Source organism: Oryza glaberrima, chromosome 1 (assembly GCF_000147395.1).
Source record: "Oryza glaberrima chromosome 1, OglaRS2, whole genome shotgun sequence".
Classification (NCBI taxonomy): domain Eukaryota; kingdom Viridiplantae; phylum Streptophyta; class Magnoliopsida; order Poales; family Poaceae; genus Oryza; species Oryza glaberrima.
Window position 1 is genome coordinate 14,375,512 of NC_068326.1, and position 134,543 is coordinate 14,510,054.

Below are 134,543 nucleotides of genomic sequence, written 5' to 3' on the forward strand. Positions count from 1 at the left end.
TCCCGGTTCAAATACCCAGGACTAAAGATCGATCTTAGGGCAGCGGCAGTCCCGGTTAGTTTCCTTTTCTTTTTTTTTCATTGTTTCTGTTGCTACTTACTACTTAATCCCTAACTATTTTCTCCCAAATCAAGTGGATGCATATCCCCAAATCAAAGTAACATCACAAATACCACAAATCAAATATATCATAGATTATACATCTCATATGTATGCAATGACCACAAATCAAATACATCACAGATTATACATCTCAGATCTATGCAATGACCACAAATCAAATACATCACAGATTATACATCTCAGATCTATGCAATGAATCACAAATTCTCAAAAACAAAATTATACATCTCAATCCATACAATGAATCACAAATCCTTCATCTCAATCCATACAATGAATCACAAATTCTTCAAAAAAAAAAAGAAAGGACAAAAGTCCCTGCAGGAGAGGGCGCTGCCGGCCACCGGCCGCCGCCGCCCTCCCATCCGCCGGCTCGCCCTCCTCTCGTGCCCACGGCAGGCTCAGCCGCTGCCGCCTCCCCTCCTCCCCGGTCGCCGCCCGCCCGGCCCGCCCTCCTCCTACGCTCGCTCCTCCTGTGAAGTGAAGGGAGGAAAGAGATAAGCTAAGAGTAAGAGCATCTCCAACAGTCTCTCTAAATCTCACTCTCCCCATTCGCTCACCGCCGACGCTCGGGCTCCGTCCGCCGGTGCCCCTCTGGCCGAGCTCTCACCGGCCGCCTCGTCTCCCATCTCACCGGCCGCCTCGTCTCCCTCAACCTCGCCGTCGAGCAACGCCGCCACCGCATTCCCTCCCATCTCCAACCCACCTAGCGGATGAGGAGGCGGCGGCTTGAGGCGAGGGGGCGCGTGGATGGGGAGCCGGCGACGGCGACACCGTTTTCACGCGACGATGGCCAGCGCCAGGCCGCCAGACGACGACGACGACGGGTGCATGAGGCAACGACGGGATCCGCTCCTCGCCAGCCTTTCTCGTTCCTCCCTCGCCATCGAGCCGCCCCATCGCCCTTGTCATGCCGCTGATGGCCGACGCCGAAGAAGGACTCATGCGCCGTCAAGCCGCCCCGTCGACAACGGCAACGGCAACCTTGGGGACGACGACAGTGGATGGCGACGACTGGCGACGGTGCAGATGACGGCGACAGCGGCTGGCGACCTCGTCGACAATGGTGGCGCTCCAGCGTGGGTTCAAGACGCTCGCCGTGATGCGCACCGTCGTGCTCTCCGCCGCCGGCCCGCACTTCTGCGCCGCATCGAGCTTGGATCCCCAAGAACCCCACCACGGCCCCCTCCTCACTGGGCGGTAGCGGCCCAGCGCCCGTGGCCAAGGGGCTCCACCACACCATCGTGGAGATGCAGGCGGCGCATGGAAGCTGGTGCTCGCGGCGGTGCACGGCGCTTGCGTCGGCGGCGGCGTCAAGGTCGTGGCCGCCTGCGCCATCGTGGAGAAGAGCCGAAGGAGATGGGGGGAGGAATCTATGTGGGGCCCACGGTTGGCCAGTGATTTCTAGTTGGCCAAATTTGGCTAGTGGAGGGGGGTTTTGGCCAGCCGGATGCCGGATGGCTAGAGGCTGTTGGAGCTTTTTTTTTTTGGCTAAAATGGCTAAAATTTGGCTTGGAGAGTGGAATGGAGAGACTGTTGAAGATGATCTAAGGAAAGAGATAAGGATTAGAGAGGAAAAGAGAGAGGAGTTTGTGTGTGGACGAGAGAAGATGATAAGTCCTAGGGATTATATAGTGCGTTTCGATCTTTAGTCTCGGTTGATAATACAAACCGAGACCTGGGACTAAAGATCCCGGAGAGCCTTGACAGCATGTGAACCAGGACTAAATATCACATAGTCCTGTTCTGCTTATAAACCGGGACTAAAAACTATCTTTAGTCCCGGTTTTTATTGTAACCGAGACTATTGTGGTTTTTGGCCGACCGTGTAAAGATGGTTTCTCCAGTAGTGATATAAGATTTTTTTTAACCTAGTCACTACCTCTTGTACCGTAATTAACATAATTAACTCTTAGTACAAGAGGTAATGATTTGTCTGTGGCAAAGCCGCTAGAAATTTGCAGGCCTGCATGCGACTCAGTCGCTAAATTTTAGTGGGAGATAGCGGTCGCGGGGCGAGCACGCCGCGTTAGAGCATGGTTAATTAATAGTATAGTCAGCCAGCTATAACAAACTCTATTTTATTTTACAGCTAATACTAAAGCCAATTAGCATAATAGATAGGCTCCTGTGTTGATTGTATCTTATTAACCAAATAATCAATTCCTCCATACGCATATTAATCAAAAGTGTGTTCTATTCTTGTGGCTATTTTATGGTGTGATATGAATATGAGTAGTTTGTCCATATAGTACTACGTATAAAAAGTCTTTGTCCTCTCGTCGTCTGAATTTTTCACCAACGAGCACTGTCCGTAGATGTACATGCTGTCCGGATGCTCGAACATCACAAAAATCATAAAAGCTTCACTCTATCTTAGCCCTGATCATGCCCAAAATATCCACGCTATGCTTAATGATCTGACAATAAGAATCGACTTAAGAATCTTAACATAGTATTGCCAAAACAACAAATAACAATTAATCATAAACCAATTGGAAGAGGGACTCCGTCCAGAAAGCATATGCATCAGCAGAGAGGAATTGCTGGAATCAAACCCCAAACCCAACGAATCAAGCACCGGAGAAGACGAGCAAAAAAGGCAGAGAATGAGTCCAGATCGAAACAGATTCCTCCTTGACTACCGGCTTCACCTACCCTCGGTGAGAGTTGTCATATCGATCAGAAATAACGCCTCACCGGATGAATCTGGAGCGGGGGGCCAGTGATTTGGCACACAGCAGAGTTTTCACGATGCGGGAAAACGGAAGAGAAGAATAACGAGGCTAGAGGATAGGCGATTTGGTGGCGCGCGGAGCCATGGTGGAAATCTCGCTCCGCTTGTGACGGGGAGGAAGAGGAAAAGCAGGCCAAGATGAACGCACATGAGATCCGACGGGGTAGATGCCGGGCTCGCAAAATGAGTTTGCTATTGCTATGCGCGTCTGTATGCGTGCTATCACTCAGCGCCGCTAGAATTGTCGAGGTTTGACTTTTATCTTAGTCAAACTTTTTTTCTTTTAGAGATGTGTTTTTTTTTCCCCTGCCTCTACATCTAACTGGATATATACGGCTATTAAAATAGGGAATTTAGCCCCGCAAACAACCCAATCTAAAATTCACTGCTATAGAAGTTTAAACTCAAGATCTTAGTGTACTACTCACTGCAACCATTAGGTTACATGCCCTGCTTAAAGTTTGATCAAACTTATAGCAAAATATAGTAAACATTTTCAATACAAAATAAACATTGCATCAAAATATATTTAATATTAAATTTTATGAAACTAGTTTGATATCGTAAATGTTAGTAATTTTTTCTATAAAATTAGTCAAATGTAAAAAAATAACTAAAAAAAGTCAAAAGACTTATAATATTAAACGGGGGGAGTACTATAATTATATCATAACCATAGCGCAACTAAAATATATACTATATACAAGATGCATACCCCGCGCATTGCTGCGGGAGAATTGTGTGATAATATAATAGATATGAGTTCTAAAATTTTCTTTCCTACCTACTTTATAATTTTTTTTCATGTTTTTATATATTTTTGTACCTTTATCAATTATCCAAAAGTTATAAATGATTGGGTTGTATGGTGTGCCTTTTGGGGGAAAGAGATGCAATTTGCACCCTTGATGAATCATCCAAATACTAAAATAAATTGAGGTAATGTGAAAAGAAGGAATTTACACCCTTGATGAATCATCCAAAGGCTAAAAACAATTGAGATTATGTGGCTTCATGAGAGAAGAGAGAATTAGCATTAACTATATTTAGTGGGAATGAACTTTATAACTATATTTAGTGGGAATGAACTTTATAGATATATAGGATTAAAACATAATACAATTTTATACGTAAGTTATATAGTTTACTAATATTGTTACATCGTAATTATACTATCAGTGTCGTTAAAATGTAACTATGGCGTAATTACAATGTAATTACTAAGTTACACTATTACTTTGATATAGTTACATTTGAAAGTTTTTATAAAAAAAACTTTGTGATAGTTTTTTTATGCAATTTCCTTAGCTTTATATTTATTAATTTGCCACCAAAGATAAAAGGACTGTTAATTTTATCCCACTTTAGAAAAAGTAAAGTAGCACACTATGACGGCGTCTTGATTTTTCATAACCACCAACTGGTTGAATCGAATGACCGAGATCTTGTTAGGGCATTGCAAGCTACTTAGATGCGTGTATTTATGTGTCAAACATGCAAAGAGCAAATAATTATGGCTACACCTCCTACAGCGCATAGCGGCAAGCGAATGTCTATAGCTTCAGATGAGCATAGAGTTGAAAAGGCATATGACGAGATCACGCATCTAATACGGGCGTGGAGTCGTGTCGCATGGACATCTGATCTTGGACGCAGGCGAGGTGCAGGTCATCCCCGTGAAGGGCCGAACAACCAACTGGGAATTCGACTCGCATAGACGTATACGCGTTTTTCTTACGTGTTCGCTGCGAGGCCAAACACCATGTATCTGCATTGTTAGGGCCTTTACAATACAGGTCACGTATAGGATTGGCGTAAGAGGCCATCAAGATTTAAGACCTAGAAAAGCCACAAAGGTCCATGGTGCATGTAGAAAAAGTGGAACGAAGCCTCGCCCTCCTAGCGCGTTTGTAGCCTTATCTCCCCTCGCCAAGAACAGGTGATCAAAGAAGATCATGCGGGCTTTAATTTGGTATGCCTGCCCACAAACGTGGCAACGATTGACACCGAATCTCTGACGTGAAAAGACCGAACTGAATAACAGCTCACCGCATTGTAAAGGCCCTTACTAATCTTAGCAAGAGTTTGGTAGAAGTTTTCAAGTAACTCTTGCACTACTATGCTGAGAAAATAAATAGCGATGAGCTGAACTCAATAAAAAAATTGATGAACTGAATACCATCATATGTATTCTATATGCGTAACCGTAAAGAGAAGTCGCACATGAGACATATCAGTTCACATGTCCCATGTACGTAAAAGGGTTTAAGTATTAGGGCCTCATTGTAACTCAAATTTAATAATAAACACAATTATAAAAGTTTTAAATGTAATTATTATTTTATTGTCTTTGTTTATGTTTTGGGTAGGTCTGTTTGCAAGAGTTGTAACCAGGGTTTCCCTTACCGCCGGTAACCGCGCGGTTACCGCAGTTACCGAGCTTACCGCGAGGTACGGTAATATAAATACCACGATAACCTCCTTAAATTCAAATAAATTTTAAAAATAATTTGAATTTTTGATAAATTTTACATGGTTTTGTACGGTTTTTCACGGTTACCGCGCGGTAACCGTGCTTACCGCCGGGGCACGGTAACCCCGGCCCCGGCGGTTTGGAAACCCTACTTGTAACTCGTTCAACTATGACAAAAATAAAAGCCTGTTCAACTGTTTCAGCTACGAGAGAAAAAAAAAGAACAAAAAAAAACAAAAGGCGGAACGGGCTAAAGCAGCGTAGCAACGGGCGCCGAGGTCAGACTTCCACCCAAGACTTCCAGACTCCAGAGGCGAGGGCTTCCCAATGGGCAACATCGCGAGCAGCGGCGGCGCTAGCCCACGTCCGCCGCCGCCGCATCTCGAAGCCTATAGACACGGGGTGCCGCCCCCGTACTACCACAGCTACCCTCGTCCGCCCCCCGGCGCCGCCGCGCCGCCGCCGGTGCCGGTGCCTGCGCACGTGGAGCGGCACAGGGCCGTGGCGGTCAGCGTCGGCGTCAACGTCAAGGGGGACACCCTGCGGCTGGTGCCCGACGACGACGACGATGGCCGCAGCCTACTCCTCGCCTTCTCCTTCGACGCCGATGGCCCCGGAAGGTCCCGCTCCTTCTTCTTTTTCCCCTCTCACCTATTTATACCGGGCTAAGTGGGTTTCTTGATTAGACGCTGTGGTAATTTCGTTGCTATAGCTTTGATTTAGGATCTTTAGATCGTAGTAACATTGGTATACTACATTACTAAAATTTCTGCCAGAGAGCTCAGCACAAACAAATGTTGTTGCAATCGTGATGCTTTCGATTGTGTACTGCTTTCTTCTTCTCTTTTTTTTTTGGGGTACAAAATTGGCCCATCTTGTGTTTGGCATAATGTCGTGATTACCTGTCCAAATGTAAGAATGCTTCAATGTAGAATTCAATTAAACTTAGTACCAGATCAGATGCATACTGCTTGATTCTTCTTGCTGAAGCAAATGTTTCTTACTTGAATATATATATACTAGAAATGTAAAATAAAATCGTTCACATAACTTGGTATTGAGTGTGAAAAATGAAGTTGAAGAAAGTAGCAAGAATCAATCTATAATTCTTACTAAGAATTAGATTTGTTTAGGTAGTGACATGGGACTCACCGTACTCCAGACTTGTCAGAATCAGAGCTTGATTTATCTTAATGATTTTGGATGTCTACTTTCATTTTATTGTCACCATTGCCATGTTATAGTAATTGAGATTCTCCAAATTCCTGCTACTCTCATTTCTATTGTCACCATTGCCAAATCATATTAGTTGAGATTCTCCTAATTCCTGTGACTTCTGTTACTAATCCTACATGGTTCAGTCTCTTCTGATGTTTATGCTATTTTTACGCCCTCAAAATGTTCCATGCTTAATAGTATTTTATCCTTGGCACATCTTTCATCTTCCCAACAAAGATTAAGACATGGTAAGATAGCACTCGTGAAGTTGTGGCTGCAGAACTCATAAAGATCCATACCAATTGTGAAGGTCTATCATAAAATGACTTGTGTACTTGAAAAGAGTATCGAGTTATTCATTTCTACTTTCAACTGATGGAACAATGTGTGATCTAGAGCATTTAATATCCGCCAAAAAAAATCATGGCTTATTGGATTCATTCTGCATATATTGTCTGTCCTGATGTGCAAGATATCTAAACTTAAGGAGTATGTGGTTATTTGGGCACGTATTGGTATTCTCCACCTAACCCATGTATTCTGAAAGGTTTAAAAGAAATCTCCTGTTCACTCTTCTGGCAGATTGAATGGAACTAACAAACAGAAGATGAGACATTAGGAGTTGTAACCAATCCAGTTTGTGTTGCGCATATTGAGTGTAACTCTGTTTTCAAAAGTTATGCCTTATGCAGACCAGGTCATACTAGATTTACAATTTGAAACTGAACTGATCACAACTTCATATGTCTCTTGTTCCATGTTTTATGGAATTCCAATCCATGATAAACATTGAAAGGAAACCTTCTATACCTTGATTAGGATGATATCATCCTTAGGTGTATTTCCAATTGCAGACTTCTCCAATTTGGTAATATTTTATATATGTGCATCATTTTTTTCCGAATAGCCTTTCTTTTTTGCAGAAAGCTCAAACTTAGATGCTCTTTGATTTATTAATTTATTGTTTGAAAATAGAGTTGTACTGTTTCCAAATTTCCAATTTTCTGGGACCTTCACAATTAGTATGGCTATCTCCTTGAACCTTTTTAAAGAATTGAATGTTTACTGGCTTTCCTTGTTGTCATCACTTCTTTTTTTTTTGTAAGATTGTCATGTGTTATGTTTAACTAAAAGACCTATTCATCATGCAAACAGCATAACTGTCTGCTTCTTTGCACAAGAAGATAAGTGTGCCTTGAAGACCGCAAAGGAAAATTTGCTTCAACCTGTGACCGTGCCTTTTAAGGAAGGTCGAGGTCAGGAGTTCAAGCAACCAAGTGGGTCGGGAATCGATGTCTCTCGTTTTGAGGAATCTGAGCTAACTAATGTTGGGGAAGGTGGTGTATTCCCTGTAGCATTCAAAGTACAAATGGATGTGTCAGGCAACCAAGAATCAGAAGGGGCACATGAGACCGAACAATCGAAATATCTTGTTAAATATGCTATATTTGTGAAGAAAGACAATGCTGAATATGGAGTTCATGTTGTGCAGCAGATCCTTTGGGTAAATGGAATCAGATATGTCTTGCAGGAAATATATGGTATTGGGAACACAGCTGATAAGAATGCTCATGAGGATGATTCCGGGAAAGAATGTGTGGTTTGCCTTTCTGAACCAAGAGATACTGCTGTTCTTCCATGCAGGCATATGGTAAGTTACTTTCTTACTAAGTATTCTTGAAAGAATCACGATTTTGCCATAAGACTTATCTGTTTAAGCATACATATATTATTATGGAGATAGAGTTGGAAAAAAAATAGTTATGGATTTTCTCCTAGCATTCTTTCAACTTATCAGATAATTTTGAAGTTGCATTCTTCGGGCATTTTCCATCTTTGATTTGCTTTAAACTGGAAGAGAATATGAAAAGGTTTGGATTGTGTCTACTGCTATATGGTTTGGAGTGTGCCATTGGAGGCTGGAAGAGGGATAGTTGAACCGCTAAGATAAAGGAGTAGGATATTCGTCAAATCCCACTTTAATAATAAATAAAGGCAGTCACTGTCCAGCATATTAAGGAACCTGCTTAGCGGGCATAGATATTTAGATTAAAACCCATTTTTTCTTTCAGTGAGTATGCCAACTATCTTGCCATTTTCTCTTAACTTCTTTCCTAGTTTTCTATGCCAAAGTTCATGGCTTATATTAAACGTAAGAAAAAAAATTGCTAGTGCTTTACTCTCTTCCAGAAAGTGAAAGACAGACCTTTCTTAAAGCACATCAAAGGTCTGATATGCAGTAACATCCACTGCTCCACTATTAGGTATTAGCACTTGCAACCCCCCTGGCACTGTACTGATTATTGAAGCAATGACAATAAGTTTATGTACTTCTAAATGGCTGTAGCATTTTGTGCCCAAATATTTGCCCTTCTGTTCTTTTTCTCAGCAGCTATACATTTGTGCTATTTCATTTTTTATGCCATGGTAAGAACTTCGTGAATAGATTGCACCATGTTAAGTAGCTAGGGATGATGATAGAGAAATAACGATTATATCCTTTAATTTTGCTGATCAGTTCAGTTTTATGAAAATCAATTAAAGATAGCATGTGCCATTTTTGCAGTGCCTGTGCAGGGAGTGTGCTCAAGTTTTAAAATATCAGACCAACAAATGCCCAATATGCAGGCAACCTGTTGAGGGCCTTCGCGAGATAGAGGTTGATAACAAACCGATCCCCCAACAAGGATCTCAGCAGTTAACAGCACCTCAATAAAGTCTCATCTGATTGCAAGCAAACTACCTGTACATATGTCATGTGTATGTAAAAGGTCTGTGCTTTCGGGAAGGGGAAATCGGAAGTTACCTGGTAGCAACAAAGCTGTTTCTGATATTTTGTTAAAGGATGAACCTACTGGGATTTAATTGTCTACGTTTGGACCACCAAACTCGACTTATTACTTGGAAAGACACTATTTTAGATTGTATGGTTCAAGCCTTTTGCAGGGGACAATCGTTTTCTTGTTCTAATTTAGTTACTCATCCATCACTTTGATGTGTTTAAGAGCATACGATGTGTTCTTTCTAGTGGATGCACTTATTGTTCTATGATGTCACCAATTGGAAGTTTTTCCTCCAACTGGCGTGTCCCTGGGAAGACTAGCCAGGCAACATTTTGGTGCTACATTTACCATGCTTAAGATCTTACGATTACAAGGTTATGTAGATCGACAATCCTTTTTGGGTCCTTTTTGTGGTATTGCACGTTTGCACTGCTGATAACTTGCTAGTGAGAGAGGTCAGAAATGAGAACAGCTGGAAATTTCTAGTGAGAATTGAACTGTTTCTATTATAGTATTGCATATCTATATAATCCTTAACGAACACACCTGTAAAAAACAGTTTAGGCACAACTTAGCTTTGTTTTTTTTTTTTTTAGGATTTTGGATTTTGGATTTTCATTTGAACGTTTCCCAAGCTTCTAGACAGTGGATATCGAGCAAAATTTTCTATAAAACTTTCTGGACTACTCTTTGAAAGCAACTTTTTTCCAATTTTGTAGTAGTTAATTTATTTGTTTATACCCTCAAATTGCTACGAAGAAATCAGATAATCCATCCATCCATCAATTCAGCTGTCTCAAACAGGCCTATTAATGAGTGCATCCCGAAGAAACTGGTTCTCTAAACAGACCTTCACAACTATAACCTTCGTCCCAATTTAAGTGTAGTCGTGGGTTTTTGTCCAACGTTTGATCGTCCGTCTTATTTGAAAAATTTATAAAAAAATTAAAAAAATAGTCACACATAAAATATTGCTTATGTTTTATCATCTAATGACAATAAAAATACTAATCATAAAAAAATTCAAATAAGATGGAGGGTCAAACGTTGAGCATAAACAGTGTAAAACAGCAAGTCTGGAGTTAGTAGATAAAGAAGTGTAATCCTTTAATTGGATAATACTCTCCGTTGGTCGCCTGAGCCAGATGCGACCACCTACCGTGCCAATACTTGTCCTCCATTGTAACGCCCCGGTTTTCGTTCGGGATTAAAAACATTAAATAAAGCATTTCTAGAAATTAAATAAAATTGAAAGCAAATTAATCAAGTGAAATAATAGAGGAAATTAAAATTTCCTTTAAAAAATAATTGGCCGAGAATATTTTGTAATATTATCTGTGCCTTAATGAACTCTTTGGAATTTCCTGTGAATTTTCGGAGCTCAAGAAATAATTTTAACAATACAAAGTTCATTTTATCAATTAAAATAAAAAGGAAACAAATATAACTCCCCCTTCCTCCTTTTCGGGCTCGGCCCAAGTCCTCCCCTCCCTCGGCTCGCTCGGCTCTCTCTCTCCCTCAAGTCTGTTTTGCCTCCCCCTTCCAACTCTCTCTCCCTCTCTCCCCGACAGGTGGGACCCATGTACCTGTCATCTCCTACCTCCAGCCACCCCACAGCAATTGCCATGGCCGCCGAAACCATCCCACGCCCCGCCGCCTTTTCCGCGCCACCCCGCCCACCTCCTCCACCCCCCGCGCGCACGCTCGTCCGTGGGGCCTCGCCGCCCACGTCCCCGCTCTTCTCCCCCTCTCGCGCTCGCAAAAACCGGCCGCCAACTCCCCCACGATGCCACCCACGCCGCCGGTGGTTGCCGCCCCAAATCCACCTCGCCCCGGCCTCCCCGTCGCCCCCGAGCGCTATAAAACTCCTCCCCGCACTCCCCTCGCTCGTTTCCCCCATTTACCCGAGCCCGCCGTGCCCTCCATTGCTCTCCCCACGCTGCTCCTGTGCGCCGCTGCTCGCCGGCGATCTCCAGCCGCCCCTCACCGCCGCTCTAGCCACCTCCGCACTGCGTCGCCGCCACCGCTAGCTTCGCCACTCCGAGCTGCACGCCGTCCGCCGCTCCACTCCCCTAATCCGCCACCGAAACCCCACCGCCACCACACCACCCGAACCGCCACCATAGCAGCCGCCTCCAGTCACCTCTCGCCGCCGTCCCGGTCCACCCCGTGCTGCGTCTCGCCTTCCTCAGCACCGCAGCAATCGTGTGCAGCCCAGCCGCCCCTTTTCATTCGCCAAAGGTCGCTAGAACCCCGCTTCCTCAGCCCAAGGTGAGCTCCAACTCGTGTTGTCGCCGCCGGCCGTTGTTTCTAGCCGCTCCGGTCGCCCTTTCACCTCCCTAACCCCTCCTTTATCTTCCTTAGATCGAGGCCGAGCCCGTCCGCCCCTTCCCGAGTGCCGCCCGTCGTCGGAGCTCCGTCTTGCCGTCTTCCCGAGGAGCCCCGCCGCCGTTGTTCCTTGCCGCCGGCCGCCCCTTCCGCCGTCCGTCGCTCGGTGGGCATCTCCCCTCCAACCCCTCGCCTCCCCCTGCTACCTCCCGGCCGTGCCGCCGCGCCGGTGGTCGCCGCCCCCCGGCCGGCCGGCCGGTGAGCCGATTCCCGCTCGCCCGTGGCCGCCCGATTCACCTCGGGTGGATATGGGCCGTCCACGTGGCCCTCCCCGTGCCGCTCGGCGTCGCCGCCCCTGTGGCATCACGTCGGCGCCACCTCGTCCTCCCCGTCCCGCGTGGCCACCACGTGGTGCGCCCGCCGGCATCGCGCGCGTGGACCGAGTTCACCGTGCACCCATCCCTTTGAGCCACCGATAGGTGGGGCCCACTTGTCGGCGCCACCTATTTCCCTTGGTGACGTCATAATCCATTAATAATTGCGCAATAAATCATTAATAATTATAGAAATTTATTTAAATGGCTCAGAACTTCTAAAATTCATATCTAATTCATACGAACTCCAAATTGGGTCATTCAACTTGCAAAATTCATCTAAAATTGAGCTCTACCTATTTGTTTACTTTTTATGTACTGTTTTCTTGGTGTTTATTAGAGTTTTTTCCTCTTTTGCGTGCCAGCGTGTAGAATCCATTGTTTCGGAAGATCGCGGTCGCGAGGAAAAGAGTTCAGAAGATTGTTGTGAAGAAGCAAGGCAAGTCACACATTCCCCTTGAGCATGTTGATCCCAATTGATAAATGTTTTATCGTTTGCAAATAAATGTGCATGTTTTGCTAATTACATGGGATCAGGGTTTACCTATCTGCTTGCTTGTGCCATGTTTACTTGATATATGTCATTTGTCAACCTTAGGTAATAAATCGACTAGCTCATGTTACTTATGTGACCCAGCTAGAACTATATGCTTAGCCATGCTTAATTGCCACTAGCTCAGTTGATGGAATAATTGCAGTATTAGACCTTTTTAGTAGCAGAACAAGCTGTGTGCTCGAGACATCCGGCCATGTTTCATTGGCCGTAATTATTCAACTAAAATGTGTGGATGCATGGTTTTGCTAGTCGCACCCATGGCAATTAAGAATCGGTTCACGGGATACACTGGAAGACATACAACGCTTGCCACAGGCGGGAATGTGTAACTGCCTGACTTGAAGTATAGCTTTCCTCTGACTGACGTTCCCAGGCAAGGGTGGGCGTGATGGAGTTGGGTTGGCCGGGGTGTTCGGTTGATCGGCTTCCGAACTCACCGTGGCACGAGAGGGAACTGTCGGCTGCCTTGCGAGGAGTGGGGGTGAAACCTGAGGTGTGGTGGGATTGGTCAGAGGGAGTTATATGAAGGGTCTTGTCACAATCACTCGATATGGTGACGTGTTCATCATGGGTGCATGATGACACGGTGACATGCCGGTGGATTGTGTCTTCTGGGTATAGTCGTATACCTCTGGCCAGAGTAAAACTATTCGAATAGTCGTGCCCACGGTTATGGGCGATCGACCACATTGACCATGATTAGTCTCACCCCTAATAAATCGACCCAATGCACTGTAGTTCAGGTGGGTTGGTTGGGCATGTTCAACGTGGTGTAGCGTTGATCAGTAGAGATCTAATTTACTCTCGCTTTGAATCCTCACGTTGAGCGGCAAAATGGCATGTGGATTATATTGGCTTTGAGGTTCATGCATGTGGTTAGTTAAGTTTTTGGCGTTCACAGTAATGTCACGTCACGTAGGCTATGGCAATGGGTATAAGATCTAAGTTTTTCATAGTACAAGTGACTCTAGGAGTAGATTTAATTTTATATTTCAGCCCCTTGATACTTTTTATATTAGCTCTCTTTTTAAAAAATTTATGTGGAGGTCCTAAATTTACACCGAACACCCTAGAATCCAGAACAAAGCGAGGAAGGAGAGTATAGAGGGCTCAGATCTGATCACCATAATAGAGGAAAAGGCCGACCTAAACCTATTTTGTGAACTTTTGATAGTTCAACAAGTATAACTTGATGCTTTATGTTTAATACAAAATATCTCTAGTAGGATTTAAGGAAGTTTCATTTATTTATTAGGCTGCACGATTCATGGAATGATCTTAGGAGTGAAATTTAGTTCACTTAAGTAGAGAATCTATTTAAAAAACATAGGATAGGAGCGAGAAACCCATGAGTTGATCTTAAAAATGAAGTTTAGGTGAGTTTATTTACTTAATGTAGAAGAGGTAACTAGGATATGTCAAACATTACCTGTGAATTTTTCGCTAGCCCCAACAGAGGACAGTCGCGGAGATATCATGCGAGACTGATAGGCACGGCTCTCCACCAGCCCAAACAATAGAGTGATCGCTGGAAGATGGTTTGCAATTTTGCAACCATTGCATGCATATGGGCAAAAAATTCTGATTCCAGCTCAGTGGCTATGTGAATCAAGCAGCGTCCATTATCTTCTCTCATTCAACTAATAGGGTACAAAACTTGGGATGGCAGTCCACCATCATATTATAATTATATGATCTACTTCGTATTCTCAATCTGCCGAGTTCCATCAGTTCACGCATCATCGACACCAGTCATAGGGTCAGCTTCCTTGGGCTCCTCGTCTCCACCATCGTTGCCCTCTTCGGCCAGGGCATCCTTCATCTGATAATCCACCTTGAAATCGTAGTCTGCATCCATGTCGGTCAGCACGCTGAACTTGTTTGCCTTGCGCCTCTTCTTCTCGGCTTTCCTCTTGCGAGGATCAAGTATTCCCTCTGCTGTGTACAGCTTGTCATTCTGTGTGCTCGCGCTGGCCGTCTTGGCTCCTTCACGCTCATTTGCATCGGACATCGACTCATCATGGTTTTCCTGCGCAGGTTCATTCTGCTTCTTGCCATCCTATATCAAGCACAAGACAAGTACATTATCTAATTGCAGTGTCATGACTCATCGATGATGCCAACTATGGCAATCCTGTTCCTAGCACAAATGTCATGCAAATCACACCCATAAAGAATAGAGATTATTTTCAATGGGACGAAAACCATAGTAATACCTCTAGCATCTCTTCGTCAATCTGCGGTGGGGCATTAGATGGAATCTCAATGTGACGGAACTCCTCCAGTGATTTCAGACCACCAATATATGATGACTCAGCTTTGTAAATTTCATCAATGTTAAATTCTTTCCCAGTCTCTGAAATAATTACTGCATCGGAGTCGTCTACAGCATCCCTTTTAGGTGGTACCGTAAAATAGGGTATTTTACCTAAAAAATAACAGTGTCACATGACTCAGAAACGGAATAAGAGTAAAGAAAAATCAGTACAGGAGGAATCATCGACCATACCCTCATTCCAGTCATGAAGTACAATTCTTGCAGCAGCTTCAACATCCACTATACCACCTTTTTTCAATTTCCCCCGGAGTGTGGCAACTTTCTGAAGGAAATCGTCCACTGAAGTAAATGTTGGAACCCTGTAAAGGGATAGCAGCTTCTCGTGCGGGCATAGATCGAGAATTTCCTTTACTGAGAGGATGTAAAGTGAAGAAAAATGGAACAAGTTATAATACAGTGCACTTCCAGCAACATTTAATGCATATTGTTGAATGAGATAGTATTAGTATACACATAATAAAAACATATATAGCTAATTAAATGAAGATTTCAGCAAAACTATCTGAATAGCACCAAAATGATGCAAGCTATTTTTCAACACTTACCAGGACTGATTGGATCTTCCATCTTCTCAACTCGTTTGCAGTTGCGAAGGGCCACAGATACACCACTATTGGAAGATTTCAGCATCACAACACCAGGACAATCTAGCAGCTTCACCTTCTTGTCTAACTGAACTTCTTGCATTGATCTAGTAACTCCTGGAGTGGACCCAACATTAACCACACGGGACCTCTTCAAACTGTTAATCAGACTGCTCTTGCCAACATTAGGAAGACCAACAATACCCACAGTAATTGCCAGTTTGAGCTGTAACATATAAATAATAAAAATTATCTAAAAGGGCAACATAAAGCAGAAAAGAAAAAAAAAACTCATACGCATCGCTACAGGTCAGAGTGTGCAAAATGAGAATTAAAAGCTCATGAATTCCCTAGCGACAGTACCACTGTACAAACATGACAAAATGAAAGAGAACTACTTGGAACAACAAATTCAACTGTGCCCATATAACAAATTAAGGTAGGCCATTCTTGAGATTAGAAAATTATTACTACTTGATGTTATCATCAATGTTAATATGGTTTGCATAAAGCAGTACACAGAACAAACGGAATGGAAATTCAATATTTTCATGCCAGGTGAGGTATCAAAGGTACTGTTTGCTAAGATGGCAATTTTAACAATTACTACAGATTATTTCAACAAGCAGACTCTAACAACAATCCATTTACACTGCCCACTGAAGTTATGATACACATGTGAACGTTGATCAGTTACCTCATGACTCCTGGAATAATTCTTGAGTAATTTGATCAGGTTCTCAGCACCAAGACAATCACTGCTTTGTGGGATATTGCTTGATTTATCAATCTTTGATGATTTCCATCCCAGTTTTGTCCTCTGCTCTTGGGTATTGCACTTAAATGCGACAGTAGGCATTTCCTCTCTTAGGTACGTAAGCCATTTCTCTACTGACTCCTTGGGAACAAGATCTGGATGCCACGAATTGAAATTGAGATGTTACAAGAAAGTAGACATAACACGAGTGAAGTCCGAACTCAAAGAAAACTTGAATTGTACCTATCTTGTTCAGAAGTAGCACAATCCGTTTACTGGGATCAGCCTTCCTGACCATCTTTTCCATGTCAATGCAACGAGTGCCCAGTGGATCTCTGGCATCGAGAACCTCAAGAATGACATCAGACGCTTCAATAACTTTAACAAGCTCCTTGTAGAAGGCTCTCTCTGAATGATCTGGAGATACAATCAGCAGATTTAGGAATAACGTAACTGCAAACAGTAAGTCAGCAAAGCATGACAAGTAGGAACATTGAACCTCACCTTGGCTCTTAACCACGTCTAAAGAGGCATTCTCCTTTGCTGCATCCTTCTCTGCAAACTCGCTGCCCTGAGCAGAAGCTGCAGAGGCCAAATTAGCAATGTCCTCGTCCTCAAGCAATCCAAGCTTTCTCTTCCTAGCCTGAACAGAAGTGGTCACAATATTCTACCATTGGTCAAACAGTACAAGCAAGATGTAAAATACAAATGAAACTAAATAAGGTGCAGAAATATTTAATCCTCTCTTCCCAGTGCAGGTATGTGTTACTCACACAAGTCCATGTTAAGGCACTGAATGTGTAGTGTTTGCATACAACATTCTAATGAAATCTCATAAATTTCAGTGCCATTCATATGTGCATTCAACACACTTCTGAACAGATGTCCCAAAATTTCACAATCATCGTTTTTTTTTTACAGGAATAAAAATTAGCGCCCCAGACAATGACATATGGCATGAAATCTACCCCCAAAAACACCTTGCTTACAGTAACAGTTACCCGTTCAGTTAAAACATATAATCCAAGAATTTCATTCAACGACTAGAATCGCCAATCGAAAGGAAACCAGAGAAATCGACCCTGGCAAAACAACTTTAGCAGCAGCAAGGATAGAAAGAAAGACAAAGAGGGAGAAAGGCGGTGCCCGGCTCACCCTCTCCTTGCGCGCCTCCTTCTTGAGCTCGAGCTCCTGGAGCGCCTGCGCGCGGCGGGCCTCGAGGGCCTTGAGCTCCTGCTCCTTGAAGGGCCACTCGTTGGGGATCCCGGGGTCCTTCTCGACCTTCTTCCTGTGGCTCTTCCCTTCCTTCTTGGCCTCCTTGCGCTTCTTGCGGTGGTGCTCCTTCACCTTGCGGAGCACCTTGTGCTTCTGCCGCAGCGTCACGCGCTTGCTCTTGCTCTTCTTGCTCTTCTTCACCATCTTCTCCTCCTCGCGATTGCTAGCCGCCGCCGCCGCCGCCGAGGGAAGAAGGGAAGGAAGGGCCGAGGAGGGGAGGAAGAGGAAAGAGGAAGGAGGCGTTGGAGGGAGATGAGCTAGGGTTTTAGCTGGCGGCTGCGCGTGGTTCCGCTCAGTAATGGGCTGGGCCGACCGTAAAATCGGAGGGTCGTGGTGGCTATTGGGCTGCCACGTAAGTACCCTTCTGTTACAAGAGGAAGGAACTAGTCCACATTGCGTCCTCCTCTTTCCGTCGAGTTTAATCGGCAACTCTAAACTGAACTTATTAAAATCGTTAAAATCAGATCCTCCGGCAGTATAGATGGTTGTTTTTTTTATGACTAGACGTTTACGTGGGGAAAAAATGAGCCCCACGTGTCATCCTCACTCTATTCCTCCCCCTTTCTTCTCCATCTCTTATCCCCTTTTCTCTCCAACTCTCGAGAGGAGCAAGCAGTGCGCAGGTGCAGCTTGGAGAGCCGACGGATAGTGCAGTTGAGGAGCGACCTAACATGGGGGGTGGTGTGCCCGCCTGCGTGTGGACCGCGATGCCCAGTGAGGGGTGGGGATCGAAGGTGAGGGCGAAGGAGGGGCGGTGGGGAAGGCAGCCGGCGAGCTCGCCTAACCTTTGTTAGGGGCGAGTCCTTGGCGGGGAGGTGGGACACGATGTCATGCAAGTGCACATCGGGGAGGCTGCTGATGCGGTTGAAGCTGCCACGGCTCGCTTTCGATGCATAGGTGAGGAGGCTAGTGTCAACAAGCGGTAGCAGGACGAAGTAGTGCATGACCAGAGATCATGCCAATGTTGGAGTCCAGCATCCTAGCGTCCATCTGTCCCTCGGTCCGTCGCAGTATCTCGTGAACGGTGAAGCCCACGAGCACATCCTCCTCATTGCGTCGCGGTTGCACCATGGTCGCGGCGCCAACAAGGGTTTGGAGCATGGTGGATTGGGATCTAGGATTGGAGAGCGTGGAGTGGAGTCAAACATGTGAGAAAAAGTCAAACATGTGAGAAAAAGATGAATGGTCAAACATGTGAGAAAAAATCAACGGCGTCATCTATTAAAAAACGGAGGGAGTAAGGCCTTAATTTTGATTTTGTTTTCAAACACAGTAAGGCGTGCATATAACTACTGTTTTTGTAGCACCTGTTAACCAATATAAGCTTCAATGAAGTATTTTCTTCCGGTAGAAGGACCTCAGAGCCAATCCATCATATATTCTCTATCATTAGAAAAAGGGAATAACTATCAAGAAAAAGAACGAACAAAATTCAGCAATGCGCAATAAACCTAAGACCATGTGGGACAAAACTGAATATTACACAAATTTTCAATCCTGATTTATTAGCTTCTTAGCTTATTTGCCACTGCCAAATTTTGAATTTTGAAACTTAATTTTGGAGTTAATTTTGTAGTCTTGTCAACGTAGTATATTTTTCACTATTGGCTTTTAAATCATTAACAACACATATATGAAAAGGTTTTACCATAAATTGTTTATCTTGCTTCATTCATTTTTTTATGGATTGTCGGCTTAAACGATCAGAACCAAAGCATAATAGTTATATATGTTAATCTTGACAATCTTGACAAAGATGACCAATGAAAAGATAAAGGCGGCACACCCTCTACTGGATGTTTTAGTTTTTTGCTGTACTCTTGCCTGGGTACATTATTATGTATTTATGTGTAGAGGATGCAGCCTGCAGATGTATCGTTCATCTTCCATTGTCAATTCAGGCAAATGTCTCTGTTCACCGCATGTGTTCAGGCGCAAGTGATTTGTGTTTCTCTGTCAACACGTGTTCAGGAGTACTCCATTCTCCTTATTCTGCCACGCATAGACCAGCTTCTTTCTTGAAAGGAAATAACAGAAATTGTAAAACAGACAGAATAATACTACTTCCATCCCAAAATCTCGATTTTGCGTCAGTGAATAATTTGCAGGCTCCCTAAATGATACAGTATATATGCTTCAGTGTGGTCTCCCGTTGTTCTGTCCCAGGAGCATCACAAGTAAAATGAAATAAATTGAACAACAGAAACCAGGGTTTTGTTCCTATCAACTCAGAAAACCCTTCTTTCTAAAAAGTTAATGCCACTAAATACCTAAAACTCAACATTAAAGCATAGATTTCTAAAATCTACATACAAGCATGTCACATCAACCCAATGAACACATAAAGCTCAACATACAAATATATAGTAATTATATCTACAATTTATTCATGCTACACATGATCAATCATCATTCACAAATCATTTCATAATATTTCAATCCAAATAATTTCATCATTTCTCCAATATCTAATATATATCCCGCAGTAAAACGTGAGGCATCATCTAATTCCTTATTGATTTTGTAAGCTTGCAGACTATTGTTAATGGAACCAGTAGCCCGTCTACATAAACGTGAGCTATATAACAGGGCTATAAGAAAATCTACGTACTCCCTCCGTCCCATAATATAGCAACCTATGCATCTGTCTAGATTCGTTGTCCTATAAAATACCTAGTCTAGTCCTAGATTGCTATATTATGGGACGGATAGAGTATATGAATAGCTAATTGTTGGATGCACCTGAAAATTTTAAGTTTCCAGTCACCTAAAATGGCACATAGCTAATCCTAAATTGCAATGCTATACAAATACAATGTGCAATTTTATTTCATTTTAACTGCAACAAGGAAGGAAGCCCGCGGTGATGCGTGGGCATTTTATTTTTTAATAATAATGAGAACACTAAAAGAAGTATTATCTTACCATATTCATCTTATAAATTCACCATAAGAGATGGTAAATTTTCTTATAATGGTAACTAAAATGGAAGAAAAAATACTCATGCCGTGAAATAGATCATAGACTTTGATATACTAAATTATAATGTCTCTCAAATTTCAAACAAAAATCTCTTAGTCCATGCTTAGATATAAACTCACCTATCACCACTACAGATTATTATTGTCTTGAAAGTTGGGTCCCTTTTCATAAATGGAATTGTATTAGTACCATAAAAAGAGTCTAACACATAAGTAATACAATAAAATAATCACGAACACTTCACACATAATTCTTTATCTTATGTCCAAATCTATCTGTAGATATTCTTAAGCTATTCCTACCAATTAATAGGGTAGTACAATTAAAATTAAACATGAATGTCTCTTTAACATGTGAGACCGGCTAACACTTCTAAGAACCATGTGAAAAAAACATTTGCTCGAGTAGCAATCTCTCACTAACACAGGGGTTAGTGGGTTTCAATATTTCTTTCTTGTATTATATCTGAACTTTTTTAAATTTTTTCCCGTGCAATATTACATCCCTAGGTAGCATGTATGTTTTTTTCAGCGAATAGCTTGTACTACGTATGTAAGTTTAGGCGGACAGATCATAAGCATACGAACATAACAACATTTAATCTGAGTATCGAGAGGGGAGAATTGATTTTTTGCCCGATCTTGTATATGTAGGTATTATGTATGTTTTTTTGGGAGAATGGTGTGTCCTACGTATGTATGCATTTTTTCGGCTTTTATCCGGCGAACAGTTTGCACGTATTTTTCTTGTCGTCGTACATACACGTATGAACATATGGATGGATGCTTTTCAATTGGTGTACAAATTAATGTATGGATTGTGTGTCGTGCTAAATTGTTATATGGATCAGATATTCAGAAGGTAGCTAGGCTTGTCCATCTTGCTAAGACCAACTCCTACAAAACTTCTCGTGCATAAAAATTGTTCAAAAAGAGAAGTTCACACACTATTATGTGTCATACCTGCACGTGCAGTAGATTAGGAGGGAGGTTTTTTTTTTCGTCGTTGTATACAACCTAGTACATACACGGAAGAAGATTAGGAGTGGTGGATTTTTAAAAGATCTAATCTAATGGTCTAAAATAATGGGTTCACCGATTTAAATGAAAATAGAGAGTTTGAATGTTTCCTGTCACGTGGCGGACTAAGAGCGTTTATATAGTGCCATATGGCGGTTTAGAAGCGTTTATAGTATGTTTAATGGACTTTTAGTATATAATAGATAGATTGACAGTAAGAAAGCAGAGCAATGGATAACGTGAGGCGTCGCTGTGGTGTGGCTTCTTCTCGACCTCGTAGGAGTACCTTCTCGACCTCGTAGGAGTACGTTTGGTACATATGCCCAGTTTGAAAAATAACTTAGAGATCGAAGGAAAGAGAAAACTACCAGACGGCCGGGTCCTACGTAGTTGTATTGTAAAATACAGAATGTAGGGTTCCATTAAACGATTATGTTATATAGACAACTAATCAAAATTATACGGTAATTAAATATTTAGTATATATCTATCATTTATTCGAGATATTTAGATGTGTCAATATATATATCATTCTAATACTCTTCTCAACTATCCAACTGATCAAACGTACACTAATCGCGTGCTGGACTGCTGGTAGACAGTAGGCGATTCAATTAGCACGGGGTGCTAGACTTAATTTGTGTTTTGGTGGTTGTTTTTTGTTCACTACAGGAGATAATTCCGATCCGACTCGTTGGTTCGTGACAGTCTCGTCGCCTCCGTATATACCCATTAACATATGAATAATGGACCGTAGATTCGTACGGACGGATTTTTTTCTTTCCTTTTTTCACATCTGTTGCGCATAGGAAGGACATTAGCCGGTTTTTAGGAGAGAGAGATTTTAACAAATCTAATCTAATGGCTAAAAATAATGGCTCCATATGTTTGCGCATAAATCAATGGCTAGATATTTTTTTCCAGAATTTCTTATATTTTCTCTAATTTATTAGAGCGCCACATGGCATCATGAGAGCGTTTGTAGAATGTCACGTGGCGGCTTGAGAGCGTTTGTAAAAAGTCTAATGGATTTTTAGTATATAATAGAATATGTTATACGTGTATATGGTGTTGCTTCCTTTTTTTTTTATCTAAGTTTTAACACTTTTACATGTGAGTTTGTAAGATTTTATGTGTTATATTTATTTCCTGCTTAGTTAAAAAATTTTATTCAACCTTTATGTAAAAGAGGACTTTGATTTTAAATGTATATAATAATTGAAGTTTCTGGAACTTCGGTTGCATCAGGAAGGGCTAAAACTGCCACCCTGCAGTCCACCAACTACTTCACCACCTAGTTCTGGACCAATGATGATGAGTAGAGCAGTTGCAAGTCCTACTTTAGGACATGAACAAATTGGATCACCTGGTAATTCTGGACCAATGACAAGGAGTAGGAAAACTACAAGTCCAACTTTGAGACATGAACTTAGATATGAAATAGATCAATGCTTATGTTCAGTGATGCAACAAGATATAGCAATGCTCTGAATTTATGCGATGGTCTGATTTTTTTTTTTATATTATACACTTATTCTATGATGGTCTGAATTGATGTTGTCCTGCACGTGCATCAGTACTATCAGATTTTCCCTACAGATTGTGGCTAAAAAATACTCTGCTTGATTTCTTATAGTGCAATGCCATTCAACCCTGAAAAGTGAACAATGCCATTACGTTTCACTGAAATTGAACACTGGAAGTGAATTCAACCGAGTGAAATTTACAATCAGTACAAAACTTTCAGTACGGACCATTCCTTGCTAAAACCATCATCAACATAACCACAAAGGTTGCAGAACCAGTCATCCAAACAAGGGTTAATATATATTTCCTCCGTTTCACAATGTAAGTCATTAACATCAATATGAATGTTGGAAATGCTAGAATGACTTATATTGTGAAACGGATGAGTAATTAACAAAAACGGCTGGAGTACGCCTCCGCCTCCATCATCACCAATACTCGTATACAAACATTTTCCAACTCCAGAATCATTTAACCAAAAAAAAATTCAATCTTTGGACAGAAACATTTTTCTTTGGTCCCTGTAGTTGAAATGAAGAGCGTTCGAAACTATATACCATACAACAGATTGATACAATTTGACCATATCTTGTGCATGAAATTTCTCTCCTCATCCATGTCAGCAGAATATTGCATATCATGTAGACACGAGTCCTATCTTCCAAAAAACTGTGCCCAAAGAATTCCAGAACACCTCACTTCTCATCCTAGCAAAATGTGACGAAGAATCTACAGTAACAGCCATTTTGTAGCCACGGCCTTCTCTGTCCAAGAAATGACGTGTGCATAAAAACACAAAAAAGCTTATAAAAAGAATTTAATTTTACAGTTACTAATAAAGTAGAAGAAAGATGGCTAGAAACAGTAAAATTTATTTCAACACCATATATCACATCAGTAAACGGCACCTGCGAAAATTCAGGCTTGTATAATCACCAAATCTTTTAGCTAATTGCTTGGCATGTGTTGGTTCTAAACTCTTCTCTCCATCTCAGCATCTGTGTCAAAACTCCCTGGTCTTGGGAGACCTGCATTACAGAGGAGCAAACAGGATGAGTTGTTATTTGTAACACCAAAAAGGAACTGCTGAAAAAAAAGGGTGCCTCCACATGGACCTTAGCATCATCTGGCAGTCCCTGTGTTCATATGAATACCAAGGAAATGATTGAAGGATCGAAGCAAGCCAATTGGAAAAGACACATGCCATTCTCCTCTGCATCATCATGAACCAGCTGTTCCATTCTCAGTCATCCATGGTTCTCATCCTCTGTCAGGTTTATTTGCTGTTGGCGATCACATGGAAGCAGCTACTAGCCTACTATTAGTGCAAGGTTTGTTTATATACTACTCCCTCCGTTTCACAATGTAAGTCATTCTAGTATTTTCCACATTCATATTGATGTTAATGAATCTAGATATGAATGTGGAAAATGCTAGAATGACTTACATTGTGAAACGGAGGAAGTACATGATAATTATCAACAAGGAATATTAGCACATCATCAATAGTACTAATGAAATTAAGTTGGTTAATTAATGATAACTAAATCACTTTAGTACATACTTTTCCAATTTTTTTCTCTAGCCTAGTCAGTTAGAGCTAGTATTTTCTAGTTCATGTCCCATCTAATCCCCCCAAGCAAATACTACCATATTGGGCCTCCAGGATCCGGGTCATCCCATTCCTTTAACCAAACAGATAGACAAAACCATCTCATTCACGTCAGCCCTCAAAAAAAGGATTCCCCTATCTTTTTCTACCTAAGCCCTAAGGTTGCATTATTGTTTTCCAATCATATAACCGTTGACCATCACATTAGCAATATTGTATCTAGAAAGACATAGCATGAACACAACACAGAAGCATCCTACCAAATGAAAGGGCACAAATATAGTAAAGCACAGCAAGAAGCAACCTATATGTTACAGGTTGCAATACTTCTTTGAGCACAGGCCCATGACACCACTGGCCAGAAAAGAAGCTTGGCTCCAGAAAAATTGCAGTATGCATGACATTTCCCATTTGCTCTCAGGGCAACGCCTCAAGAGAAATTGACAACCAGATAATCACTGCATCACATGCCAAATGCCAATGCAACATGCAATTTTAACCTAATAACTAACTGAATGAGCACAGAGGCCTCAACATTAGAAAAGATAGCATGGTTTGGTTTGCACCACAGCTGCGTGGTGTATGAACACCCTACTAGAAGAGCATACAAGAGACCAGATCCTTACTATCTCCAGGACAGTCAGCATCAACATTTGCCAATCAGCAGCCGCTCCGGAACAGGAAAGTATCAGGAACAGAAGCTGGATCCAGCTCATAAAAGCCACAGAGTTTGCCACCGTTTTCTTTTGTCAGCCGGAAAGAAGGTATCAGGTGAGAAAACCTTATGTTTTCATTTGTAGGTATCTCCAGAGTGCCCCTTACACTGTCAGGCTTGAACACAGCTCTGTAGCCATCTACTCGGGTCAAAAGTAAGACTTTTGTGCTAGCTTCAGTGCGGTCAGTAATTTCACCAATTGTGTACTCGAAAGTATCCTTGCTGGAAGGAACCCAACCAGGTGCCCAATTATTGTAGATGGCCCAAATTTCCCCTACTTGTGGATGAATTTCAAAGTATCGTTTCCAACCAACTTGGCTAGTTTCTACTAAATGAGAGAAAGCATCATTCGTGTCTAACTTTATCCTCCAGTTGCGGATTTTAAAAGTCCCACAGCTCACAGGAATATTCTGCTCTAACCACATATTCTCCTGCTCCAGCTGAGGGCAGACTTCGAGCCAAGTCAAATGCACTCTGAACGGATCTGTATCAACTTTGGTCACCCAACCATAGTACTTTGGAAATTGATCAAGATCACTGTAAAGAGCCCATATCTGGCCACGTTCAAACTTACTATATGATCGATATTCTTCAAAGTTATGAAATTCAGAGTTTGGGTAATCAAAAGTACTGGGGGAGGAATAGGCAGCACTCTGTTGATGCACTGGGGTTCGTTCAAGGGAATGATCTTTACGTTTACCTTCGTTCATCAAATTTTCTTTCAGCGCACCTTGCTCATATCCAGTGAAATCATTAAATCCACTGTTCATTGTCTTGCAGACAGGCATGCAAGAATCAAGAGTAACCGATGGAAAGGCTACGTCCAAGTTACTAGGAAGTGATGCAGTATCTAGTTCAAGAAACCCACCAGCAACACCTACCTTCTCATCTCCCTTTGTTCTAAAAAATGGGATACTGTGAGAGAACCGTAGCATTTCGCTTGGTGGTATAACGAATGATGGTTTCTCCTTTACTTTTGCAAAGAGACTCACAAAACCTTTAATCTTTACCAAAGGGCCAACAGCAGCACCAGCTTCCACTGTGAAATTTGACAAGATCTCCACAGCTTCATACTCATAGGCTCTATGCTTATCTGCATCTGAGCTCCACTGCATACTCCAACCCTTATATAGAGCCCATACCTCACCCTTCCTAGGATATATTTCGTATGAGCTCCTTTTTCTACCTTTCACCCATGACACAATATGAGAAAACATGAGGGCATCTTGTGACACCACTGTTTTTCCTAAGAAAAAGTTCCCACAAGCCACAGGCAATTCTTCATCAGTCCATTTGTCCTCTTCCTCATTCTTTGCATCATGCTCCAGCCAAGTGAACTGAACTCTGAAGTTGGTTGTATCAATGCGTCTTATACGAGCATAATATCGTGGCATGCCATCACGGTCATCATAAAGTGCCCAGATCTGATCAACTGCAAACATACTAACATCCCTGCACCTATCGAAGTCAAAAAATTCTGGGTCAGGATAGGAAAAGTTCCCAGGAATGCCAGATTTCTTCTGAGCATTTGTATCATGTGCAACATCTTTCCTTTTTTCCTGGTTTCCTTCATTGCTAGTAGTTCCTTTCTGGTGGTTGTGTGCTTCGCTGGAGACATGAGGTTCACAAGCTTGTCCATCAGCACGGACAACATTATCATCAGCCACTTTCTTACGACTTGAGTCAGGATTTGAAAACCAATCTAATATGGTTCGCCTCTTTTTGCTAGGCGTATCCTGGATGATGCTGGCATCAGCATTTTCCTTCCTCCTAGCCGATCTCCGTGGATTAGGAATATTCATCACACCTGTCTCTGCTGATGTATTTACCCTATTACCAGGGTTTTGTCTACCAGCAACATCTGGAGTAGGGCACGATGTCATCTTTCCCCCTGCCTTACTACCAACATTTGCTGCAGAAGATACATGCAGTGTTGAAAATTCAAGTCCCCCTTTTCTGATTGACTCTGTATGGTTAACTGTCCCCTCACCACCTGCTCTGACACTGGCACTGTTTTTCATTTGTTCATCATGTTGTCCTCCATTCACCATGGGCTTTGCATCTCTATTCGCTGCAGAAGAGAACTTCGTAGAACAGTCCTCTTGTTTGGGAACGGCACAATGTTGTCCTGCACTTTTGGCTGCACTTGATGAGAATACAGAAGGCACATCCTGTTCATTTAGCATAACTGCTCGAAAATCTTTTTTGCAGTTCTGACAACGGAGTTTATGATTCAGAACATTGGAGTAGTACTGATATTTAGTTTTACAGTTAACACACATTGTCCAGAATGCTTCTCCAGCACTGGGTGGTCGAACTGATGATCCATATCCTTCCTTAGCATTACTAGCTCTATTTGCATCTGTTTTCTCCATTGGTTCAGTAGCATGCTTCGGTTGAGTAGCCTGCATCGGTTGTGTACTCTGCTTTGGCTGTGCACTCTGCTGTGTATTATGCGTTGGTTGTGCACTCTGATTTCGTTTTGTAGCCAGCGGTGGTTGTGTACACTGTTTTGGTTGGGCAGCCTGCGCTGGTTGGGCACCCTGCTTTGGTTGCGTAGCCTGCTTTGATGCAATTCTCCATTTGATGTCATATGCACGCCGTTTTGTTCTATCAGACAATGTTGACTGAGCTTCTGCAACTAATTTGAAAGCAGCTTCAGCGCCAGCGAAACCGTTTTTATCAGGGTGAAGCGAAAAAGCAAGCTTGCGGAATTGCTTTTTAATGGTTGCTTCATCCGCCATTACATCCACTTGGAGAACTCCATAGAAGTCCAATAGTCCATTCATCTTTGCTTCTGCCGCACAATGTACTTCACAGACAGTTAACATCTGGGATATGTTCTCAAGCTCTGGAAAAATCCTTTGAGCTTTAAGCGCGATCCTTTTGGCACCAACAAAGTCTTTGCTTTCCATCTTCTTTGCAGCAATATCCCTGGCCTTGAGGGCCTCTTCTTTGTTGCACTCCATCATTCGGCTCACCAAATTGATTCTAGAAAATCACAGGCCTTCTTGACATAACCCACTTATACTTTCTTTGATGCCATTTTCCAAACTATCTCAAAAGAGCATATGGATCTTCTCTCATATGGAACCAGAGCCTATGGCTTAACAAGTTCTGCAAATTTGTAAAAAAAAGAAAGTAATGTAAATAGAAAACCACAGGCTATAGGTACAAATGCAAAACAGTGAAAATATGCGGTCATGGTAATTTAGGGGCGGACCTTACGTTGGGCATGGGGGTTTACTTGAACCCCCAAAATCTTGATTTGGAAACGAACTTCTATTGGTTAGGGCAAAGAGAAAAAGGCTTCCAGATCTACAAGAGAAGCCAAGGTTAAGGGCAAAGAGAGAGCGTGTGGGTAGAGATAAATGAGGAAGAGGATTTCCGTACCGGGTGCCCTCACCGGCGATGATATTGGTGGAAGCAGCAGCACGTGCCCCGCGCCGGCGCTCCTGCTCGCGGTCACGGGATGGAGGCCGGCCCCGCCGCTCGCGGGATGGGGATCGGCGGCGTCTCGGCGCAGCGCAGGCGGCGGACGAAGTGGGCGAGGAGCCGAGGAGACGGGAGGCCGAGGCCGAGGGGAGATCGGACATCGGACTAGGGAGCATTGCGTAAGCCAGAGGTGGGACTTGGGCCGACCCAGGCTAGCACGTCACAGCCCATTGTAGGTAATTCGTGCCGAAGCGTCAGGGAGAATAAAGTCCACTTTAACTCTCTCAAATATATGTCCATCTAATTCATACTCCTATACTCCCTCCATCCAAAATGATCATCATATAAGTTTATACACCAAGACCAAAGATAATTTAAATCGCATCAATTAATACATCATGCACACATTCTCCCGCAATACATGTATCGATTAAAACACCATACTAATTACACCTTAGCATGCACACATTCTCCCATGATGCATTATTCCGATGAAATTCGTGTCCATGTGATTATATGATGATCAATTTGAGAAATTTTGGATTCCATTATATGATGATAAATTTGGGAAGGAGTGAGTATCCCTCAACCACAAAACCAGATATAATAACAACTCCAATTCTTGACACCGGTTAAAAAGACTCTCAGAGCAGTGTTGGCAATATTTGCTGACGTGGCGTCCACGTGGTAGCCCCATCACTAAATAAAATAAAAAAGAGACATATGTCCCACATACTAGCGTCTTCTCTTCTCCTCCTCCTCCCTTCATTTATCCCTTTTCCCCAACCACGACACCAACTCCGGTAGTGCAGCGCCCTACATGCTAAGCCATCGCTTTCTCCTTCTTCGGTGTTCACATGGGCGTTGGTGGCGTCAGCAATAGTAGAGGGAGAAATGATAAGCATAGATGTCGACCAATTGACAGTCTAAGAGTTGATAGACGCAAACAAACCAGATAGCTAGCCACCCTGGCTAACAGGTTTTACATTATTTGGTCCATAATTAACTAAGCAATGTGGTGGCTGGATGAATGGATGTAATCTTATATATGAATTACTCAATTGAATTGGTGTTATGTAATAAACTGCTTTTTATATTTTGTTATCCATACGGAGACATATAAACATAAACAAAGAATGTGTTGAAATACATTCAAAACTATATCGACCATCATTTTATACATATATTAGTACAAACAATTATAGAGGAGTGTTTGGGCATATCAAATTTATACACGCAATTAGATATATTAGTCTGAACGAGGGCGTCTGGGTCTGGGTGAGTACGAGCTGCCACTCTCAGTAGGAGCCGAGCTGTCAAGATGCTAATGCGAATCGTAACCTGTAGATTTTGATTCTTATTCTAATTGCCATGACATGATGCCACCAATGTCCACCTGAGCTAAAGTCAGTTCTCACATCTCCTGGTTGGCACCCCAATTTGTAAAATCCTGGCTTCGCCAATATGTTCATCATACCCTTACACTATTAGTTTCCGGTGGTAGAAAAGGGTCTACGTAGTGCTTAGAATCACGTTTTTTTTAATAAAACGAACGATATTTTTGCGATTGCATTGTGTACTTAAAAAAGCTTATTTCAACAAGGAACGGACAAGAGATTTTCGCTTGTTTCATCCAACCCCTGTACCGTGCGCACCGTCTTGTATGTAGCGCACGCGCACTGAACAATAAGAGACGTGAGACGGAGCGGAGAAAAGGATGACGATTCCACGACCCGCTGCGTCACCCCCTGAACGGCAAAGATTCATCAAACTTCTCCAGCGGCAATTCCAATTCGGCCATTCCCACACCAAACCAACCAAAAACCAAAAACCCACTCCCACCCACTTCACCAACCCACCCCCACCCACCCCTCCCCTCCACCTGCGCCCGCCCGCCACCAGGCTAGACCCAGCCTGACCAACCCACCCCCACTGCTTGCCGATCGCTCGCTCGCTCGCCGGCGAAGGACGAGGGGAGAGATGACGCTCCTGTGCGTGCCGCTGGTGTCGCGCACGGTGGAGGCGATGCAGGCCGACGCGGCGGCGGCCGCGGCCGCCGGCGCCGACCTCGTCGAGATCCGGCTCGACTTCATCGAGGGGTTCCGCCCGCGGGAGCACCTCCCGAGCCTGCTCCGTGGCTGCCCTCTCCCTGCCCTCGTCACCTACCGGTGAGATCCCCCTCTCCTCTCGCCCTCTACCCCTTCTCTCAGGAGGCGGGCTCCAGATTCTGCGTCCATTTCCCGGTATATCCGCAGCGCGTGCGCAGATGCTTTCACGTGTGTTCTCGTGCGCTTGCAATGTTCGATGCTTTTCAGCTGATTCCTGCTTTGTTTTGGGTGGCGTCGCCCCCGTTTTTGGGATGGATTTTGGGTCAACATCTAGTCATAGCCAACTGCATTTTGTGTTCTCCGTTAGAATCAGCTTGTTTTTGACGCCGCGCCGTTTAGGCCGCCCGATCATAACAAAAATTAACAACAATTGAGTATCCACAAATGGTGGAGGTGAACAATTACAGATAAGTCCGTGGAAGATGTGAAAAATTGCAGAAATGCCCCTCGGCAGGTGGATATTTGCAACTTTGTGCCGTTGATCCTTAATATTTGCAAGTATATTCTCGTGAATGTTTAATCTCAGTTGATTATCGTCGACCTTTAGTTCGTCGAGGTAGTAGGGGAGACATGGTGCATGGAGGAACAGGGGAGACTTAATTAATCCCTGGCACGGAAAACGGAGCAGCGATTACCGGGTGATTAATTAAGTATTTACTATTTTTTTTCAAAAATGGATTAATATGATTTTTTAAGCAACTTTCGTATAGAAATTTTTTGTAAAAAACGCACCGTTAAGCAGTTTGAAAAGCGTGCGCGCGGAAAACGAGAAAGGGAAGTTGGGAACTAGAGGCAACGAACGCAGCCTTAGAGGGATAGATTGATTATTCATTGCTTATTTAAATCTCACCTACAAACCTAACACCATCTCTAAGATACAAACCTCATCCTCATGTACTACCAACTATATTGATGATAGGTTGTGGTGCTGAGGATAGGGTAATGTCCTTGGAGACTGTTGGCTCACAGGCAATTGTTAGCAAACTTGCAGGCCGCTGCGCAAGCACCATGTCAGGCATGATTGCAGCCATGTCAGTCATGTCAATTTTTTCAACTTCAGTTAAAAATTTATTAGAATAAATAGAGATGCTATGTTCTCTGTGAATACGACTGCTGTGTCTGTCATGGCTTCAATCATGCCATTTGTCAGTTTTTCTTTTGGTCTTAACATATATTCCCTCTGTCCCATAATATAAGGGATTCTAGTGTTTTTTTGTGGAGAGATTAAGGATGAATGAAAAAGACTATAATGCCCATCATTAAATGAGGGGGTATCTGTTGGGGGGGGGGGGGAGCAGGAAGGTGATTGGGGGTTAGATTGGGTGGAAATTAAGTGAGAGGTGGTTGAGTGGAGGAAGCAGATATTTTGGGACAAAGTTTGAATTCTTGGATGCCTTATATTATGTGACGGAGGGGATAGTGAATTTGAAGTTGAAATCTGTACATTTCACGTTAATTTTAATACACACACTAATGACAGTTGCATATCCAAAAGAGTGACCACATAGCATATGTTGCCTAGAACATGGAATATTTGTTCTCCAAGTGGAGTCCATGTACGCATGCTATTCATAGCATAACCATGGTTTGAAACCTAAAGCCATGTCAAGACTAGATATAAACAAGTTATCTGGAGCGGAGGCATTTATTCTGTCCCAAAGAGAGCACTTGACACAATTAATCTTTGACTAACTATTAAATTCTCAGTACCACATAAAATAAACAGAAACAACATCAATATTCTAGAAAGCTATCCAATGTTTTGATTAAATGAGTACTTGCATCATATGCCTTCCACAGTTTTTTTTTATTCAACTCACGGAAGGACCTGTAGCCTAACGAATAGTGCTCAAGTAGCACGTCTAGGTCCTGGGTTTCACTCCCCATGAAGCGAATTTCAGGCCTAGTTAAAAAAAGTCACTCACTGGCCTCTCATAAAAACACGTGTTAAGAATTGACCTATGGCGGGCCCTCGTATAGGGAGCAGGGGCCTCAAAGCACAGGTTACGGACTGATCCATAGGGGGTGAGTCCGCGTGTGGGGGGCCAGGGTTCGTGGCTTTTCTCGACCGGTTTGGTTGAGGCTTCTTCTTAATGAAAAGCCATGGGGAAGTCATTCCCCCGCCAGTCGAGTTTTTTTTTTTTTAATTCAACTCACGAATTGATATGTTTTCTTTTGAAAAGGTATGTTGATAGATTTGGATGATTCATTGAGTGATTGTTCCCTAGGAGTATATTGCAAAACGAGTATGCTAACAGGATTAACTGGTCCATTTGTTCGGTAATTTATGTAGTTAGTGCGTTCCAGGTCAGTTAACAAGTTTGTGGCACAAAAAACTTGCAATCAACTTTTGTCAGGTTTTGATCTGTCTTGCTGATTTCTGATCACACATTCTGATTTAACATGTCGTTATGAACTGTTGATGCAAACTAGTCCTATTTCTACTCGCTGATTTAGAATTACATGATTGACTCCTATTATTCATGTCGTTATTGTCGTGATTCCCCCTTTTGATCATTCTACCTGGCAGCTTGCGTTTTTTTACTATGGATAGCTTTTGAAGCCTACATAAATAGAAAAGATGCAACATTTTTTTTTTGTTCTGATACCATATAAACATCATGTATAAATTCAAACTTTAAATTGAAAATTGAGTATAATGCCAAGTACAAGGCTGGTTCCTGTATATGCATTCCACAGTGAGGTGATTGAATGAATACTAGCTGCTGAGTTTTAGAACCTTGAAAATGACTGCCTATCGTGTTATCATAATCCAATTCTTTTTTTTCCATATTTTTCCTTTGTGTACTATCCTAGTTTCCATACATTGTAAAAGCAATACTATAATGATAAACTCGTGGAGAATTTAATACTGGTGCAATATAATGTGCACCAGCTGAGTTCATTAGTTGTCAACTTTAGATGTTTTTTTGCAGATATATTATTTTATTCATAGTAAGTGGGTTAATTTGACATTAGGACTTTAAATATTCCCTTCATATCTGTTGAGTTGTTATATAAAAATGTTCCTTTTAACGATGTTTATGACCTGCCAATTGAAGTGTTACACCAACTATCAAGAAGTATCATCCTCGTAGCAAGCTTGATGGTAACATTTGGTCAGACTAGGGGCACAAAGGGGGATGATCAGCCTGTTGAGGTTCCCCACAAAGTAAAGGGCCAAATACAAACTAACCAAGGCCATAACCTAGCTGAGCAATCCAAAAGCATTGCATGGGCTAACCACTGTATATCACAGACCAACCCACCTACAGGGGTTTTGCATAAACACAACACTATTGTTTGCTCTATAGACGACTATTTAGTCCTCCAACTACTGTATCAGAGACCTTGGCCATTTTGATGGATCAATGACTCCAATAGTTGTCAATGACATGGTTGCCATGCAATCATGGCACATGGGGGGCACCAGGACGCCACGATGTCTAGGCTGGTCCCTAGGTGTCCTCAAGGTGAGATATGTCGAGCTAAAGGGGTTGACTACGGCTCATTGAATACATGGACAGCAAACTGAACACATGATCATAGATGAGAAGATGTACATGCTAAAAGGACATCTCAAAAAAGAATGGAGGGAGTACATGTATAGAGCGTGTTAATTCGCTATACATGTAAATCTATATATTCTGGAATTCTCTTACAGGTGCTAATTCCACAAGTTTTTCCATATTGGCTTGCTACATGGCATTTTGATCTGCATTAAACCAGCAAATTGATGCATGATCCACTAGAGAGGAGATAAGGAAAAGAGACAAAAGAGAGGGCGAGAATCAGAGAAATGCCTTTTGATTTCAGTTAACTTGTTGATTCATGGCATGATTTGGCTTACTCATATGGCTCAATACTTTGATGACTCGGAAAGTTAAGTTAAGGGTTTAAATAACCGGTTTTAGAGCAGAGGGTCCAATCTGGATATTTATGAATGTAAACTGGGCAAACTGGACGTATCCCATAGCAAACATATAATAGTGAAGCACACATATCTCTTAATCTCATGCTGAGCTAGTCAATATCTCAAGGAATTGAATGGAATGCTGCCCACCTTTTCAGTTAGCATGTCATTGCTGGAATGCTGCTGGGTTCACACTGCATCGAAACCCTGGTGCCTCATGCAACAACCTGGTGAAAAGTTAACTCTACTAAATCTAGAAAACTATTTGGAGAAAGTTTAGATCCATGTGTTTCTTTTTTGGATTATGGAGCTATTATGAATTTGTGATAACACATCCTTAAATTTTGTGGAAGGTTAAAACTAGCAAAAGTATAAACCTAAATTCATTCCTGCATAATATTGTACCCAAAATTGAGACACATCTTTCGCCATATTGTCTGACTCAGTTTGTAGATTTGTAAATACTTTATTCAAGTATGACCATAACGTAAGAAAAGAGTCCATCCAAGGCTCAGTTCGAAACAGATTATTGAGCAGATTGTTGCTGCGGATAATCTACTTGATGATAGGGAGAAATAAAATATTTTGATAAATTTACTTAACAAATAACTTAAAACAAGTGGTCTAAGCAATACATCAGGAGTATATTTTTTTGGAGAAAATGTATTTTTTGAAGTGTTGAGCAAATAATCCATTTCAACAATCTGGTAAATAATCTGAAAAGAACTAAACCCAAGAACCTAAAAGGTTTTTTATCTGTTCGTTCACTTCTGATTGAGACGTGGCACAATCATTTCTTATTTTCGTAAAAGCCGGCGTTTGGTTAAACACTTAAACTGATTGAGCGTATCTGTGGCCATTAATTAGCTTTCTATACTTGTAGAAATGAATATTTATATTATAGGATCTGTAAAAAAAATATACATAAAAGGTATATGCTTCTCCCATCCTTATATTTATCTTTTCATTTTGTGAGCTTTAGTTGATTTATTTTGTAGCTTTTTCCAACGTGAGTACTTTTTTATATTCACAATGTTGCAACCCACTTTGTAGTAGTTGGTCATACTTGTCTAACTTATGTATACTAGTTTACAACACTATGCTTTGCATAAATGACGTATCTGATTGTTTTTTTTGCAGACCCAATTGGGAAGGAGGCCAGTACGATGGTGATGATGCTACAAGATTTGAAGCACTCCGTTTAGCAATGGAGTTAGGCGTAGACTATGTTGATATTGAATTGAAGGTTTGTTTCCATAAATGTGTTAAACTGTTACGCTGTTCCCAATTAGTATGCAGTAATAGTGTAAGCATCCTTAGCGTTTCAAATTGATTAGTGCCCACCATTTGTGAAAGTGCATGATACACTGTGTAAAAAACTTCTGAAAATACATGTAATGTAATACACACAAGAAATTTCATATTTAAACCTTGCTGCTCTACTTTATTTTTTTTTTGTTTGTGTTTTTGTAAATGCATGCACTGGACATTGTGCAATATACATAATCATTTCCCCCATTTTTCTGTTCTCCACAATACAAATGATTTGAGCATGAAAATGTGGTGTGTATGTACTGCACATAACTTTGAAAATGAGTTCTCGGTAAATTTGGAAAAGCACATTATAGCTTCACAGGTGGAGGTGCCTATATGGGCACTTGTTCATTCATTCTAAATGATACTATGTTAGTATCTCTATTGCTTTTAATATTCAATTTTATTGCTCACCAGTAGATTAATCATACCATTAACTTCAGATGGAATCCATTTGCCAATCATTCTTTTATATACTTCAGTGTTTAGCTGCCATTTGGCTATCACACTAAAAGATAACTCCAGATGAGGAAATTTAATTGAAAAATGTCCTATAATTGATAATGAATGCTCAATACATCCTTCTTATGCTCAATTTGTGGTTAGTGTCCTGTGATTTCCTCTAAGCTTCTCTGGAATGAAATTGTAATTTTTTTGGTATTTATTAAATAGAGTTAAAGTTGCACAGTTCATGTTTTCCAGTTGTTTTAGGTAAATCACGAAAGATTTGTGCATCTTTGTATTAACAAAGGAGCAAACTAACAAATAAAACGTCTCACAACAGAAAAAAGGAACGCCTAACTGTCTGAGACAGTAAGACTAGCCCAGAAAATGAAAATAATACAAGGTAGCTCTAACTAATAATCTTGCAGGCAGATTTTTTTTTCAGTTTTTATTCTATCACGTCTTATGTCATATGTTCTGGAACACAATACAAGGCCTGTTTATAACTGGATTAAGACAAACATTTAGCAAAACACTCTAAAATAATTTACTCTTCCTCAATTATCAAGCCATGTACACCCATATGCCTCATTTATTTGAGTTCACGATTTGGAATACATGCACACAATTGTAACCAACTTTCCTTTTTTTTGTAGGTTGCTGACAAATTTATCAGCTTTATTTCTGGCAGTAAGCCAGAGAAGTGTAAACTTATTGTCTCATCACACAATTATGAAAGTACTCCGTCCTGCGAGGAGCTTGCAGATCTTGTGGCTAGAATACAAGCAGTTGGATCTGACATAGTGAAAATCGCAACAACTGCTAGTGACATTGCTGATGTGTCACGAATGTTCCAAGTGATGGTGCACTGCCAAGTAAGTGTCATTGTATAAAATCCAAGATACATTTTCACTCTTCCATCTGGAAACTTGCGTCACCTATCCTGTATAATCATCCTGTACATCTTGATACCACTACTATTCCTTTTAGATTCATGCTGTTTTTAAATTACTTCACACGGAAATCGTTCTGTCTAATGATCCCTAGCTCAGGCCAGTAAACATTCCTCAAACTTTGTATGAAATGCTTCCTAGCTCCTATGGTTTGGAAGTCATTTTTTTTAATGAAAACATTAGGACTTGCAATTTAATTTTAGCATATTGGCTTTTAGGAAATTGCATTTCACATATTGTACTTCAGTTAAGCTGTATGAGAATTTCACCAATCTAACCTGTAGTATTAAACTTTTTTTTCAGTCCCTTCTGTTATACTGTACTTTGAATATTCAAATCTCCCTATTTACCTGTGAAAGCAAATAATATCATTAATTTTTAATAGAAAATCATTACTTACCATTGTGATAAAATTGGTTGCTTGCACAGAGGATGTGAATAGTGATAAAATTGGTTGCCTGCAGAGAGGATGCAAATTGAAATATCGGACCAATTAAGCATTTAAAACTTTATGTGTTTAGGAGAATTTTAAGAAGAAAACTAAGCTCATTGGCAAAGCTGTGCTTGTTTGTTAGCTTATTCTTATGTCATCATGTTTGGTGTTATTTATTACTCCCTCGGTCTCAAAATATGGCTACTTCTATCATTCAAATTTGTCTCATCTCAACCTACTTCCCCATCTCAACCAATCACAACCACTCCTCATTAAATTTCTTCAACTACTTTCTCATCTCAACCAACCACAACCATTTCCCACCTCAACCTTAATCCCTCCAAAAAAAGGCATAAGTAGCTATGTTTTGTGCCGGAGGGAGTAGGAGGTAGACAACAGTATGGATAATGTTGTAGTATGTCTAAATTGTACTTTTATGCTCTTCTTTTCCTAATTTGTACCATGTTGTATTAACTTCCATTTGACTGACCAGTAGAAATGACAGGTGCCTATGATTGGACTAGTGATGAGCGAAAAAGGTTTAATGTCAAGGGTGTTATCCCCCAAGTTTGGAGGATATCTAACCTTTGGGACTCTTGATGCTACAAAGATATCAGCACCTGGGCAGCCAACCGTCAAAGAACTGTTGGACATTTATAATATAAGGCGTATAGGACCTGATACAAAGGTTCTTGGTCTTATTGCCAACCCAGTAAAACAAAGCAAGAGCCCAATTTTGCACAATAAATGTCTTCAATCTATTGGATACAATGCTGTTTATCTTCCACTTTTGGCAGATGACCTTGCTCGATTTCTCAGCACATATTCATCTCCGGATTTTTCAGGATTCAGGTACTAATTTCAGAGGATAGAAAAAATTACATAGCTATTCTATTGGATTGCTTGGAATTTGAAACGTTTGGATGGACTAGATTTTTCTGAGTCATACACGAGGGATACTCCCAATCTGGATTCTTCTTTAGACACTTTACCTTATTCATACAAACGTCACCTAATGGTTGTTAGTTTTAATGGGAAAACCTAGCTATCTGTATTTTTCCTCTCAGTTCTTTGATCGCAAGGGAGGTGAATAGTTGCTTAGAACAGTCATCTATTGGCAGATAACCCACAGGTCACATGTTCAAATCCCAGAAATCAAAGTGAAAAATCCACACAAACAACCCACCCAATCCACAATTAGTAGGATCTGAGCTCTGGTCTTCAGCCAAAGAGACAAAGGTACAACACTGTTGGGATATGCAATATCTGACCCTCTGTATTGGTTTGTTACTGTGTTTTTTTTCTCACTTCTCTTTATATCCAAACTTTTACAGAGTACTTACTGTGCATAGCTCTGCACAATCTGGGAGAGAGCCCAAAATAGACATTTTAGTTTGGGGGTAAACAAGAGGCCAGTTGTCTGAAACTCTGAATGCAACAAATCATTTTCGTGGAAAGACTTTTGTTAGCATACTCCCCTCCTGGCATGAAAAATATCAATTTGGAATATACAGTGGTCTCTAAGATGCAACTCTGACGACTCGTTTCAATTTCAATATTTCTATTGTTTACAATAAAATTCTAATATAATGGAAGCACTTTTTTAGACAAATCTACAAATATGATTCCCATGTTCCAATATAATACATATTTAAATGTATATATGGATGTATTTATGTATATATAGAAATGCACAAAGCGTTACTCCCTCTATCCCAAAATATAAGGACTTTTATAGTTGGACACGGATATTAAGGAGAAAATTAAAGTAAAGTGAGGGATGATTGTGATTAGTTGAGATGAGAAAGTAGGTGAAGAAATTAAATGAGATGGTGGTCGTGACTGGTTGAGGTGAGGAAGTCGGTGGAGAAATAGCTATATTTTGGGATGACATTTGAATGCTAAAGGTAGCTATATTTGGGATGGAGGGAGTAGAGATTTGACTTGATGCATGTGCAAAATAACATGTTTTGTTTTCCCGACTGGAGGGGGTATTTCACAAGAACAAATCTGAGTTCATGCTATATGACTAAATGTAATGCAGTTGCTCTCTTCCTTTCAAAGTGGACGCTGTACAGTGTTGCCATGAACATGACCCAGTTGCTAAGGTACCTTGATGTGGTACACTTGATCTAATTGCTTCATTTAATTACCATTTTCAGATTTCTTTGACCTTTGATATTTTCTTCAATCTGCAGTCAATCGGTGCCATAAACACCATAATTAGGAGACCAGATGGCAAACTAGTGGGCTACAATACTGACTACATTGGAGCAATTTCTGCTATTGAGGATGGCATAGGAGGTTTTTATAATCGTAATTCTGGAGCAATTTTTTTACTCTTTTTTGGGAGTCATGGAAAAATATCTGATAAATTATGTTTCACAGGCCCAGGATCAAAGGATGCTGCCATCTCACCTTTGGCTGGCAGGCTTGTTGTTGTTGTAGGTGCTGGTGGAGCTGGTAAGGCAATTGCTTATGGGGCAAAGGAGAAGGGTGCAAGAGTTGTAGTAGCAAATCGTACCTACGGTAAGATTGTGTTTCTGAGCCAAATATTCTTTGTCTGTAATTATGCAATTTCTGTGCCTACCTAATTCTATCATCATGTGCAAATCATAAAGAATTCATTTTGTGATATAAAGTTCTGAACTATGCTCCTCACTCCCTCAGCCAATGATTAATGCATGCAATCTGGGAAGATATATTAACTCATTTTTATTATCCATGTTTTTATCAGTCATGTGGAGCCCACTAGGGCCAGATAGAAACACTGGTCAATGACTCTAGGCCAGCAGCATTGCACACGTGAACAGTAACCACGCGAAGGGTGAATGTCATGTGCAGCCCATTAAGGTCCAAAGCAGCAATAGGCCTGCCTAGGGTCTGCGGTACTGCAGGTCAACAGTAACTGCATCGTTGTTCACGATGGCTGTTTAGTCAGAGATTGGATTAGATTGACTAGTTAGCTATTTCCTATCTCTATCTAAAAAGGGTGGTTACTGCTCAGGATGCTTTGCATTTCTTTCATTTTAGAACTTGTGTCCTGGTAGTAGCCTATACAACTATTCTATTTTCCACATCAACTCCCTCCTTATTGATCCTTAAGTTGACATCCTGTATATAAGCCTCAGGATATTTTCTTGTCAACTGTTTTCACGTTAAGATCAAATTTGTAAATTCAATCCATAACAGAAAAAAACACAAGAAAAATTCGTCTGATCAGGCATTCTTGGCATAAGACTTAGGACATTAACTTTCTCTAAGGTAGGAGTAGAACTCACTGGAATTTGGTCATTTGTTTCTTATTGTACATCCAATTTTGAGTAAAGTTTGAGTGGAATGATTAATGTCACTGGTTGAATAAGCATATTTACTACTGGATTCCCAGAGGCTTGTAGCACGCTAGCACTATTGTCTCCGACATAGTGGGTCTTTCAGTTATGGCCATAAGCATTCATGTTTTGTTACTCTGGCAAGTGATCTCAACCAAATGTATGCACAATATATATATTTTGCGGGGATGCAGAATATTGTCTAACTTTTGTGATCTTGTATTACTAACGCATGCATTTTTTATTATCCAAGATGGGTAATTACTCCATTTTGAAAAGATGGTGCCTATATTTTTCACAAAATTTCTCTCGAAATATAAAGCCTGCATGTGATTTTACTATGATATATCTTCTGTGTCCCTATTTGGCACATTTCTCCCTAACATTATCATTCTACTGCTAAATGTCAACTATGTCGAATAGATTGAACAATGCTCTCGCTAAGTACTCTCTTATTTTGATTTTTTTTCTTCTTGAATATGAATTTCGAATCAATTTAAGTATGGGTAGTATGCTCATTTTATCTTCTTTCTCTTTATTTCATACATTTCTTAGTATTCTCGTCCTAAATAAGCCCTGTATTTTGAAAACGGTAGAGTACCTTGTTTACTGAATATACTACACTTGCATTATCATTCTAGTACTAAATGTCAACTATGCTCGAATAGACTGCTACTGTTCATGGAACAGTCATGTCAAAGTGCATTGCGTAAGCCACCCCAAAAATACTAGTATTTCTTTGTGTAGTTATTTGGACAACTCTTTCTGCACTTGCAATCAACAGTAGCAGTCTATGCTAATCACATCAACTATTCTTAAGTTAGCAAATAAAATATGTATATCTTTTTTGTAATTTTTGTTCCATCAATTCTTGTTTCAAACTGGATATGAGGCATCTGGTTATAAAGCTCAAAATTGATCGTATTTCAGTACATCATGTAATTGATAATTTTCTTGAGTTCTTCAGAAAAAGCAGTAAGTCTTGCTGCTGCAGTGGGTGGTCATGCCCTGAGATTAGCCGAGCTTGAAACTTTCAGGCCTGAAGAAGGGATGATCCTTGCTAATGCGACATCATTGGGAATGTACCCCAATGTGGACGGCACCCCTATCCCAAAGGTATCTTGCTCATGCATGCACCATGTTATATTCCAGAACAGCATACTTGGAAGCTCTATTACCGCCTTTAGAATTAACCTCAGCATACTCTCTTGTTACATTTGAGATTATCTTGATATAGCTGTCTGCTCAGTGCTGCCTCAATATTTGTTATAAATTCCATTGTTTTCGCAGAAAGCATTAAGCTTCTATGATGTTGTATTTGATGCGGTATATGCCCCGAAAGTTACCCGGCTTCTACGAGAAGCAGAAGAATGTGGGATTAAAGTTGTCAGCGGTGTAGAGATGTTTGTCAGACAAGCCATGGGTCAGTTTGAGCATTTCACAGGTGGTATTGAAGGTATCGTGCTCTTTTAACTTATATATCATATACCTTATTATGTCAAATGTTTTTTGCGGACCTACTTAGCTAATACACCTTCATCTTTCTGATAATCTGCTTTTGCAGCTCCTGAAAGCCTGATGCGTGAGATAGCTGCCAAATACACATAACAGGTTCATTCTTCATCTTTTGCCTTTTCATTTCTATGCTTCTAGTCAAGTAGTCATGATGGGTTAGCATATTAGATTCTGTTAGCATATTACACCATGCCAAATCCACAAGGGCAAGATGTATATGTAATCCAACCCATAGAACTAATATAGTTTAGGACCCAAACTACATATAATGCTAATAATGATAGGCTACTAGTTACTTCCTCTGTCCCAAAATATAAGGGATTTTGGAGGGATGTGACACATCCTAGTACTACGAATCGGGACAAACTCTGTCCAGATTCATAGTACTAGAAAATATCACATCCCTCCAAAATCCCTTATATTATGGGACGGAGGGAGTATAGAATTTGGTTCTTTGATACGGTTTTTGATTTGAGAACCACCTCCTTGTAGGATTGGTTAGTCTATCATGGGATGATCTCATGAACTTTGGTGGGATGGCCCCATCCTATAATTTGTATTGCCTATGCATACGTGCTTATGAGGGGTGGATGGATTTTAGGTGGTGATGGACCAACAAGATCCCATTTCACAAACCAAACAATCTTGTTTGGTTCCAACGTGCATTCATTTAGTGTGGTTTGATAGGCTTTCCCACCTTGTTGAGCTGTGGACACTATAAATCAGCGGTTTTGTTTATGTTAGCCACGTGGAAATGACTTGAGTTGTAATCAATGCCATGGAAACCATTCGTTTTCATTTACTAAGATATACTGATCATTGCCATCGCTTATTAATGCTCATTGGATGCAACTTTTTTTTTGATATAACCATGTTTCTGTAGGCGAATGGCGAAGCGACGGTTGTGAGTAATTAGCCCAAATATTCCTCTGGGTTAAGTTAATAAAAGTTTTGGATGCCAGCCCAATTTTGTGCTAGGTGGAGATTAGTTGTTGTAATGTTCGATTTCGCCGACTTAACCTGTCAGAGATGTAAACAGAAAGTGTTCAATCTCATCATACTTGCAATAAAGAATTTGCATGCATAACTGCGCAGTTGCTTGATGATCATGATGAGTTTTAAGGAAACAATACACATCAAGCTATGATCATGTGGTTTCATGTTCATCATTCGTAATGGAACCAATATCTGTGATTGGCAATGACACATCATTGCAATATTCAGTTGCTTATGCTCTACTCCTTTCCATTGTACTTCATGTCAGTCTGGAGAAGAAAGGTGTACGTGATTGCTGGACGTTTGACCTATGAATGTTCAAGTCCATTCAGAGAATTATTATATAAAGCTCTGGTTTATGCCTAAGTTTGCAGCTTAAAATGGAACTTTATCAGGCAAGGATGCTCTGTCTCAGGATCTGTACTCTATGAGTATGATCTTTTGATAACGTGGCAGTTTGAATCACTCGATGTTTTTCTCTTTTGGGTTGGGCAAGGATGTAACCTAAGATTTCTTAGTTGACTACGGTTGTTATCGGATCACTAAGCTTCTCTAATACTTCATTCCAAAATAAATTATTTTTTCACCTATCTCACACATCAACACAAAACTTAAAAGATAAGAATACTTTTACTTTATCAAATCTCAATATAGCTATTCTTCACTTTATTTATTTTTAATATAATTATTTCTTATTTTCACAAACTCTGATACATTTACTTAAAAAATGAGTTTATTTTAGGATAAATGAGGAGTCAAAAATAAATTTATTATAAGATGGGGGGAGTAGGTTCTAGCTGGTTGAAAACTGTATCGATCAGTTGATTCCAAAGGATTAGACTGCCTCTATTAACCCTCTGGACGGTCTATGAAAACTGTAATGACCAGTTGATGCAACAAATCATGTGGTATTTGAGCTTTATATGCTGGACTAGCAGCAGATACTGACAAAAGTAGTTAAATGCTAAAAGTAACCGGTGGTGTTCGAAACTGGTGAGATGAAGATTAAGTAGATGCAAATAAAATAAGAAAGTTATTAGTACATGATTAATTAAATTAAATTATCATAAATTTGATAAATGGATATATTTGATATTTTAAAGCAACTTCTGTATAAAAAATTTTCGCACGAAAAACACCATTTAGTAGTTTGAAAAACGTGCTAATTGAAATTGGGGTAAAATCCGAATCTTAATAAGAAAAGAATATTGTTTAAATATAGATAAAATAATTGAAACCATCAATGATGACCAGTATTGCATACTGACGTAATCACATGCATTTATATTTTACATGAACCGTCGAGGTACCGGTTGTATTCACGTCGTGTTCATCGTCAGAACTCGCCGTTGTAGTTTCTCTCTCTATCGGAACCACGTCATTATCGGTCACGTTCTTGCTGTTATGATTTTCTTCGTTGCCAACATCCATCATCTATGGACGAGTCACATCGTGGGACACATCCTACCATCTTACTTACTATTATTGGTTCGCCGGAGCACCAGCATCCATCTTCCCTCCTTTTTGTTTCTCACTTTTGGCTAGGAAAGACGATGAACAATACCTGTTGGGTGCTATTGCTTCTTTGTCCAACCTAACCATGCTCCTGAACCACTCACATAATATTGAAACCATAGTAATATGAATAGAATAGGAAAATTCTAATTTATGTTAATGAAAAGGGCACCCGTTCGAAATTAATGGATCAAATTTTCATCTATGAGTTAAAGTAAGCTTTTTCAATTTCTAGCTAATTTCATTTGTTTTTTCATTTACAATTTTAGTTTTAGCACTATTTGATCCACTAAAAATTATTTTTAACTTATAACTTTTCTCTGTATTGAATTATTTATAGCTAAATGAAAAAAGGGGATTTAGTTATATAATTGTTTTAATATTAAATTATCATTCCGACCAAACTTATTTGTGGTTTCATGTCGTTATTTTTTTATTATATTTCTTTCATCATGTATGCCGAATTATGATATATGATTTTAATTTATGTCAATGAAAGTTATCTAGAATCTATTACAATACACAAACGTTATGCTAGTACATATAAATATTATATGTACGTATATGCAATTTTGCTGTATATTTATCAACAAATTTTCTCCTAAAAATTTGACGGATGCAATTACAGTACAATCGTAATGTAACTAGTATGTAACTACAATGCAACTTGTATATAACTTTTACATAATTTTGAACCGTTAGATTTGTTTCAAGATTTGTGCAACTAAAGAAGGAAAAATGTCATTGCGCGCATATATGCGAGAGGATTCGTTCCCACGACCTCTTCACCGAAATAGCATGTTACGGAGAAATTTTTGAAAGTGATATACAAGTTACATATAAGATACGGTGTAATTAGATTATGATTATACTATAATTATATTTGTTGAATTTTTAGAAAATTTGACGAACAAATATATAGCTGCCCCACGACACGCGGGTGTCCGCGTCATCTTCCGGAACGGCAAAAATATAGTCCTATCACTTTTCCGGCGGCAACCCCAATTTGGCAACTCCCGAGTCTCCGACACAATGCCAAATTGCTTAATTTCCCTTGCCCGGCCGGCTGCTCCCACACTCCCACACTCCCACCTCACCAACCCACGCCACCCTGCTACGCCCACCGCCAGCCGCCACACCCAAACCCAACACACCTCCCGACCCGACCCGCCCCGCCCCCCACCTCACACTTCACCATCAGTACTCTGGCACTCTGCCACTGCCGATCTCGCTCGCGCGAGCATTCACGTCGTCGCTACCGAAGGAGGAGGAGGAGGAGATGACGCTCCTGTGCGTGCCGCTGGTGGCCCGCACGGTGGAGGCGATGCGGGCCGACGCGGCCGCGGCCGCTGCCGCCGGCGCCGACCTCGTCGAGATCCGGCTCGACTTCATCGGGAGCAAGTTCCGCCCGCGGGAGGATCTCCCGCGCCTGCTCCGCGGCTGCCCGCTCCCCGCCATCGTCACCTACAGGTCAGAACCCCGGCCCTCTCCCGCTCTTGCTACCCTACCGTACGTCGTGCTCTCTCAGGCAGCTACCGCGCACCGCGCGCTGGACTGGTTTGATACAGGATTTGCGTCCATTTAGCGCGTGTTCATATGCACAGCTTGCAAGTTGCAACGTTTCGAGTGTTTCAGCTTACCATGCATGATTATTCCTGCTTTGCTTTGCTTTTGGGGTTGTATACATTTTTCGGGATGGATTTTGGGCGCTCCCTGTTTTTTTCCCTTTTCTTTTGAATTTTTAGCACAGATTATTTACTCAATGCTTTTAAAAGTGTGATTTCTCTAATGCTTTTAATTAGTACTTATGCGGCTAGACTGCGTTCGTTTGAAACGATTGGGATCTTTTTCCTCTCCCACGTAAACCACATAAACCGGAACAGTGTATGATTAATTAGGTATTGGTTTAAAATATATTAATATGATTTTGTAAGCAACTTTTATGTAGAATTTTTTTAAGAAAATAACATTTACTACCTCGTAAAAAGTTTGCGTGGAAAATAAGAAAGTAGTAGTTAAAAAAAGTGAAGCGAAACGTACCTGATGAACCCTGAGTTCCTCTCGACACTCAAGACTGTTGTTGGCCCGATCTTTCGGTGAGTTGTGATAACTACGATTTGGGAGAAACGTTGACGATCAGACTACAACCGTACAAGACGTTGCGTTGCGCCTTAGCGATCGATACACCTCTCCGTGGGTTGTTGATCTTGCCGGTGCAGATCAACCTTATTCCTGCAAGCAATCGAGAACAAGCAAGAACAAGATATAAAGCAACTGAATTGCTAGATAGACAAGACGCACAAAGATAAATTGATACACGATAAAGTGGGGTTCCGAACAAGCAGACGGACGGTCTAGCCGACACGCGCGCTGCAAGCGAAGTAGCAATGGCTAAACTTACAATTAATCAAAACCCACGAAACTCTGAAGGGGTACCTAACTATTTAAAGAGATAGGAAGACGACCAAGGGCACTCTAGGGTGGTGCTCCACCTGGTTGGGGCGCACCCCACTTGGGCCCCACTTGGGCCAGGGTCCCAAACGAAGTTACAAGCCCAAAGGCCCATGACAGGTGACACAACACCTTGTTTGTTCATCCGCGGATGACTAGGATGGAATTTGGCGATGAGGCTAGATCCATTGGAAAGAGGACTCCGTGGGCTTTCCATCAAGTACTCACAGGCCAAAAACGGAGGTCGTATGCAGATTCGGCGGCCGTTTGAAATCAACAGTGCAGCAGGCGGCTGAATCGGATTCCAGCACTTGGAGGCCTTGATCTTGATGTCTTCTTGTTCACGCATGATGTGAGCAATGGTTGTATCCGTAGTAGCCATGGTCACATCAGTACCCGAGGAAGATCCAAGTTTTTTCTAACTATTTCTTTAGGCGGTGCAGAGAGGATACGACAAGAAAAATAAAACGGCAACTTGACTAAAGAGTGAACAATTTTATTCCTTAATGCTGGCCATATACATATTATAAGAGTCACGAGCTCCCTCAGGAATCAAACACTTTGTAGTTTGTACTCTAGTATTTCCTATACTCACTCCGTCACTCGTCAATACAATATAGGTTAATTCTTCATGAGACTTGATATAGTTTTTAGTACTGCGATTTGTTTCAACAAGATGAGTTTGCGCCAAGGTACGATGCCGTCGATGCGTACTAGATACATATAAAGATTTCGCCTGCTTTTCTACCACATCCAGAAGTTGAATTTAGAAGAGTTTGATTTTGAAGTCATTTTATGAAAACAATTTTTTAATATAGGCTTTCAAACCGCTAATAAAAATATTAAACCATATTTTTGTTTGCTTCTTTTCACGTACATGTCAGCTGTGGTTTTGAACAATCAAAGTCGTATGTACCCCTGCATTCTTAAAAAATCAATTCTAATTATAAACCTAGATATATGCGTGTCAGGTTTGTAGATAGGGTTTTATCTTCTTTTAGAAGAGACTAGTAGGCACAAATAATCTAAGCGAACAACTAGCATGTATTTTATTTACAGTACGTGACACTTCTGCTCTATCCGCTATTAGTAGTACTTTTTTTTTTAGAACTGGTATTAGTACTATTTCTACTTTTTTTTTTCGCATTGCATGTTTCACATGTGCACAGGCAGTTGTGGCAGTCAGAGTGTGTTGGGACTTGGGAGAGTTGTACTGGGAGGGAGGCAGTGTCAAGTGAGGCTATGCGATCTGCGATACTATAAGCTTGTATATGTTCGGTTCACTTTATCATCATTTTAACTTCGCTAAATTTTGATAGGGGTAATAATCTAAAACAAAATCTTAGCAATATCATTGTACCAAAAATTAGTATACTATAATAGTACGGACATGCTGTTGTTATCTCTGCCATTGCTTTTTAATTGCACGGTTAGTTTTTCCATGGCTTGTTTTGATTGCGGGGGCAGGAAGGCCCATATCAGGCCCAAATTCATTCAGTCTGGCGGTCATGAAGTTCTGAAGCTACGGGAATGGCGACGAACTAATCGTGAGATAGATAATTCTGCCGATTCCTGTCGCATATGCTTCCCGAAGAACAACGAGCACATGCTTTGTTGCGATCAAAGAGAAGAAATACTCCATATGCGTATGGTGCTATAGCTTCATGATCAAACTTGTATCTACGAGGCAACGGCGTTAAAAATTAAAAATCAAATTGGATAGTAGATAAGATATACAATTCGTGATACTCGAGGTAACAAGGCTAATTATTTATCTGGTCAAGATAGAGAGTTCTCCGGTTGGTCCATGCGCAGTAGAAAGAGAGAGCGAAGCAAACACTCAAACAGCAGCTACACTGCTACAGTGCTACAGCAGGCGGCAATAAGGGAAAAAACTGGAGGCGACACGTCCGAATCGGACGACCACGTCATCATGACGTCATCCTGCATACATAAGTGAACTTTAAATTATTTTTCCTCTTAAATTATTTATCCAAATCATGATCCGATTACACCATTAAATCCGTTGCAATTAAATCTTTAAAACAAGACCACACATGAATATAATCCGATGAACTTTTTTAAGCTTATTATTGAATTATTTTTAATAAATGTTGCACGCTGTTGCACTAAGTATATGGAATTGTTTTACTAAGTAGATTGAAAATGTTTCATCGGACGCTGTTTCACCTTATATGAAAACAATGTTTCAGCGAATAGCGAAATGATGTTTCAATTCACTGCAACATTTGATCCATACATAGTGAAACAATAAGTAAATTACGTGAACTTTTTTGTGGAAAAAAATGAAATGGATTCCCTTAATAGAGGGTTTCCATAATATGTGGGTGATTTGTTACAAAAGAATTGTTTCAATTCACTGCAACATTTGATCCATACATAGTGAAACATTATGAGTATATTATAGAGGGTTTCCATAATATGTGGGTGATTTGTTGCAACGGCGTGCATGGTGGGGACACGTGGCGGGAGCAGCGCGGGGACATGTGGCGGGTAGGGCGCGCGCGCGGGAGGGCATGACGTGTGGCGCCCGATTTTACTCCCCACGTCGAGCGCCCGATTCTAGGCATTCCTAAAAAGAAATAATAAAAAAAAGGAGTACACTTATTCGGATTTGTAACATAACGATATCTAGGGATGAAAATGGGGCGGGTATATTCCAACCGCCCGCCCTACCCGAGGCTCACAGGAGGAATATGGGAGAAAAAATGGGATACCCAATACTATCCAAGTTCGAATCCGAATTCGTTAGAAAATATGGGTTAGGATACGGGAAAACATGTATCCGCCCGCATACCCCATATTATAAAATATATATGAAAATCTATTATAAATCCACTTACAAACATGATAAAAGATTGGTTAATCACTATTTTATGAGCTCACATGTAATATTGCATAATTTTTCTCTTGATGTATCTCTTTTAATACTTTAATTACCTTATTATGTTTAATATCTATGAATTAGAGATACAAATAGATATCCGTTTCCGAATCCGATTCGATGAAAATAATATGGGATAGAATACGAGATGAGTGATATATTATCCGTCACTAACCGTACCCGACTCCGAGTTTAAAGAAAAATATGGGTTAGGATATGGGAATGCCATAATCCGACCGTATCCGCCCGTTTTCACCCCTGTCGATATCCAATCTTAGATTGCTATATTTTGAGACGAAGAAAGCAGCTCAGGTTCTCTTATCCTATTTTGCCACCATGCTCACGCGGCAAAGAACTGGCACCAATCAATGAGAGGAGAGGAAGCAGACATATACTCCATTTATTTTTGGCTGCTCCTATTTATCTCAAAATAAGTTCTTTTTTAGGTAAACATTACATCGGTATTTGTGAAAGTAGAGGCCAGATAAATGCATTGGGAGCAGATAAAGTGCAAATAATTGCATTAGAATTTGATAAAGTGGATGTATTCTAGTCTTTTCAGTTTTATGTTGATATGTGTGAGATTGGTGAAAAATGAACTTATTCTGAGAAAGTATTATGTAAGAAGTTGAAGCAAACTTATCAGTTTGACATCTTCGGCAGCCTAATCCATGGCATCTGCGCGAGGCGTCTCTACTTGGCCGGTGCAAAGTAATTTTCGTGTAGTTTTAACTTTAACTAGGGGCGAACGAGCGCGTTGCGCGCAACACTTGTCCTGTAATATTGATGATGGAAGGGAACGTATTAGTGCCGTCCTGTTAATATAGGTATGACTAATGCTTAGATAAATTCAGGGGTACACATTACAGGTATTGTCATCAACTCATCATCCATCTGATAATTATACATAAATAAATGTAAATGCTATATAAAGAGGGAGAAAGTAGTGTATAAAATAGTCCATCTGATAATTGCACATATAATATATGTACATCTACAAATAGGAGTGTAAAAAGTTAAAAACTACAACAATGCTATTCCTGTAAGTTTGTAACAAACCTCATTAAATAACAAATATTACTATTCTGACAGCAAATGAAATGAATCCTTTTGATCGTGTTGTCCAAAATTGCTTTTACTTGCATCGGATTGCACTTCCAAAAGTGCACTTGACTATTTGATATGTAAATCACGATCCTAGACTGAAAAGCAAACCATGAAGAGTTACACACAACAATGTAAATATGACCAGATTTACACACAAGAATGTAAATATGATATGGTATTACTTTATCAAATAACCCGTAAATTTAGCTACCAACAGAATCACTATCCAGCACAATATAAGAAAAACAGTGACACTGAACAATTAAGATATACTATACATTGGCATATTTCCGGATATTCCCCACCCATCATCTCTCCCGACCTTGTCAAAAGAATAAACAATCAAGATATACTGCCTCTGAATTTTCTCAGCAACATTAGAAGTAGCCATGTTCGTTTAATCCTTCTGAACTAAAAATTTCTTGCACAACATTTTCTAAAAATGTAAGGCAAAGTAAAAACATAGATTGAACAAAGAACATCCAAAGTGTAATTTTCTATATCCAGACTGTCCATGACACATTAGAGAGTTAAGTTGGAGAGTACTAACCACCTAATGTTAATGATTTCCTTGAAAAATCAAATTAGGAAGCCTTGAATCACAAGGACCAAATATATTTATTAATCATAGGGACCGACAGGAGACAAATGCAATTGCACTTTAGGGCAAGGATTGGTATGAACCTGACAGTAGTGAAGGCGATGGTCATAGAGAAACAAGAGAAGATGGTTGGAGGCTGGGAGAGGGAGCAACTCTGTGAAACCATCATCATTTGCAGGAAGCAATCAAAAGGTCCATTCGGCCACCTCGTTCCCAAGCTGTACAATAAAATGGAATCAGCAAATGGCATATATCTTATCAATATATGTGTTTTCATGTAATCATTTACCGATATAAAATAAAACACAACCACCCAAGCATGGACACCACGAATGACATCAACGGTTGTTAATTAAAAATGAAAAAAAAAGAGTGGTCAATCCTATTTGCATTCACTAATCACTATCATTTTATTAAGAGGGGATATAAGGTATAAAACCAAGGCCAGGAAGAATTTTTGAGTAACCAGTAGCAGTCCACTCCCAGTGCAATTTCATTGGATTCACCACAAGCTGCAATCAGCATCCACCCAGGTGAAGGCAACCAAAAATGAGGCTCTCAAATGCAGTACTGTTAATATCCACTATATTTTGAGCAATTTGAAACCAAAAAATGAGGCACATGAATTAGATCTTAAACAGTGTAATCTAAGATATAGATCTAACAAAAAAGGACAAGATATTTATTAGACAAAAGTGAACAATTAAACTAAGTATTCCAGTTTGGAACAGAGAAATTCAAGTGAAGGAGAAGTTCTCCATTTTTGTGGCTTAGAGCAAAATCACTTTGATGGAGACTGAACTTATGCAAATATTAAGTCACATTTGAATTCTATACAAATAATTAAACCCAGTGATACATTTAAATACACTGGAACTGCACAAGAAAGGATGAAATGCATCTAAGCTTGCTGTTATGGGGAAAAAAGCATATAAACTTTGAAGCCAGCTATCCTAAGGGAAAAATTAATGCGAGTTCTCATAAGCATATTCTGTTTTTAGTATAGTATAAAGAAAGAACCTATGACTGGGAGCATTCAAAGTGCACAATGGAATTTAGCGCTGGAATGGTTCAAGGTTTATTGCAGTGCAATAATGCATCTGAGCCAAAGCATCCAGCAAAATATGCAGCATAAGTATATTAGGTTCCATGCAGATGCAAGTGGTGGCAGTTCCATTAATATCTTAGATAGCAGGTAGCAGCAGAGGTGGTAGAAATAACAGTGCTTATTTATAGTAGTGATGTTTTTGCTCTAAGGCTCTATATGTTGTGCTGCATAGTTCTTGTTCCAGAAGCGTTAACTGGCCACTTTGTCAGCTGTGCCATTCCTAATCATAGGTGTTTATATTTTCAGAAATTGAACATGGAGCACCATGGTTCTGTGTAGATATAACAAAAAAAATGACAACAAACAATAAAATTAGTTATGGTCTGTAGAGAATTAAGGTGGAGAGTTCTATAAATAAATACCAGTCCATTTGAAATGCACCTTTGAATTTGCTGAGCCTGTTACCTGACTTAAACAATGAGAATTAGGCATGGCCTTCATGAGTTGTTCCACATTGTTAATTATACACTTCAAGCAACTTTAGAGGATCTGCAGCAAATGAAAGCAGACATTACTTAATGCTTGTCAGAGGACACTTAAATGAAACAAAAATAGTAATTAATTTAGTTTATTCACCAGAAAAAAATATATATTACAGACAAAAACTAAATGAGGAATCAAAATGTGTTTTGAGTTTCTATCTATTGTAGAGAACTAAATTTATATGCCTGAAATTTATAATACATATATGTATTATACAAAACTAAATTTCTTGTTTGTAATTTTTAAACAGTAAGTCGTAAATTGAGCAATCTTCAGGAAAAAAAATTGGACTTTTACATCGCCATCAGCACTATTCACAAAGTGTCCCCCATGTCACTATTACGCTGCCAAAACAGACCCCCCCACAGATTTGCGGATCTATAAGCTGAAATATGAAACGCAAAGTTCTTTCAGTAACAACTCATATACTGAATTACTTCGTTAGGATGAAAATCCTAAACAATTAATACTTCAACTCAAATCACATCAGAAAGAGAAGATGTGCAAAATGGTAAAGCACATCAGATCTAACAATCAAATCAACAATGAGCACCGGAAAAAAAAACCTTTCTTCTTTTACCTGTCCTGATAAAAGAGGGCATCACTTTAGCGCTGTAGTTTCTTCTAAGATTGCTTGCTAGGCTTAGTGATGATATATGAATCAGCTAAACTGAAAATAAGGAAACAAATTAGTCAAGACTGCTGAGATAGTGGGTAGGAAGCAAAAGCAAATTAATATATAGGATTTACCAAAAAAAAAAATCCAATAACATGATTGTCATTTTATATCAGCAATCATACATTGTACAACTGGTATCATTATAGCAAAAGAAATGACTGCCAATAATTTTTGCTGCCATAGTATACACAGGATGTTGCCAAATATATTGAATGAATAAATATTCAGACCGTGCATTCTATAAATAATGAAGCGTGGAGATACATAGTTAGTTAAGGCTTGTTCTTCTATTTAACTGAAGCGTGGAGATATATAGTTCTAATAAGAACTCTAGTGCTATATACAATTCCACTATTTGATTAATAATGTAGACATGCCACAATTAGCCACTTTTTGCCCATGGGAAACAGAGGAATAGCAGTTGCCTTATAGTTGCTTGCCATGGCAGTTGCCGATGACATCATTTATCTCTGAGCCGATGTCATATTTGAATCGATCGGCAGATATAAATAAGTAGGAAAGGACTAAATCTACTCGATCGGCTGTAGGTATTAACAATATATAATCCTTATGTCGATATATACTTAAATCAAGTGATTGGGATAGATCGGTCGCCATGCCGAGACAGTATAAATCACTTAGATCGAAATATATATTAACAATATGATTATAAATGTTTACAGCATAGCCGATCAGATAGATCTAACATGTATCGGCTAATACCCCGATACCACTCTATATTAAGATATTAAAGCAAGTAAAATATATCAAACAAAAGCCTAATATACTTTGTTGTAATAAGATCTTAACATAAAGGGCAGATCTAGCATATCAATTAAGCATGTAAGATATAAAGCTAAATCAGGTAAGATCGGCTGAAACCTCGATACTACCCTAATCGGCAACCAAAAGCAGGCTAGAGATTAAGATTCTAATCACGACTTATAAGATCAAACTCAACTGATGCAGCTATAAGTATGAAAAGAAAGACAATATCTAGACAATCAAGCCGTTGGATATTTCATAGAGTGGTGGATATCATGTATAATCTAAGCCAACATAGATATTTAACCTAATCTGGCTGCCTTCCAATGATAGATGTTAGCCGATTGAAGGTTAGATAACGATATTGTCTAAGATTATACAGAATATATGATAACTCGCCGAATTACATAAACAAGATTAGAGTATCATGAAGATGGAAGCACTAATCCCGAGAACGCAAGCTGCCATAACAAGTTTTACCTCTAGTTGAAGATCGAAACCGATGCAGCTCAACTCGAAAGAAAGAACTCGTCGAAACAAAACGAAAGTAAAAGGGTGGCGATGCGCCGAGATTGTATTGAACGTGTGTTGTTGTATTACATGGGGCTCAGGGTCTATTTATACCCGAGATTACAAAATATGTCCGTGTCGAACACGACTCTTATCTCTAACAAACTCTAAGATACCATAAGTCTTTGCGGCAGACTTTTGCCCAAACATATCTCTAAGAAAATTACATGAAATATCCTAATTAATAGATATAATTGCCGTCTCAGGACTCAATCCGTGCATGACAATCCTCATGAAGCTCATTAACTCAACCCGACAATGTGTACCGCGTCACATTGTCGGACTCGGCTCAATCGGCTAACCTTGTCCAACTCGGACTCTGCCGATCCCGGTCGTAGCCGATGCGGACTTTAGCCGATCCTTGCTCTGTTTCCAGAACAATTTCCATCTTGGATTCCGCCTCAATTTTATCTCCATCTCCGATACTGAAATTACCAAATTTGGTTGTTAACAACGATCCAAAAACTGCATAAATAGGTGATGACGATCCAAAAACTGCAGCTGTTCAACTATCATGTTATAAGCACCTTTACGAAAAATATATATATGTATATTTGATAGAATATGGTATGTTTGGTTATCAGCACATGTGCTCTATCATCAAGGTTGTGTTATTACCGAGAGTTAGCTAAAATTAATTATATTGGTTCCAGGTGAAGTGTTAAGAAACTTTTCAAGAAATAAAAATAGGGAAAGAGAGTAAGAGACAAAGTGAGCAGTGGATACACTGTAGGTACCTTCCATATGATAAGATCAACATAGTCTTGAAAGTGAAAATAGAACTTCTTCTTCAGATGCTGGACTCTCAGTAAACAAATCCATTGGTTCAACAAACAATTAAAACAAAATATTTTGCTCCACAACAAATTAAGTTACAAAGACGGCACACAGCAGTACCAATGAAAGACGGCACACAGCATAGCAAGTTCCAAAATTCGGCGGTATTTATCCCCTCAAAAAAAATCAGCAGTATTTTATTTCACTCTTATTGGGTACTCCCTCCGTTTCATAATGTAAGATTTTCTAGCATTGCCCACATACATATAGATATTAATGAATCTAAACACATACATGTCTAGATTCATTAACATCTAAATGAATATGAGCAATGCTAGAAAGTCTTACATTGTGAAATGGAGGAAGTAGCAGTTAGCACTATTGTTAGCAAGATGGCAGCACCATATCATAACTAAACTTGAACCATTAATCTAGCCATAGTAAAAATGGATTAATAAGATACATTTTCTTGCTAAGAATCAGGTGTGCGAGAGCTTACAGTGCAGGTGAGTATTTGATGGCACTGGTGCAAATCAGCTTCCTCTAGATGGTAGCAAAAAGAATATCTGCAGAAATGATGAGGTCTGATTTAGAAATGCAAATCCTTTGGTCATTACGAAGCACCGTTTTATTTCAAAAAATCCTAGAACTAGTGGAATGCAATCATGTAATCCTTAAAAAATGAAGTATAAAACTTCAGGGGAACATTTAACCCAGTGGCATTTGGCACAGCAAGGGCATAAACAATGATGATCCACCTCATTACCTATCCAATTTTGAGCATGTACTTATGTATATATGTAATACTAAAATACAGATATACAGAAAACAAGAAGAAATGGTATTTTACAAAGAAATGGTTTAGGAAGATGCATGTGCTACCTCTACCAAACCATAATTTGGGGTGTACCTCAACTCCAGTAGCAATTGAATAGAACAAGTAAAATAAGAGTTCTGATACCTTCAAATCCAAGCTTGAACATTTCTTTGATATATCCGTAGAACTCAGTTCTATCACTGTCTTTTCCCTGTCCTATTGTCACTAAGCCACTATTTATTGTAACTGCCTTTGTCATCACCTTCTCATGTTTATCTGTCCAGAAACGATACTCGTTTATGTCATATGTACTATGTATTAACTCAAGTGTGGAATCCTTTAGCTGAAATTAGCACTCATATATAATCATGTCTGTGAGACTCTACATGTCAAGGTATAGCGTATGCATTAAGCATGCTGTGATCAACAAACATAATGTAGAAGGGCAATAAAAAAATGAGAAATTACCTGCTGGTAGAACCACGCCAAGCACCATTCCGTACAGGTTTTTCTTTATGTGTTATATTTGGTTCACCACGTCTCTTCCACTCCTGACCTATAATTCTCTATAGAAATAAAATGCATGCATGTCAGCAAACGGAAATAAAATATTGTGATGATCTAGAAAAAATATCCCTTCTAAAGCTATTTTATTGTGCATCTCTGAATGTTATGCAGCAACATTGTGAGCTTTTTAGTGAAAAGAAAATTTGAGTATCCAACAAACTAAGACCAATGTTATTAGTTATACAAACTATAGAATCCCAAAGCACCATGCACCATGGACCATCTCGTCATCTATAACTAATGAAAAATGCCATAGTATTTCTGATGAATAACATATATGCAGCGATTAAGAATGCATGACTAGAAAGTACTGTGGCGATATATAGAAAGCTACAGATTGGGTAGCTCCTTCCGGCATAAAAGCAGATCGCTAACAACAAGCACCTCGTGAGAAGCGATCTTCGCTAAAAGTAACTCAGCTGCAAAAAGACAGAAAATGTAGCTATGCAGATTGACATGGCGCACAGTGATGCTCGCTAGCTTACTCTTGTAGTCTTGTGGCCACCAAGGAGCTGGACAGCGTTCACAACGCGGGCCTGGAGCGCGGTGGTCACACGGACGCTCCTCTTTGAGCCCGGAAGGGACGGCCGCCATATGCTGCCGCCACCAAGACGACCGGAGAAGAAAAAGAGGGGCATTATTGGATCTGGAGATGGCGGCCTCCCCCCTTGCCGCGCTAGGGGATGGATCTGGTGGTTTTGAGCTCAAAAACGCCGGATCTGGTCGTCCCCAGCTTGCATCGGCCAGATGAAGGGAAGATGTAAGGAGATATGGCGGCGGCGGCGTCGCTGGGGATAGTAAGGTGGAGAAGGAGGAGGCGGTGGCACTTGGCCGGGGAGGAAAAGGGGAGGGACGGCGGTGGAACTGGGCCGGGGAGGATTGGAGGAGAGGGAGGTGGAGGCAGTACTCCGATGCGGAGGGGAAGCATGCGGCGGTCCAGAAGACGAGGAGGTTTCGACCAACTCGCCGCCGGCAGCACCGCCAACTGCTAAAGTCGGAGGGCCTGGCAGCCGACAAAGATACGAGGAGCACCCCTCGGTCGACATCCTCGCCGAGGAGCCGGCGTCCACAAGCTGCAGGCTGCAGCGCGGACGAGCGAAGGAGCCAAGGCGGCAGCGGCGGCGGCGGCGGCGTCGCGTGGGAAGAGGAGGGAGAGGCGGAGATAAGCCTGAGCGCGAGTGGGGACTGGATTTGGCGAGGTGATGGGGGCACGGACTGCTTTGATCGTCTGAGACCGACGGCTCGGACGGCTCACGCGAAGGAAGGTTACTGCTGCCCTAGAAAGATGGGAATTTGTATTCCCGCGCACCACCAGAAATTGGGAATTTGGAGGGAAAATTTTTTTGTTTCATTAAAACTTTAACCAATTCATTTTTTTACTTGTTGTAACGTGTAGCTTATTTATTATTATATCACTAAAAACATATACTTCTGTTGGGCAAAGAACAATTTCACTCTAATAACATTTAGAATGAAAACTTTTAAACTTCTAATAGGATAATATTTCCATCAAACTATTGCAAACTACATAATTGAAGAAGGTGTATCATGAATGCATTACAAAATTTTTCCATACGAGCGTATTAAGAAATAAAATTTTAAAATTTAAAACTAGTTTATCTCACTCATATAAATTTTAAATTGGATGATTTTTTTTCTAAATGTTTCTAAAATCATGCTCTGTCATGTTATTGTATTCTTACTACTATTATTTTGGCCATTTTTTCTTATGACTTTGTTTTATAAATTTAAATTTTGAATTTTAAAACTTCAAATAATATTTTGAAGTAGTAAATAATTTCAGCTGAAAAAGTCATGAACATAAAACTTGTAGAACTCATTAAGACATACAACTTTTATTTTGGTCATTTCTTCATTCAATAAAGTGATACTAACATTGTTCACAAAATTTACATATCTCTCATATAGTTTTATAAACTTTGTGAACAATATTACTATCACTTTGTCAGATGAAGAAATGACCAAAAATAAAAGTTGTATGTCTTAATGAGTTATACAACTTTGTTGTTGATAACTTTTTCAGTTGAAATCATTTAGTATTTGAAAATGTTGTTTGAAGTTATCATATTTTGAAATTCAAATTTAAATTGTTCAAACAAAGTCACATAAAAAAAGACTAAAACAAAAGGTGTAGATCTTGATAAGTTATACAACTTTGTTGTCAACAATTTTTCCATTTGAAATCATTTACTACCCAAAAAATTATTTGAATTTCTTATACTTTAAAATTTAAATTTTATATAGTTCAATCAAACTTGGATGAAGAAATGACCAAAAGAAAATTGGTATATCTCAATGAGTTCTACAAGTTTGTTTTTGACAATTTTTTCATATGAATTCATTTAGTACTATAAAATTCAATTCGAAATTCTTATATTTTTAAATTAATTTTTTAATAACTATTTTCACATGTGGTCCTCTTAAAGAGCCGCATGCAAAAATCTATTTTCACATGCGGACTCTTTAAGTGGTCCGTATGTAAAAATATTTCACATCTAAACAATTTTTTCCCTCCTTTCCACTTCAAAATTTTCCATCTCTTCTTCTCTCCTCTCTCTCTCATCCCGCATATGCGGGCGGCGCGCCCGAGGAAGAGGCGCTGGGAGCAGGTGCCGCCGCGGTGGCGGCGGCCAGGAGCGGCGCCGCCCCACGACGCGGACTCCGGCGATGATGGTGGGGGCGGGCATGGGAGACGGCGGCGGCCTTCCCTCACCCGGATCTGCCAGCGGCTATCCTCCCCCGCCCCGATCTGCCGGCGGCGGCCCTCCCCCGCCTGGATCCGCCGGCGGCCGCCCTACCCTGCCCCGATTCGCCGGCGGCGCTCTCCCGGCGGCCGGCGCCTCCTCGTTGGATCCGGGAAAGGAGTACGACGTCAACGGTGGCGGCAGCGGCTTGAGGATGACGACGACAGTTGGAGGATGAGGACGACGGTGGCGGCGACTGGAGGACGACCACAGGCTGGCAACGGTTGCATTTTTCGATTTTTGAAATTTTTATTTTTATCACGATTTTTCATTTTCGCATGCGACTGGCTTATGGTTGCGCTGGCCGCATGCGAAGATCGTGATCTTTGCAGACTCTCTCGCGCATGCGGTCCGGCCAACCGCATGCGAAAATGCATTTCGCCCATTTGCAAAAATGGTTTTTTTAGTAGTGCCGAAATTTAATATTTTTGATACGTAACTAATAATATGGAATTGTTCGCATGTAAATGGTATATTGGTGGCATAATAAAAAAAACATCTCCCATATCTGTGACATATTGATATGCGAACAAAATCTGTAATATGTACTATATATAAGTTGTGTTTCTCACGAGTCACGACGTGGCTTTTTATGGCTAGAGTTCTTTTCCATAATTGTTTTCATAATAACTTTTCGCACCTGGAGGAAACGGCAGCACACACAGACGGGAAGTTCCAACCCCTTCATTGACATGCGGGCCCCTCCACTAGTTTCTCCGTTAGTTAGTTAGGATTACCGGGTGTCATGTTTAACAAACACGGTAACTAAAAGCTGGAGCGTTGCTTTTCCGTTTCCTCTGTGCCATTTGCGTACCAACCACAAGAAAAAACGTTCTCACAGCAACAGATGAGTGCGCGCCAACGGAAAATGATCTGGAGATGGGACTTTGGGACCCATGTTCCCTAGTGTACCAACAAAACACTTAGTAATATTTCAGTGTTACCTAGTATCAAGAGAACACTCTGTAAAGAGAATAGTTACGTGGTGTATCTTGAAAACACTACGGAACTCACCGAGTGCCAGAAAAAACACACGGTACATCTAGTTACACCCGGGAGAGACTCACATTTGGATCATGATCTTGTTGCTTGTGAGTGTTCAGGTTAAGCATCAAACAAAGCTTGTTAAGCGGGGAGGTCAAGTGCGTGGCGTGAAGAAGCCCTCAGGACTATACGGAGGTGAAATGTCTGGTATTAATCCAAATGTGAGCCGTAGTGTTAGGTTCAAGGGCTGATGGATCGAATTGATTACGCCCAACATGGAAATTTTTGTTTGATGGTAGGAAGTTTCATGGTTGTAATTTGCCAGTAACAGTTTTGCCTAGAGAGAGAGAGAGAGCATGCATGCATTGTCTTTCAATTTTGTACCAACTAGAGTGTAGAGCCCTCCCAGTCCCAGGATGAGTTGCCGGAAGCATGTAGAGGCGCCTGGAGCACGTCGTGCAGGGAATCGGATCGGAGGATTCGGTGGCAGAGATGGACCAATTGGATACTATCATGGTCATGGCGCTGTCTGCAGTGGCCAGTAGGATTATGGGAGTGCGAGGCGAAATTTTGTCAATTAATGTCAATATTGGCACATGTCGTGGGTGCGATGTTTCTCACCGGAATGAAAAAAAGTTCAAAAAGCACAAAAACATGATTTTTGGACATATTGGAGTGTATTGGGTGCGTTCGTGGAGAAAAAATTATTTCGTGATTCGCGCGGTGAAATTTTCTCAATTAATGCCAATATTGGCATATATTGTCACACGTATGTGCAATGTTTTTGACCGGAATGAAAAAGTTCAAAAAGCATCAAAACATGATTTTTTTGATATATTGGAGTGTATTGGGTGCGTTCGTGGCAAAAAAAAATCACTTCGTGATTCGCGCGGCAAACTTTTGTCAATTAATGCCAATATTGGCACAGGTAGGTGCGATGTTTCTCACCGGAATGAAAAAGTTCAAAAAAAACACCAAAACATGATTTTTGGATATATTGGAGTGTATTGGGTGCGTTCATGAAAAAAATCACTTCGTGATTCGCGCGGTGAAATTTTGTCAATTAATGCCAATATTGGCATATATTAGTACACATAGGTGCAATGTTTGTGACCGGAATGAAAAAGTTTAAAAAGCACAAAAACATGATTTTTGGACATATTAGAGTGTATTGGGTGCGTTCGTGGTAAAATATCACTTCGTGATTTGCGCGGCGAACTTTTGTCAATTAATGCCAATATTGGCACACGTGGGTGCGATGCTTCTCACCGGAATGAAAAAGTTCAAAAGAACACCAAAATATGATTTTTGGACATATTGGAGTGTATTGGGTGCGTTCGTGGCAAAAAATTAATCCGTGATTCGCGCGGTGAACATTTGTCAATTAATGCCAACATTGGCACACGTGGGTGCGATGTTTTCACCGGAATGAAAAAGTTCAAAAAGCACCAAAACTGATTTTTGGATATATTGGAGTGTATTGTATGAGTCCGTAGCAAAAAATCACTCTGTGATTCGCGCTGCGAACTTTTGATAATTAATGCCAATATTGGCATATATTGGCATGGTGGGTGCGATATTTTCACCGGAATGAAAAAGTTCAAAAAGCACCGAAACATGATTTTTGAACATATTGGAGTGTATTGTGTGCGTCCGTAGCAAAAAAATCACTCCGTGATTTGCGCGGCGAACTATTGTCAATTAGTTCCAATATTGGTATATATTGGCACAGTGGGTGCGATGTTTTTCACCGGAATGAAAATGTTCAAAAAGCACCAAAACATGATTTTTGGATATATTGGAGTGTATTGAGAGCGTTCGTGGCAAAAAATCACTCCGTGATTCACGCTGCGAACTTTTGTCAATTAATGCCAATATTGGCACACGTGGGTGCGATGTTTTTCACTGGAATGAAAAAGTTCAAAAAGCATAAAAAATGATTTTTGGATATATTGGAGTGTATTGGGTGCGTCTTCGGCAAAAAAATTACTCCGTGATTCGCGTGACGAACTTTTATAAATTAATTCCTATATTGGCATATATTTGCCAATTTCAATTGGTCAGTCTAGATCTCTGATCCTTCATAACTATTCATAAATTCAGATTGGCAAATGCACCATCATGCAGAACAAGATTCAGACGAATGGTTGTGACGGTGTGTTGAATAAAATTGCATCTCTTGATAGCACCAAGCAAATGCATGTGGATAGTGTAGTACTCACGTCCACCAAGCAGTGTTGGTGCTAATGCAATCTGGCTGAAAGTTGCCTCTTTCTGTTGCATTCCATCGAACAGGTGGCCTGCAATAGACAAGGGTGACAACCACATCAACCAGGAAAGAATAAAAGCTTCTGGAAGCTACATGGCCATCATCCCCAGCGCATAGAGAAAAATCAGAAATTGTATCTTGTGAGAAATCAGTATTGACAAATAGGAACTAAACCATCCACACCTAACTCAGTGTTGCTGATGGTCAGTTCGTGCATTCCCAGCCCTGGTCGAAGAAGACAACAGGACAATAGTCCGGCAGCGACACCACCACTGGCAGCCATTAGGATCAGTTCAATTGCTTAATTGTACACATAATCTTCTCTGATTCATGTTCCAGTTGGAACTCAGTTTGTGTTAAGAAATCCTTGAACCAGAAATTTAGCCCAAATTTCCAGACCATTTTGTGTATTAAATCCCTATCCAAGAATCTGCTAGGTACACAAAACAACAAAAAAACAAGTAATATACAGTTCCAAACGTAAATAAAGCGTAAATACTTAGAGAAGAGGCACTTAGTCCTCGCATCGAAACGAAAACAGCAGCAGCGGAAAAAGGCGATCCTAGCGGGGCTTCAGCTCCACTCCATAGGCAACACTCAACTGGGGTCTGAGCCTTTGTCCTCTAACATCGTCTTCAGCTCAGAAGCACTACACTTTTGAAAAGAGGAATAATATCAAGCTGAGTACAACCACCATACTTACCAAGCCACACCAATGATGCAGACATGCAAGGGGGTAAAAGGATGGCTTGTGGCTCTTTGCATAATGGCGGTTGCAAAGCATTTTATTGAGCAAACGGTAAAAAAGTTGATTAATTAAAGTAATATTAAATCTCCCCAGATCAATGCTACACCATGTTGAACAGGCCCATCCATCCCACCTGAGCTAACCAGTGCATTGAGTCGATTTATTAGGGGTGACACTGATCACAGTGAATCTGGTCGATCACCCATAACCGCGGGTACGGCTATTCGAATAGTTTTACTTTGGCCAGAGGTGCACAACTGGAACCATAAGATACAATCCACCGGCATGTCACCGTGCTGTCACGTAAAATGAGGAAAAACTCTAATAAAAACTAAGTAAACGGTACATAAAAAGTAAAGAAATACGTAGAGCTCAATTTTAGATGAATTTTGCAAGTTGAACGGCTCAATTTGGTGTTCGTATGAATTAGATATGAATTTTAGAAGTTTTGAGCCATTTAAATGAATTTCTATAATTATTAACCGAATTTATTGCGCAATTATCATGATTTATGACGTCACCGAGGGGATTGGTGGCGCCAACAAGCGGGCCCCACCTGTCGGTGGCTCAAGGGAGGCGGGTGCACAGTGGACCGGGTCCACGCGGCACCTGCAAGCGGGCGCACCACGTGGTGGCCATGGCGGACGGAGAGGGCGACGTGGCGCCGACATGGCGCCACGGGGGCACCGATGCCGGGTGGCACGGGGAGGGCCACGTGCACAGCCTAGATCACCCAGAGGGGGATCGGGCGGTCATGGGCTAGCAGGGCGGCGGCAGCCGGCTGACCGATCAGGAGGCGGCGCCGCCGGGCCCGATGGTCGTCGGCGGCGAGCGGCGGCGTCGCACATGGGAGGCGGCGGGGGAAGGAGAGGGGGCTCACCGAGAGGACGTGATGGCGAGGCGAAGATGGGAAGGCGGCCGGCGACGAGGATTGGTGGCGGCGCTTCTCGGGTTGGGGTCGGGGACGGCGCTCCGGCGACTCCTGAGAGCGGTGGAGGTGCGGCCGAGGGCCAGCGGGACCTGGGGAGCAAAGAGGAGGGAGAGGCGTCGCGGCATGGCGAGGAACGCCGGCCGAGCATGGCGTTTGCAGCGGGACTCACCGGGGAGCGAGGGGAGATGGTTACAATGGCTCCCGGTGGCGATGAGGTGGTGGCCGAGGATCTCCTTGCCCTTGCGGAGCCGAAGGACATGACGGCGCACCGTGAGGAGGTCGGAAATGGCGGCCGGAGGTGTCAGGCACGCGGCAGCGACCTCGGGTTCACGGTTGGGTGGTAGTTGCGGTGGCTATTTGGGGAAACCAAGCGAAGGCCGGTGCGCGGCGAGGTGTGGCGATGCTAGTGGTGCGAGCGGCGTGGCACGGGGATTGCGGGTAGGGGTGGAAAAAAAGCTTGGGCTCGTGATCTCAGCTCGGGCTTGGCTCGAGCTCGCTTAGCTTGGCTCAGCTCGGGCAGTCTGCGGGAGCAGCGGTGGCAGGCGGCTGAATAGCGCCGGTGAGCGGCAGAAGAGGTCGGCACGGCGGGAGCGGATTTTTGGGCTGGATGGGGAAAATGGAGCAGCGGCCGGGGTGCTACGCGGTGCGGCGAATGTAGTGGAGGCGGAGGCGTGGCTTGGCGGTGGCTAGGGCAGTGGTGGCGCGTGGCCAGAGCTCACCGGCGAGCGGCGGTGCACGGGCTCGGTGTGGGGAGAGCGAGAGAGAGTGCGGCGGGCTCTGGAAAGATGGGGAAAAGAGAGAGGGAGTCCCGAGGAGCATTTTTTATAAGCTCGGGGAGGGGAGAACGTGCCCGGACGGGGCGGCAACGGGCGGCGGCGTGGGACTCCGGCAATGTGGGCGACTGGGGCGGCTCGGCGCCGATTTTCTCGGGGAGAGTAGGGGATTTGAGTGGAGGTGTCGACCCCCGATTTTGGAAATCGGAAATCTTCTGTGTTTATCAGTATCAATCCATGGATCAGTAGTTGGTACACACATACATAGCCGAATCACAATACATCACGTATGAATTCAGGCTAAGAGAGTTAAATACTTACATTAGGGCCAGGCAGGCCAACAACTATCAGAGAAACAACAGCGGAAGACAAAATAATATAAGGGCCCGGTTGACATGCCACAAGCAGTCGACTGGGGAACGAGACCTAGATCGAAACCGCACTCCGGTCATCTTGTTAAGTACGCAAGCGTACTAAAACAAGGGCTTCTCTTCAACACTCTGCTAAAAGATATGTATAGAGCAACAATGAGTACAAAAGTACTCAGAAAGCCACCACACAAAATGCAGTAATGTACAGGATAATACAAGGAGTGGCTATGGTTACTTTGCGTAAAGCTGAGTTTTCAAATATCATTTCACAAACCTAAGACCTAGCATAAACTGATCAGGTTTTAACTCCATTGTTCATTAAACAACGACGGTTCTATCCACCATCCATTGTATTCCCAAGGATAGCTTCCCGCCACTGGTCGTCATGGTTTTCTGGGGTCTACCCCTTCTCACCTCTTGAGAAGTTGATTCACCAGTACAAAATCATCATGCATCATCTCACCCATCATTTTAAGAATTTAGAGTCTAGCCAAGTGTAATACATGTCCCGGTGCTCAATAACCGCGAGCACGGGTATTCGAATAGATTTGGTTTACTCACACTGCAGTGGATGTACGTACACTTTACCCGTACTCCGCGACTACCCAACACATGAGCCTCGTCCCAACACATGAGACGCGTCACGGCAAAGCCTTTCAATAACCTCACATTGGCAGTACCCGCTCCATGAACTTACATCCTCATGCACTCTAGGCGTCATAAGTTTCTAGCAGTGAGAGGAGTTCTGGCTCTCCCGGGAAGGGAAGACTCACACATGCATTAAGTTATAGTTAAGTTTAGGTTTACACATGGCAGTCCTACCGATGGCGACACCACTGTAGGCACCCGCCCTACGCGGTCCTACCAATGGCTGCCCCACCGTAGGCCCTGCCTCACACACATCAAGAAAACCACTATGCAGGGATACTGCCTCCGCTCGGCTATTTACTCCGCTAGGTCTATACCCACTCGAGAAGTACAGTTGTACGGGGGTCGTTTTATGCTTAGCTTCATGGCTCGGTCCTTAACTGACCAGGGATGACACTAGCCTTTACCGGACACCACCCAAGTCCTCCAGCCGCCCCAATCGAAAATAGTTGTTTAGTTTCATTTTTCCTTTCACAAATCATGTCACCAATGTCATGGCAATGTGACGCTCATGTCTCCACATGCCGTATCTCAACTACCTTCCCTAAGGTAGTTACCCAAGCATATAGCATATCATGCAAAAAAGTTTTAGTATAGTTATTTAAAGAATAGATAGAAATAAGATTGCGTCCAATAGGATTTGAACCTATACCAAAGGTCCATGAGGGAAAGGTGAAAAGAACCCCCAGTGGGTAGTGAAATAGAACGTGAAACCGTGCTGAGCTCCCAAGCAGTAGGAGGGGAAAGTGATCTCTGACCGCGTGCCTGTTGAAGAATGAGCCGGCGACTCATAGGCAGTGGCTTGGTTAAGGGAACGGAACCCACCGGAGCCGTATATGAGAATGCATGATTCTAAAGTACCATTACTAAGCTTTTGTCATAATTGACTAAGGACTCATACGTAATCATGGGTACAAGGAAATAATGAGGTAAACAATAATCAAAGGCATGGCATAATAACAAGTAGGATATTCATCATTGCATGCAATTTTATTTATAAACAAAACAATTTCGCAATTGGGACCAACATGCTTAAGGGATGGGGTGATGACTTGCCTGCTCAGGATAGTTCTTATTCTTATTCTTAATATAATCTTGATCAACCTTCACCTCCTAGAAGCTGCATACGTTGCCTCACGACTAACCGATATACAAATTCTATAATACGCGAGAAAAACCAATATTCAAACAACAATCAAATGTGCACAAGAAAAATATAATGATGGTGTCGAACCTAGGGTTGCTCATACTATTCCGGCTTGCTAATGGATTCTAATCATGCTAAGGGCCAAGATTCTTAGTCTTTCTATTGTCATGGCGGCTTATTAGGGGCTAATCATCATAGTATAAATGAGATACACAGTGCTAATATGTGGTTAGGATTTATAACTAGTACCTGTTTATTGTATGTGATGGTTCTGTTGACTATTCACTGGAGGTTAACCGAACTATACATATACTACTCCACATGATGACATTGTACCGACTAACTTCTAAGTAGTCCAAATACAACCAACTCTGTTATTATTTCTCATAAACAAGTTAAAGATTCATCTATAAGTATTAATATTTTAGTTATAAAATATGAGGCTAAACTTTATGTAAATAATTTATAAGTCATGGGTTTAATTACACAACCATTAAATAGTACTAGTAGTCTAGTATCATCCTATACATTAATTTGAGACATCATTTAAAATTAGTTTGTGTGGTTGGTACGGTGACAAGACATGTTAGAGACGAATATTCTTACATCTACTTTACTGTAAAATATAAATTTTATTTGTTAGCACATTTTTAAATTGACTATTATGCATCATCTTGATATTAATTATTTTATAATTATAAATATATTTTATTAAATAATGAATTATATACCATTGGAAAGAATATGAATTTTATATGAATTTAGGTTCAAGTTTCACTCAAATCCGAGTTAAAATGAGCAAGTTACACTAGTTTAAAGATTCAAATAGGAATAATTGCGAAATAGCACTATTCATAATTGATTATTTTAGTTCCGAATCATTATCCATAACCTACCGTGACTGACAGGTGGGGTCAGGGTTTTATTATTCTTTCAGCCGATTTGTTTTACCCCGGATAAAAATTGGAGCGGGCCCGGCTTGTCAGCGACTTGACCAGGAGTCGTCTTCTACCTTCGTCTTCTTCTTCCTCCCGACCGAGCGGAAGCAGCAGGGAAATAAGGCGCGCACGGCAAGGCCGGTCGAGGGCGACCCGACGGCGGTGAGGGGAGGGTGCGGCAAGGCTCCGGCGACCTTCGGCCGGCGGCCACAGCGCAGGATGGTGCGGGGGCGAGCAGCGCCGCATGGCCGCCATGGCCGAACTCGGGTAGCTAGGGGCTAGGGTGGTAGGGTTTGTTTCCGACCAAACTGATGAGGGATTGAGCATCTATGGTGTACGAGGGTTCCGTTTTTACATAAAAATAGAAGGAAGAGCCCCCGGGATGGCATGTCCACGGTGACCTCCATGGGCGGAGCTTTGGAGCTCGGGCTTGGCACTGCTATGGACCTAATCGACGAAATTGATGGGGGATTTAGTTCCTAGGGGACTAGTATGAGTCATAGGAGCGAGGAATTACCGAGGAAAGGAGGAACGACGAAGTTCCATGTCGTGGAACAGAGGCAGACGGTGTTGATGGCGCCCGAAGGTGTTCGTCGGCGTTCCTTGGCGTCCAACCTCCCCAATGGCGACGGCGGCAGCGTAGCTCTGCCTCCACTTCCTCCAACCTCCAGCTCCGGCCGGAGAGCCTCGCAATGGTGATCTCTAGCGGTGGTGAGAGAGTGATCGCAAGGTGTTCGATGAAATGCACTCGAGGAAAAAAGGCAGAGAGGGATGGGGTTTTTATGGGGGCTTAGCTTAGGGTGTAAGGAAACCATGGGGATAAGATCGCCAGCACATGGCCTGGACGAGCTAGAGTTCAATGGCGATCGGATAAGAGCAATGAGGTGGATGACATAGATAAAGATTGATCTCCTTCAATACTAAGGTTTTGTGGGCCATCATCACCCTATAACCTATAGTCTGCGAGTTTTAGCCCTAGCTGGGGAAGGGGACTCCGTTTTATCCACTGGACACAAAGAGGGGCGCATCGTTTTGTCTAGCGGGTGCATGGAGGGGCGACGGGACGTCATGGCGTTTGGATAATGGGGTGGATGTGGCAATGGCGACGCGCTTATCCAATCGGCTTCGTTCCTCATCTCTTGGAGCGACGGCTGAAGGAGATGGCGGCTTGACCGGGGTCGAGTCGCGGACCTGCCTGGCGTGGCGCGGGCTCATGGGAGCGGGTCCGGTTCAGGGTTGGACGCGGTGCGGACATGATGTTGGTGCGAGACGCGACGAAGTGGCGCACGAGAGGGAGTGGCGCAGTCAGCCTGGGACTGGGAGCGGATGGATGCGGCGCGAGGGAAGGGATGCGTGGCATTCAGCGCACGGGCACGACGCGGGGCGCGGTGCAGAGCGACGTACGGAAGAGACGCGACGCGGACACGACGCGGTCTAGGTGGGAGGCGGCTGTGTTGGGACTCGGGAGGAGTTCGGTTCGGGATAGGGCTCCGGTCGAGCACCTGGCGGCCCATGAACAGTAGCCGGCTGGAAAAGAGAAAGAAGGAAGAAAAGAAAAAAGGAAGGAAAGGGAGGGGCTAATCTGCAAAATAGTTGGGATTGGAATTGAGATGTAGCTTTATACATTTTGGATTCAAGAATTCAAATATTTTATTTGAATATTTATTTGCTTATTCATTAGTTCCCAAATGAATTTGCTTTCCATTAGATTATCCAAAAATTATCCAATATAACTTGGAGGCTTTGATAGTTCTAAAATTAATTAAAATATTTAATGTGACGATTACAATGGTAGTGATGTATTTACTCTGTTTATATATTTATATGATGAATTCTATACCATATGGTACTTGATAAAGTGTTTTAAATGTTAATTTAAATATTCCAGCGAAACAATCATCTATAGATGAGATCATTGTAATGAAGTGGCCATTATTTCATGTGAGATTGGATTCAGATGAATTCGATTTAATCTTACCGTTTTCATTTGTTATGTATGAAACCAAGCTATCAACATGGTTTGAATATTTAATATTTGATTTATAATTTATAGAAATTAATAATTAACTTTTCCTTCATTTAGTTTTCTGCCTTGTGCATAATATTTATGGGATCGATAGATAACTTATTCTTGCGATTTGTACATCTTTAATTTTAATGTTTCATTGTGACAATTTATAATATCCAGCATGATGCAAAAGTTTTAAAAAGTTTGAAATCTTAGTGATTTTTATTGTCGGGAATTTTCAGGGTGTTACAGGAGGAATGGAGGGGAACCGATTCCACTCGGTTTGGGCGCGAGGGCGCGAGCGGGAGGGCACCGGATTCGGTGGGACGTGGGCGGCAATGGCCGGCCATGGTTGCTTCGGCCTGGGAGGCCGGAGGTAGGAGGAGGGCCTGACAGGTGGGGTCATCGGGGACAGGTGGGGTCATCGGGCCCACCTGTTGGCGATGGAGGGAGAGAGGAGGCTAGATTAGGGAGGTAAAATAGACTTTGGGGAGAGAGGGCCGAGCAGGCCGAGGGAGGGGAAGGGAGGCCAGCCTGGCTGGGAAGGAGGGGGAGGGAATGGGCCGAGCCCAAGGAAGGAAGGGGTAAGATTTTCTGGTGTCGGGACAACCTGCCCAATCAGCGTCGGAATATACGATCAGGTCGACTGTAGTGGAACACCGAAGGTGGACGACGAAGTCAATGGTGCCGCGAACATAGCGCAGGATGCGCTTAAGAGCGGCAAGATGCGGCTCGTGCGGGTCGTGCATGTGAAGACATATCTGCTGCACGGCATAAGAGATGCCTGGCCTGGTGAAACTCAAGTACTGTAGGGCGCCAACAAGACTCCGGTAGTCGGTAGGATCAGCAACAGGAGCACCAACAATAGCTGACAACTTGGCATTTGTATCCACTGGGGTCGAGCACGGCTTGCAGTCAGTCATGCCTGCATGCTCTAGAATCTCAAGACAGTACTGCCGCTGACTGAGGTAGAGGCCAGAAGACTGTCATGTGACAGAAATGCCTAAGAAGTGGTGAAGGTTGCCAAGATCCTTCATGGAGAACTCCGATTGTAACGACCGTATGGTCCAGCGAAGCAGAGCATCAGAGGAGGCTGTCAGCATAATGTCATCCACATAGAGCAGTAGGTAGACCGTATTATCAGCACTGTGATGGTAGATGAACAGAGACATATCTGATTTAGCCTCAACAAAGCCAAGTGACAGGAGGAAGCTGGCAAATCGGCTGTACCATGCCCGGGGGGCCTGCTTGACGCCGTAGAGAGACTTGTTGAGACGCCACACCAAGTCGGGTTTGGTTGGGTCAACAAATTAGGAGACGGCCTAGCTGGCGAGGCCGGCCCAGTCGGTGCGCCGGCCGACCGAGCAAGAGAGGACGGCCCAGCAGGCGAGGCTGGCTCAGTAGGCGCGTCGGCCGGCCGAGTAGAGGAGGCTGCCCCCCCACCCCAGAGTGGTAGGTTTGTCGGACTCGCAGGCCGCCGGACCAGAACGGGGAAGGCGGGAGCGATGTCCAATAGGCGCCGGAATAGGAGCTGTAAAATCCTCCAAAAACTCCAAATCAATAGCAATCTCATTATTAGTCATTTCGGCGAACGGAAAGGACGTCTCATCAAACACCACATGTTGTGAGATGATAACCCTGTCAGTGGCAAGGTCTAAACACTGATACCCTTTATGGTGGAGGCGATAGCCGAGGAACACACACGGAGTGGATCGTGGGGCTAGCTTGTGGGGGGCGGTGGCGGAGAGGTTGGGGTAACACTTACAGCCAAACACGCGAAGGTGGGAATAGGATGGGTGGGCACCGCAGAGGGCAAAAAAGGGTGTGCGGTGTTGTAGATTCTTAGTCGGGTGGCGGTTGATGAGGTGGGTGGCGGTGTGAAGGGCCTCAACCCAATATGGTGCGGGAAGGCTGGCTTGAAAAAGAAAGGAGTGCGTGATGTTGTTCAGGGAATGAAGCATGCGCTCGGCCTTACCGTTCTGTGGGGAGGTGTGGGGGCAAGACATCCGCAAGGAGACCCCGTTGGTGAGGAAGAAGGAGCGGGCGGAGGAGTTGTCAATCTCCCTACCGTTGTCACACTAGATGCCGTGAATGGTCGTGGCGAATTGGGTCTTCACAAAGGCAAAAAAATGAGATAGTGTAGAAAATGTATCGGATTTAAAGCGAAGTGGGAAGGTCCACACATAATGCGAGCAATCATCGAGAATGACAAGATAATATTTAAATCCCGACACACTAGGAATAGGTGATGTCCACAAATCACAATGCACTAAATCAAAGTTTGCCTTGGCCCGACTAGTACTAGTGGGGAAGGGAAGACGCACACGACGACCTAATTGGCAAGTATAACATAAAGAGGTGGTGACTCTGGGTGGTGGGATGACAGACGCCTGTGCGAAGCGAATGAGAACCTCATGACCAAATTGGCCAAGATGACGATGCCAAAGGTCAATGTTGGTGGAGGTAGTGACAAAGGCACGTGCAGAGGCCGCCGAAGAGTACGCATCTGCCGGGAGAGGATAGAGGTCACCGGAACTATTGCACCTGACGATCTCGGTCTTGGTTGGGTAATCCTTCACATCCTTCACAGAGAGGCCAAAAGGGTCAAGTTCAACGGATCACCAATTATCACGAGAAAAATGGCGTGCGGAAATAAGGCTCTTAATAATCTCAGGGGAAATGAGAACATTGTTAAGGACAAAGAAATGATTAGGGTAATGTAAAAAGGCACGACCAACGGAGGTAATAGGGAGAAGGGAGCCATTGCCAACAATAATATGAGAGGGAGTATTGCGAGTGGAGCTTTGGGAGGTGGTGAGGGTACCGGTGTTAGACGTCATATCAGAGGAACCACCTGAGTCCATGTACCATTTGGTGGAGGGCGGAGTGGTCAACGTCGCCGTGTTGTATGCGCTGGCGAGGGCCCAGTCCACTGGAAAGGGGATTGTGCTTGTGCTGCAGCTGGATTTGGCGGAGCAGTGGTTGGAGCCATGTACTAGGCCGGCCTGGGAGAGCTGCGAAGGCCGGCTGGGCATAGACTTGATGCTGGGCTGGCGTAATGGGCCCAGGCGTGGTGGTGAAGGCGGTTCCAGCAAAACCAGGCCGTGCACCGAGAAGGCCTGGCCTAGCCTGGCCCAGCCACATGTGGATGCTTCCTGTCCATGGATTGAAAGCAGTGGGCCAACCCTAGTTGGCCCGAGGTGCTGCCTGGGCGCCAGCGTGCTTCCATTGCCGCCGCCGCCGCTTGTGCCTGTACTACCGTCACCGCCACCACTGCCACTACCACCATTGTCGCGGCTGCGACGATGATTGTTGTTGCGGGAGTTGCTGTTGGAGGTGTTGGAGGAGGTCGCCGGGTGAGCGTTGTTCAAGGAAGCGGCGAGGAGCGCCATGGCGGTGCCGGCTGGCCGATGGCCTTTTGTGAGCTCGTCGAGGAGGAGCTGTTCATGGGCCTTGGCGAAGGTGGGGAACGGAACTTGCAGCGGCAGGAGGGAGCGAAGGTTGTCGAACTTGTCGTTGAGGCTGCCAATGAGCATGAGGACGAGGGAGCGGTCCTTGATGGACTCGCCGATGTCGGCAAGGTTGTCGGCGAGGACCTTGAGCCGGCGGCAGTAGTCACCTATAGATAGATCACCTTGCTGGAGATGATGGACCTCAGCGGTGAGGTTGACGGCGCGCCGCTCGCCATTGCCGAGGAAGTGCAGCTCGAGAGCACGCCAAACTGAGCGGGTGGTCATCGTGGCGGTCAGCGTGATGTTGAAGGCAAGGCGAGCAAGGGACGCCAGAACTTCAGGGGGAAGGAGCGCCGCGGGCGTCGTCGGGGGCGCGAACGTCGGCGGAGGCGCGGTCCTCGTTGGCGGAGGTGCGGTTGTCACTGGAGCCAGCGGAGGAACCGTGGAGGAGACAGCGTCGTCGGCGGCTGGGGTGTCGTAGGCTCTTCGGACCTTCCATTAAAATTGAGAGATGAAATGAATAATTCAAGTCATCAAACAAGCATAATGAAATATCCGACGCCTCGAGAGAGGAATATTGGAGACATTACTGGTCCTTTAGCCTGCCAGTCAACTTCAGCCTGAGATGTGCCCGTCAAACCACTCGAAGGCGGTGACCAGATGTGTTACACATTCAGGAGACTTGACAAAAATGGCTAAAGATCTACAACATCTCAAATATTCTTAACTCATAATCATGTGAATCTAGTTCCCAGGATATGCACTAGATTCACACTTTCATCTCAAGCATGATTATACATAGCAAACACAAATAAGATGAAAGCGATTATAAACTACATCTACTTTAGTTACATTGGCCGACCGGCCAAATAAATAATAGAACAGCGGAAGCTTGTCTACCCAATCCACAAGCACACCGACTAGGGGTTTACCCCATTAAGTTCAAGTCCTAGAAGAAGCAGTCGATTACCCGCATCACTCAAAGACTAAGTCTAAATCCTGCAAGCAAAAGTTAATTCAACAGCAAGAGTCAGTATATTATTAGAAATAATGTACTGGCAAGCACCAAGACAAGCCTAACACCCTACTTGAAAGGCATATAATCAAGGAAGGCATAGTATGATTCTTTTTAGCATAAAGCAAGTTTTATTTGCATAAAACACATTCAAAACGGATTTGCTTTCAAATAAAATTTCAGCAAGCTAGTACTTAGCATAAGGGCATCAAAGTAGGCATTAATCATGTATAAATATTCACCTCATTGCCATCCATGGCAGCAAGGAGATCATTCTCAAATCTCATCACAATTTGAAGGTAAATTTCAGCATTTAGGAGAATAAACACAAGTCTATACTCAATATATATCCACACGTCGCTCTTGACCACGAGCACGGCTAATCGATTAGTTTTTACTCTGCAGAGTTTGTACACTTTACCCACATGATGCGAAATAATAATCATGCAAGAGCATGGCACGCGATACATAAGTACCCGATTTATTACCCGCAACAAAGCATTTCCAAAATTCATGATTTAGCCTTACACCAGCACGATACGTGTTACTCCATCCTAAGCCATACTCGATATATGACCTAGAATCGTTAAGTGGCGGGCCCACGCCTTAAACTTAACGCCGTGGTGGTGGACACAACGGGAACCCACCACGTGGCACAATACCGTTGTATTGGACACGCTTAGTCACCTAAACTACCACGTCGGGGTAAATAGGAAGCTCCTCTGAATTATACGAACTCATACACACCGGCCTACTAGAATATAAGGCTAAACCATAAATAATTTACTAAGCTTGGGCTATCCCATACTAGCACATGTGGTTGTACTGTATACGAAATGAACTGACATTGAGTGAAGTCCTTTAGTCGGTTTGGGCACACACTCCTCCTATCGGTACATAACTAATCACCATATGTACACCACTTGAGGCCCAAACCTAAAATCGATGATTTCCACCATTTTATTTATCAAAATCACAAGTATTAAAGTTCTGTCTAGATTATTTAAAAATCAATTTTCATGTTTGTAATGAGCCCATAATGATAAGGAAGACCATTCTAAGCATGGCTAAGCATTATAGTAACCTAGTGTCACCAAAAATCATATATAAAATGGTATAGTCATATTGTTCCTAAGGTTAGGAATGAGGGATATGGATATATGTGGAGTTAAGGTGATAATGCAAGTAGTAGGAGTTTGTCTAACAAGTTTAACAAAATTTTAATTTATTAGTGTACAATCGACATGCAAGATTTGCAAATATTTTCAATAACCTCCAAAACATAGGTTCAAAGTGATCAAAGAGAGGGAGGTGGGACTGCCTTGTAACTGGAAAAAGTCAGCACCTAAATCACTTCTTCACCGTTTAAGCAATCATCTATACAATGTACACGTTATGCAATTAAAACACCGAAATATGCGAAAAATCCAAAATGCTCTAAAATGCATGATTTGTGCACAGTGGATAGGTACTGGTCTAAAATGAATTTATGTGAAAGAATTTCTATTTTATCTTATTTCATTTGAGAGTTATGAATTTTAGAAGTTTCGTCGGTATAGTGTAGGATTTACTTAGGTACTATTGTGAACTGCTGTTGTAAGGTGATTCTTATTAAGTTCATGTTTGTTGGGGTGAATATATGTGTTTTCTAAGACTAACACATTTTATTTCATAATTTTTAGAGTTAATATGAATTCTTTATGTATTTAAGTTTTAACGTGTTCTAGTCATATAGTCCCTATGCGTACATGGCTTTGGAGATTTAGGTCCAGAACTTGCTCTAACTTGCTATTGTTGTATAAAATGAGTATTTTAGTTAACTAATCTAATCTTAATTCATAATTTTAGAGTTTATATTATTTTACTACACATTTTTATAATTAGAGATATTCTATGTTAGTTACTTAACTTATCAACCTAAAGATTGTTGCATGAGCTAAGTTCATCTATGTTTTGGTAGATGGGGATGGAACTATGGCTCCACTGGTTCTAACAAGTTTTATTTGGATTTATATGGAGATACCATGCATATATATACTTATTCATATGTTTTGTTTAACCACTATTATGTGTTTAGTACCTATTCTACCAAGTTAAGGTTTAGAGCTATGGTCTGTACAGAGGGTGCCATAATTCACTCTACTAGGTTGAAGTATATTACTTGTTGGTTCTACAGAAATTTGGTTCACTTCATTTAGACTAAAGATGAATTTTCTACAATTTTTACAATTTAAGGTATGCTCCATGTTGCTTATTCCTTACATAAATGCTTAGGGGTTTTTATTATACTGTAAGTATGTCTTTTTATTTTATAACATTGAAGTGCACGACTCTATGATTCTACGGAACTTGAGTTTACTCAAAAAGGATCTAATATGAATTTTATATAAACTTCTAAAGTTCAGTTCATGCAAAACTAGTTATTTTAAAGATAATAGTTTTAGAGGCATTTGATGTAAAGTGTTTATATGTTTTATTTTACTTTATTTTTAGAGAACATGTTGGTGGATCTGTAGAAACTAAGTTTTCTCTAAAATGAGTTGAAATGAATTTTGTATGCATTTTATAAGTTTGTATATGCTTTATGTATGATTTATCTTAGATAAATTTTAGAGGCTACATTTGTACTGTGAGTGCAAGTTTTTATGCAATAACACTAAAGTTCATGATTCGATGAGTTAACAGTAATTTGTATTACTCTAAAATGAGTTGTTTCCAATTTTTTAAGGATTTTACAAGTTTACATGTTTTTCTGATGAAAATATAAAGCTTTAGGCATTTCATTTAGATTTTTCCAGAATTTAAATAGATTCGGTCCACAGGTCAGTCTCAAGCCAATATGCAAAAAGGCCCCTAGAGTTTCAGGAAATCAACCCGTAGTCCTATGACTGTTCTGTGTGTGAGGTAGGTTTTACAAACTAGTACCTAGAGTTTTGATTCTTCTCAACAGAGGTCCTTGGTTTGAGCTGACACAGAGCTAAGCCATGGCCGAGCTCGTTCTCGAGCTCGCCGGTGACAAACGATGACTCGTTTGGGGGTGCGACAAAAATACAAAATGAAGATCATGTTATTGCGATTCCATTCCTATACTTTTCTCGGTTAGAGGACATCGGAGTAACGCCGGCGGCGAGTCCGAGCGGAGGATGTTTTGGCATGGGTAGGCATGTTGTGCTATAGACTGGATGTATCCAAAGGGATGCATGCATGTATGTTCTATAGGCTGCAGGGTGCTCACCGAATCTCGGACGAAGTACGGGTAGGCCTGGATAGTGACGATGATGCAGAGGATATCCCCACGGCGGCGGAAATCGGCATGGCAACGGTGACAACCACAATCCGGACTCCGGGCTGCCAAGAAATAGAGTGGAACGGCTCAAAGACCATCTAAAGATGCTACATGAGTGAGGAATTGCGCCGAAGCTCACCCGGGATCAAGGAATCGACAACGGTGGTCGGCGGCCGGACCTGAGGAAGAAGACGCCGATCTCCCTCATCGTTGCGGCACTGGCTGGGGTTCTTGAGGGCTTTCGAAGAGGACGTCGAGGCTATCCTGGTGGCGCAAGAGTTCGGCTTGGGGTGGTTCGGTTCGGTCGGAACGACGACGAGAACTCGACGACGGCGTCCAGTGCGCGCTCCAGAGCATCGTCGGCGAGCTCTGCGTTCCCGTGGCTGCAGTGGATGAAATGACGTGGTGTCAAAATAGAAGATGATCGGCATGATGAGGAGAGTATGGAACGGTAGAAGAGAGAAGACGACCACGCTACAATGGCGATGGCGACGGCCGTCATCTCCACGGCCGGCGGCATGGTCGAGATGGAAAAGAAAAGCCGGAGCTCTCCCCCTCGGTTTGCTCGGCTCAGGAGTGGTAATGTGAAGGAGGCGATGCAGCTGGGTGGAGGTGAAGCCTCGGTTCGGCGCTGCCACGTCGAGGCCACGCGTCGACGCCGTCCAGTGCCGGTCGGCGCCCTCAGTCTCTCTCTCTCTCTCGGCTGTCACTGTGTTGGATGGAGGAGAAATAGAATATGGACAGAGAAGAAGTGACTCAGAGAGGCTTCCATGTGGGTCCAGGGCGAAGGGAACAAGGCTGGAGTGAGAGAGGTGGGTAGAAGATGGGGTGTTAATTGATTTTGGACGAATTTTCAGGATTATTTCTCTCCATCTCACTCTGTAGTTCTATAGTTTCATTTGTGAGTGTGATAAATTCTCGTGGATTTTTCTGGAGGTATATAAAGTCACCTAGTTTCCATTTTCTTTGGTTGCACTTAAAAATTATGGATAGATTACTCTCAGAAATTAGGAGAAAAGGGGCTCTTTGGAAACTAGTTTTGATTTTTGGGAGACCTAAACAGAGAAGATAAATTCTGGAAAAATTATATTTATTCATGATAATTAACCTAGTATTTGAATAAATTATTTCCCCTATACACTTCCATGCAGTTAAATACACTTTTAGACAAGGTATGGTTTTAGCCAATTAGGAGTTATAATTAGTCTATTATTTGATTGGTTTAACTGATTTATTTGAGGTATTAAATTTAGTTATTAAATTGTACCGAAATTACTGTGTGTTGTATATGTTAATTAGAGCCTACATGAATTTTCCAATGATTTTATCTTGCACAGATTATTTTAGATAATTAGCAAGACTTATTTTCCTTTCCTAAATGTATGTAAATGTTTTTAAAACTTTTATATTTAGACTCTTCTTAACCTGAGGTGATGTTGATATGTTAGAATTTTAGTTTACCTCATGTCATAAGCTCCTTAACTATTTATGTATAAGTTTACTCTAGTATTAAATTAAGAGAATGCTTATAAAGGTAATTAAGGTGGAATATACCCTATATGAGTTAATTTATTTGTTCACTTCCATGTTCATGACTAGTCTTCAGATGGATGACCAAATTAGTTTTGTAGGGCTTGACATTGTTCTTGTTGATATATTTTAAGGTGTATTATGGTTCCTATGTATTATTTTCCATTAGTTAGCACTAGGCCCTAATGGTTTAGTTGTTTGTCTGGATTACAATTATATTCATGAGACCTATTATGAAATGCAAATCGAAAATCCAAATGCATATGAAGGACTCAAGTCAAAATATGATTTATGTGAGTATGCATGCTTTCACTTGGGTTGCATCCAAGTCCTAGGTTAAAGATGAAAAAGTTTTAATTTGCTCTCAAATTTTATTCATGCAAGAGTTGGATCAACTTCACCTAGGTTTAAAATGGAAATTTTTGGTTTACAAAATTGAACAACTTCCCTTTCAACTAGTTTTGATGGAAATTCCTTAATCCTAGAATTCAGGTATGTTACATGGGGCCGGCTGGAAGATGCCGACGAACACAGGGGCGAGGGCGGTGCGAGCCGCGGTCGCAGCGCGTTCAGCGGCGTCGCCAGCGACAGCGGTGGCCTGGGCGTCATCAAACCCGGGAGGGTGTTGGAAGGAGGAGCGAACAGCGTCGGTGATGACCTTGATGGTGTTGTCGTGGATGGAGTCCCCAGTGAGAGAGGAAGGAGCGGCCATGGCAGCGGTAGGATTCACCGGCCGGCGGCTAGGGTGGAGAAGAGGCGGAAGCGAGGAAAGAAACCTAGTCTGATACCATGAAAGTGTGATTGGCACGACACAATGGATTGCATTATCGATATGACAGATTACATATAGGCCCAAACCTTCCATATCTACCGCAACCGATTTATAGAACAATATCGGAGGGGATAAGGAAAGAAGGGAAACAGATAAACACAATCACATTCTAACAAGTTCCATGTCTCTTATATGTGTATATGTGTATGTGCATATCCCAGCACTAAATTGTCAACAGCTATTATGCATCTGTTCGAAAGTGACTGAACTAGAGAGAAAATTGAAAATAAAATGAATATATACTTGCTGTTTAGTTTTCCTCCTTCCTACTATAGCATACATCAGTACCATAGAGGTCAGTTTCACTTTCAAATGAATTTTGATTATAGTGTACTACTGATTGGAAAAGAGAATATCCTGACAATTATCGTTCATTTAAAAATAAAAAATATACTGAATTTGCTGGTTCCATTTAACATGGAGTCTCATTTGCTCACCAATAGCTCGTGATCTACCTTCCTCTTAACCAATATAATTTATATTTCACTTTATGCAGACAATGATAAATCTGATGTTCCCATTATATGTCATCTGTTTTGTCCTTCGGAGCAAAAACGGTCTCTATCTATGTTTTTTCCCCATGTTTTAGTGTACCATGCGCTCTTTTAGTTTTCATATTACTGATGATAGAAAATGCATTTCTATATTTTTTGTGATCGAGGTGGTCGGCAGCAACGGTGTGGCGAAGCAAGAGTAGAGGTCACGGAAGATGCGGACGAACAGCGAGGAACCGGGCCTAGCACAGAAAGAGCAGTTGCTCGCCGCCATTCCAACCTCCTCCCTCCACCCACCACATCTGTTGAATAGAGTGATCAGGAGGGGGAGGACTCTCGTCTGATCCATCCCATGCCACTTGTGGTGTTGGAAGAAGGGGAGGGCAAGGTGGCGACTTTTGAGCTGCAACTGGGAATAACATCTACAAGGGCAGCAGGCATCCCTGACTGGAGCTGATGAAGTCATCACTGCTGATCCTTCTAACGCCGACCTACAAGGTACGCCTCAACGTCAACTCACATTTACTAATTCTCAATCGCCACATGCCACTGATAATTGACCTCGGCCCCTGATTCGACTCAAGATATGACAATGAGAAGCCATCTTTGTTAAAGATTAAGATTGTTTTGTTTCTATTGTAACTAAAATGATCTTGGCCCTAAACATTAATACGAAGTTGCTAACTACCATAGTATTTCTATGTTTTTTGGCACAGAAACAGTTCATACTACCTCTACCTCTGTTTTTTAATACATGATGCCGTTAACTTGTAGACACACGGTTGACCATTTGTCTTATTGAAAAATTTACATATTTGTAATTTCATGGTGTTACTAACGCATAACGTATATTTTGTCTTATGTGCTGCTCATGAAAATTTCCCTCTTATTTTCTAATGTTTTCTTTTATTTTAATGATGAGGTATCCCCAGCCCCAGGAGATGTTGAATGTATTCATGGGAAGCTGGGCCTTTTGTCTTTCTAGAAATCGATCTATACACTTAAGTAAAACAATTCTTTTTACCCCAAACGATAAGTTGATCCCAACTCTATTAGTTGCTTATATTCACAGCATTCCTTCCATTGCAATATTTCTTTATATACAATTTGGTTTAAATTAATATTTTCATCTATATTTGTCATGTTTTGCTTATCAGTGCCCTCACACGCCCAATATGATATATTATAGTTTTTGTTATGCAGACATCCATGGTTTCAATTAAATTTCAACCATATTTGAATTATCATGATATTTGCTTTCCAGGATCTACAATGCATTTTATCTTTGAAACAACTGCCAGTATCAGAGTTTTCTATTTGCAATTAGAATATTGGCAGAATAATATGGGCACTTGAAATTTTCACTTGGTTCTATTGCTTGACAAAGTTAGTGTGGTTTAGTTGAGTTGGTCCAATTGAAAGGGTTGCTGTCATTCTACTCTGTTTACCAGCGACACATTGGCTTGGAAATCAAGTCTTCAGCCAGCTTTTGCGCAGCACAATTTAGAATATTATTTTCTTGTTATAATTGTATTTGTTTGTAACAAAATTGTGTCAAAAAAATGACACACAATTGCTAGCTATTTTACAGTTCTAACTGGGCTAGATGGTCATATCTTTAGGGTATATTACCTTCAAATAATTGACTCTATTGTAGTTCTGAACTGACATGCTGAAGTTTTTCCTCTTAATCATTCTGTGATATCAAACAAAATCAGCATGATGTGTCTCAGTGGCTTTCAACATGCGTACATTGTTTCCAGCACTGGCTTTCCGTGGCAATATAAGGTGTGATATATGAAAATAAAATAGTTAATTTCCTAGGTTTGAAAGCTCATGAGTTAAACTTTATGTGATCTCAGACAATATAATGGTTTTTCTTATGTCTGTAAAATATGCTAATGAAATTTTCATTGGCTGTTAGATGCAACTTTGATTATCTATTCCATGTGAACCACGTTGATGAGAAAAAAAGTATAAGATGGTCAAGCTAAACAAGGGATTTTTTTACTAAAGTTCCCCGTCGCATTAGTGCGTATGATTGATTGCACACATTATTATTTGTGACAATATTTGATTTAGTTGATCTTTCTGTAAATTAGAAGTGATGTTGTTGGCTCTGCTCATAAGTCAAGGAGACAAGGACTCTAAGCAAGAAATCGAAGTAGTTCACTCAATGTATCACTACTTTTGACTGGTGAGTCTCTATGATCATCTCTGTACATTATACAATCATATAGCCATATTTGTGTCATGTAAATTTGCTTATGAAATTACATCCATGCTGTAGGTAATGGATCGAAACCTATGTGTTAACTACTACGTATATTAGGTTGCTGTGTACATTATAGCTAGCATGAAATTGCAGTATGTGTGAACATATTCTATACCAACTTATCCCAGCATGTGAATACTACCATGGCTGAAGCTTTCTATATTTTTTAATTGCTAGGACCCCATATGTTTAGGTCTTAGCATGCTTTTGCTCATCGCAGTGTGATATGGCATCTATCTAGCAGGACTTCATTTACTTCAGTTTGTTCTATTCTGGTGTTATATCTTAACTATGGCAATCTGAATATGAGATGGAGAGTTTTGACATGTTTCAGGTTATACTACCAAGCTGGCCATTTGGTAGGTTTTTGGGCATGTTTATTGGCTTTGGAACTCTGATTCTCAGACTTAATTTTTATCCTTACAAGTGGCAATGTTAGCTTGACGATTAGGGAGGTTTGGCCGCATCTTCAGTATTGTATAGCTTATTGAGTTAATAATATTTGCAGAGTTATCTTCTTTGCTTCTATGGTTATATGGAACATTCTGTTGTTTCGGACAATCATCATCTCTAGATTGGCTAGAGATCAGCTGCATGCCTGCATGTGAGTTAACTTGGAAACCATAACTTTGGCATTAGAATTTCATCATCTGTATGTACTCCCTCTATCCTAATGTCATGGTCGGGATTACGTATCAACGGAAGAGAACGAAGGCGCAACGCGAGGAGAAGCAGACGCGCGGGGTTGCCGGAGTCGCAGAGGTTGCGACGGCGCCATGAGTTGCGCTTGCCAGACGCACAACAGTGTGTGAAGAACTATCCAGTTTGTTTATTCAGTTTCAGTTTTTTAGATAAACAAACTTGGTTTCTTAGGATTTGGTTTCATCCATTCGATTGTAAGCTTATATAAGCACCATTTTCATTAATAGACGCAAGCAAGATTCAATCTACTATCTCATCTCCCTTTCTCTGCTTTTCCCATCTTCTCTGCTCGTCGCCACCACGGGGCGACGGCCGACTTGGCAGCCGCGTCCTCGCCCTCCCACGTTCCACTCGTATCCCATTAGATCACTTCCTGGAGCTCGTGACAACTTGGTATCAGAGACTATGGTTCAAGGCGACTCTTCCGCCGTCGCCAAACTCCAGGACACCATGTCTGATGTTCTGTCCGGGCTCTCGCTCTTGGCTTCCAAAAGCGATCTCGCGGACCTACGTCGCTCGGTGGCCGTCGTCACTTCACGCCTAACATCCCTGGAACAACACCATGGATTGTCAGCTCCACCGAACAATTCATCGGCGCCACGCCTCGGTGGCACCGGCATCCTGCCGAACCCATCTCAGTTGCCGTCCGGCGCTGACACCGCCACAGAACACAGCTCCGACAGTGGCAACAATGGTGGTGGCGTTCCATGCTACTACAAGCTGGAGTTCCCAAAGTTCGACGGCAATGAAGATCCTCTGAATTGGCTCAATCACTGTGAGCAATTCTTTCGCGGCCAACGCACGGATGCTGGCGATCGCGTGTGGCTCGCGACATACCACCTCACCGGCAATGTGCAAGAATGGTATTTCCACCATGAACAACACAAGGGGCCACCAGATTGGGACACCTTCAAGGATCTCTGCTACGCCCAGTTCGGCCCACCAATTCGTCACAACCCTCTCGGCGAACTTAAGCATCTGACGCAGACGACGACGGTGGCGGCGTACCAGTGTCGGTTCTTAGCCCTCGCCAGCCGTACAGCGGAATTGCTGACTGAAAACCAGCAAGTTCAGTTGCTCACCGCAGGGCTCCGAGAAGACTTGGCAATCGACGTCGAGATCAACCGCCCCGACGATCTCCAGGAGGCCATGAGCCTTGCTCGGGCTTTCGAACGCAAGGCACTGAAGCAGGCCGACGGGACACAGGGGCGAAGCCAGCATTTGAGATTAGGGGGGTGTGGGATGAGGATAAGCCATGAGACCGAATAACCAATATTGATAATCTATTTTACTTTGAAAAAGATGAGAAATCACATGCTAATTTTGCAGATCATGGTTCTTCCTAATGTTTTTTAGACTTGCTAACTAACTAAATTGATAATAATTTCAAGCTACACAAATAAACTAGATAAATATTTATCTTAGTTAACCTTAATATAGAGTAAAAATTGCTTTAATACAGACTAAAAATTTAGGGGGGGTGTAGTGATAGTGGTGTTGGGATAGGGGGGTGTTGGCACCCTCCCTCCCCCCTTGGCTGCGCCACTGGCGGGACGCACCCGATAGGACGAACATCGTTCTGCACTGCTCATGCGACTGTGCCTGCCACTCCATCGGCAGCCGGTGCGACCGCGACAGACAATGCCGACTCTGCCCCGAAGCAATTTCATCAGCTCTCGCTGGCGGAATTGGTCGACCGACGTCGCCAGGGTCTCTGCTACAATTGTGGTGAGAAATTCGTCCGTGGGCACAAATGTGCTCGTCTCTTCCACATCGAGTATGACGAGACCGCACCCGATGACGACATTCCAGTGGCCGATGATGACCACAGCGCCAACGAGCCACACGTGTTTCTCAATGCCATCTCTGGCATTGACGGGCACACTATGAGTCTTCCGGTGATAGTGGGCGACGAACGCGTTGTCGCCTTGGTGGACTCTGGGTCAATGCACAATTTTGTGCAGCCACAGCTCGTCCAACGCCTACAACTTCCACTGTCTCCGGTGCACAGCGACTTGCACGTCATCATCGCTAACGGGGATCGGCTAGTCAGCCCGGGCCTCTGCCACGACCTGGACATCATGATCGACGGCGAGCCGTTCACAATCGACTGCTATGCCCTAGACATCTGTTCCGTGGACATCATCTTGGGCACGGCCTGGCTGAGCACCCTAGGCCCCATCCTATGGGACTTCAAATCCATGCGGATGGCCATCTGGCGCAGCACGCAGGAAATCACGCTCTACAGCTTGGCGGACAGCCGGCCACTGCTGTGTGCAGCGCTCGCCAACGACGACCTCTTGCCGCGCCTCCTGGCGGAATTCGACGACCTTTTCGCCAAGCCACAAGGACTGCCGCCTGCCTGCACCATCGATCACCGGATCCATTTGAAGACAGGTTCGGTGCCGGTCGCAGTACGGCCATATCGCTACCCGCAGCTTCAGAAGGATAAGTTGGAGCGGCAATGTGCGACCATGCTTCAGCAAGGGATAATTTGGCCAAGCACGTCGCCATTCTCGTCCCCTGTGCTCCTGGTCTGCAAAAGCGACGCCACTTGGCGATTTTGTGTCAACCACCGGGCGCTCAACGCGGTTACGGCGAAGGGCAAGTTACCCATCCCCATTGTCGATGAGCTGCTTGACGAATTGCGCGGCGCATGCTTCTTCTCCAAGCTTGATTTGCGCTTCGGGTACCACCAGGTGCGGATGCACGACGCCGACATCCACAAGATGGCGTTCCGCATGCATCAAGGGCACTTCGAGTCCCTGGTGATGCCGTTTGGCCTCACGAGTGCGCCAGCCAAATTCCAAGCACTCATGAACACCGTGCTCGCCCCATTCCTCCGCCGCTTCGTCCTTGTTTTCTTTTATGATATTTTGATCTACAGCTCAACGTGGTCGGAGCATCTGCAACATATCCGCGCCGTCCTTCGCGTCGTCCGCGAGAACAAGCTGGTGCTCAAGCGCTCCAAGTGTCGATTTGGCGAACGCACCGTGCACTACCTGGGCCATGTCGTGTCTGCTGAGGGAGTGGCGATGGATTAATAGAAGATCCAGGCGTTGGAAAACTGGCCTCCGCCGCGCTCGGTGCGTGCGGTCCGTGGCTTCCTCGGTCTCGCCGGCTACTACTGCAAGTTCAAACACGACTACGGCACGGCTCAAGCATGAGGCGTTCCGCTGGTGACCAGCGGCCGACGCGGCTTTCGTCGCACTCAAGACAGCGTTGTCGTCTGCACCTGTGCTCCAGCTGCCGGACTTCGCCAAGGCGTTCATTGTCGAGTGCGACACCTCGGGCTCCGGCATCAGCGCCATCCTGCACCAGGGCGTCGGGCCGCTCGCGTTCTTCAGCCGGCCGCTGGCGCCGTGACATGCTGGGCTCGCCGTGTACAAGCGCAAGCTCATCGGTCTCGTGCAGGCGGTGCACCATTGGCGGGCGTATTTGTGGGGACGCACGTTCACTGTATGGACGAACTACTACAGCCTCAAGTTCCTGCTCGACCAACACCTCTCCACCATCCTGCAACATCATTGGGTAAGCAAGCTAATGGGGTTCGATTTTACAGTGGAGTTCAGGCCAGGGCGGGTGAACGTGGTGGCAGACACGCTCTCGCATCGTGATCAGGAAGACGCCACGGCTTCGCTCAATGCGATATCTGTGCCGTCCTTCCAAGTGTTAACCGATCTGCGCCAGGAAGTCGCGATGGACACCGACCTGTCCGCTCTCCGCGACAAGATCCGTGACGACACCCAGGGACTAGCGTGGGCAGTGTGTGATGGTCTTATCACCCACAAGGGCCGCATCTTCGTGCCAGCATTGTCCCCATCGCTACCAACGCTGCTGGCGACGGCGCACGCCGGTCATGAGGGCGTCTAACGCACGCTGCACCACTTTCGAGCGGACTTCGACACACTAGGCACCAAGAAGCTGGTCCAGGACCACATCTGCACGTGCGCGGTGTGTCAACAGAACTAGTCGGAGCATCTCACCCTGCCGGGCTACTTCAACCACTGCTGGTGCCGACGACAATTTGGGAGGACATCGCCATGGACTTCGTCGAGGGTCTGCCGTGCGTTCACGGGAAATCGGTCATCCTCACGGTCATTGATCGATTCTCCAAGTATGCGCACTTCATCCCATTGGGCCACCCGTACACGGCGACCTCGGTGGCTCAGGCATTCTTCGGCGAAGTGGTACGTCTCCACGGCATCCCCAGCTCCATCGTCAGTGACCGCGACCCGGTGTTCACGAGCATGTTCTGGAAGGAGCTCTTTCGCCTATCCGGGTTGAAGCTCAACCTCAGCTCGGCGTTCCATCCGCAGAGTGACGGCCAGTCGGAATCAGCCAACCGTGTCATCGGGATGTATCTCCGGTGTCTCACAGGAGATCGGCCACACCAGTGGCTTCGGTGGTTGCCATGGGCGGAATTTTGCTTCAATACGGTGTTCCAATCCTCGCTTAAGATGACGCTATTTCAATTCGTCTATGGTCGACCACCACCGGCGCTGCGTACTTATGATCGTGGATCAGCCCGTGTGCCGGCGGTGGAACAGGCCCTGGCGGATCACAATGAGTTCCTCATGGAAATTCGTGATCGCCTGGTCCCGGCACAAGACTATGCTAAGCTTTACTACGACGACAAACACCGGGATGTAGCGTTCGGCGTGGGTGACTGGGTATGGGTTCGCCTCCTGCACCATCAGGCGGCATCCTTGCCTAGATTCTCTCGCGGGAAGCTATCGCCGAAATTCTACGGACCGTTTCAGGTTCTCGACATAATCGGTGAGGTGGCTTATCGTCTTCGATTGTCGGCCGGCGCGCGTCTTCACGACTTGTTCCACGTTGGTGTCCTCAAGCAGTACCATGGCGAACCACCGGCGTCGACTCCAACGCTGCCAGCCACCGTCAATGGCAGGGTGCTACCGTGTCCGGCTGCCGTGATTCGTGGAAGGATAGCACGCAGTGAACGTGAAGTCTTGATCCAGTGGGACGGCATGGCTGCAGCAGATGCGACACGGGAGAATGAGGCTGCGTTTCGCCATCATTACCCAGAGTTCTAGCTCAAGGACGAGCTGTTTGCGAAGGAGGGGAGAGATGTCATGGTCGGGATTACGTATCAATGCAAGAGAACGAAGGCGCAACGCGAGGAGAAGCAGACGCGCAGGGTTGCCGGCGACGCAGAGGGGACGCGCAACAGTGCGTGAAGAACTATCCAGTTTGTTTATTCAGTTTCAGTTTGTTAGATAAACTTGGTTTGTTAGGATTTGGTTTCATCCATTCGATTGTAAGCTTATATAAGCACCATTTTCATTAATAGAGGCAAGCAAGATTCAATCTACTATCTCATTTCTCTTTCTCTGCTTTTCCCGTCTTCTCTGCTCGTCGCCACCACGGGGCTACGGCCGACTCGGTAGCCGCGTCCTCGCCCTCCCACGTTCCACTCGTATCCCATTAGATCACTTCCCGGAGCTCGTGACACCTAAAATATAAGCGATTTTGGGTGGATGTGACACATCATATTACTATGAATCTAGACAACCTTACTGACCAAATTCGTAGTACTAGAATATGTCACATCCACCTAAAATCCCTTATATTTTGGGACAAAGAGAGTAGAAAATAATCCCATAGCTGTTTTTGCAGACTAATTTGGAAACCATAACTCTTTGGTTACTTGGAGAAAAAGGCCTCTTAAGTTGTGACAATTTCTGAGTGAAAGAGTTGTGACAATTAGGTGGCAGTGCTCTCTAGAGTGGTATTTTGGCTGCAGAATTATGTATGTTTCCTCTGTTTAGCTGCTCCTAACCGATTTGTTTTTTTAGAACATAATTGTGGTACAACAGACTTTATCCTTGGTTGCTGTATGTTTTAAGTTTGAATATAAGGTAGGCACTGAATCCTGAATAATTTGGTTTGAGTTTTAAGGTTTAGCGAGTATACTAGGTACGAAATTCTGAATGGTGCATGCTAGCCTTTCACTGACAAAGTCTGGAAGCATTGTTAGTGACATATAGAAGACTCAAACAGTGCCCGCCATTTTTTGTACGGTGCTATATATTACTTTAGAGAAGTGTTCCTTTCCTCCTTATGGTGCATTGGTTGCTTAACTGTTCATTCTATTTGGTACACATGATATATGGATGATGTTATAATGATATGACAAGTGGGAAATGCATAATGTTGATTTTCATGATCAGAAGGGTCAAAACGATTATTTGAAGAGAATGTTGATTTTCCTCATAAAAGAGGAACGATTATTTCATATACAAGGCTCCTTATACTAGACATGTTCCTAGGAGATGGGGAAGGAAAAAGAAGCAACATTTACCAGAAGATATGAAGAATTTGCTTTCTAATAATGTCTTTCCTGTAATTAGTTTTGCTTGAGTCAAGTTATAATTTTTGCACATGCAATTACTGTATATGGCATGACTTTGTGAATCTTGGCTTAGAAAAGTACTCTAATATGAATGTTATTTCGCCAATTTTATGATCTGTGCATGTTTTGATGGTGTCAGACTTAGAATACAATTGACAATTATATTTCAGAGTCACACCAATATCATGTATTTTTCTTTGTTCTCTTGTATAATCATAACTACATACTTCCTCCGTTTCATATTATAAGACTTTCTAGTATTGTCCACATTCTTACGTATGTTAATGAATCTAGACACATATATATGTTTAGATTCATTAACATACATAAGAATGTTAAATATGAAACGGAGGGAGTACATGATATTCAATAGAAGTAATGCAACAAACTACGTACAGGAGGCGCGCAATAGGCGCGCCCCATCCTCTAGTTGATATTATTCCAAGGCAATCACTTCAATTTTTAATGATTTCTCATGGTTAATGTGGTTCATTTTCTTTTGTGAGTTAATTTGCTCCCAAACTAAGGCATCAATTATCATGTACGTACTAATATCGTTATACTTGATTTCTCCAGCTAAAAAGGAAATGTGATACGATGGCTAGATATGCTCTTTTTGGTACAAACTGAATCTGGATATGAACAGATGTGCTTCATTTCTATGCTAACCTTGAGGTGTTCAGACCATCATCAGCATTAAGGTTAACAAAATGCTTCTCATAATAGTATAGGTTTAAATATCAATCTGCTCCACTTCCTATCACTGCCCTAGCAGTGAGCAGCAAATACACTCTAAAAATTTGCTTAGATATTACAAATGGTGTAAAACAAATTATAATTCTTTTCATCGATATTCTCTGATCTATTTTAGGTTTTTGTTGCTGTGGAATGAAGGGTACACGCAGACGTACCCACCATCGAGGCAGCCTCCTTTGGGGTATCAGAACTACTTTGGTAAGGAGCAGCACCCACCTTTGTATTACCTGCCATCGCATGAAATCAAAATGGAAGCAAAATTAGATCGCAGTATACTGCATATGATATATTCCATGTCAATGCATGCCTTTGGAGACCAATTTGATTAGTGGTGCAAAACTTCCTGGCTATTGTAATTTACCCAAAAACTGATCCAACCCGAATCCAATTACTGTCAGAAAGAATGACACAAGCATTTTTTCTGTTGACCTTGTTGGTTTGAGTTTGGGAATGTGTTTTTTCTTTTTCGGTTGGTCTTGGAGTCACACATGGATGGATGGATGGATATTGCGGTCTTTACGTTTCCTTTTACCTAACTCATTTTACTTATGAATGATAATGTAATTTTGATAATTTACTTATTCAAATATTATGGGATAAAATCCTTATTTGGCCCAAAAGACCAAAAGTTGACCTTCATTCTCTCATTGAGATGTGGGTCCATGAACAACATGTCAGTGACTTGTTATGGAAAACTTTTTGTTGGAGTCGCTTGTAGTTATTTGGTGCATCATGAGCAAATAATATTTATGTAGTTATAAAAGAATTTCTTAGCACGTCATCTAGTTTTGAAGATATAGAAGTTGCGATGTTATATTGAGCACATGGTTATGTCTATTAAAATATAATGACTCTATCATTCATCTTTACGTAAATTTTAAATTTATTTAATCATATGCTTGATCTTGTTAACATATGATAGTCTTTGGTTTATTGATTTGCATTACCTAATGTTACCATAGCGTTAGCAGGAGCAAGTTACTAGTCAGGTTGGTGCGCTGTTACTGTGCAATACTTTTTTCCTAGTAACTTGACACTGTTATGCTACAAGAAAATTTTCTTTACCGGATAAGTATTAACAAACAGGCACTATACATTTTCCTTTACCATTGCCTTGATTTATGGAACAAAATATATGATTTAGCCAAAAGCGCTTCTTGCTACATAACAATTGATACGATTTGGCCAAAAGGCGCTTCTTGCTACATAACAATTGAGCTACATTGTTTGTTGAGCGTGTGCTTTGAGATATCAGAGCTACATACCAGTGAACTTTGATAAAGGATCCTCACGATTTCTTACGGAATCGTTGGCGCTTTGTGCCTCCTGAATTGTTATTCCCATCCCAAGCACTTCCCCAGAAAAACAGTGCCATCCAGAACAGAACTGCAAAGAATATGCGGATCCTATCCTGTAATCTTGATAACCTCTCTTGCCAACCTGTCAAAAGGAAGAAAAGACTAGTACATATGGTTAAACGCATGCATCCATTAAGCATGAACTACAATCCTGAGATACACTAGAAATATGTTGCGCATGAAAGTAATAGGTAGAACCGTAGAACTAGAGAAGAAAATACAAAAATGATTGCACTGCTCTACTGGCTAAAAGTTAAAATGCATACAATTATTAAGAACTAGGAGTATAAAGATAATGTCCACAAAGTTCACCAGAGATTGACTGTTCCTAGACACAATTCCTTGATAACATTGTGAAACAATCTCGTTTTGGTTGTTGCAAGCAAGTGATACACATGATGTACATAATTCATAATAAATTTCAAACAAATGTTGATGAACATCACTAACCAACTAATGAAATCTCTATATTTATGATTTAACTAAAAGTTGCACTGACAAAGTAAATCAAACAAGTAGATACAACTCTTAACTATGATGTCTGAAATTAAAATAGCATCAAGAAATTAAGCATTCCTAAGTATACAAGATAACAATTATAGTTTGTTGACGATGCTGCCTCAAGTTCAACACAAACCCCACAAAAAAGAACAGCACACAGAGTCAGCCCTCCAAAAGTTTCTAGTGGGATGGCAAACCTAGGCAGCTAGTGCTTGCCGGTGTTGGCTGGGTGTGTGGGTGTGTTTTTTCGGTGGGAGGGCTTTGGTTCTCCTACTTTGTTTTTTTTTTCTTTTTCTTCCTTCCCCTTAATGAATGAAACACATTTCTCTTGCATTTTCGAGGAAAAAAATCACTACGGAGTTTTTCCCATTGTTGATGAGTTCCCTTTGTTGCGAAGAATGCTGAAGACCACCAAGAAAACTAAAAACCAAAGTTTTGTGAGATTTATGTGCAAGATCAATGTACGTGAGGAACAATTATGATAATATTGCAATGATTGAAAATTTGTGTTTGAGAGGTGAAGTGCCATGTGCTTAGTGGTCTGACCAGTATGGTACCGTAGTCTGACTATGGCCCTAGTGGTCAAACTGGGGACGACTCATTTTAGTTTGACTTTTGGTTGCCTCGGGTTTGCATGGTTGGACAGGTCACATAACAACAGTCTGACTAAGGCCAGCTAAGATTGGGTTGATTAGGACTTATGTCCAAGTTGGTTTTGAGTTGGATGGCTATTGCAATATTCTTAGTGATTTACACACATTACATATAATGTGTAAACGCTAATTTGAATCAAGTTCGGAAGAACTTGTGGTAAAAAAATTGTTTCTTGGTTTGGTTATGACGTTATGTACAGTTATTACTTGAGGGTGAGCGTGGTCGATGACCTTAGATAGGAACAAGACAGATGGGGGTGTTGAGGTTCAGTCATTCAGATAGTCAATGAGTTCATGTGGGACACACGGGTAGATAACAGTGCATGCGAAGGTGAGATTTCCATATGGAATTCATGGGAGATGTGCATCTTATGGAAAAGTATAATAATTTAAAAATAGTCCAAGTTTGGCGAGGACAAACTCGGTTATGCGAGTCTTTCCTCTACAGCTACGAGCCCTAGATAAAGAAAGATTTGTGGCTTGTGACAGCCATGTTGCGGGTATATAAACACTCGGGGAGAGCAAAATTGTTGAGGATTTTTAGAGACGAATTAGGGATTTAGAAATTTTCCATTTTCATCTAGCGTTTTCCCATGTGGTTAAGGGTGCCAAGGATACACCTTGTAAACATTTTAAAGCAACAAAGATAAAATTCATAAATCCAAAGGTGTAAAATCCTTTTGCTTTTCCTCACTGTTCTTCATTTTTGTCTATTTTTGTACAAGTTGATCCATCCAAAACTTGCTAGGGCAGAAAGAAATAGTTCTGAAAATTTTCATTGTTCATTTCTGATGTTTGAAAATGACCACATTTTCATGTTTTTTATGATTTCAGGGTCAATATGTTCAGATCTATAAGTCGAAGTGCGAAAGTTCTTCTTGGAACAGTTTCTAAATAGATAAAGTTTATATTAGTCGAAAAGTTCCAGGCCAATAGAAGTTAGGGGGTTAGAAGACACCAATTTTACATTTGGTTTGACAGATTGCAAACAGGGCTCGTGGTCTGACCATGACTAAGCCACTAAGGACAATCCGACCTAACTAACAGGGCCTAAGTGTGATTGCAGTGGTTTAGTGATTTCAGTCCTACAATTGCAGCATTAAGTAGCTGCTGTTTGCAAATCAGGCCATCCACCTGATATTCTAATTTATGATTTGTACTGTTTTACTTCTACTAGGGAGGGCAACATACTAGTAACTATATATTACATATGTTGCAGCAGTTTCAACTTTTAAGATATAACAAATATACTTCATATTTTAGTTTCCTAGGCACCAAAAGAAAACATGGTATATGGACAGCTAACATTCTCATGATATTGAAGCCTGGATGTCTGGCCTGCATGAACACCATAAAAAAATGGCCAACGATACATTGTTCCCCTACATCTATGTGCTCTGCTGCAAACTAACACACTACGGATGAAGAGGACACTTTCTTCAGCAATTCATTTTGTCCCACAACCCTTTTATTAAATGGAACATGTATAAAAAAGCATACATTTGCCGTTAGACAAACCGACAATCAGCATTTGGTATCTCAAATCCCCGGCAAATGAGTCTGGATCGGACACAATTAGTACATAGTAATTCTCTAGTACAACACATCCCAACCTCAATCGATTAATCAATTACTTGGGAGCACGGCATAAAACTGCGGAAGCAAAAAGGGAAGGGGACGCACAGCAGCCTTACCGTGGGGAGACCGTGGCGGCGGCTCAGAGGAGGGCGGAGAGGGGCCGGCGGCTGCACGGTAGCGGAAGCCGGGCCGAGAACGGTAGCCACGGCCCACAGCTGCTGGTAATCGCCGGAAGCGGAGACCGGAAAGGGGTAGGAGGTGCCGCAGGGCGGAGGTGGAGGAGGGGATGGTGGCGGGTGGTGCGAGAGGAGGGGAGCTCGCCGCCGTCATCGGGGAGAGGCGATGGGTCCGGGACGTGGCGGAATGACCTCTTCTTCCTCTTCCTCTGCCGGTTGGGCGCGGCGCTCTCCAACAAGAAAGAGACGGTTTGTTTGGCAACTCTCGACCGAATTGACAGCGAGATGGAAATTTGATTTTTAGTTCCAATTTCTTGTTTGGTAGTGATGTTGAAATTAACAGAGTTTAGTTCGAGATTAAATTTTTAAAGAAAATGGATGGATTAAATCTTCAATGAAAATGGATGGTTCAGATTTGTTTAGGCAAAATAAAGGAGGAATTCCCCCAATTACCATCCCTATCTAGGTATTGAAAAGGATGAAGTTGTTTCTTCAATTCTCCATCCTCATCCCACCGAAACTCTCGTGTGTTACAACCAGTTGACGTAAAACACGAGGCCTGGGAGATATGCTTAACTCCAGTGCAGGTCCAAAACTCGCCTTCAGGTATGCTAGCGTGCCAGTTGATTTGATCCTGCAATCAACAAGAAACAAGGACAAAGAAACCGTGGTTAAATCCATAAACGATAGACGATCGGCTAGGTGCCGATGACATATTATTTATCTTTGAGCCGATGTCATATATGCATCGATCGGCAAGTATCAATAAATAAAACAGAACTAAATCTACTCGATCGGCTGTAGATATTAATGATATATGATCCTTATATCGATATATACTTAAACCAAGTGATTGGGATAGATCGGTCGCCATGCCGAGACAGTATAAATCACTTAGATCGAAAAATATATTAATAATGAGATTATATATATTCATAGTATAGCCGATCAGATAGATCTAGCATGTATCAGCTAATACTCTGATACCACACTATACTAAGATATCAAAGCAAATAAAATATATCAAACAAAAGCCTAATATACCTAAATGCAACAAGATCTTAACATAAAGGGCAGATATAACATATCAACGAAGCATATAGAGTAAAAATAGTTAAATCAGGTATGATCGGCTGAAACCCCGATGCTACTTTAATCGTCAACCAGAAGGCGGGCTAGAGATTGATATTCTAAGCACGACTTAATAGATCAAACTCAACTGATGCAACATTAAGTATGAAAAGAAGAACAATATCTAGACAATCAAGCCACTGGATGCTTCATATAGTGGTAAATATCCTATATAATCTAAGCCAACGTCGCTATTTAACCTAACCGGCTGCCTTCTACCAACAGATGTTAGCCGATTGTAGGTTAGATAACGATATTACCGAAGATTATATAAGATATATGATAACTCGACGAATTACATAAACAAGATTAGAGTATCATAAAGATGGAAGCACTAATCCCGAGAACGCAAGCTGCCATAACAAGTTTACCTCTTGTTGAAGATCGAAATCGATGCAGCTCAACCCGAAAGCAAGAACTTGTCGAAACAAAACGAAAGCAACAATTCTTAAACCGGCTCCACCAGTAAGATATTTTTAATCCTTTCACTAGTTGATCTCAGCCGATTTTGTCTAACACTTGTCTCTTTTACAGCCTCCTCCTCCTCCTTCTTCTCCTGTACGACCATCATCGAGTGACCAAACTCCGTCGGCTGTAGGGAGCCATCATGTTGAAGAAGAAGAACAACTAGCTGCTCCTACCATTCCAGTAAGTTTCCTTTTGACACAAGAATTTAGATCGGCTATGTCTACTTAGCTCTAACTTCCTTTAAATAATTATTGCAGCTCCTAGCCGATCTTTTCTCTTTTGACATTAGAGACTATCTTGATGAGACAGAAGAGGATACCACAAGCAAAGCTTTAGCCCCCTTATCCGATGATGTGAAGAAAATTCTTGAAGATATCTCATCGGCTAGAGGCATCATCGTTAGACAGCTTAGTGGTTGATTGTGGCTCAATTAGGACTCGGCTACATGAGGTTCAAGCTCTGATCCCAGATGAGCTAGCCGATATCCTTACTCCAGCCGTATATCTCGAGCAACATCAATTCAAGCTAGAGAAAGCCAAGCTGAGACTAGCTGAACGTCGGGAGCGCAAAGATATCGAGGCTACAATTCAAGCCAATCGACAGCTTGTTCATGAAGAGAAGGCCAAACTTGATCAGCTATCTGAGGGCCCGATCAAATCTAATATTGATCGGCTCGAAGCTCGTAAGACTGAGCTCTTGGCACAACTTGAAGAATGCAACGCCGAGCTGGGCATGGAACATAAAAAGCTAGCCGATCTCCCAAAGTCTGTTGAAGAGCGGAAGGCAAGACTAAAATCGGCTATCAAAAATGTTGCTGATCTGACCAAGTCTTTAAAAGTCATCCCTGGAACCGATGCTCAAGATGCCCAAGCCATTGAAGAAGTAGAACAAATCAGGCAAAGAGCTATTTCAGCTTTCCAGTAATATTTGTCTTAGTGATATCTTATGTAATAGGTCTTAGAAATTTTTTGCAATCGGCTAAGAAACTCTGACTCTTTATGTAACTCATCTCAACAATCTTTAAGCCGATTTAATATGACCCCATATTTGGCTCAAAAATATGCAATTTTTCATATATATGTGCCCCTCCTAATTTTACAATGTCACAAACATTGATAAAATTATAAAAGCGGCTAAGGGCGATACAACAATATCGACCATTGTACATCGGCAAACCATAACCGATTACAATATGAAAAACAACTAAGGGCGATATAACAATATCGGCCATTGTACATTAGCAAACCATAACCGATTACAATATGAAAAACAACTAAGGGCGATATAACTATATCGGCCATCTCAAGGCGATGCAAATACATCGGCTATCATGTATCGGCAACATCAGCCGATCATGCATTAACCCAAACACTTGGGTAATATTTCTTCAGGTACTTGCCATTGAGCGCTCGTCCATAGACTTCTCCATCGAGTCCTTGCAACATGTAAGCTCCCTTAGACACAACCTTATAGATTTGGAATGGTCCTTCCCAGTTCAGTGACCACTTGCCGAATTTGTTATCCCGAGTCCCAATCAGCAAAATCAACTTCCATACAAGTTCACCTTCTGAAAAAGTCTTGGGCACCACTTTCTTATTATAGTGTCGAGCAATTCGTTCCTTATCCTTGGTAACCTTTGCAAGAGCTTGCATCCGTGATTGAACCAAGTCCTTCCTTTCATCGGCCATAAGGTTATAATACTCATCAGCTGTCAAATCATCTTGCAACTCCGTTCTCCTCGAGCCGATTCTAATTTCCCATGGCAAAACAGCCTCATGTCCATAAACAAGCTTATAAGGAGGGACTTGGATCGACCCATGACAAGCCATCCGATAAGACCACAATGCTTCGGCTAAACGAGTATGCCATTGCCGAGGATAATCAGAAATCTTCCTCTTAATCAACTTGATCAAGCTCTTGTTAGATGTCTCGGCCTGCCCATTAGCTTGTGCATAATATGGTGAATAATTCAACAATTTGATACCCATGCTATCCGCAAACTGAACAAACTCATCAGACACGAAAATTGAACCTTGATCGGTTGTAATGGTTTGAGGAATACCAAATCGATAGATTATATGCTCTTGAACAAATTGTATAGCATCCCCAGAATCAACTTTCTTCAAAGGAATCGCCTCTACCCATTTGGTAAAATAATGGTTGCCACCAATATAAACTTATGTCCTTTACTTGATGGTGGATTAATCATGCCGATCATATCAATTCCCCAACCTCTAAATGGCCATGGTTTAATGATAGGATTCACAGCCGACGCTGGTACTCTCTGGATCGCCCCTAATTTCTGACAATCTTGGCATCCCTTGTAATATTTGAAACAATCATCCAGCATCATCGGCCAAAAATATCCTACACGTCGAAGCAACCACTTCATCTTATGAGCTGATTGATGAGATGAGTGCCACAAATTCCCTCATGAACCTCTCCGATTGCAACCTTAGCCTGATCGGCACTCAGAAATTTAAGCAATACCCCATCAATCATCCGATAATAGAGCTCATCATCCAATAAAGTATACTTCAATGCTTTATATCTCAATTTCCGAGAAGCCGATTGAGATGAATTCTGTAAATATTGATGCACATCATATCTCCAATCATCGGCTGTTATTGCAGCAACTTCAACCCTAACATCTTTTATCATCGGCTTATACCCCGATGCCCCTTGGGCTAAATCATTAGCTTCAATATTCTGCTCTCGAGATACATGTTTCAAAGTAACTAGCCGAAATTCCTTCATTAGTTCTTGGCACTTCTCATTATAAACTATTAACGTATCATTCTTGCACTCATATTCTCCTGCCAATTGACTGATTACTAGCAAAGAATCCCCCATAATTTCAATAGCATCGGCTTCAACTTCCTTGAGTAACTGCAACCCTTTAAGAACTGCCTCATACTCAGCTTGATTATTGGTCGCATAAGGTTTAATAGTATAAGCAAACTCAAAACATGCCCCCCGAGGGGAAATTATAACTAAGTCGATACCACAACCATGAGTACATACTGATCCATCAAAGAATAAAGTCCATGGCACAATCTCAACTGAGCCGATTGAATCATCACGATGATCAACAATGAAATCAGCTATAGCTTGCCCTTTGACCGCCTTCGGCGACTCATACCGAAGATCAAACTCAGTTAAGGAAAATATCCATTTTCCAACCCTTCCTTTCAAAATTGGAGCCGATAACATGTACTTGACAACATCGGCCTTGCATATGACTGTGCATTCATTGGACAACAGATAACGCCTTAACCTTGTACATGAAAAATATAAGCACAAGCATAACTTCTCCACAGGGGAATATCTAGTTTCTGCATCCAAAAGCCGACGACTTAGATAGAACACAACTCTTTCTTTCCCTTCAAACTCCTGAATCAAGACTGAGCCGATTGACTTCTCACCGGCCGACAGATATAACCGAAAAGGTATCCCTTTCTGTGGAGGAATCAAAACTGGAGGAGAGCTAATATATTTCTTAATATTGTCCAAAGCTTTCTGTTGCTCTGCCCCCTAAGTAAACTGTTGATCGGCTTTCAATCTTAACAATGGTGTAAAAGGCTCTAACCTTCCAGACAAATTAGAAATAAACCTTCTAACAAAATTTATCTTGCCGATCATCTCCTGCAATTCTATCTTATTCTCCGGAGGCTGAATCTTCTTGATCGCATTAACACTCCTTTGAGTTACCTCGATCCCTCTCTCATAAACAAGAAACCCCAAGAACTGGCCAGCCGATACGCCAAAAGCACATTTTGTCGGGTTCATTTTCAGGCCATACTTCCTGGTTCTCTCAAAAACCTTCCTCAAATCGGCTATGTGGTCCTCTATCTCTTTAGACTTAACAACCACATCATCAATGTAGACCTCAACCAACCAGCCGATCAGATAATGATATATATAATTCATGGCTCTTTGATATGTAGCCCCAGCACTTTTCAAGCCAAAAGTCATTACAACCCACTCGAATAAGCTGATTGCACCAGGACACCTAAAGGCTGTCTTATGGATATCTTCTTCGGCCATAAAGATTTGATTGTATCCTGCATTACCATCCATAAAGCTCAAAATCTTGTGCCCTGAAGCAACATCAACCAGCTGATCGGCTACTGGCATTGGATACTCATCTTCTGGGGTAGCTTTATTTAAATCTCTAAAGTCAATGCACACCCTCACCTTGCCGTTCTTCTTGATAACAGGAACTATACTAGAAACCCACTCGGCATATCGGCAAGGACGAATAAAACCAGCATCATATAAACGTTTAATCTCAGCCTTGACAGGTTCGAGCATATCAGCTTTGCATCTTCTCGGCGGTTGTTGGTGTGGCCTAACCCTTGGTTTGATAGGTAGCCGATGTTCAACAATCGATCGGCTGAGTCCAGGCATCTCATAATACTCCCAAGCGAAGCAACCTTTGAATTCCCTTAACAGCTCTATCAACTTGGTTCTGAATTCCGAAGATAAATTCTTACTAATAAATGTCGGCCTTGGTCGATCACCTGGACCTATGTCAATTTCCTCCAAATCATCGGCCGACATGAAACCCTACCCTTGTTTGTCATCGAGATCATCTACTGTATCCTTGGTGTAGACGTTTGAATCCTCCACGACGCCCTCAAAATAACAGCTTGGAATCTCCATCTTCAATTGGTTGTATATCAGAATCGGACACTTTTAGAAAATCTCCATTCCAAACTTTTCTAGATAAGCAATCGAGACCATCCATTTCCCAAAGAGCTAAATCAGCACTAGTAACATTGACTGTCCTGTCGGCTGGCATGATCTCAACCTTGTCGCCTTGCCATTGAATCAAGCATTGATGCATGGTTGATGGAATACAACAATTAGCATGAATCCAATCCCTTCCAAGCAACAAGCTGTAGGAACCCTTCCCATCGATGACAAAAAAACGTTGTAGGGATAGTTTTGTTGCCGACTGTCATCTCCACATTCAGAACTCCTTTGGTTTCTGATGGATTGCCACCAAAATCCTTGAGCACCATGTTTGTCTTGATGAGATCTTCAGCGCTTCTGCCCAACTTCTTGGATGTAGCATAAGGCATCAAATTCACTGCAGCCCCACCATCGACCATCATCTTAGACATCGGCTTCCCATTGACATAGCCATTTATATACAATGGTTTAAGATGCCGATTCTCTGTCTCTTCAGGTTTCTCGAAGACTGCTTGATGAACCCTGAGTTCCTCTCGACACTCAAGGCTGTTGTTGGCCCGATCTTTCGGTGAGTTGTGATAACTACGATTTGGGAGAAACGTTGACGATCCGACTACAACCGTACGAGACGTTGTGTTGCGCCTTAGCGATCGATACAACTCTCCGTGGATTGTTAATCTTGCCGGTGTAGATCAACCCTATTCCTGCAAGCAAATCGAAGAAACAAGCAAGAACAAGATAAAAGCAATCTGATATTGCAAATAGGAATTTAATACAAATGATAAGTTGGGGCTCCGAAGAACAAGCAGACGGACGGTCTAGCTGACACGTGCGCTGCAAGCAAGTAGCAATGGCTAAACTTTAATCTATCAAAACCCAAGAAACTCTAAAGGGGTACCTAACTATTTAAGGAGGTGGGAGGACGACCTAAGGGGACCCTAGAGTCGTGCTCCACCTGGTTGGGGCGCACCCCACATGGGCCCCACTTGGGTCGGGGTCCTAGACGAAGTTACAAGCCCATAGGCCCATTATAGGTGACGCATCACCTTCTTTTTGTGATTTCGGCCGACTGGGATGGAATTTGGCGATGAAGCTGGATCCATTGGAAAGATGACTCCGAGAGCTTTCCATCAAGTACTCATGGACCTAAAATGGAGCTCGCATGCATATTTGAAGGCCGTTTGAAGTCTACACTGTAGCAGGTGGCCGAACTGGATTGCAGAACTTGGACGGCTTGATCTTGATGTGAACGACAGTTATATCTATAGTAGCCATGGTCACATCATCCTCCCCTTCTTCACGGAAAACCGTCCTCGGTTTTCCATATGGTGCTCTTCGTGTAGTCTATTTAAAACTACCTGTTTCATCCAATCAAAACTAGAGAAACTCGAAGTAGTGTGATTAGCAAAAACATGTTTCTCTAAATCCGAACAAATGAAAACGCTATGCACCAAATATATTCCTCTATCATTATATTCGCCAAAGATATGAAAAATAACATTAGTTGGACATGGCAAATCAGACTTAGCAAATAAATTCTCCAAATTATTGAGCTCACAAAAATCATCAAACTGAACATAGCCTAAAGTATTGAAAGAAGTTATCAATTTACGTTCCTCAATATCATTAGCAATGTGAACAACATGCTTAAAATCAGCACACAATGAAACACTAGAAATAGCATGTTCATTCACTAGTTGTGGCATGGATATAAGTGAAGCATTATCACACAACTCTTCTTTATCACAAGGAACAGCAAGTAAATCAACTTGTGACAAATGCATCTCAGCAATTGGTTCCACTAATGGTTGCTCTTCTCTAGCATGACAAGTGGAAAAATGTAATTCATCAGAAGCATACTCACCTTGAGTAATTTCTGCACCATTTAATTTACCTTTTATGCCCTCTTCAAATAATGTAGGTGCATCAGCCTTCTCCTCATTCGCGAGTGATGGAAGTGACATCTCAAACATATCGTTCTTCTCATTTTGGGGACTGTTCTGAACTTCCTGCAAAATATCAGCGATAGGAGGCACAAGCATAGCTTGTTGCTCCGTTGGGTTCTCCAAAATTTTGCGCTCAACATTGCAAGCAAGTATGAACAATTGGCCTATATGATTATATGTCACATTAACAAGCCCAGCCTGAATATTGGAATTAAGCCCTCTGAAAAATCTAGTCATTGTGTTCTCATTAGATTCTTGTAAACCACTATAAGTGATACAAATTTTAAAATCATGAAAGTACTCCCTAACAGTTTTGTCACCTTGTTTTAGATGTTCAAATTTCTCAAAGAGAGCACGTCTATAGTATGAAAACACAAATCTTTTTCTCATCAGTATTTTGCATTCATCCCAAGTTTCAAGCTTATTTCCCACAGTATGCCACCAAAAAGATGCAGAACCGATACACTTATTACTAACAGCCTTAATGATTTGAGCATTAGAAAAACATTACTCATCAAATTGTTTTTCTACTGCTAGCTCCCAATTAACATAAGCGGCGGAATCATACTTACCATCAAAAACTGGCAATTTAGATTCTACCCTTGCAAGATCATTATCATGTACCTCATATGTGATGCGTGAAGAAGTCGCTATATCTCGTTGATGGTGAATATGTTGACGTTGAGCATGACCATCTCGTTTCCCCATGCGCAATCCTGCCATGGTTAGTAGTAAACAAGAAACATACACAGAAATATGCACGTTCCTATTAACTACTAGGTAGTGGCAGCTCAAAAATCACACACACTCAAGCTTTTAACCAAGCTCTTACAAGATCTTACCAATGCAAGCGGAATGGTGACATACACCGACTCAACCAAGCACCCCAATGGAGGTTGGATGTATCGATGCCTTGGCAAACACTTGCTGTACGGCTGCAATCAAATCTGTGGAGCTCTAGGTAGGCTTAAATATATAGCAAAGGAATAGCAAATGCTCAAATCAGATAATGCAAAGTTGAATAATTGTTCAAAGTCAAGTACCGTGCTGGTCCTAGGCTAGAACGTACTAGAGACGCGAGACTAGACACAAACGATAACACAAGATAGCACTAGGAACAACTCATGCACAACTCTGATATATGAAGTTCAGCTCAAACATAACAATATTTTCTCTTTTCTTTCTTTCTTCTTTCTTTTTTTTTCTTTCCTTTCCTTTTCTTTTCTTTTTTTTGGGTGCGGCTTTTCTTTTCTTTTTTTATGCACCTTTTCTGCCTTTTTTTCTTTCTTTTTTTTTGATTTTATTTTTAAAAAACAAATTCAAGGACCTCAATGTAAGATTACAGGGACTCAAACGTAAATACAAAATTTACAGGGACTCAAATGTAAAAGTTCAAACCCAAAATTAGAACTATACAAAAATGGAATGCTCTCGTTGCATAGATTCTGTTTTTGCAAACAGATCTTCAATCCGACGCATGAAAAATTTTCACCCAAGTGTATGGGATGTCACGGTATAGCCGTGAGGGAGGGAGTCCGACTCAGAAATCTCAGTCTGGTGGTAGTGGGCGGCAAAGGAAGGACACGGCACGGAGTCCAAATAAAAGGAAAAGTCTCATGCAAGGAAACCGAATCCGGTTCAAATAGAAACCGATCCAATCTACTACCAAAAACCGATCTAATCTAATCTCCTCCTTCCTTCTTCCTCACGCACAACATCACATGCGCACCATCACGGATACAACCACGGCACAGCCACCGAACAGAAACCTTAGATGCAACTCAAGAACTCAAAAACTAATCGACAGAAACTTCTGAAAACTACAAAAATAGAACCGGGGCAGCGAGCCGATTCCGTTTTCGTAGGTCCCGACGACAACAGAGACACGGTGGCGGCGACGACTGTGGTACAAAACGTGACCAGAACTCGAAACTCTGTGGTACAAAACGACGACCAGCAACACGATTAGACGATGCAACGCAAACTCAACAAAGCAAAAACTGAAATGAACAATGCAATGGCACAAATATGGCTAGGTAAAGGACAATTTTTTTATGGCAATTTTCTGGTTATGGGTAGATAAAACTCACCGAGCACGAAAGCTCTGATACCACCTGATGAACCCTGAGTTCCTCTCGACACTCAAGGCTGTTGTTGGCCCGATCTTTCGGTGAGTTGTGATAACTACGATTTGGGAGAAACGTTGACGATCCGACTACAACCGTACGAGACGTTGTGTTGCGCCTTAGCGATCGATACACCTCTCCATGGATTGTTGATCTTGCCGGTGCAGATCAACCCTATTCCTGCAAGCAAATCGAAGAAACAAGCAAGAACAAGATAAAAGCAATCTGATAATGCAAATAGGAATTTAATACAAATGATAAGTTGGAGTTCCGAAGAACAAGCAGACGGACGGTCTAGCCGACACGCGCGCTGCAAGCAAGTAGCAATGGCTAAACTTTAATCTATCAAAACCCAAGAAACTCTAAAGGGGTACCTAACTATTTAAGGAGGTGGGAGAACGACCTAAGGGGACCCTAGAGTCGTGCTCCACCTGGTTGGGGCGCACCCCACATGGGCCCCACTTGGGCCGGGTTCCCAGACGAAATTACAAGCCCATAGACCCATTATAGGTGACGCAGCACCTTCTTTTTGTGATTTCGGCCGACTGGGATGGAATTTGGCGATGAAGCTAGATCCATTGGAAAGATGATTCCGAGAGCTTTCCATCAAGTACTCATGGACCCAAAATGGAGCTCGCATGCATATTTGAAGGCCGTTTGAAGTCCGCACTATAGCAGGTGGCCGAACTGGATTGCAGAACTTGGATGGCTAGCATGAATCCAATCCCTTCCAAGCAACAAGCTGTAGGAACCCTTTCCATCGATGACAAAAAATGTTATAGGGATAGTTTTGTTGCCGACTGTCAGCTCCACATTCAGAACTCCTTTGGTTTCTGTGGATTGCCACCAAAATCTTGGAGCACCATGTTTGTCTTGATGAGATCTTCAGCGCTTCTGCCCAACTTCCTGAATGTAGCATAAGGCATCAAATTCACTGCAGCCCCACCATCGACCATCATCTTAGACATCGGCTTCCCATTGACATAGCCATTTATATACAATGGTTTAAGATGCCGATTCTCTGTCTCTTCAGGTTTCTCGAAGACTACTTGTTCCGGTGATAAAATCAATTTAGCCGATTCTTCCTCCACTTCATCAACATCGGCTTGCTTGACCCCAAATTCAGCAGGCAATGTAAAAACCATGTTAACCGATGCCGTCACAACACTTTTTTCTTTTGCTAATCTCTTTGCTTCATCGGCTGTGGCCTCATCGGCTGCGGGAGCTTGATTCTTAATGCGCCATTCCTGCCTCGGCTTTGTCTTCTTCAGCTGATGATTGATTTCTTCCTCAATCTTCTGGAATCGTTCTCTGTTCCTCAACCTCTGAACCCTTCTCTTTTGATTCTTTGTAAAGATACCAGAAGGACACCGTTGAGTCTTCCTGTCTTCATTGTCCTCTTGGCTACAATCTTGGTTCACCGGGCCCAACCTCTGATGAACAGGAACTCTCGTTTGCTTCAGCCAATTGCCTCTATCATACGATCGGGCCGAACTTTCTGCAACATTACCGCACCCAGGACAGTCCTCGATAGATGGCAGCCTCATACCCTCATTCCAACAGAATCTAAAGAACTCGCAGCCCCAATGAGGATCAAAACCGTCATCGCCCTCTTTGTAATGCCTCTCCTGCTACTTGTCATACTTCTTCTGATACTTGTTGATAATTTTAGCCGAATTCACCTAAAAACCTCTCGTACATCCTCCATCGGCTGTTTGGCCAGCTGTATGCACCATATTGACAGGAAAAGGATTGCCATCAACCTTTATCGGCCTCTTAGAATCATCAAATTTGATTTTGCCTCCCTCAATGGCTGCTTGGATCTGCTGCCTGAAAACCTTGCAATCATTGGTAGAATGAGACCCAGAGTTATGCCACTTGCAATACCTTCTTTTGCCCAATTCCTCGGCCGATGGAATTGTATGACCAGCAGGAAGTTGAATCTGTTTTTCTCGGAGTAGCAAATCAAAAATCTTGTCAGCCTTGGTAATATCAAAGTCATACCTCTCCTCTTTTCCAGAATTCTTTACCCATTGGCATGTACAACCTTTTTGCTTCTCACCCATTCGGCTGCAACTATTTCAGAGTCATCATCATCATCATCCGATCCATATATGTAAGGACAGACATGATTAACCTTTTTAGAGTTCTTCCTAGCTTCTGCAAACCTCTGTTTATGCAAGGTTACCTTCTGTGTAAGATGCGACAAGCTATCAAAGTCTTCAGACGAGAACTTCTCCTTGATCGGAGTAGTCATACCCTGAAAAGCCAAATCGGCTAACTGGGCATCAGTCAAACTCAAGCTGTAGCACTTATTCCTCATCTCTCTGAATCTCTGAATATACTCATGCACAAGCTCATCATATCTTTGCTTGATTGCTGTTAAATCGGACAATTTCATCTCATGAATCCCATTGTAGAAATAGCTATGAAATTGCTTCTCCAAATCGGCCCAACTGTTGATTGATCCATATGGCAAAGAAGAAAAACAAGTGAAAGCCGATCCAGACAAAGACAACCGGAAAAACCTAACCTTCAAGACATCCACAGCCGATGCTTCACCACACTGAGCTAAAAATCGGCTAATGTGTTCATAAGTTGACACACTATCCTGCCCTGAGAATTTTGAAAAATCTGAAATTTTGAACCGGTTAGGTAGAGGGACTCTCTCAAACCATTCAGGGTAAGGTTGCCGATACAAATTTCTAGCGTCTTTCGGCCTGAGCCCAAAATGCTCCTTCATCACATCTGCAATCATATTGGCCCATGGTCGTGGCTGAGATACTCCTTGAGGTTGTTGTTGCATGGGTTCGAATTGATTGTATTGAGGAACAAACTGGGGTTGAGTTGGTCCTCCCTACTGATATTGAGCTTGCGGCGAAGGAGGCTGATACTGATATATCAAATTGCCCCCCTGGTAATTCTGGAAGTTCGGCTGAATATTGCGCACCAGACGTTCGGGAATGACTTGAGGTATCACCGTTTGATCTGGCTGCACATGATGAACTGAATGCTCTGGGACAACTTGATTCACAGCGTGCTGTCCTAGCTGATTGTTAGGTGTTGCAAATCCAGCCGATGCATTCATCAAACCTTGCTGCTGAATCGGCTGAATAACCTGTTGCCTTAATGGCGTTTGCTGAATCGGCTGCAAAACCTGCCGTCTTGGTGGCGTCTGCTGAATCGGCTGCACAACCTGTTGGATTGGGGGTGCTTGTTGAACTGGCTGCACAATCTGCTGCCTTGGCGGTGTTTGCTGAATCGGCTGCTGCTGGACTGGGTCAACAGTAGGTTGAGGTGGCAAAAACATAGCTGCAACCTGATCTTGCGTTAGCCGATTCGCATTCTGCCCACTATGCTGTGGTTGTTCTCTCACCAACAACCAAGGATTGATTAATTGACTCGGTGCCGACGATGGTGCAGCGGGTGCAGGAGCCGATACTTGTGCCGTCGGCTGAGCCGATGCTGCGTTAGGAGGAACTGATTAAACGGCTTGCTGATTATCAGTGATCAAGGACCGATAATTCGGGAAAGTACCTCCTTGAAGATAAACCGGTCCCGTAGTCTGATATTCAGCTATTGAACCATCAACCATCGACTTCACCATGTTTGACAAAGTATTGACTAATATTCCAGATTGATTGATCAAAGCATGATGTACGGCATAGTCTACCTGATCCTGGAAGTTATTAAACTGTAGCTGTGCTGCGTTACCAACTTGGTTAAGATTAGCACCTTTAAATCCCTGAGAACCATCACCTTGAACTCCTTGAGAGCCAATACCCTGAACTCCTTGAGAGCAATCACCTTGGTCTCATTGAAAACCATCTGCAGCACCTTTATCACTCGGTTGAGCCGAGCCATCTAGAGCTTGTTTCACTTCTCCATCCTTAGAAGAACCGGTCCCAGGAACATCAGCAACTACCTTTACTTTGTACTTCTGAACCAATGTTCGCTTGCGAGTCTCCGTGAATGAGCTCAAGAACTGATTCCGTGCTTACTGCATCATCGTATCAAGATCTTTTTGCTGCTCAAGTGTCAATTTATCCAGAGTGATGGGCACAATGTTGGCTTCATCAATCTCAGATAGACCCAGCTTCAGGATCTTTTCTTTAACAGAGCCAGGACCAGCCGAGGACGGCGATGCTAGCAGTTTCTCGGCCATGGGGAAAGCTGCTGTTGTGATTCTGACTTCTGATAGGTCCCACCAGGCGTGCCAAAAGCGTGTTGACGTAAAACACGAGGCCTGGGAGATTTGCTTAACTCCAGTGCAGGTCCAAAACTCGCCTTCGGGTATGCTAGCGTGCCAGTTGATTTGATCCTGCAATCAACAAGAAAGAAGGACAAAGAAACCGTGGTTAAATCCATAAACGATAGCCGATCGGCTAGGTGCCGATGACATATCATTTATCTTGGAGCTGATGTCATATATGCATCGATCGGCAAGTATCAATAAATAAAACAGAACTAAATCTACTCGATCGGCTGTAGATATTAACGATATATGATCCTTATATCGATATATACTTAAACCAAGTGATTGGGATAGATCGGTCGCCATGCCGAGACAGTATAAATCACTTAGATCGAAATATATATTAATAATGAGATTATATATATTCATAGCATAGCCGATCAGATAGATCTAGCATGTATCGGCTAATACTCCGATACCACTCTATACTAAGATATCAAAGCAAATAGAATATATCAAACAAAAGCCTAATATACCTAACTGCAACAAGATCTTAACATAAAGGGCAGATATAACATATCAACGAAGCATATAGAGTAAAAATAGTTAAATCAGGTAAGATCGGCTGAAACCCCGATGCTACCCTAATCGTCAACCAGAAGGCATGCTAGAGATTGATATTCTAAGCACGACTTAATAGATCAAACTCAACTGATGCAGCATTAAGTATGAAAAGAAGAACAATATCTAGACAATCAAGCCACTGGATGCTTCATAGAGTGGTAAATATCCTATATAATCTAAGCCAACGTCACTATTTAACCTAATCGGTTGCCTTCTACCAACAGATGTTAGCCAATTGTAGATTAGATAACGATATTACCGAAGATTATATAAGATATATGATAACTCGACAAATTACATAAAAAAGATTAGAGTATCATAAAGATGGAAGCACTAATCCCGAGAACGCAAGCTGCCATAACAAGTTTTACCTCTTGCTGAAGATCGAAATCGATGCAGCTCAACACGAAAGCAAGAACTTGTCGAAACAAAACGAAAGTAAAAAGAGTGGCGATGCGCCGAGATTGTATTGAACATGTGTTAAATTGATTACATGGGGCTCGGGGTCTATTTATACCCGAGAATTACAAAACATGTCCGTATCGGACACGACTCTTATCTCTAACAAACTCTAAGATACCATAAGTCTTTGCGGTAGACTTTTGCCCAAATATATCTCTAAGGAAATTACATAAAATATCCTAATTAATATATACAATTGCCTTCTCAAGACTCTATCCATGTGTGGCAATCATCACGAAGCACATTAACTCAACCTGATGATTTAAACCGAGTCGTATTGTCGAAATCGGCTGTATTAGCTTACCCAATCTGACTCGAACTCAGCCGATCCTGATCGTAGCCGATTTGGATTCCAGCCGATTCTTACTCTATTCCCGAATCGATCTTCGTCTTTGATTCCGCTTCGATCTAATCTTCATCTTCGATACTGATATTACCAAATTTGGTTGTTAACACAACCAAACAGAATAATTAATAGCATCATCCCTCTAAACTCTCAATCTCTCCTAAAAACTCCCCCAACCAAATGACCCGAGAGGGGTTGCCGAATTTTTTTATATATAATAGTCCCTCCGTCACAGAATATAGACAGTTTTAGAGTTGGACACGGTTATTAAAAAAATAGATAGAATTAAATAGAAAGAGGTTGTGATTGGTTGAGAAGTGGAGGTAGGTGGGAAAAGTGAAGGGTTGTGATTGGTTAGGAAGGGAATGCTGATGAAAAAGTTATATTTTGGGACAAATCCTAAGAGCATGTACAATAGCAGGCTATAAGCCAACTATAAACATATTTTAAAGAGATAAAGGAAGAGAGAGAAAAGTAGCGGGCTACAGATCTGTAGCCAGCTGTAGCACGGACTACAAGATGTAATGTGTGTATGACAGGTGAGACCAGGTATTAATAGTATAGTAAGCAACTATTGTATGAATTGGCTGTTACATTGGCTATAGATGATTTTGAGCTAACGGTGGGCTATACTATTAAACTTGCTCTAAGTGCTAAAAATTGTTATATTTTGGGACGGGGAGTAATTAACTAGCATAATGCATGTGGGTTGCAACGGTTTCTAAATAATATTTATTGACATAAATTAAAATCCAAAATCATATATTATAGTTGGGATAAACGACGAAGGAAATACAACCATACAAATAACTTTTGTCCGGAACGATAATTCAATATCATGAAAATTACATAACTTAATCCCTATTTTTTCATTTACCTATAAATAATTCAATACAAAGAAAAATATAAATTATGATAATTTTTAATGGATCAAATAGTGCTAAAACTAATACTGTGAAAAAACAACTTAATTAGTTAGAAATTGAAAAAACTTATTTTAGTCCACAAATGAAAAATCCAATACATTAATTCTAAAACGGTGCATGTTTCATTGACATAAATTAGAATTTTATTGTTCTATTCATAGTCCTATGGTCTGTGAGTGTTCCATGAGCATCTTTGGGCTAGACCAAGAAGGAATTGTGTCAAAAAAAAAACATTGTTCATTGCCTTCCCTAGCTGAAGACGAGAAACAAAAGAGGAGGGGAAATGGGTGTCGGTGCTCCTATGACCAAACAGTGGCGAGGAAGATGGTAGGACATGTCTCACGATGTGACTCGTCTATAGATGGTGGTGGTCGGCAATGAAGAAAACCAAAACAGCAGGAATTGGGCAAGCAATGTAATGGTCTTGGTAGAGGGAGAAACGATAATGACGAGCTCTGGTGGCGAACACGACCGGATAAGTGCGTCAAAACACGTTCCTGAACGAGAGGATTCTGTTTTCCTTGAACTCGCGGAAAGAATGAAAGATGGAGAGGTGTATTGGTCGCTAAGGTACAACGTAACGTCTTGTACGGTTGTAGTCGGGTCATCAACGTTTCTCCTAAATCGTAGTTATCTAAACTCATCGAAAGATTGGGCCAACAACAGTCTTGAGTGTCGAGTGGAACTCAGAGTTCGTTAGTGCCATGAGGGAGAGAGGGAGGCGGGAGGGGAGAGACGCAAGGGAGAAGAGGGCCGCGAGGAAGGGAGAGCGTGCAGCAACGGAGAGATGAGAGCCTTCCGTATTTTTTAATTAGGTATATAGATAACCATGAAATTGTTTCCTATATATAATAAGTAATAACCATGAAATTAAATCATTAGTAATTCATTGGCATTATTTAGCAAAATAGTAAGGACGCTATTTGGAAGATCGTCCAGGTGTGGTCACTGTTACGAGCAGCGTCTGGGTATAGACGTAGCAAAACGGCGTCCACCAGGCAAATGCTGCCCGATAAGCTCCCGCCCAACTTAGAAGGTTTCTAGGTTTCTCGACAAAAGGATACCAGCGCTGCTCTGCTTTCTTTTCCTCAATTGTTGCAGCGGTGTAGCCGCGATTGCCTGTTGTAGCGGCGAAGCTTGATGTCGTCTTGGTTGCTTGCTAGCTGCGCTGCGGCGGAGTAGCCTCCTCCAGAGTTTGTAAACTCCACACCACCTCTTCTATTTGTGGCGCGCACCATCCACCCCGGTCGATGTTTGACTCCAAACCACGAGGCGAGGTGACGTCGTCTAGCTCCACGACTCCACACGCAGGTAGACAAGGTCGCCTTTGACCGGCCGCCTCCACAGAATTTGCACCACAGCCCACAAGGCTATGGCCAAAGCCTCTGCCTACTATGGATCCTTTTTTTTTTTTTTGGGGAAAATTGGAACCATGCCATTATAATTTTACAAAATTTGAGATATGCCATCCTGACCCACATGTCATTGACTGATGTGGGTCCTACATGTCATTGAGATACCGATGGCATATCTCAAACTTTGCAAAATTATAATGGCATGGTTCCAAATTACCCGTTTTTTTCTAGTTCTATCGGTCCACATGTCAAAGAATTTAATGTCATCTGACTTAAGGAAGAGGATCTCAATCCAAAAGAGAGTGGTCCCAGACCATGCACGCGGCATGATTCCTTCACTTATTTTTTTAGATAATGGAATAGATAACATCCCGACCTTTGCTCAACAGTGTTACAGCCAATTATTACAATCTAACACTCGAACAAGAGTGTAGTTCAAATAGAATTAAACACACCCAAACATTATAAAAGTGACCAGACCAAGATAAGGAACACACAATTATTCAAGTCTATTTGTAAACCTCCATCCATGGTTGGTAAAAAATTGCATAACCGTCGTCTCAATCCAAAAGAGAGTGGCCCCACACCATACATGCGGCCTGATTCTTCACACGTGACGAGTAGGGGTTGGGCACAAATTTCCCCAAAAATCAGCCATGGAACCAAACAAGCATTCACTTCTGGGGAAGGGAGCTTTACTCCCGGTTGCCAACCCTTCGTAGTCCCAGTTGAAATAAGTGGGACTAAAGATGCATACCACGTTAAAAAAACACGTTGGATGTGGGATTCAAACTCAAGATCTCTCACCTCAACCCTCACGCGCGTTACGAAAATGGTATGGAAATTTCCCAACGGTACTGATACCGTTTCCACAAAACTAATATAATAATACTATTTTTACCGATGGTTACCGTTTTCAAAATTTAGTTTTTTTTTAATTTCTGTCAGCATGGCATTGAAGTTGACACTAAGGCCTTGTTTGTTTCAGCTTAAAGATTATTGTAATCTAGATTATTAAATTAGATTACTCTAAGCTGAATTATAATAATACATAAAATAAGCTACGAGTTGTTTATTTCTCTGGATTATTAGAGGCATCTAAGGGTAGTGGGTCTTTAGCCACTCAATAATCTGAAAAAAGCTTCTCTAGAGGAGATTAATGGATTATAGTAATCCGGCTTATAGATTATAATAATCTAGCATAATAATCTACTTGTTTGTTTCAGCTTACTCCTAATAATCTAGATTATAATAATCCTAAGCTGAATCAAACAGGGTCTAAATAGATGAATTCATAAATATGGAAATTTTTCGACCGTTTCCGTTCGTTTTCGAAAAATAATAAAATAATGATACCATTTCCGACCGTTTTCATCCCTACTATACACATCTGACTTGGATAGAGATGCTTTATTTTTAAACTAACCCTGGAGGCATCTTTACTCCGGGTTGGTAACACCAAGTGGAGCTAAAAATATCTTTAGTCTGGGTTGGTTTATGAACCAGGACTAAAGATCAATGTTTAGTCCGGATTGGTGTGTTGGTTTATGAACCAGGACTAAAGATCAATGTTTAGTCCGGATTGGTGTTACCAGCCAGGATGAAAGATCCTCCTATTTTAGTCCGGGTTGGTAACAGCAACTAGGACTAAAGTGATGATCTTTAGTCCTTGTTGGGGGCCTGACACAGCCTGACAATTATTGAACCGTGGCTAAAAATGATCTTAAATCCCAGTTAGTGTTCGAACCGGGATGACTGTGATTTTTGTCGTGGCTAAAGATATTCTTTAGTCTCGGATCCTGTTCGAACATGGACAACTGTGATTTTTGCCGTCCAAGCAAAGATCAGTGTTGATATTTCTTAACGGCATTACTAGAAATATAATTCCCAGCAATGACGAAGAAATATTCATGGTATATTTATGGTCACAGATATGATCCGCAAGCGCACGGATATACCATTTTAGCATTTCACCCCGGAGTATTCCAAGTATCATATTTGTTTAATCCCAAGGGAAGATATGATAAGAGAGTACTATGCTAATAGTTTATATATTACTTGTATACATCAAGGTCTATGTTGGGGTTAAGTAATTTAAAGGGTAGGTGACACACAGAAGAAAGAACTATGATACTCTCGCTAAATATAATCTAAGCTAAGTGGAGGAAGAATAAGAAAAGAATTCATTCTTGTACTTCTAATATACAAACATCTTTAGTCTACACTTGTTAGTATACAGTCGTGCAACCAATACCCCCTAATAGTGCCCTCCTGGTGTTTCGAGAAACCACCCTGTGTTGCCGAGTTCCTTACGACAATCTGTCATGGCCGTCTAACCAGGGCTAAATACGGAGGAATATCCTCCCCATGAATTTGTCTTAGGAATATATACTAACATGGAGGAATACCTGTACTGAGTTGTCACCATCAGCGGCCCACCTCTACTGTCCCGCAGCATATATGCCCAGATAGTGATACTTAATAATTTAGACACCACATCTACATTATTAAATACTACTATATATCCCCCGAGATGACATAGATCAACTGAGTAATCGGACACTTAACCCACATCATTGCACCTCTCTGGTAGGCTAGCTACACAACTATATTAATACAAGTATAAAATGAAGCCGGCACTCAGATAATATAAATGGAATAAAATACCGAAGATGTATAAAGAAGAATATTCTATTAATTCCATAAGTCTTACAAAAGAAGAGAGGAAAGCTACTAGAGACATACCAAAATTCTCTTGAAGACCCAAGGACTAAGAATACTTTTCTAATTTCTACTCTACTAGCACTAGGATACTACTAAACTTGAGAGAGGGAGAGAGCTCTTCTTCTTGAGTGTGTGCAGAGAGTGAGGATGTGAGGTCCTTATATAGGGCAGTTATGACGGTTAGGTGATGCGAAATGTTCATTCTGCCCTCCAACCGTCGTTAAGGGAGGCATCCTGGACATCCACGCCCCAAAACCTGGGATCAACGGCGGAGATGGGGAGGCTGGCCCAAACAGCCCAATTTTTGGTAGGCCGTCTCCCTGTTGTCTCGTCAGTCCAGAAGGCCTAGTGGATCGTGTGAATTCTGTGTTCTTTGCGCATTCATCCATAAGTCTGGATCTCGACAGCATATGATTGATTGACCATTTACTTTCTGTCGATTCTTCTCCATTTATATGTGCTTCTCCTACTTATATGTTAGTAGTATAGTATATAGTGGAAGTAGATATTTTATTTGTAAATTATGCATTGCAAGCATAGCTAGTCTTCATTAATTGAGTAATATTAATGGTTGAAATTGGTCGATAACGACCGTCAACAATCAGTTCTCTAGTAGTGATTCTTTTCGGTGTTCACCTGCACGCAGTAAGCTCGGGTTATCTTTTGGGTATTACTTTCTCCGTTCAAGAAAAATATTAATCCTATCTATCAATCCGAATGTGTGCGTATCTAGGTCGGTAGTTAGGATTAAGTTTTTTTTTATAGGATGGAAGGTGTAGATCAGTGTTTGGCAATCAGCTCGGTTTTTGTTTCTTGTTGTTTTAACACTTTTTCTGTTACTAGCTAATTAAATGAGGATAGCGTTGGAGACCTAATGAAGGCCGACGGGTTAGGGGTGAAGAAGGGATACTGTCACATAAGATTTATCCGTGTACTCCCTCCATGCTAAAATAAGTTAATCTAGTAGGTGTGTTAACTTATTTTGAACAGAAAATTCCCTCTGTACCCCTGAAAGTTCGTCCAATCCCTTCTATGCCTCTAAGATTTGCTCATTCTCTTTCATACCCCTAAATTTCAGTTTGAATCCCTTCTATACCCCTTTTGTTAGTTGACCATTAAATTCCTATCATAAAGTTCATTTTGCCCTTTGGTATTATTGGTATTTCTTAACGACATTACTAGAAATATTCATTCCTAGCAATGACGCAGAAATGGTCCTAGTATATTTATGGTTACAGATGTTATCCACAAGCGCACGGATATACTATTGTAGTATTTCACCCAAAAGTATTCCAAGGTATCATATTTTTGATCCCAAGGGAAGATAATATGAGTAGACTATGCTAATACTCTTTATACATATATTACTTGTATTTATCAAAGTCTAAGCAGGGGTTAAGTTTAATATACGGGCACAGTGACACGAAGCTAAGCTATAGTTCAACATCTACCCTATAGTTCAACAAATGGTTTTACTCATTACACATTCATCATGTCACACATCCAACGGTCTAAAATCATCTGAGTTACATCCAACGTCTCCCAGATCGCGCCCTCCCTCCCAGATCCCTCCCTCTCTCGCGCACCTCCCTCTCCCTTCTACAACTACCGCATCCCCCCAACGCATCGCCCCACAAATCACGCCGTCGTCGCCACCCCTTCCTTTCCAATAGCATTCCCTTTGCCTCGCCATCCTGCTGCTCGTGCCCCTCCGCCCATCACACTGATCCGCACCGGAGTCGCAGTCGCCACCCCCGAGCCTCTGCCCATCGCATCGATCCCCGCCGTCCCTCCACCCATTGCACCTATCCGCGCCGCCACCGATGACGATCTCGTCCGCACCGCCCCTCCGCCCATCGCACCGATCCGCGCTGCCAGGCCAGTTTGCCCTCGCCGCCCCTGATGTACGCCAGGGCGCCTGCCTCCACGCCCCCATATCACCGTCGGCCAGAGTTGCCGGGCTCGTCCTCACCAAGCCGATCCCCTCCGCCACCGATAGAAGGTACAAAAATCCTCCTCCCCTACCAGATGATTTGTCTTGCTTTGTATTAATGGGTGCATGGACTGGTGGTGGTGCGGCTGTCAGGCTCTTCTATTATGTTGCTTGCAAATCAGCTATTAAGTTTGAAGATGTACACATTTTGTGATTAGTCTCTTGTGATTAAGAGAAAATTATGGTGATTTGCCACTGACACTTTAACAGAAAATTATGGAGGGGACTCTTTTGCAGTACCAGTGACATGAGAAACTTCAGTTGGTTCATGAGATGGAGCTGCCGACTCCCTTCTGCTGGGCTGGTTTTGACCCTGAACCTGTTGTTTCTCTGAAAAATGTGTCATTTTATTTTTAGAATGAGGGGTTGCCATGTTTGCTTGTTATGCCGATGTGGACAAGCTTGTCCTGTTTTATGCACAGGAATTATTGGTTTATATACTAAGAGCAAAATTAAAATATTTTCTACAATTATATATACATAGAGAGGCTCGATTTATGGGCACAAACGTCCTAATAGGTCAATTTAATCTCTTTTTGGGTTAAGCAAGAACTTTGTATTGATGGGTGCATGGACTGGTGGTGGTGCAGCCGTCAGCTCGCTCTGAACTCTGAGGTGGTTTTTTTTTTTTTCTCAGGCGCTTGCAACACTACATCATTTCCAGAACGCCTTCACCAAAATTCACTGCATGCAATCAGGCGCAAGGGTTGTGTTAGTGATATGCCCATGAGGCAATCATAGAGATGATTATATCACATACTATGTTTATATATTTATCCGACTTTGTTGCTTGAAATAGATAACTCATTATTAGTTAATGAATATGTGATTCTTTCATGAGACTCTTTATGTTGTTTGTTACTATTTCTTAAGGATCCCTGATCAAACATCATATATGGAACAAATATGGTTAAATGATCAGTATATATATTAATTGATAATCATGTCTCATGGATCATGGTATCTTTACTACTTAAAAAATACGTGGTGGTGGTGAGTCCTGCATAATCCAAGGGCCGATATTCCTCGCAGGATCCTCCCACAGATCGAAGGGATCAAATAACCTCCCGCTGTCCCGCACCACCCCCACCTCCGTATCGCACCGTCCTCACACTGCCCCCTCCATCGCACGCCCCCGTCACTCCTCCTTCGTACCGCCTTCGCCGCTTTCCCAGCGCCGCCGTCGCGCCCTCGGCGGCTCCTCCGCCGCGCTGCCGCCACATCAGTCGCGACCCCGGCGGCTCCTCCGCCGCACTGCCGCCACCTCGGTCGTGAACCCCGGCGCCTCATCCGCCGCGCTGCCGCCACCTCCGTCGTGAACCCCGGCGCCTACTCCATCGCCTCATAGCCCCTCTCCTCCTCCAACCCTACGGCTTTCTCCTCCGTCCGGTGCACCGCCTCTTCCATCCCCATATCCTATTCCTACTTCATCTCTCCCTACCGCTGTCACTGCTCAAACCCTAAGATCCGAAGGGAGGGAAGAGAACCTAAGATCGGAAGGGGAGGGAAGAGAAGAGCGCATAGGCGGTGGCAACGGCAACCTCAGCAGGCGTGCTGTCGACTTCCATCATCCCTGTCATCCTCCAGGTAATTGATTCTATTTTTATTTGATTTGTTGGATTGTCTGTAGAAGATCGAGCTGCTGCTAACTCAGGATACATACACAAAAAAAACTTATGCCCCAATCAAGCATTTGGGTGCTTGGCTGCTATTGTGCTATTGACGGAATTGACCATTCTTTTTCTCGCTTTGCTGTTCAAGGATCCAAACATATGTTGATGAAACCGGCATCACAGGCCAAGCCCAAGGCAACAGTGGGGTTTGAACTTCGAAGACGATTTAATCCCTGTCTTTGGTGAAAACACAAATCATCATGATTCACCATGGTATTAGGAGGTCTTGATTCTGAAATTTCCAATTTTGCTTCTGTTACTACTTTATTTACATAGTTTCTGTGTAGCTTACCTTATCGTTGTTAAGTATGGTTGAACTAGCCATTTTAGATGCTAAAATTCTAGAAGTTGGAGGCTTATCCATGCAGTTTTAGATTTGGTTGGATGGAATTTGGATTCTTCGAACATTCTTAAACTATGGCTCTTTTTCCATTAAAACTTTACATTTTCCATATTGTCTTCGACTGCTTGTAGACGAACAACTACAGGGGAATATCTCATGCTTTTATGAAACCAGCTAATGTGAGAGTATCAAGGGGAGTCTTGGTCGAATCCGTTGCTCATGGCTGGTAGGAGTGAGGAGTACATAGGATTCCACACTACGAGGTAATCTACATGCATGATTCATGTGCCTGTTGGTCTCTTTGTCTAAAATGATAGTTCATTTTGGTATACCATGCACCTGTTGGAATAAATGGGCTAAGCCCAATTTAATTCAATTAAAATCTCAAGAACCCACAAGTAATGTTAGAGAGAATAATACTACCTTAAATTAGGTGGAAGAACCTCAACTCAAATAGGGTGATATTGGAGATTCCCTGTTGACCGGTTGAGGTGATGGTTGGACTGCCACACGCATGCGCGCGCCGAGTCGGCCTCGGCCGCAGGCGTAGCGAGGCGAGGCGGCCGACCGAGCCGAGCCTGCCTGCTGCTCTTCCGTTTTGTGACAGACGAGAATAAAGTCACCATTAACAAATGAAATTCATTGTGTTGTAGCCTCCACAACAAATGAGAGATTCATTGTGTTGTAACCTCCACAACAAATGAGAGATTCATTGTGTTGTAACATCCACAACAAATGAGATTTATTTGTGTGGTAATGGAGATCTCTCTCTCTCTATATATATATAAGGATGTGACTACACAGCTAGTGGTAGCTGTATTGTCTAAACCAGCTACCACTCCATATATGAGAGACCCTATCCACCTATGCTTCAAATAAAAATTTCTCTTAAACTACTTATCCGATCTACGATCGGATTACACCGTTGTGTTCGTAACAATTAAATCTTTATAACAAGATCTCACATGATTATATTTTGATGAAAAAACATAAATTACTATTATAGTATATCTAAATTACTTTTAAATTTCACTAAATTACTTCTTAGACATATAATTATAAATTCAATAAAACCTAAAATTAATTTGCATATATTATAGAAGTAACTTATAACAAAAAGAGTGTAACTTTAATGCATGTCTTTTTTCATTGGACGTGACTACACAGGTAGTGGTAGCTGGTTTGTACTCCATCTAGTCTCTCCTTTGAACTTGAAAAATGCAATAGTATGTATCCTTTTTTAATCTCTTTAATAACTTATATCTTTTAAAAAAGGTACACTGGTGGGCAAATGTCTGGTAGTATTCATTTAAAAAAAAACTTATATCTTTTAGATCACATATTACTTCTAATGTCGTGACAAAGTTACTTCCATTTTGTTTTAAGTTACTTTTATAATATATGTAAATTACTTTTAGACCTTATTGAATTTACTTTTATATGACTAAGAAATAATTTAGTCATATCTAAAAGTAACTTATATATATGATAAAAGTAACTTACGTATATAATAAAAGTAATTTATAAATATAAATATTTTTTCATCGTAATATAATCATGTAAGATCTTGTTGTGAAGATTTAATTGTAACGAACACAATGGTGTAATCGGATTATAGATCGGATAAGTAATTTAAGAGAAAACTTTATTTGAATAGGAAAAAGATATACATGTCTATTGAGAAATAAGGCACACACTATGTCAATCCTTCTCATAGCGCCATTACAGCGCGGCCACGTGGATGGACGATAGGCGCGATCGATCGGCTATGAGACGCGTCGCGTGATACGACTAAAGCGAGAAGCCTTTCAGTTTAGATTTTACGTATATATAACGCAAGGCAGAGGCTCTCAAAGTGTGTGTCTTCCTCCTGCATTGTTCCTTGGCGATACTCTCCTTCTGTTCCTGCGCTATCTCTCTGTTTCCCCGGTTCTGTTCATCCCGAGCATGTTCTGTAGGCGGGCGATCAAGTTTTTGGGTAGCGCTTCAAGCGCGACTACTCTGCATCATCTTCACCAACATGTCGACAACCGGCGACAACAACAACACTAGAGACAAGGAGAAGGAGCCTCCCGTCAACACCAACGGAGGCAATACTGTCTCAAACTCCAGCAGAGGGCCATTTTCAGGGTATAACGTTTCACTCTTACCGTTCGTTCTTCGTTTCCTACAACTGTCGGTCGCAATATTATTGCGTTCTCTTGTCTATGTTGATGCTTATTCTATATTAAGCATACTCAAGTTGTATACATCTAGCACTGTCACTAGATCTACTCATATTGCAAATGTCATGTTTATTGTCGTAATATTTTGGATTAAAATATGCCGAATTATGACCAAATTTCCAACAATCCAAAAACTTGATAGGTCTTTTTCGGTAGTTGGCTTTGCTGCATCACTAAAACCACATGCTTTCGATGGTTCAAATTATAAAAGATGGAAAGCACGTGCACTTTTGTGGTTGATGGCGATGCAATGTTTCTTTGTTTCACGAGGCAAACCGAGTGAACCGCCTCTCTCCCTGAGGAGGAGGCTAAGTTCGAGGCTGCGAATTGCTTGTTCCGTGGAGCATTGATCAGTGTGCACGCCGACAGTATTGTGGACGTTTATATGCACATGCCTTCAGGGAAGGACATGTGGGATTCTCTTGAGGCCAAGTTCGGGGTTTCCGACACCGACAGTGAGCTGTATGTCATGGAGCAGTTCTATGACTACAACATGGTCGATGACCGTTCTGTAGTGGAACAGGCTCATGAAATTCAGATGCTGGCAAAGGAACTTGAGAACAACAACTGCGAGTTGCCGGACAAGTTTGTGGCGGGTGGCATTATTGCCAAATTGCCACCTTCTTGGTCAGACTTTGGTACTTCTCTAAAACACAAGAGGCAAGAGTTCAGCGTTACTGATCTCATTAGCTCTTTGGGTGTTGAGGAGAAGGGGAGGGCAAAGGACAACCGGGACAAAAAGATCGAGGGAGGTTCTAGCGCCAATTTGATGCAGAAGAAGAACCCTCACGCATCCCACAACAAGAACAAGAAAGTCAAACCTGACGTCAAACCCAAGGCTACAACCAATTTTAAGAATAAAGACAAGGGAAAGGCAAAAGGAGATTGCTTTGTGTGTGGCAAGCCTGGGCATTGGGCCAAGGACTGTCCTGAGTGCAAGGACAAGAAGTCTGCAAACATGGTTATTAATGAGGGCGGAGGAACATCGGGGTATGGTAAATTTTTACCTACAGTTCTCTCTGTCTGTCACTCACCTGATTGGTGGGTTGATACTGGTGCTAATATTCATGTGTGTGCTGACATTTTCCTGTTTTCTTCTTATCAGGTCGGGAGAGGTTCCTCCTTGTTGATGGGAAACGGATCGCTTGCGGTTGTTCATGGTGTTGGTACGATCGATCTGAAGTTTACTTCGGGAAAGATCGTGCAGCTGAAGAACGTGCAGCATGTCCCTTCAATAAAGAAGAATCTAGTTAGCGGCTCTCTACTGTGTAGAGATGGTTTTAGACTTGTGTTTGAATCCAATAAATGTGTCGTATCTAAATATGGCACGTTTATTGGAAAAGGTTATGACAGCGGAGGCTTGTTCCGCTTTATCTTGGATGATATGTGTAATAAAGTTGTGAACCATGTAAGCGATGATGATGATGAGTCCAATGTGTGGCATTCGCAACTTTGTCATGTGAACTTTGGTTGTATGACACGCTTAGCCAACATGAGTTTAATTCCAAAATTCACTTTAGTCAAAGGCTCTAAGTGCCATACTTGTGTTCAATCGAAACAACCTCGCAAGCCTCACAAGGCATCTGAGGTGAGGAATTTGGCACCACTAGAACTTGTTCATTCCGATCTGTGCGAAATGAACAACGTGTTGACTAAAGGGGGAAAGAAATATTTCATGGCACTGATATATGATTGCACTAGATTCTGCTATGTGTACCTATTGAAAACAAAGGATGAAGCATTACATTACTTTAAGATCTATAAGGCTGAGGTAGAAAACCAACTGGAAAGGAAAATCAAACGGTTGAGGTCTGATAGGGGTGGAGAGTATTTTTCCAATGAGTTTACTTCTTTCTGCGAAGAGTATGGAATTATTCATGAGAGGACGCCTCCCTATTCACCCCAGTCAAACGGGGTAGCCGAAAGGAAGAACCGCACTCTAACTGAGATGGTGAATGCCATGTTAGACACTGCAGGACTTTCCAAGGAATAGTGGGGTGAGGCAATATTGACTGCGTGTCATGTCCTAAATAGAATTCCTACTATGCATAAAGAACTAACACCATTCGAGGAATGGGAAAGGAAGAAATTAAATCTCCCTCACCTGCGCACATGGGGCTCTTTGGCCAAGGTAAATGTATCTATAGCCAAAAAGCGTAAACTTGGACCAAAGACCGTAGATTGTGTGTTCCTTGGTTATGCTATCCACAGTGTGGGATATAGGTTCTTAACAGTAAATTCTGGAGTACCCGACATGCGTGTTGGTACAATTACTGAGTCCAGAGATGCCACATTTTTTGAGAATGAATTTCCTATGAAAAATGCACCTAGCACTTCTAGTCAAGAACCTATTTTATCCCCTGAGCACTTTGTGCCGATAGAACACATTGATCAAATGCTTGAAGAAAATCCTGAGGAGGATAACATTGTAGCAACTCGAAAGAGTAAGAGACAAAGGACTGCAAAGTCTTTTGGAGATGACTACATTGTATATCTTGTGGATGATACTCCAAGAACCATTGAAGAGGCATATTCATCTCCTAACACTGACTATTGGAAGGAAGCGGTACGCAGTGAGATGGACTCAATTATGTCTAATGGTACTTGGGAAGTCGTCGAGCGTTCATATGGGTGCAAGCCTGTAGGATGCAAATGAGTTTTCAAGAAAAAGCTTAGGCCTGATGGTACAATTGAAAAGTACAAGGCAAGGCTTGTGGCCAAGGGTTGTACCCAAAAAGAAGGCGAGGACTTTTTCGACACTTATTCACCGGTTGCTCGCTTGACCACGATTCGAGTACTACTCGCTCTGGCAGCCTCTCATGGTCTACTTGTCCATCAGATGGATGTTAAGACAGCTTTTCTCAATGGAGAGTTGGAGGAGGAGATCTATATGGATCAACCAGATGGGTATGTACTAGAAGGTCAGGAGGGAATGGTGTGCAAGCTGTTGAAGTCCTTGTATGGTCTCAAACAAGCGCCTAAGCAATGGCATGAGAAGTTTGACAAAACACTTACATCTGTTGGCTTTGTTGTGAACGAAGCTGACAAATGTGTGTACTATCGCTATGGTGGGGGAGAGGGAGTGGTCTTGTGTTTATATGTCGATGACATATTGATTTTTGGGACCAGCCTTAATGTGATTGAGGAGGTCAAGAACTTTCTATCCAAAAGCTTTGAAATGAAGGATTTGGGAGTGGCTGATGTTATTCTTAACATTAAACTACTGAGAGGAGATGAGGGTGGGATTACACTTGTGCAATCTCACTATGTGGACAAGGTCCTGAGTCGCTTTGGTTATAGTGACTGCAAGGCAGCTCCTACTCCTTTTGATCCTAGTGTGCTATTAAGGAAAAATCGAAGAATAGCAAGGGATCAATTGAGATACTCCCAGATTATTGGTTCATTGATGTACTTAGCTAGTGCAACGAGGCCTGACATCTCATTTGCTGTGAACAAGTTGAGCCGGTTTGTTTCAAATCCGGGAGATGATCATTGGCATGCTCTTGAAAGAGTAATGTGCTATCTAAAAGGGACAATGAGCTTTGGAGTTCACTACGCTGGGTACCCAAAAGTACTGGAGGGCTATAGTGATTCAAACTGGATATCTGATGCTGATTAGATAAAGGCCACAAGTGGGTATGTGTTCACACTTGGAAGGGGCGCTGTTTCCTGGAAGTCATGCAAGCAGACCATCTTAACGAGGTCAACAATGGAAGCAGAACTCGCATCTTTAGATACTGCCACAATTGAGGCCAAATGGCTTCGTGAGCTCCTGATGGACTTGCCGGTGGTTGAAAAACTAGTACCAGCAATCCTGGTGAACTGTGATAATCAAACAGTGATTATTAAAGTGAACAGTTCAAAGGACAACATGAAGTCATCCAGGCATGTTAAAAGAAGACTGAAGTCTGTTAGAAAGCAGAAAAACTCCGGAGTGATAGCATTGGACTATGTCCAGACGGCTAAAAATCTGGCAGATCAGTTTACCAAGGGGCTACCACGTAATGTGATAAATTGTGCATCGAGGGAGATAGGCTTAAGACCCACTTAGAGTTGCACAATGGTGGAAACCTGTCCATTGTGATCGGAGATCCCGTGAATTTGGATGGCGAAACAAACTATTGGGTAACTGAGAGAAGAGACCCAAAAATGAGCTTATCTTCATGATGCACTTCTCTTCTAATCTGTATGGTAGGATGGTATACACCTTAATGTGATCCGAGTGGCTTTTCATAAAGCAGAGATGTTGGCCTACAGAACATCTTAGAAGGAACACACCTATATGACTCCGACTGCTAGTCACAGTCTATGAGATTTGGGTGATCTCTAGATACTCATGAAAAGGCCAGGAGTATGACTTATACGCTCCAAACAGAGGGGATGCAAATGACAGCCCAGTACCAGTTAAGGGTTTGAGTGAAACCTGAATCGCACAAAACTGACAATTCAAGGCATAATCCATTGTTCAGTTGTGATCTGGTGTAACTCTTTTCCTAGGTGGAAGTTCAACCTAACAGTCTCCATCGAAACACTGGTATAACTAACAGGTTCAGTTTTGAGAACATTCTTGTGAGCCATGAAATTTGGTTGGGATTGTTGAAATAAATGGGCTAGGCCCAATTTAATTCAATTAAAATCTCAAGAGCCCACAAGTAATGTTAGAGAGAATAATACTACCTTGAAAAATTAGGTGGAAGAACCTCAACTTAAATAGGGTGATATTGGAGATTCCCTGTTGACCGGTTGAGGTGATGGTTGGACTACCACACGCATGCGCACGTGCTGAGTCGGCCTCGGCCTTGGGCGTAGCGAGGCGAGGCGGCCGACCGAGCCGAGCCTGCCTGCTGCTCTTCCGTTTTGTAACAGACGAGAATAAAGTCACCATTAACAAATGAAATTCATTGTGTTGTAACCTCCACAGCAAATGAGAGATTCATTGTGTTGTAACCTCCACAACAAATGAAAGATTGATTGTGTTGTAACATCCACAACAAATTAGATTTATTTGTGCAGTAATGGAGATCTCTCTCTCTTATATAACGCAAGGCAGAGGCTCTCAAAGTGTGTGTCTTCCTCCTGCATTGTTCCTTGGCGATACTCTCCTTCTGTTCCTGCGCTGTCTCTCTGTTTCCCCGGTTCTGTTCATCCCGCGCGCACGGGTGATCGGAACGAGCAGGTGCCTCCGAAACTCCGTCCGCTTGAGAACTTGCACAGGTAGGCGGGCGATCAAGTTTTTGGGTAGCGCTTCAAGCGCGACTGCTCTGCATCATCTTCACTAACATGTCGACAACCGGCGACAACAACAACACTAGAGACAAGGAGAAGGAGCTTCCCGTCAACACCAACGGAGGCAATACTGTCTCAAACTCCAGCGGAGGGCCATTCTCAGGGTATAACGTTTCACTCTTACCGTTCGTTCTTCGTTTCCTAAAACTGTCAGTCGCAATATTATTGCATTCTCTTGTCTATGTTGATGCTTATTCTATATTAAGCATACTCAAGTTGTATACATGTAGCACTGTCACTATATCTACTCATATTGCAGATGTCATATTTATTGTCTTAATATTTTGGATTAAAATATGCCAAATTATGACTAAATTTCCAACACCACCGTCATTCCAGGAAACTTCAATTCTCGAGTTGTCGAGCTAGGTTGAGGGTATTTGATTATTTAATCTTTATAGGGTTCGGTAGCGTGCACTCAGCCCTTAGGACTTAACATGACAGTACATGAGCAAATGGGAAAGCAGTGAATTTTTGCATCAGGCTGGCTCAACTAAATGATTGTTATGTCCATTTGGTAATTAAAATAGAATTTTCTGTTGTATACCACCTGACATGCTATTAAGATACATTTTGATTTACATAGCAATTATGTTTCTATGTGAAAGAAACTAAATATATATTTGGTCATTTTGGTAACTGTTAGGCTTGTCAGTATCTCAAGCAGTACCACCCCCATTCACTTCCCACAGATAATCACTCTCCACTGTGTACTCCATTTCCTTCTTTTTGATCTGCTCTGCTCGCTTAACTTGCATGGCATGTTGGCTAACCCAGAATTGGCAACTGGAGGGGGGCAGTTGCTGTTCAGTGGCTGACTTGGCTGACCGTAGGTACACGTATCTATAGTCAACTAATAAACGGTATACATCTCTTCATGCTAAATGTAGATCCTTTTCATGACAGAATTTATTCAAGAACGAAATGAAATCTGCCTATAGCCAGTAGCAACTAAATTTACATTTTTAGCATGTAATTAATAATGTATTGTTTACAGGATTCGCTCGAATGCTACTCTCAAGTTGTGGGCATTCGCTACAATGCCAATTTCGCTGTTTGTTGCATTTGCAAAATACTATTTTTCATCTAAATAATTATTTCTCGGCCCTTTTTGCCCCTGGCTGCCATCTCTCTCTCTAAACCACGCACTAACAACTGAGACCAATCTATTCATCTACAATGTGTAATCAATAAATAAAAATAAAGTATTTCAGAATAACTGATAAATGCCACGCCAATCCCAAAACTATCAAACCTAAGAACGTTCAAATGTTTCAAAAAAAAACCCTAACAACGTATACTAATCTATCCATCCAATATGTAACCGATAAATAAAAATAAAGTATTTCAAAATAACTGATTAATGCCACGCGAATCCCAAAACTAACAAACCTAAGAACGTTCAAATGTTTTAAATAAAATCTAACAACGTACAAATTATAAATTACCACTAACCCCACCACTAAGTCCTAATGTTTTAAAAAACACATGAATCATAGTACAACTTAACTTTCAAACTCCTACAAATTGCCTAAAACAAATCATTTATCTCGGGTTACAACCACACATCTAACCCTAGCCATCATCACACATTCAAAATATAGGTTCAGAAATTTACAAATCAACATTAATCAACTGAAGCAACATCAATATGGAACTTCCACACTAATCACGACCCACACAACCCAACTAACAATAGATCACGAGCCACATTCCTCAAATCATGGTTAGAACCAAAACAACCAAAATACATAATAAAATGTTCAAGAAATTAGGGTTTTCGAGGGAGTTTATCTTTCAACTCGACCCCGCACTCAATCCTCACGAAATCCCATTTGATTTTGTGTGGATTTGGAGAGATTTGGGGAAGGGAGGAGAGATAACTTGGCGTCGTCGCACGAGCACTAGGGGAGAGGAAAGGAGAGGAGAGGAAGAAGAGAGGTTGGGTTGTTGCGGCCTCGTGTCGCCCTTAGTAACCTAGCTCAACACCAACACGGCCGGCGCTGAGGTTAGACGGTTCAGCCCCAAGGCGGTTGGCACTGAGACCCTGCCACGTAGACGAGGGGATTGCCTCGACTGTCATGTTGGCAGGGGGTTCAGCACCAACAGCCCTGGCACTGAGCCGTCTAGCCTTAGCGCCAAGACAGTTGGTGCTGAGCCAACGGCCTATTTTTTGTTGAAGTTTTTTGCACGGTCTAATTTCAAAATAACTTTTCGAAAAACCAATTGGTTAGAAAAAATGGAATTGAACCTGTTAAACGAAAGAAAAAAATATATAACCCCTTTTGTTCTCATGTTCTTTCCATATTCGAGTCTCCGTAATCCCTATTTTCCTAGTGAAAGCAACTAAAACAATGTGAATTTACGATGGGACTAGTTCAGCCTTATTAAATCTTTATGTGTTGAGGAGATTCTTAAGAAGAAAAAAACACTAAGCTCATGGAAAAGTTGTGCTCTTTTCTTAGCTTATTCATTCTTGTTGTATTTCATCAAGTTTGGTGTTATTATATTAGGAGGTACGCAATAGTATGTGGGATAATGTCGTAATATGTCTGACTTGTACTTTTATGTTCTTTTTCCTCTAATCCATACCATTTTGTATTAACTTCCATTTGACTGACCAGTAGAAATGACAGGTGCCTATGATTGGACTAGTTATGGGCGAAAAAGGTTTAATGTCAAGGGTGTTATCCCCCAAGTTTGGGGGATATCTAACCTTTGGGAGTCTTGATGCTACAAAGGTATCAGCACCTGGGCAGCCAACCGTCGAAGAGCTGATAGACATTTATAATATAAGGCGCATAGGACCTGATACAAAGGTTCTCGGTGTTATAGCCAACCCAGTAAAACAGAGCAAGAGCCCAGTTTTGCACAATACATGTCTTCAATCTGTTGGATACAATGCTGTTTATCTTCCACTTTTGGCAGACAACATTGCTAGATTTCTTAGCACATATTCGTCTCCGGATTTTTCAGGATTCAGGTACTAATTTCAAAAAGTAGAAATAATTACTTTACTATTTCTTGGAATTGGATGGACTAATTTTTTCTAGGAGTTGGATATACTAGATTTAAGTGGTATTGACTCTCAAGGGACCACATGAATAAGGATTGTTGTAATTTTTTGATAAATCATACATGAGGGATCCCCCAATCTGATGTCTTCCTTAGACAAACCTCATTCGTACAAACCTCACCTAATGAATCCCTTGTTAGTTTTCATGGGAAAAATTCAGCTATATATATTTTTCCTGGCAGCTCTTTGACTGGGTATGAATAATTGGTTTGTACAGTCATATCATCACTGACTGTCCACATGTGACATACTCAAATTGTGGAAATCACAGCGAAAAATCCACACAAAAAACCCACCCAACCCGCAGTTAGAGCATCACCAAGAGACTCTCCATCCAACTCTCTAAGCTAAATTTTAGCCAACATAGCAAAAAATAGTACTGAACATGTGAAACGGCCACTCCCCCTCCCTTGTCTAGGTCTGTTACTGTGATTCTTTTACATTTCCCTTGATATTCTAACATTTACAGAGCACTTACTGAACATAGCTTTGCACATATTTTTACAAATATATGGAAACAACTCCTTAAAAATGAACTGAGCCTACATCTGATTATGCTTAGGGAAGATGACAGACCCTTGTTTGAATCATGGATAATTACTTGTAATCTAGGTCCCTCTGCGATGTTTTTAATTTATTTCCCTTTTGTAAATAACTCTTTTATATAATTGAAATAAACCATAGGGGCTTTTCCACTGTTTGATGGTAAAAATTTTTTTAAATAAGTTTTGCACATTCTGGGAGAGAGCTCAGAATAGATATTTTAGTTTGACGGTAAACAAGAATCCAGTTTGCTGAAAGTAACCAGACTTTTGGTAATTCAGATGCACAAAGTCATTTTTGTGGAAAGCCTTCTGTTAGTATATAGTTCCTCTGGGTATGGAAGATGAAACATTGACCACTCTTTTCTATTTTAATATGTCTGTTGATTCCAATAGAGTTATGATGTAATGAAAGCACTGTTCAAGACACATCTAGAAATCTGATTTTCATATAAATATTCAAATATACATCGATGTATTTAATTATACGACGATTCTAGTTTTAGTTATTTGACTTGATGTATGTTCAAACTACTACTTTTGACAACTGGAGGGGGTATGTCACAAGAACAAATTTGAGCGGTATATGACTTTATGTAATGCAGTTGTTCTCTTCCTTTTAAAGTTGATGCCGTACAGTGTTGTCATGAACATGATCCAGTTGCTAAGGTACCTTGATGTGTGGTACACTTTCTCTAATTGCTTACTTGTTTAATTAATTACTTACCTTTTTAGACTTATTTAACCTGACATTTCTTCAATCTGCAGTCAATAGGTGCCATAAGCACTATAATTAGGAGGCCAGATGGCAAACTAGTGGGCTACAATAATGACTACATTGGAGCAATTTCTGCCATTGAGGATGGCATAGGAGGTTTTTTATAATCTTAATCCTGAAACAATCGTTCAACTGTTTTTTCGGAGTCATGGGAAAAAAGTAGCTGATAATTTACATTTCACAGGTCCAGGATCAAAGAATGCTGCCGTCACACCTTTGGCTGGCAGGCTTCTTGTTGTTGTAGGTGCTGGTGGAGCTGGCAAGGCAATTGCTTACGGGGCAAAGGAGAAGGGTGCAAGAATTGTAGTAGCAAATCGTACCTACGGTAAGTTTTTTTTTGTATTTGTTTCTGAGACAAAATGTTCTATGTTGGCTGCAGTTATTCAATTATTCATATGCAAAGCATAATTCATTTTATTAGTGTAAAGTATTGGAAGTTCTGTACTCATTATGCCGCTCAGACAATGATCAATGCTGAAATATGGGAAGATATATTGCATCCATTTATATCCATGTTTGTATCATTGTCATGGGTGATTTTTGTTCCATCAATTCTTGTTTCGCACTAGTTATAAAGCTCAAAGCTGATCATATTTGAGTACGTACATCATTTAATATGATAATTTTCTTGTGTTCTTCAGAAAAAGCAGTAAGTCTTGCTGCCGCGGTTGGTGGTCATGCCCTGAGATTAGCCGAGCTTGAAACTTTCAGGCCTGAAGAAGGGATGATCCTTGCTAATGCAACATCGTTGGGAATGTACCCCAATGTGGATGGCACCCCTATTCCAAAGGTCTCTTTCTTACACGCACGCCATGTTAATATTCTGTAAGACGGAATATACTCAACGCAATAATCTATTGCCAGATAGCGG

General features: G+C 42.0%; 8 protein-coding genes, 2 long non-coding RNA genes and 1 pseudogene across 25 annotated transcripts in view; 5 read left to right on the forward strand and 6 right to left on the reverse strand.

Moving 5' to 3' along the window:
- Positions 1-5,607: 5,607 nt before the first annotated feature.
- Positions 5,608-9,630, forward strand: LOC127761525 (probable E3 ubiquitin-protein ligase LUL2). The gene is made up of 3 exons (XM_052285867.1): positions 5,608-5,953; positions 7,707-8,202; positions 9,118-9,630. The coding sequence occupies exons 1-3, from the start codon at positions 5,661-5,663 to the stop codon at positions 9,265-9,267; spliced, it is 939 nt and encodes a 312-aa protein (XP_052141827.1). The 5' UTR covers positions 5,608-5,660; the 3' UTR covers positions 9,268-9,630.
- A 1,243-nt stretch (positions 9,631-10,873) lies between these two features.
- LOC127754647 (vegetative cell wall protein gp1-like) lies at positions 10,874-12,130 on the forward strand (annotated as a pseudogene).
- Positions 12,131-14,119: 1,989 nt separating this feature from the next.
- On the reverse strand, positions 14,120-17,790 carry LOC127754637 (guanine nucleotide-binding protein-like NSN1). Its single transcript, XM_052280212.1, has 8 exons — positions 17,427-17,790; positions 16,776-16,914; positions 16,515-16,688; positions 16,212-16,426; positions 15,476-15,740; positions 15,102-15,281; positions 14,809-15,020; positions 14,120-14,651 (listed from the first exon to the last, which is right to left on the reverse strand). Exons 1-8 carry the CDS (start codon positions 17,688-17,690, stop codon positions 14,325-14,327), a joined length of 1,776 nt encoding a protein of 591 aa, XP_052136172.1. The 5' UTR covers positions 17,691-17,790; the 3' UTR covers positions 14,120-14,324.
- A 5,565-nt stretch (positions 17,791-23,355) lies between these two features.
- On the reverse strand, positions 23,356-28,979 carry LOC127775882 (uncharacterized). Of its 3 annotated transcripts, none has more exons than XM_052302206.1 (5): positions 28,795-28,979; positions 28,630-28,719; positions 24,190-28,518; positions 23,983-24,102; positions 23,356-23,838 (listed from the first exon to the last, which is right to left on the reverse strand). In XM_052302206.1, exon 3 carries the CDS (start codon positions 28,371-28,373, stop codon positions 25,347-25,349), a length of 3,027 nt encoding a protein of 1,008 aa, XP_052158166.1. In that variant the 5' UTR covers positions 28,374-28,518; positions 28,630-28,719; positions 28,795-28,979; the 3' UTR covers positions 23,356-23,838; positions 23,983-24,102; positions 24,190-25,346. The 3 variants fall into 3 exon arrangements, with proteins under 3 accessions (XP_052158166.1, XP_052158158.1, XP_052158157.1); XM_052302198.1 differs by having other exon boundaries at positions 23,356-23,833; positions 28,625-28,719; XM_052302197.1 differs by having other exon boundaries at positions 28,625-28,719.
- A 1,705-nt stretch (positions 28,980-30,684) lies between these two features.
- LOC127760255 (bifunctional 3-dehydroquinate dehydratase/shikimate dehydrogenase, chloroplastic-like) lies at positions 30,685-43,954 on the forward strand. The gene is made up of 11 exons (XM_052284485.1): positions 30,685-31,004; positions 35,998-36,103; positions 37,272-37,490; positions 38,507-38,853; positions 40,046-40,109; positions 40,200-40,305; positions 40,390-40,530; positions 42,301-42,449; positions 42,624-42,789; positions 42,898-42,944; positions 43,732-43,954. The coding sequence occupies exons 1-10, from the start codon at positions 30,817-30,819 to the stop codon at positions 42,939-42,941; spliced, it is 1,530 nt and encodes a 509-aa protein (XP_052140445.1). The 5' UTR covers positions 30,685-30,816; the 3' UTR covers positions 42,942-42,944; positions 43,732-43,954.
- A 7,600-nt stretch (positions 43,955-51,554) lies between these two features.
- On the reverse strand, positions 51,555-55,398 carry LOC127760358 (uncharacterized). 3 transcript variants are annotated; one of them, XR_008015074.1, is made up of 5 exons: positions 54,595-55,398; positions 54,312-54,399; positions 53,937-54,020; positions 52,507-52,641; positions 51,555-51,917 (listed from the first exon to the last, which is right to left on the reverse strand). It is a non-coding gene; the product is annotated as an uncharacterized LOC127760358 (long non-coding RNA). The 3 variants fall into 3 exon arrangements; XR_008015075.1 differs by having other exon boundaries at positions 54,312-55,393; XR_008015073.1 differs by lacking the exon at positions 54,312-54,399 and having other exon boundaries at positions 52,507-54,020; positions 54,595-55,383.
- Positions 55,399-56,002: 604 nt separating this feature from the next.
- On the reverse strand, positions 56,003-58,107 carry LOC127760347 (uncharacterized). Of its 2 annotated transcripts, none has more exons than XR_008015070.1 (3): positions 58,091-58,107; positions 57,767-57,898; positions 56,003-57,371 (listed from the first exon to the last, which is right to left on the reverse strand). It is a non-coding gene; the product is annotated as an uncharacterized LOC127760347 (long non-coding RNA). The 2 variants fall into 2 exon arrangements; XR_008015069.1 differs by lacking the exon at positions 58,091-58,107 and having other exon boundaries at positions 56,003-56,453; positions 57,305-57,371.
- LOC127760320 (uncharacterized) lies at positions 58,096-70,593 on the reverse strand. 6 transcript variants are annotated; one of them, XR_008015068.1, is made up of 4 exons: positions 65,836-66,971; positions 64,391-64,861; positions 64,161-64,238; positions 58,096-58,188 (listed from the first exon to the last, which is right to left on the reverse strand). XR_008015068.1 is itself a non-coding variant. In XM_052284565.1 (2 exons), exons 1-2 carry the CDS (start codon positions 70,576-70,578, stop codon positions 64,030-64,032), a joined length of 507 nt encoding a protein of 168 aa, XP_052140525.1. In that variant the 5' UTR covers positions 70,579-70,593; the 3' UTR covers positions 63,879-64,029. The 6 variants fall into 6 exon arrangements, 1 of the variants encoding a protein (XP_052140525.1); XR_008015067.1 differs by lacking the exon at positions 58,096-58,188 and adding an exon at positions 66,981-67,156 and having other exon boundaries at positions 63,879-64,238; positions 65,836-66,874; XR_008015066.1 differs by lacking the exons at positions 58,096-58,188; positions 65,836-66,971 and adding an exon at positions 66,981-67,156 and having other exon boundaries at positions 63,879-64,238; positions 64,391-64,856.
- A 5,605-nt stretch (positions 70,594-76,198) lies between these two features.
- LOC127760311 (uncharacterized) lies at positions 76,199-80,044 on the reverse strand. The gene is made up of 4 exons (XM_052284556.1): positions 80,003-80,044; positions 79,664-79,907; positions 79,474-79,586; positions 76,199-76,222 (listed from the first exon to the last, which is right to left on the reverse strand). Exons 1-4 carry the CDS (start codon positions 80,042-80,044, stop codon positions 76,199-76,201), a joined length of 423 nt encoding a protein of 140 aa, XP_052140516.1.
- A 5,718-nt stretch (positions 80,045-85,762) lies between these two features.
- Positions 85,763-88,402, forward strand: LOC127772712 (uncharacterized). Its single transcript, XM_052298702.1, has 2 exons — positions 85,763-86,570; positions 86,978-88,402. The coding sequence occupies exons 1-2, from the start codon at positions 85,763-85,765 to the stop codon at positions 88,399-88,401; spliced, it is 2,232 nt and encodes a 743-aa protein (XP_052154662.1). The 3' UTR covers position 88,402.
- A 32,450-nt stretch (positions 88,403-120,852) lies between these two features.
- The window catches only part of LOC127760272 (bifunctional 3-dehydroquinate dehydratase/shikimate dehydrogenase, chloroplastic-like), a 16,255-nt gene continuing 2,564 nt past the window's right edge, over positions 120,853-134,543 (forward strand). Inside the window, exons 1-7 of one of the 6 annotated variants that reach the window (XM_052284539.1) lie at positions 120,853-121,336; positions 121,511-121,645; positions 121,897-122,028; positions 133,500-133,563; positions 133,663-133,768; positions 133,857-133,997; positions 134,314-134,462. In XM_052284539.1, coding sequence (XP_052140499.1) covers positions 121,985-122,028; positions 133,500-133,563; positions 133,663-133,768; positions 133,857-133,997; positions 134,314-134,462 — 504 coding nt within the window. In that variant the 5' untranslated portion in view covers positions 120,853-121,336; positions 121,511-121,645; positions 121,897-121,984. Of the gene's footprint in view, positions 121,337-121,510; positions 121,646-121,895; positions 122,029-123,723; positions 123,896-129,208; positions 129,381-131,912; positions 132,260-133,499; positions 133,564-133,662; positions 133,769-133,856; positions 133,998-134,313; positions 134,463-134,543 lie in introns of those variants that run through there. The other 5 variants (XM_052284546.1, XM_052284513.1, XM_052284506.1 and 2 more) reach the window with 5 other exon arrangements.

What these genes read in the sequence shown, in the direction of transcription:
- LOC127760311 (XM_052284556.1), bottom strand. Translation starts at nt 80,044, where the DNA reads ATGCCGCCGGCCGTGGAGATGACGGCCGTCGCCATCGCCATT. An exon ending in TGTCGATTCCTTGATCCCGG is followed by an intron (nt 79,587 to 79,663) that starts GTGAGCTTCGGC and finishes ATTTCTTGGCAG; the next exon opens with CCCGGAGTCCGGATTGTGGT. An exon ending in CGTACTTCGTCCGAGATTCG is followed by an intron (nt 76,223 to 79,473) that starts GTGAGCACCCTG and finishes TTTTGCTTGCAG; the next exon opens with GATTTAGACTTAGTCTTTGA.
- LOC127760320 (XM_052284565.1), bottom strand. Translation starts at nt 70,578, where the DNA reads ATGGTTTCCTTACACCCTAAGCTAAGCCCCCATAAAAACCCCATCCCT. An exon ending in CGTCGTTCCTCCTTTCCTCG is followed by an intron (nt 64,239 to 70,280) that starts GTAATTCCTCGC and finishes TGTCTATTGCAG; the next exon opens with GCCACCTGTTCGATGGAATG.
- LOC127760255 (XM_052284485.1), top strand. Translation starts at nt 30,817, where the DNA reads ATGACGCTCCTGTGCGTGCCGCTGGTGTCGCGCACGGTGGAGGCGATG. An exon ending in ATGTTGATATTGAATTGAAG is followed by an intron (nt 36,104 to 37,271) that starts GTTTGTTTCCAT and finishes TTTTTTTTGTAG; the next exon opens with GTTGCTGACAAATTTATCAG. An exon ending in AAGTGATGGTGCACTGCCAA is followed by an intron (nt 37,491 to 38,506) that starts GTAAGTGTCATT and finishes TAGAAATGACAG; the next exon opens with GTGCCTATGATTGGACTAGT.
- LOC127761525 (XM_052285867.1), top strand. Translation starts at nt 5,661, where the DNA reads ATGGGCAACATCGCGAGCAGCGGCGGCGCTAGCCCACGTCCGCCGCCG. An exon ending in GACGCCGATGGCCCCGGAAG is followed by an intron (nt 5,954 to 7,706) that starts GTCCCGCTCCTT and finishes TCATGCAAACAG; the next exon opens with CATAACTGTCTGCTTCTTTG. An exon ending in TTCTTCCATGCAGGCATATG is followed by an intron (nt 8,203 to 9,117) that starts GTAAGTTACTTT and finishes CCATTTTTGCAG; the next exon opens with TGCCTGTGCAGGGAGTGTGC.
- LOC127775882 (XM_052302206.1), bottom strand. Translation starts at nt 28,373, where the DNA reads ATGATGGAGTGCAACAAAGAAGAGGCCCTCAAGGCCAGGGATATTGCT.
- LOC127772712 (XM_052298702.1), top strand. Translation starts at nt 85,763, where the DNA reads ATGGTTCAAGGCGACTCTTCCGCCGTCGCCAAACTCCAGGACACCATG. An exon ending in CGACGGGACACAGGGGCGAA is followed by an intron (nt 86,571 to 86,977) that starts GCCAGCATTTGA and finishes CTCCATCGGCAG; the next exon opens with CCGGTGCGACCGCGACAGAC.
- LOC127754637 (XM_052280212.1), bottom strand. Translation starts at nt 17,690, where the DNA reads ATGGTGAAGAAGAGCAAGAAGAGCAAGAGCAAGCGCGTGACGCTGCGG. An exon ending in AGACGTGGTTAAGAGCCAAG is followed by an intron (nt 16,689 to 16,775) that starts GTGAGGTTCAAT and finishes TTGTATCTCCAG; the next exon opens with ATCATTCAGAGAGAGCCTTC. An exon ending in GGAAGATCCAATCAGTCCTG is followed by an intron (nt 15,282 to 15,475) that starts GTAAGTGTTGAA and finishes ACATCCTCTCAG; the next exon opens with TAAAGGAAATTCTCGATCTA.